We start from the raw sequence: 123,747 nt of genomic DNA, 5'->3' as shown, positions 1-123,747 counted from the left end.
AGTATATCCTCCAGGCATCAGGAAAAATATAGCGTTGCCGCATCATAGAAACAGGAAGTCGTTAGCCTTCTCCGTTGCTCCTTTTGCAGCTGTAAAACGCAGGAAACAGTTTTGAGTATATCACAACTTTTGAGAAGTGACTTCATTTCACCGTTGGAATTTGTTCCGTTTGGTCCGACAACATTTGGAAAGTCTAGAAAAACCACACGATTGAATTATTTTATCCCAATTTGAGTTAGCGTTAGGCTAAACAGGAAGTTAGTCCCAGGTGTGTGTGTTCTGCCTACTGAGCATGCTCAGTACGTTTCCATCCGGCCAGCATGGGGATGTCTCACCAGACACCAGATTTAAAACCCCGTGAACTACAGAAAGATTTTTTAGTACTGTGCGAACTGGCTTGAATGTAATAAACATGAATTTACATGAAAGATAAACATACTATCACTTCAGGTGCTTTCAATGTAGATTTTGATTGCAGGACTTTTACTCTTAAGAGTATTTTACTTGAGTAAAAAAGGTGTCATTACTTGTAGTGAAGTAGAAGTACAACGAGGCCTAAAAATTTAAATACTAAAATTAAAACAGTACTTGAGTAAATCGCTCTGTTACGTCACCAGTTAAATACAACAGACTGAATGCTCTGCCCGGTTTAAATAAAGCCTTCATCAGCCCCTAAAACTAGACCAAGTTCAAAAAAGAATAAAAAAAGAGAAGAGGATCTGGAAAGCGTTCGGTGGAGCAGCATGAAAGGCGGCCTCGGGGTGGCGGAGCACAGATCACTGATCCTCTGCAGCAGCTGAAGAGCTCGTGTCTCCGCTGACCTGCTCTGTGTGCGGTTAAATACCAGTGTGCTCGGGCAACCCTTCGCCGTCGCCGCCGCCGCAGCAGCCCTCTGCGGAGGGGTTGCTATGGCAACAAATTTTCCCCCTCCGCTGGCCTAGATGGGCAGGTAAATTAAAGGGTACAAAAAGAAAAAAGAAGACGGGTCAGGGAGGCTTCAAAGAGAGAACTCTGGATGTGCTGCACTATTAGAGATGTAGGATGACTGATTTAATTTTTCTTTAGGGTGCCTGAGTTGGGGAAAAAAAAAAAAAAGAGCTCCGCTAATACGAAGCCTCCTCAAGCTGAAAGTGATATAAACTCAACAATCCTTCAAGAATATTTCTTTTTAATCTTAGAGTCATTTTCAGGAGGTCAGCTGCAGTTTTTAACTCTGTGCAAGAATCAGATATTTAAAAGTTAATGTAGCACAAGTCAAGTTGTAGCTCACCGAATGGGCCTCTGTAACAGCTCTCTGACATCAAGACACTTTCACACAAAATTTATTTACCTGCATAAAGGAGGTCATTGAATACAAAATGTTTAAGTAATAACATTTAGTTTTATTGCATATATTCAGGGTGAAAATAGTTTTTATATTATTTAAATAATATAAATACAAACTATATGCACAAAATATAAATAAATACAACTTGGGATGGAAAAAAAAGCTTAATTAGATATATTTTTTTTAAAAATTGTTTTTATTTTAAGCTGCAGTATATTCTTAAATAATGTTTTGGCTTTATGTAATAGGCCTTAATACCGTTTGCATGTTCTTTAAATTACACTTTGAAAAACACCGCCCGGCTGGCCTGCAGAGGAACACGAATCGAGCGCTCCCACCGCTCAACAACAAACGGCGGGTGCGTAAAGTGTCGCGTGCAGAGGGAAACGCACGTGCTCGTCGAAATTGACGCAGGTATTTCTTTATTTCTTTTTTTTTTTTTTTTACCATGAAAGAGGCGGTCAGAAGAAAACAAGAACAGCGGATATATGAGCATGAAGGTTTCCACATGTTTCGTGTCTTTAGTTTTTCTTCTGCGGAAATGAGGAGCGGTGAAGACGCGCGTGCTAGCTATCCGGATCCGACCGCTCACGGTGAGTTTGTTTTCAATAATCATTTTGTTTGTAATAAGTTTATGTTTTCATGCATGTTTCACCCGCTGTGGTGAAGTTCCTGTTTTTTTTTAAATTTCACCGATTTTCCTCTTCTTTTGTCATATGACGTCATAATCTGGGTGCTTTAACTGTCGTGTTTAACATCATTGTTTTGAAATGTGTGATTCACTATTTCTCCATATCTAAGACACTATTTGATAAGTCAGGCAAAAAAAAAAAAATCAAGTTGTTATTGTCATTATTGATCCGATCTGGAAAGTATTTTTTATTTATTTATTGAGTATAAAATATCTGAATGAAGTGAAAATGAATCAGTAAATATTTGTCAATCAGTCTCCTGTTGTTGAATATTTTTTTTTTTATTTTGGTTGCCCAAAAGTCATCTGGGAAACTGAGGGACATTTTCACACTTACTTCAGAAATATTATGACTCCTGAAGATATTCAGCAGATTTATTGCCGGTTATTAGTTGGTGTAAAACAGATAAAGTGAGTTTGGTCTGGCTGCCGTTTTTCAGATTAGACGAGGAAGTTGCTGTTTGTGATTGTTTGGCCTCTGCAGCCTTTTTGCTTCATTCCCAGCAGCACTCGGAGAGATGACTCAAACTCTCTTTAACCTGCTTTTCATCTGATGAATGCACTTCAGGAAGTTTGAATCGTGACCTCTTTTCTGGTTCTGCAGCTGGTTTATTCTCTCACCTTGTTGCCGTGGTTTCCTTCAGGCTCTCCACATTTATTTTCTTTTGACAGTCAACAGACGTGCAGCTGAGGTGAAGTGGAGATTCAGAAGACAGATGGTCACGTTGGCGATGCCCGGCCGAGTGGAGTGGTTTCTTTTGTTGTTGTTTTTTTTATTGCCTTTTACTCAGTGCATGATGGGAAAGCTTTGAGTGCTCCACTGACCTTGACTACGCAGGTATAGAGGATGCATGAACGGATCCGTGTGTAGACCGTGTAGTGTGGTGGATGTTCTCCGGCTCCCTCCCGGGTCTATTTTTGTTGCATGAGCTTCCATCTCTGCAGCCGGAAATAATCTTTCACTTGAAAAACGAGCGCCTGTATCTGTCAGCTGTCTTCATGCTGAGGATGTTAAGGGCGGTTTGTCCCAGTGTTTATTTTGGAGTGTGATGTTTGTCTTTTTGACAAAAATGTGTTTGAGTTTTTTTGTCAGGTTTTAGTTTGCAAATTTCTGGCGTTGTAATCCAAAATCAAGTTTTTAAGTACAAAACTAAAATTTCGATTTAGTTCATATTTAGTTGAACTCTAAATAACTTTAGTCTCAGTTCACATGTTTTTCACCTGATTTTGATCTTTTATGCTTCCGTAAAAATATACACAAAACAAAATTCATAGATTTCACTACATCCATGTCGGGGTATCAAAGTTGTCCTTCATCCCAAACCAGAATCACATAAATCAGAGATATTTACACTTATTGACTTGGAACAGTCCAAATATTGCTATTAAAGTGTCTTTTTTTATACATTAAAAACAGCATCCAATAACCATTAAAGTACCAACAACAGTTGGATAAATTAATATTAAAATAAAAGATCATTTGATAGTTTTCTGCAGTAAAATACTCTCCAAAACTTCGTTAACAGTGAAACTTCTTCCGTCCTGATTAATCAGTCAGCTGGAGCTCTGCGGCGTTACGGCGTCTCGCCGAGTTGTCGTTTAAAAAAAAAAAAAATGTATGGACGTCCAGCAGAGTCTTTCAAAACCCGTCCACTCCGTCTCGGAGCAAAACGGTGGAAACAGGCGTAGCAGCGGTGTTTACCTGACCCACTTCCAGCACCACGATTCCCATTCAGGCAAAGATCAAAGTGTCTGTCTGCCTCACTTTGTTGCGGTGTCTAAAAATAGCAGCGCTCAATTAGAAACCAATGACAAACAAAAGGTGTTTTTAACGGCAGACCGATAAGCAGCTAATTTAAAGGCAGTCCGAGTCCCGTTGGCTTCTTTCATCCTGCATGAAAGGAAGAAAACAAAGTTGTTTAATGACAGATATGTTAATATGTTAACGGATTGATACGAGGGGAGCGTTAACGCTGTCACGGCGACGCCTCTTTCATTCGGTCGGGTTTTATATTGTTTTTTCCGGCGGGAGATCGAGACGTTCTAATTCCCAAAAGTCGGGATAATTAAAGCCATCAAGCTGTGAATTCAATTACTATGAAATCGAGCTTTAATTTCCTGTCGTGTGCTTCCGCGGAGCGATCGTCGATCTCAAAGGAAATCCTCCGTCAGCCTCCTTCTCCCGAACTACTCCGAACTCTCCGAGGGGCGTCCTGCAGTTTCCGACCCGCCTTTTAAAGCTCGGTACCGGAAGTGTCCCGATCGTCCAACCGCGGCCGACGACCATTAATGCAAGAACCCCGACCCGACCTTTTAAAAGTGGTCATGTGGTCCCGGAGCTGCTGGCTCTCGATGACGTCGCAGATGTTCACGTACCGGCGCTCACGGTAACGAGCGTTGATCAAGAGCCGCACTCGAACCGGCGTCCCGTCTCTCCCGACATACAGCGATTCGCCGGGACGCCGGTTCGAGTGCGGCTCTTGATCAACGTCATCAGTCCTTTTGAAGTCGTCTTCATCTGTCCTTTACATCTGTCTCCGGGTAAATGCCGCCGCTCCGTGTGATGTTGCTGTACACGTCCACAACAACAATCGACCGCATCCCCGATTCGTTATTCAGCTCGCGCGACGTCGCCGGAGACCAGCTGCTCGTCCCGTCGCCGGTCAAACCGCGAATTACCCTGTCGTCTCCGTCCGTCTCTGCTTTTGTGTTTCTGTCTCCGTCTGTCTCTGTCCTTCTGTCTCCACCGCTTCATCTTTCGCTCGCTCGGCCCGTCGGCCCCGTCCCACCTGTCGCCTCCTGTCCTCTCACCTGCGGTGTTTTATTACCCAGAATCCTCCTGTTTCCTGCTCGGCTCTCTGTCCACGTTACTGACGGACGGTTGAACTACTGAGCTTAAAGATTTTCATTCAGGCCGGACAGACAGACAGACAGACAGACAGACAGACAGACCGACCGACCGACCGACAGACAGACAGACAGACAGACAGACAGACAGACAGACAGACCGCTGTACTTTTTCTATTACCCACCTGTGTGTGTGTGTGTGTGTGTGTGTGTGTGTGTGTGTGTGTGTGTGTGTGTGTGTGTGTGTGTGTGTGTGTGTGTGTGTGTGTGTGTGTGTTTTTGTTATGCAAAGTGTATAACTCAAGGGCGAAGAAGAAGAAGAAGAAGAACAGACGCTTGCGAGGAGGATGCGAGCGTCCGGTGAGTGCCATCTTTAATTGATGGCCATGTTTTATTCACCAGAGTCAGTTCAGGCCACCGAGCAGCGAACGGGCTTCAGAGCCGTCCGGCCGCTCTGCACAGCTTCGTTTGGTTTTCATTTGTTTTACGAAGATATTCTGTCGACGTCAGACTTAACTTTTCTATCTTCTCTGTGAAAAAGTCTTTTTTTTTTTTTTTTTTTTTTTTTCATTTTAACAACTTCACATGTTTAAATTGTCGTCTCTCCGTCTGTTTGTTTTGATTATTTATCTGACCGGGACATTTTTTTGTTCGCTCGCTCTCTGAGATGCTGTTTTGTGGCCGGACATTTCCTCCCTGGAGATCCTATTATCAGGTGTCATAGTGTGCATGACATACAGCCCCCTGTGACCCTGAGGGCCCCACACACACACACACACACACACACACACACACACACACACACACACACACACACACACACACACACACACACACACACACACACACACACACTGTCTCATTAATTCATGGCCTTCAACTCTGGATTGAATTACAACCGGGTCGTGGCCAGAATCTACTTTGCCAATATCCTTTTGTTGCGGGTAGACACACACACACACACACACACACACACACACACACACACACACACACACACACACACACACACACACACACACACACACACACACACACACACACACACACACACACTTGGAGATGAGCTGTGTCTGCAGTGTTTCATCACACATGCACACACAGCGCTGTCCATGATCTGCTATCAGCGTGTGCGACGCCACACTCGGCTCCCTGATATTCATAATTCATCACCACCATTAAGTTTGTGTGTGAAAAACATCTGCATTCCCGGCTCTACATATATATATAAAAATAAATATATATATTTCCGTCCTTCGATCAGTCGCTTCCTGCCCTCAGACACGAGTGTTAAGCCCTCACGGTGTTATTGAATTACTGAAGCACACACGCTGCAGCATGTATGTTCCCACAGACATGTGAGCACATGATTCAAATCCGGTGCGTGTAATGACGAGATCAAAGGCGGTGTGGGAGCGGGACGCAGCCCCTTTAAGAGGAGCTGAGCGGGGGGTGGGGTGGGGAGAGGGGGGAGAGGTGGGGGGGGGGTTGGGGCTGTGCATCCATAAAAGATGAGTTTATTCAGTGGCCGTGCTAATACACGGTTAGAGCGCCTCTGCACTCCGGCGTGCTCTCATACCGTCACACACACACACACACACACACACACACACCGGAGCATCCCCTGTCCACACACACACACACACCGGAGCATCCCCCATCACACACACACACACACACACACACACACACACACACACACACACACACACACACACACACACACACACACAGTTCGGCCGGAAAACCCCGAGACATGGACGCTCCGAGAAGCAACGGATAACAAAAAAAACAACTGGAAAAGCAAGAAGAAAACAACAACAACAACAACAACAGCAGCAGCAGCAGAAGAAGAAGAAGAAAAGAAGAAGAGTGAATGGGGAAGACAGACGAGGCGAGAGGAGTACGGACGTTAGGAGGGAAAGTGTCGGCGCGGTAGAGGAGCAGGAAACAGGTGCATCGAGGAGGAGAATGGGCAATTCCTCCTTCCCAGGCATGTCCTCTCTCTCTCCGTCCATTCTGTAGTTGCAGGTATTTTTCTAACTTGAGTGCCTTTTTTTGACGCGATGGGGGTGCTGAGAAACTACCGCTGTTTACCTCCCCCTTCCCCTCCCCCTCCCCCCTTCCTCCCCCTCTCATCCCTCCTGCTCTTCTTCACTGTGTTGCTGTCTTTTGTGTTTTCTCACAAATCTTCTTCTTTGCCTGCTTGAAAATATCATTGTGACTTCCTGTCTGAGTTACAGTGCAGCACTTTTTTTTTTTTTTTTTTTTTTCCCAGTGCCGGAGCATCTTTGTTTCTGTGTTGTTTTTTTTTTATATTTCAGTGCAAAGCTTTGTAAATGAACTGTATAACGAGTTTTGAAGTGCTTGCGGTCCATTTGAAATGCGTCCCGAGCTCAGATCCCGACGGGGTCCGAGTTGTGTGTCTCTGCCGGTGTCGGTTGCGTCTGGCAGCGGCGCTTGTTTACTGCCCGGGGAGACGGTTGATGTTCTGGCTCTCGCCGGCTGGCATCTGGGGCAGCGTGAAAGAGGACTATTGATGGGTTTCCAGAGTGCTGCTGCAGTTGGTCGGAGAGGACGAGAGACTGCAGACACAGTGCTGCTGGTTTGCGGGATGTTAATGCTGTGGTTTTCTAAATGTGCAGGCAGTGTTATCGACAGGCAGCTGGAAGGACCAAAAACAAAAGGTGCTTAGTAAACACATTCAAGTCAGTTGTATCCTGGGAGCGGTGGTGGTGGTGGTGGTGGGGGGGGGACCAAAAGCCTTGAGAGCTAAATGCCTGACGAGGTCTCAGCTATAAGGCCAATAATTAAACTTTTACTGTCCTCGTAGATTTTATGGTTAGATTCCCTGGAAGCCAGCCGGCCATCCGGAGCCGTGACACATCTGTAAATTCTGCGAGGTGCATATAAAGCAGCGTTTTTCTGCCTTGTTTTACTGTGGAGGCGAAGAAATTTGCATTTAACACAGTGTTTGCATCACCTACTGCACAGTGATCCTGAGAGAAACCCTTCATCAGTTGACCTATTTACGAGGGATCGGTCCTGATTTTCCAATATTCAAAGTCGTTAAATTATTTATAAAAAAATTGTCTTTCCTTTCTTACCCTATTTTTACCGGCGCCTGGTTGTAATGCGTTACTCCCGTCAGAAGGTGGCGCTAATTCACCTAAAAGCTGTTAGCCAGCCGAAGAACACGTTGCTATCAGACTGGCAGGTAGGACAGTGTCACGATTTTTTTGTTCGGACCAAATTCGGAAATAATTGGCTTTGCGTTTGGTGTGAACACACTAATACACCGAGATGTCACAACGCGAACAGAAGAAATGTGAAAACACGACTACAACCGTCAGAAAGTTCAGTTTTGAACTCCACGTTAAAAATCAAATAATAGTCGAAGGGTTCGGAGCTACTTTTAAATAATATTTTAGTTTGAAATGCCCATCCTACTACTAGTCAAGATTTTTTAATAATCATTATGATATAAATAAGTAAAAACGTATTTACCTTGTTTTTACTGGCGACTGGTAGTAGTACCAGAAGGTGGCAGTAACGCACCTAAAAGCTGTTTTGTAGCCGCCATGAAACAACACAAGGAAGTGAAGAAGAACACGTTGCTAGTGAGTGTTGAATAGTGTTTTTCTTTGAAATGCCAATTCTGCCATTTACATCGTGACTAAAGACGGCTAACGTAGCCGCTATCATTTACGTTACTTTCTGACTGAAAATAGACTGTTTTTGTTGACGTAAAAAGAAAATGATGCAGATACGTTGCGCTTATGGTACAAAAACAAATTTCAGAGCATCTTAAGTGGTCAAAGACAAACTTATTATTATTTTTCTTTGTAAACAAATCCCGCAAAAACCAGCAATGAATGTACCCGACTCGCCAAACAGAAACTGGAGATTGTTTACAACGGTGTCGTCTGTTTCTAAAGTTGTTGTTTTTTCCCATAATGAAGAAGCCTGTCGCCGTGTTACGGTGCGGCTCAGCGACGTGTTTCTAATCCAACCAACAATACAGCCGAACAGAACAATCACAGACTATACACATTTGTAGGACTCATCCTTTGTTGGTTTAGGTCGACAAAAAGAAAAATATACATAATCAACAAGCATGTAAATGAGTTTTTCGACTCGTCTAGAAAACCTTTTGTTTGTTATTGCCAAGACGAAAGAGAACAATTATCATGAAGAATATTCAAAACAACACTTCACACTGTTTATAAAGATATTTTCAGACTCCTCGAAGACCAAATGATGAAAGACTTTTAACCCGTTTTCCGAGTTGCACCCGCTGTGGCATACAGTGACGAACATACACAATATTTTCCTTCTGCTGTTTGTTCATTTCTGGCAACCGTCTTCATCACAGCTTGAGAAATGAGTCGTAAATTATTTTCAATGTGCGTCAGATGGAAGATTTTCCCGTCCAGGTGGTTCGGAGGTTGTTTGGCGACGGTGCCGAGTGCCGTTAAAATGACCTTCAGTGTTTTTCCGAGATGACCGGGATGATCTCTGGGAGAGAAGACACTTATCTCTGATTTGAATTTAATGATAATGCATGAGAGGCACAAGCTGCCGGCGCTGCTGCTGACTGCAGGCTGGCAGAGTGCAAAATGGAGGTCTTTGCTATCTTTAATCGGTATTGATTTACACGATACCCTCCTCTCTTCTTCTCTTCGCTTTCACTCTGCGCAAATCTGTGCCGGAGACAGAAACGACTCCAGTCTCTCGAGGCACGTTGGAAGTTTTTAGTTTTTTTTCAAACACTATCTTAAAACTCAGCGGTTTCGATACGATGCCTGTCACATACGGCGTGCTCTTCACTCGGAAATCGCTGAGAGGATTAAATCAGAAGTGAGCAGGTTTTGAAACAGCGACTAGAGAGTCGCCCTTGAACATCTCAAACTTATCTCTTTGTGCTGCGTGACTTGTGTGAGTCATGTCACCTCGGCGACACGGCAGAGCCTCCCCTATCCTCCCCTCTCCTCCCTTGGCTCCCCAGGAGGGTTGGAGAGGGGCGGGTGGAGGTGGTGGAGGTGGTGCTGCTGCTGCTGCTGCAGATCAAGCGTGCTGGAATCAGAAGTGACTGGGGAGCAAAAGAGAAGGAGAGGAGACGGGATGGAGGAATGTGTCAGAGAGCTGAGGAGCAGCAGTCAAACAGCAGTTTTCCCACGTCAGCCTGATCAAACTTGTTGACATCTGGAAGGAGAAGGGAGACAGACAGAGAAAGGGAGGAGGAGGAGGAGATGAAGGGCAGAGAGGGGGGGTGGAGCTGCAGAGCCGAGGGGGCCGACATCACAGGGCTGATTGATGCGGTTGCCACGGAGCCACCAGGTGAAGGTGAGCCGACTGTAATATTGACTCGGTGGATGTCTGTTTCTCCCGAGAGCCGCCGTGCACGCCGACATTCAGAGACTCGGCTGCTGTTTCCTCCTTCATGTTTCCTCCTTTAACTTATTTTATAAGTCAAAAACAACATTTTCCAGAAATTTGGTCTGAAGCGAAGAGACTGCAGCTTTTTTTTTGGACGCCAAAGGCTTTATCATTTAGAGAGGATGTCTGGAAATGATTTTCATAATTTAAAAAGTTAAATCTCTATGAAGGTACTTAAAGAGTTTCCACCTCATCTTTATTGTGGGATTGACTTTTTCTTTAACTGCAGCTATGTATTACCGTCATTATCGATTATTTATGTATTTATTTTTACTTCTTTACAATTAATGAATCATCAATAAACTGTCTGGAAATAATGACAGATATTCCTTTAAATTTTTTGTAGATTAACGCAAAACTTGTGAGGTCTAGTTTTATTGAAACATTACAATTAATACACAGTTAATAGTTCTGTACAAATTCTCTCATTTGGCTTGCTTGATAATAAAAGCCCAAAAAATGGACTCTTCTATGACATTTAGTTCTTCAAAACTTTATTATTTAGGTAAAAAAAAAAGACAAACAATTACCTGGTCATCAAAATAATTGGTGATTAATTTTCTGTCAAGGTACTTCTCAATGAATCGACTAATCCCTGCAGCTCTACATTTACATAATAGACACAATATCACATAAAAATGAAGCATCCCACATATAATTTCTATGACTGTCGTGGGCTCCAGTAATCATTGTGTCTCTGGGATTTTATTTCCACAGTAATTTGTAATTACAGTTTCCTACTTCTTCAGTTGGAAAATCTTCTTTTAAACTGTTTCAAAATGAAACAAATCAATACTTTGCCATTTTACACAAACAGGAAATGACCCAGTAAGTGCGCTTTTTGGACCGTAATTACACCGAGACTTTTAGACTGACTCTGCATCTATATTCTCCTTCAACACTGCGTTGTCCAATAACAACAACAAACTCCACAATCAAGTGTCTTTTAGTTTGTTTCCTGACTTTTTCAAAGACCTACTCGATGCGTCGTCGGGACTCTGCTTGTGTCTCGCCCCGTTTTTATGAGCAATAGATTCTCCTGTTTGAAGGGAGTTCCTGTGACGGTTGTTTTTTGAGTGGTGTGCAGACTGAGAGCAAAACCTGTGGAGCTGGCAGGGACTCGGTTTCCTCTTCAAGGACACAGTCGAGCTGCAGTAACTCTGCTCGTAGAACAAGAGAGGAAGCGACAACCTGCATGAGGAAGTATTCCAAACATCGTCTCTTGATCAACATCAGCGCCTGAGGTCCACATGTTTTTGTGACATTTGTGATGTCACGGCGAACCTGAAACTGGAGCAGAGAAACGTCTGATTTTGGGGTCAAACTCTGTAAATGGTCAACAGAGACCCTTGAAGCGCTTCAGAAAGTCTCCGGCGATGAAGCGACAAGCCGGGCGACACCGTCCAAGACCGAAGAAGGCGCGTCAGGTCAGGAGACACCAGCTGGGTTTTCTTTGTGTCACCGTTAAATTCGTCCCCCAGAGTTAGATTGTCAATACCGAGTTCCACTGGGACCTTTTGAGGCGTCTGAGGGGAAAACATTCGCTGCGAACCACCTGAACTGTGGCGCCATGGCAACAGGGTTCTTTAAAAACAGCCACGATTCTGTTGCGGAAATCACTGCATGGGCTCAGGAACACTCAACTACCCCTACTCACCAGATTTGGGCTCTCTACGACTTCTTTCTGTTCCCTACAAATTTGATCCAAAATCGGATGTTTCTCTGCTTCAGTTTCAGGTCCGTGGAAGAAATCACAAATGTTCACGTACCAGCGGTCACAACAACGTGAGGAGCTCAGTGATGATGTTGATTAAGCGACGTAACGTGGAATACGTACTCATGAAAGCTACAGCGCTGCCCTGCTCTCTTTGCATGCATCAGGAACCGTCTCTGAACTTGTCAGTTATACAGACGTAGTCATATTTCGAGTCGGACACTTTGGAGCTTCCACCTGAAGTTGAGAGCTGTGGGATGAAGACGTGCACAAACGGAGGAAGACAGGATCTTTATCCAGCAGACGTCTACAACTTGACCATCTTGGTCTGCTCTTTCACATGCAGCAATGAAACATTTATGACACATCAAAGCAGAACGTTATTAACAATAAATCTCAGTTCATTTGGGCCTCCCGGCTCCGTACAGCTGACCCAGGATAATCTTGGCAGACTGCAATTTATTCATTGAAGCCTGTAGAACTGACTACAGCTTAGAAAAGCTTTTGCAAACCTCGTCTGCGAGGTTTACCCTGTTTGAGTGGGATGTCATGACCAGGAGAGGAATCACACTTGTACTACACTGTGTTCAGAATAAAGGATGCACTCGTGTTTTTGTGCGAGCTGCATCTGGTTTAAAAACGGATGTTGAATCCCACCTCACTATTTCTCGGCCACTCTCAGTGCATCTTTCCAGGCACTTTAAAATGTGTACCTGTGTGACCTGGTTTGGTCTCAGAGTGCATCTGACTTTTATCCCTTGCGAGCTCTTCTCTGCCCGCCGACGGGTACGACGACATACTTTACTAATGTCTTGTTTTTCCTATTAAGAGCCGTCACGTTGTACCTTAAACTTGACACAGAGATGTGAGAGGATAGGCCTACGTAGGAATGATCCTTACTACTATGTAATATTGAAAAAAATCTCTTGGTGTTTGGTTCGATACCTAGGCACAGTTCAGGCGGTTCGGAGCGAATGTTTCCCCCTCAGACGTCTCAGAAGGTCCCAGCGGAACTCGGTGTTGACAGTCTGACTGTGGGGGACGAATTCAACGGTGCACAACCGCGCCAATGCAAGAAAACCTGTATTGGAAAATGTGTATTGTAATTTTCAAAAATAGATTTTATAAAATTGGTATTGGAGAAAGTATCGTTGATCGTGATCACCAGCCCTTTGGGAGGATTTAATAAAGTAGAATAGAGGGTAATTTTTTACGGGACAATGTTTGTTATTGAATGCTAATGACCGTTTTTACAGCATCCCCAATGGAGCTCTGTTCCACAAGATTTCTTTTCCTTTTTAAAAAGCAGCTGTCAAATCCTTCTGTGTACAAAGACAAACGATACGGGATAGGCCTGCAGATGAAAAGGGCACATTTTGAAAAAACAAACAAAACAACAAACAATCTGACACTGAAAAATAGGAGAATCCGATTAAAAAGTCTGCCTTTTATGTTTCCTGTGGGAGTCGGTGTCATCAGCGCTGTTGTCTTCCGCCTCCAGAAAGCTGCGTGCTTGGAAGAAAAATGGTCAGAAATAAAACAGGAAGAAGAGACGCCGCTTCGCTTTTTCTGTTATAAATCAGCTTAATTGCAAAACACGGCGTCACATTTTTCTGAGCTGCAGACGTTCCCGTGTTTTTTCTTTTCTTCTCCGATTGACGGTTTCTGGACACAAAGTGCTGATAATGACCTCGAGGTCTGATAACGTGGGCGGAGACGTGTTCTCATCCTTTGCGTTTAGTGATTGGATTGGACAATAAACAATGCAATCTATCACCGTTTCTGCAATTGATTATTTATTATCTTTCAAGGTTTAACTTTTTTTTTTTTTTTAAATAATCAGCTGACGCATCGACACACACGGGTTGGTTATAATTGTCCAGTGGCTTCATTGTGGATCCCTGCAGGGACATTACTGTTCACAGCAGAGGAGCTGCAGCGCTCGTGGTCCTCCATGTTTCAGTGTGTGGATGAGTGTGTGCTGCACCATGTTGGAGGAGGACTTCTACTCCTTTGGTGCTTTACATTTTTTCTGAGTTATTGTGCAGAAAGGCTCAGCAAACAAGAGAACGAGAAAAAGAGGTGAATTCTGACATCACGGGCCAAAGTAAATACTCGCGATGTCATTCTGTAGACCGAGGATTAGATTTGAATCCAGGAGCTCACACTGGCAAACAGCTCGAGCCATGCAGCTGCATCTCATTGTGGTACTTAATGTTTAAGCCCCTCAGTATCTCAGACTATTCTTTTGTAGGATTTTGGGGGAACTAAAGCCTTATTTCTTTTATGGATTTAATAGTAGTACGATATGAGAGAGGAAAACCACAGTGGAAATAGGTCTTGGACCTTTGTTATGTTATTCACAGCATTTTCCAGACAAACCAAAAGAAAACCAGACAAATGAACAGCAACTGCAACGGCACATGTTAAAATGCAGCTGTGATTTATTCTTGAGTTATTTCTGCTTATTTGGGATCTCTTTCCGCCCTCAATGGGGGAGCTGTGTTTAAAAAAGAAATTCAGGGCACTGCGCTGGTCGCTGAGCGCTGGAAGTCCAGTTCTAAGTCACACTTCTGTGAGTCTGAAGGCTTATTAGATGGCAAAGCACTGCACAGCGGTGGATAATATTATGTGGAGGGATTTCTGCTGGCCGGGAGAGTCACAGTGCAATTATTTTAGGTTTTCGGTAGAAATACAGAATTCATATTACAAAATAAGCTGTAAGGAATAAAGGTGTGAAAATCTTTCAAATTCTAAGATGCAGCAGAACGTGAACTCGGAGGATTCGGCATCGACGCAGTGACAGAACATAATCACACAAAGTTACAGCTCCACGTTTCCACAGACATGGACTGACACGGAGGATTAAGATGTGTCCTGGTAGATAAAATCACCGTTTTAACGGACAAATCTCACATTAGAACACTTTATTTCACTCAGTTCAAGCTTGATTTTTGGACACATACTGGCCTGCTGGAGGAACAGAGTGGAGACGAGAGCTTCTCGGTGTCCACCAATAGTCTGCATCTACGGCGTTTTACAGAACATCTGTAAATTATAGCGTCTACCAAAAGACTGCATGTTGCGTGTTAATTCAACATCTTTAAGTTGTGTAGGATCTGAGTGACTACATACGAGACGTTTAGGGAGCGTCTGTAAATGATATTGTCTTCCACTAGTGTGCATTTGAAGCCTTTAGGAGGCCGTCATAGAGTGGAGCATCTGCTAGTCTGCATGTGAGGCGTTTAGGGGCCATGGTGGGTTGTAATCGCATCGTGAGGCCTTATGAATACTCCCACCTCTACTGAGGAAGCATTGCTTCCATGCATTTGACTGAGCCGTACAGTCGCATTGGGCTGCATCTTCTGCAGGACAGCTGGGTGTTGCGTGGACGCAGTGTTTCCCTCTCAATCAGCCAGACGGGCTTCGTACCATCTCGTACTTTCCAGAGCTCCCGCCGGGTCACAGTAGAAACCGCCACTGCTTTCATTTGCCGATTAGCGCTGACTGTGACTCGCAAATTGACTTTGACATGAAAAATTGGTGAAATGCCTCTTTAACTCCCACCGGGGACCTTGTTTCGTTTCACCAACCGACAGACCATGTCTTTTTTTCTCACAGCAGAGATTTGGGCTTAAATAGCTCAGGTGTAACTAATAACATTAAAGGACGGCTGCTGTTCCTGCGCTGAGAGTAATGGAGCCGTCGTTAATGTTATTAACTCCACCTGTGCTCTTGCTGCTTTACAAGGTCAAAATGTCCGTCGTGTGAAAAAGAGTCTATTAACATTTACCTTCTCGCAAGATATCGGTGATTATTTCATTAAAGCTCGCAGAAAACGTGCGCATCTCTCGTGTCGCTCGAGACAAGAATCCACCGTTGGATTTAAAAGGTTCCTTTGAAGCAGGTCCACAGTCCCATCGGTTGTGTATATTTGCTGAAGTTTGAAACACCCCCCTCCCCCCGACCCCCACCCACTACACCCACGCTCATTGGACAGAGCAGCCGGGCGGCTTGTCGAGGTCTCGCATCTCCCTCGGAGGACGAGGGTGAATCTGAGAGCAGTCTTTTTTTTTTTCATCTTTCCATCACTTTCCTTTAACCTTGTTCAGTCTTTTTTCAGAGAAAATCTCTGGGTGACTGTTTCTGTCGAGCTACATAAAAGCGTGTAGAAGGCACGCCTTAAAAAAAAAAGCCCTTTGTTGCAGCTTTAAGATGCTTTTGAGAATTCATGGGGATTTTTGCTGTGTGTGTGTGTGTGTGTGTGTGTGTGTGTGTGTGTGTGTGTGTGTGTGTGTGTGTGAGAAAATGTGTGATGAGGAGGTTACCTGAAGGTCTCTTCCCCCCCGACGCTGTCGCACACTCTGGCACTTCGAGTACAGTATGAAATTCAGACGCTTAATATGACAACGGTCCCTGAAAGACTCAGATATTCATCTCCAGTTTTTTATATTTGTCTTTTCTCAACAGCTGTAACGTTTTGTCCGCGATAAGCTTGTTTCAGTGACATCTCTGGTAGAGAGCAGCATATCAGATGGCATTACTGTCACACATCAGGGCACTGCTCCCAACACACACACACACACACACACACACACACACACACACACACACACACACACACACACACACACACACACACACACACACACACACACACACACACACACACACACACACACACACACACACACACAGTCTCAGGTAGAGAAAAGGTCTGAGTCAAAGAAGATCCCTGTCCGTGTGTTTGTTGTTGGCAGCAGGTTTATCTGTGTACGATTGGTTTGGGCTGCAGTCACAGCAGCACAAGTTGTTTCGTACGTTCACTATGAATCGTTGGTGCCGGATGTGTTTTGCAGAGCAGCTTCGACACCACGACGGACATCAGGTCTCATTTGCTTCAATTACAGGATTGTATAGCAGCGATACGGAGTCCAGTTCGTAACTTAAATCGCATACTAGTAGATTTAAGACGTGACATTGAGTCGAGATGTGTGACCCAGAAACGATACAGTTACTGGAGCTCTCGGTATATTTTTCTTTTTTCAGACTACATGTAAAGAGAACAGATGTTGGGGAGAATAAGATAACGTTAAAGATGAATTTAAACAGGCCTTTAACGGTTATTACATAATCCCTGATTGTGATCATTTGAGCTGACCTAGTTGTAATACATTACTCCTGTCAGAAGGTGGCAGTAATGCACCCAAAAGCTTGTCTGCCAGCCGCCATTAAACAACACGAGTAGAAGAAGAAGCCTCCGAAGTGTACGAAATGTACAAAAAGTTCTGAGTGGAACTCCTTCAAAATAAAAGAAGACGAGGTGCAGGTAGAGCTAGCAGATCATCAGTCTAACACGGCTACGCACAATCAGTAGAGTGAAGCACCGAGCAGACGAAGCATCCACTGACCAATAATCAATGACCAGATGAAGTGAGTTTGATGTTGGACGTGCAGGGCAAAGTGAAACTAAAAACACAAAACTAAAAAAAACGTCTCATTTCAGCAGTTTTAGAAGTTGCATGGTGTTTGTTGGGTCCAAGTTTACGGCGCAAGCGAGTCTCCGTTTCTCTCGATTTGTGTTGATTGATAGTCGAATCGTTCATGGCGCTTATTGAATAGTATTTTTGCTTGAAATGTCCACAATTGAAACGAAACTCCTCGTTGTTTTCTCTGCTTTGACTCTTTTTTAATGACATCATCTCATCTCACCCTTTTTCTTCTGCTTTGGTTTGAAGGAGTAAAGAGACCTGAGACTCAGATTGTTGATTATTTGAATAATCTCTCATGTTCACCTGCCGATTATGAGATTTTATCTGACTTCCGTTCCTTAAAACAAACCGTGAAACTCCCCGTTAGATCTTATTTCATGTCTTTTTCGTGCAATTAATTCGCTAGTAAATATATCTTTTTTTGAACTGTGGATTTAGTCATGAGTACTATCACACAAAACGCAAATATTATGAGGTGAAAAAGTGACGTTTTATTGTTTAGAAGGAGGTTGATTGATGAGTTTCCCCCCCGAGGAGAATATTCACTAAGATGCTGCACTTGAAGCTCACCTGCCGACGGAGCACACGGCTTCGTCCCTATTGGTCGGCTCACCTGCGTCATCATCAGGTGCTCCTCCTCTTTCAGACTACCTGTGTTGGTGCAGCTCCTATCAGGGCCGACGGATGGTCGCTACGATACGTCACGTTAAAAGCAGCCGTGAAATATATCTTCATGTCTTAACACTTTAATATCAACTTTGATGATTTTACAAAACATTATTTTTTGGTCTTTATGACTTATTTTTTTATGCTTTTATCTTCTTTATCTTCTTTTTGTCTTCGTCTTCTTCATCCTTCGTCATCTTCTTACTCCTTGTTGTTTTTCCCCATCTTCTTCTTCATCGTCTCCTTCTTCGTGTTATTATTTGTCGTTTTCATCGTCGTCTTTTTCTTCTTAATCTTTGTCGTCTTCATCTTACTTTTCATGGTGGTTTTTCTTCCTCTTCCTCTTCTCGCTGTAGTTTCCCACCACGGCTGCCGGTTGCCTGATAGACTGAGATGATGGAGCATCATGGTTGTGTTGGTGTTTTCTGTTCTCTCTTTTTGAGTGAAAAGAGTCGGTTCCAGTCGGGTCTGTCGGTGTCGCATGCGGCTGCACCCGGAGGCCCCGTTTAATCGAGTGTTTGGACTCTGAGGAAGCCTGAAGAACAGCTTTGGCAGATGCACTTCAGCTGTGGAGCAAATTGGCCGCCATGTTGTAACGCTGTGTTCAAGTTCTATTAATACATCCGTGTCGTGGACGGAGACCTTTTGAATTCTAGTATTTTGGTGCGATCGTGTTTCTGCCGTAGAAAAACGATCAGAGCTCAATTTTTACTTTCTGTATGAAACCGGTCTCGTCCAGACGCCCCCCCCCCCTTCCCCCGGTACTGTAAGGCTGATTATTTCAGACCAGTGAGCTTGACTGTTTGTTGAATCTCGTGTTGTTGTTGTTTTTTTTTTATGTTAACTTTGAGACGCCATATAATCAGCAAACACGTTGGTTTTGGGTTTTTTTGGTCGCACTTTTTCTCTCTTTCCTCTTGTTTTTCTGCACCGTGTCTCCCACAGAAACCAGTTACACACACACACACACACACACACACACACACACACACACACACACACACACACACACACACACACACACACACACACACACACACACACACACACACACACACACACACACACATCCAGAGACTGCAGGATCTCATCCGTGCTCCTCTTGCTTTCCTCAGCAGCCTTGGAGAATGATTTCATTGGGATGACAAGTATTGCCTCTCCCTCCATATTTCTGCCACCCGGGCCTCCTCCTCCTGCATCCAGAGGCAGTCTGCAATCACACAGGCTCTATTTTATTTATTTATTTATTTGCTTTATTTGCCGCTCTCCTTCCTTTTATCCCCCGTCCACCCTATCTGATTTTAGCTGTGCTGAAAGTTGCATTTTCTCCCTGTCACAACATCACCAGCGCCTCCTTTCCTCCTCCCTTCTCCTTTCCTCCTTCCTCCTCCTTTCCTCCTCCCCCCTTCTCTCCATCCTTCTTCTTCCCTCTCTCTGTGCACTAAGCAGAAAACAGGGTCCAGGCGTTGTTGCGGGCTATTATGTGTTTCAGCTATCTATCTTGATAATTGACCAGCGATGAGTAAACGTGACGGTGATCTGTGTTACACTTGAACATTCTGCCAATTTGACACGCTCATAATCCACTAGAAGTTCTTTTTTTTTTAATTTTTTTTTTTTTTTTCCCGCCTGCAGCCATCACGGGGTGGTTTCACATGTTGGGGAGCGTCACCAGCATCATGTGAACACTGTAGGCTGTGTGTGTGTGTGTGTGTGTGTGTGTGTGTGTGTGTGTGTGTGTGTGTGTGTGTGTGTGTGTGTGTGTGTGTGTGTGTGTGTGTGTGTGTGTGGGAGAGCAAACACTCGGGCTAAATTAGGAATCGGGAGCGTTTGAGTGGGCATTGGAGCAAGAGGAAATTGGTGTAAACATGCACACAGATCCCACGCTGCAGCAGCGTGGAGATCTGTAGCTGTCACAGTGTGGAAGTGTCGGTCCAGCTGCAGGAGATAAACACATCTTAACATCACAACCAATTTGTTCTGTAATGTCGCTGATTGTTCCGGTTAATCGCAGCGAGAGTGAATGACAGGAATTGCCGTCGTATTGTACATTCGCAGCAGCAGAAGTGGAGATGATGTCTTAATGCGCGACCGGCTCATCTCGGTAACCAATCCGACCCGGGACGTCTTTCTGCGAATACCTGAGGAAGGTTTATTGGAAATGTTCGCTTCTGAAACTTCTATGAATTAAGTTTGATTGTTTGGTTGACATCTGAGTGAAAATCTGATGATTTACGTCATAAATAGAAGCAATTATTGAAATGATAATGATTTGTGTTTACGGCATGCCAAAGAATTTGAAACGTGAATATTCATTCCATCTGGATTGGAAATTAACTTCAAAGCTTTGGTCAAACAAAATAAGCAATTTCAAGATGTCACGTTGGGTCCTGTGAAATTTAGTTGGATTGTCATGATCATGAAATCTTTATTGAAAAACAATAATAAACAAATTTATATCTCACTTTTCATGCCTTTTGGTGCAGTTCTCAAAAGTGCTTGTGAGATGATTGACGGGTCAATAATAAGACATACAGTTGTAGACCCGAAAAATAAAATAGATTTAAGAACAATTTAAAGACAAAATTAAAAGGAAAGAAAGCACAATTAAAAAAACATTTCAAGACCAATGCATTAAAGACGATAGATATGATGAAATAATAACAAACATGATGGATCATTTTCATCTATAAATAAATTAACATGTGTGATATCTTTGTGATCAGTTAAATATCAGAAATAACAAAGTTAGCGCCGCAAGATAAACAGTCGGTGGTGCTAATTCTCCACTTATGTGTCATTGATTGACAGAAGAAGAATAAGGAGAAAAAGGAGGTGCAAAGAGTCAAACTGTGGAAAATGACTTGGAAATATGATATATGATGACATATGATTGGCTGACAGAATGAACGTTCTGCGTTTTCTTCCACAACAAAGGTCGGGAACCGGACAGATGACATCAGCCTAAGTTTATGACATCACAAACTTATCCAAATGGTGCAGTTGCTGAATACGGACCGTTCATTTCTCCGTGGATTGAGCTTTTTGACACTTTCACAGTGTTTATATAGAAGCTAAACCTGCTTTATAATAAGAAATCAAAGTGAGACTTTCTGGGACCTTTAAGGGTTTTTTTCCCCACGAACGGCCACAACAGTGCACCGAAAACCAAACCGTCAGTTACAGCAAATGTTGAGCAGGAATACGTCGTTCTGTGACGTGACTGAGGATCTAACGTTAAAAAATGTGGAGAATTAGCAGTTTGAATATGTTGTAAAGTAGCGAGCTGAACATGAAACGCTGCGAGATGTCAGATATGCGCGACTGATTACGTAACGAGTGAACCGTCGGCAGCTCTCCGTCTCCTCCAACGTGCAGCGATGCAGCCTGTTTTGATTTGTCGCCAGACTTTTCCCAGATGGGATAAAGGATAGTCTGAGTCACCAGCAACATTTGCATAGCGCCTCGTCTCAAACCTCATCGCCAGAAACGAGAACACAAAACTTCAAATGCAACCGTAAAAAAAAAAAAAGAAAGAAAAGAAACGAGCGCCGTCTCGAAAAGCGGCGGTGAAAAAAAAAACGACAACCGAGAGGTCCTCAGTCGCTCGTACGAACAATAAACACGCACAGCTGATCACTCGAAGGAGTCACTGCGACACGGAGCGAGCGGTGTGTCTTGAAGAGGATGGGGGGGGGGGGTAGAGTCGTAGCAGTCGCCGAGGGCAAGACGGCTTTCTCACAGTCGTTGGGCTTATCGGCGGCTCGGGGAGCTGATTCTGATCCGGGCTCATGAAGAGACCGGATACACAACAAGAGGGGCGAGAGAGACATGCAGCTGCTTCGTTTGCAGCTCGTCCCCGTAGACTGGAGAGGATTATACTCAGAGAGGGGGGAGAGAGGGGAGAGAGGGAGGAGGGAGAGAGAGAAAGAGAGAGAGAGAGGAGAGAGAGGGAGGGGGAGAGAGAGAGAGAGAGAGAGAGAGAGAGAGAGAGAGAGAGAGAGAGAGAGAGAGAGAACTGGAGGAGAGAGAGAGAGAGAGAGAGAGAGATGCACTGTCTGTCTCCACCGAGTTTCTGCCTCCAATCTTCTCTACAGCACTGTGCACTCTCCCCCGTCTCCTCAGCACCACTCACTTCTCTCTCTCTCTTCATCTCCGTCCTCCATCACACACACACACACACACACACACACACACACACACACACACACACACACACACACACACACACACACACACACACACACACACACACACACACCAGTGCCATGTAGCACCTTGGCCAAGAGGGGGACACCAAACCTGCACAGGACACCAGCCCAGGTAAAGCTTCGTTCATTCATTCCTTCCTTTTTTACTGCCACACTCTGCACCAGTATAGAAGGGTTTTGGGGGGAAGGAGAGGGGGGAGGAGAGAGGGGGTGGGGGGTGTCGCCGTAGTGATCCAGCCACTCACACTCTGCAGAACACATCTCGCAAAAAAAAAAAAAGAAAAGGCTGCATGCACCAAGATTATCCGGCTTCTTTTGCATCGCCCCAAGAGAACCAAAAAAACCCACAAAATATGGAGGAGAAGGAGGAGGAGGAGGGGAGGAGAGGGAGGAGGAGGAGGGGGGAGAAGAGGAGGAGGAGGAGGAGGAGGGGAGGAGAGGGAGGAGGAGGGGGGAGAAGAGGAGGAGGAGGAGGAGGGGAGGAGGAGGGGGGAGAAGAGGAGGAGGAGGGGGGAGAAGAGGAGGAGGAGGGAGGACAGACAGGAGAAACTGAGCAGTGTTTGTCATTTAGAGAAGAAAAGTATGCGGCAGGCAGGCGGAGAGACGTCCGGCTCACCTGGGCCGACCTTCACCTGGAGGAGGTGGGACACAGACCCCCCCCCCTCCTGTGATCTTAAGAGGCACATTAAACACCCTCCACCCCCCCCCCCTCCTCCAACTCTTTATATCATCTCTCCAGAGAGCCACATTAATACTCATCCACTCTCCAGCCTGCTCAGGGCGCTGATGATTTCCTTCTGCTCAAATTCATTTCTGTTTGTCACCGAGTCGTTTCCAGGCGCGTCAAGTTTTGTCCGCCGAGACCCCAAACCTCCGAGGATGTTCCACTCTCGTGGGTTTTTTTTTTATTCCTCTCTTTTCTTTTCTAGCGACTCAGAACACTTCAGCTTCAGAGTTCCCTTTGATGCCGGTCGGGTATCTCCGCGTTCATCTCCACACCGCCGGCGCCTCTCGCTCGGTTCGGGGAGTTTTTGGGAATTAAGTTGGGCGCCGGCCCGGAGAGGGGAAGAGCAGAGCGAATGAAGTTTTAATCTGAGTCACTGCTGACGCTCTCCTTCTGATTTCCCTTTGATCTCACCGAAGAGTCAAGAGGCCGTCTGACAAATAGCTGCGAGATCAGAAACAAATCCTGCTGTTTTAAAATGGAGCTCTAGAAACAGCCGCGGCGTCTCGGTGCTCGTTGTTTGGCGTCCTATACGCTCTTTATGTCATCATTAAATCACAGCATCCAAACTGGGAAACGTTTACTGTGCAAATTTCCAAAACCTCTGACACTCTTCACACAGCAGATCAAAGCTGCTTATTATTGGGACTTTGTTTATGTTGACAAACAAAATGCTTCCTCCTGGCTTCATAAGGTATTTTTGTGAAGCAACAACAACAACAACAACAACAACAAAAAGGTCAATTTCTCACACTGGAATCAAAAATCAAGTTCGAAAGTACAAATATTTAAACCGAGAATTAAATTATTTTAATTGCAAACAAATTTGCTTTGACAGTTTTGTTAGTTTTGGTCAAACAAGACTTTTTGGCTGCGAGTTGGACGTAGTGGGCGGGGCCTGAGCTGGAGACGAGCGTTTCTATTGGTGGATTGATTTACAGCCACACGCCATGTTTTTCATTTGCAAGCAAAGATTTTTTTATTTCTTTTTTTTCATACTTTTATTCCAGTGCAATAGTTGCAGAATTCATATTCCCCCCCGAAGCAGCCTGAAATATTACAGAGCAGAACGCACCGTGATGTCACCACGAACACTCATTGGTTGGTTGGTTTATTTAAAATAAGCGTGTCAAAAGATCTCTAAATAATCAGTCATAATTTATCTTCTCACTCGTTAATTTCATCTTTGCATTTCCCGCATTATGTTTCCGCCTGCTAGCCTGATATATATATTTTAGCCTCGTTCCGATCAACTGTCCGCTGGCTATTTGCTTTTTGCGTTGGAAAATACGCATCGCCAGCATTAGCTACGCGCATGTTGTTACCGTAGCAACCCATGGAGATAAATCTGATCTGCTCGCCTTGCAAATAGCCTGCAGACAATCAGATCTGATTCACCTGCAGTCTGAAAATAAAGCTTCATTGTTGTCCGAGAACAATTAAAGACCATCGTTGAGGCACATGAACACACACACACACACACACACACACACACACACACACACACACACACACACACACACACACACACACACACACACACACACACACACACACACACACACACACACTGTAGTTTACTTTGACTCCATCCCACTCAATCCCATGCACCTGATGTGGTTAATCCACAGATGAAAACAGGTCCTGAACAGATGTGTTTGTTTCCTCCTGTTTGAGTTGGTTTAAAACGACAGCAGCAGCTGTTTCAGGTCGGCGCCTCCCTTTTTAAAAGTGTAACCTCGTGTGTGAGATGTATATTCAGGGAGGGAGACGGACGAACACCACGTTGGTTTCGGTAAGCCTTCATCTCGCAGCTGAAACCCGAGTGTGTCGACACCCCGACCTTCTCTTCATTTGTAGTATTCCTCAGCGGCCGTCTGCTCCTCTGCAGCCGTCGTTCCTCCTGTCCACGTACACCATTACCTGCGAGCGCCTCCTGGCTTCCAGACCAGCTGTGTAATTGCTGCCTTTGCATAAGAGCCCTCCGCAAAATGTAGTGCGGCCTATAAAGTCCTCACATGCAACCGCATGCACTCAGTGGAGCTGCTGCAGCGCCGCACGGCGACGGGGGGGCCGCCGCATGGCAACAGGACCGCTGTCAGCGGCCGGCGGTGCATCTGTCAAACTCATTGAGCTGCATGTCACGGCAGGAGGAATATGTAAGGGGAGGAGACGGAGGAGAGGGAGGAGGCGTCCGGGTGCACGACCTCTCGCTAAACGTATTGTGTTTACTCCCCCCCCCCCCCCCCCCACACACACACTGCCCCCCAGAGGGAAGGCTGACCTACAACAACACCAGTATGGTGGTATCGGCGGGCTCGGAGCTGGCAGCGCCGCCGGCTGAGAGGAGCCGGGGGACACCAGATCAGGGATAACAAGCAGAGACGGAGGTAGACTGCAGTCTGTGCGAGTCGGCTTCCATTAGCGATGCCGGACGGAGCTGCAGAGGCGCTCGACTGAATCGTTGCGTGTGTTTCGAGAGTTTCAACTTTTTACAAAAAAACAAACAAACAACAGATTTTTCCCCTCGTGAACCTCACGGAGAGATTTAAGGAGCTGCTGGCGGTTTCCAACCTTTTGAGAGCTACTCGTGTTGAGTAACGTTGATTCACGTAGCTGAGCTCCACCCGAACCGGACGAAAACGCGTCTTTTTACGCCGCGTTGATGGCGTCGTTCTCTCGGACAAATTAAAACAAATAAAGAAATAAATGAAAATTGCTGAAATGGATCGGAAACTCTGGGAAACGCTGCTGGAAGCTGGCGAGCGTCTCGGCGAGCGGCGGTTTAAAGTGAATCCTGCGTGTTTGGTTTTGTGTCGACAGATGAAAGACTCTTCGTGACGGCAGGTAAATACATTCCTGGTAAAATGTCGGGATGAGTTTTGGGATATCAGGGCGCCTGGTTATTTCTGGATTTGTGCATTATTTGTATAAGCGGCTGGTGGTGGGATTTCACTATCAGCAGCTATAAGCTTTGAAATTGTGAAATATGCATATTATGCCGAGGCAGACGTTACTGCAGGAACTCACACAGACAGACTTTCAAACAGCCTCCTCAGCTGAGTGGATTTTCCCCTCCTGCTTCACTTTCTCCTCGGAGCCCGTCGGGCCTCGTTAATTGCCCCGCCCACTCCGGTCCTCCCACACCAGTTGACTTACGAGCACCGATCCAACACGCTGCCGGTTTAGGAAGCAGCTAATGTCGGCCGTGCTCGCGCACCATCTGCAGTTTGTCGACGGGACGCCGTTTCGGTTTCAGTAAATTTGTTTTTTATCGAGAACGCCAGCTGCTTATGAACTACAAATTATAATAAATCTCATTTCTGCTCGAACACCTGGAATGAACTGAGGAAAAAACTATGGATATAAATCTGTATATTATTGTATTTTTTTGGCCCGACAGGAAGAGAGACTGACAGGAATCCAGCTTTGGGAGCGATGATGTGACGCCTCATATCTCAAAGTCTGACATATATATTTTGTTTTTGTGATTCAACACTGTTTAAAGGAGCAGTCAACCGATTTATCTTTGCACTCTTTTCCCATACCAGAACTATACACAGCATATCAAAGTGGACGTAGTCTCCAGGTCTCAAAAGTGAAGCCAATACAGAAGTGCCTAAAGTGCAGTACCACCGAGGGCCACTAGGGGCTGGCCCCCAAAAAAACGACTGTTCTGAAGCCTGGAGTTCAGAGGCCATCGCCATCTTGGTATTTTGGAGCCAGAAGTGATGTTTGGATGAGCTGAGGAGTTTTGGATTTGATTTGATCGCCGCGGACTCTTATGCCCCGCCCACTATAGTGGAAATATGACTGCACCACAGGCTAACCCTAACTTCATCCTAAAGCAGCGAAGGAACATTACTGCACTGATTCAGCTTTAAATGATTGTTTAAATTAACCTGTTATTTTATTTAATTCCTTTCCTATAAAAATCCAACTGGATTTTCTCTTTAAAAATCATTTATTTTTTATTTTTGGTATTCTACATACTACATTAAATTCTCTATTATATCTAAGTCATGTTACCTGATGAGTATTTTCTGCATTCTTGTCGTGTTGTTTTAAAACACAAAAAGCCTGCAGGATGTTTTCTCCTCTGAAACAGGTCTCATATTTGATTTGTCTTTGTTGCTGCAGTGATTTGGCTCCGTCATTGATATTTACACACAAAAGCTGCTGGTGTTCTGTCCCAGTATTTATTTTATAAATGAATCATGCTCTCCAGATTTCAAAGACTTCGGGTGTTGCCCCAGTTGCAGCTCCGTTTTTTTTTTTTTTTGTGTGTGCATATTTTAATACTGAAGACTTTTTCCCTTTTTTAAAAATGAGTTGAGAAGAGCGACAGAGAAAATCACAAAAAAACTCAGATTTAACCGTTTGTGTCGTCAACACGCTGCTGATACACGCTGCAGATACACGCTGCAGATACACGCTGCACATCACAGCTGCTGTTTTGGGCTGTTTTTTGTGGCCGAGCCGAGCCGAGCCGTCCAGCTGGCTGCCTCCCAGAGCCCAGTGTGAGACGCTGATTAGTGGCCACTAATAGATCTCGATCCCTGACTCATCCTGTCCCACTGTTCGCTCAATGATACCAATTACTCACCTTCAGGACGTGTCCCCGGTTCACACGGGCCAAAAATATCACTTTCTAATTACCGGGACATCCTCTCTGAGTCGGGATTGATGTCTGGCGTCAGGCTGGGTTTGGACCCGTCACCGGTTGAGAGGTGAGATTTTGTCCGGCTTCATATTCCACCGGCGGTGTGTCGGACGTAGAAATGCTTTATCTCACTTCCTTATTTGGTCACGTTTCCTTGATTTCTGTGCTTCTGTCGTAGTTAAACGTAGTTAAACGGCTTCTTTTTTGCTGTTTATTGTTGTCATTTGCTGCTTTGTGCTGCAGCCTTCAGAGACGGTGTTCTGTGTTTCAGTCATTACAAACATCCATCCTCCTGTTTATTGCGAAACGACTTCCCATATCATGTCTGCAGCCGGAGGAGAACGCATTTCTCGTCCGAACTGAAAGATGCTGTTGAAGTGAAGTGTATTTTTTTGTTGTTTTTTTGCCAGGAGTTTGCACATGGGTGTTTTATTTTGAAAATAAGTTTGGACAAACTTCCTGCCCTGCCCGGATAGGAGGCATCGACTTTAATGACTCATGATTCAATAATGTCTGTGATGGAAGGTGGCTGCTTGATAACCTCGGTCACACTCATGCCCCCCCCCCCCCCCGCCTCTCTTTTATCTGACATCCTCATCACGCAGACTCTCATCCCGGTTTAATGGCACCGGGGACAGACTACATCCGGCGTGTTGGTAAATTGATGCCCTGCGGGTCCCGGAGCTCGACGCCTGGACGAGGATGAGCCGATATGAGGGGCGAAGTTTTTTTAAAATTATTTTTAAAATACAAATTTAAGTTAGCCAGCCGGGCTCTGATTCACTGAGCATGCAGTATAGATCCAGCAGGAGAGGCAGTTAGAGGGATCAGAGAGGAGATGATTGAGCCTTAGCTGTCCTAAATTATAATTCTCTTTGAAGACGAATCATCAAATTTAAAGATCTGCTTTTCCAGTCGGCGACGTCTGCCGAACGGTTTTGATCTCCCGAGTGACCCGGTTGGCTCCGAGTTTTGGAGACGACACCCAAAAAAGAAAAAGCGTCGTCGTGTGTGTGCGCGAGGCGAATGTAGATACAGAGATAAATGTCAATGTTTACTGACCGTGTAACGGCAGCGGCGCTGGATAAATGTCACACGGGAGGCATCACGTGGGATTAGATGTTGCTATAAATGTACCTATTCATCAATCCTCAGCATTAAAGCAGACAGGAGAAATACACGGAGAGGAAGTTGTGGAAGAAGCTCTCCACCCGCAGAATATCCTCATTAATGCAGCACAGGAAGGTGGGAGGGGCTTGAAGGGTGGGAGGGGCTTGTATCATTTCTCCCACTGGAGCGACACCCAGCTGTTTTTCCTGACGTGATGTCCCCATCAGACTCTTTTGTCTAAAACTACGAGGCCTCACCCGTTCGTGCTTTTCTCTCCGGCGTCCATGTTAGCCGGTCCGAGCCGTCGGCGACGTGCAGCTCATTTGGTTTTAAGCTCGTACGCGCTGCTGTTTTCTTAAAGCTAGAAAATGTCGTCCCATTCATGTGCTTTCAGCGTTGGAACGTATTGTCTATTTTTTTTGTGAAGTCGAGTCTCTCGCTATTTATGGATCATAAATGTTTGTGTCAAAATTCGGCACTAAGCATTTTTTTTTCTTCGTTTTATAAACGAATAACTGACAAAACTCCCGTCGGTCTAACACGCTGAATCGGCTCCAGTAAAACTTCTAACGCCGATTAAATTTACATTTTAGATTCTTACTAGTTTGGTTTGGAGTCGAGCGGCTGTAATTACAACCCGTCATCCTCGTTTCTCCGTCGCCGCTCCGCTCGGTTTGTTGTTGTTTTTCAAAGTTGAGACTGAAGCTGAGACTGAAAACGCTCTCATCGGTTTGATCCAGTTATCGTGGAGGCGGTTGGCGGTTGTCAGACCTCCGCGCCGTGACCAAGGTTGATCTTCAGCGTCGTTTGGTGTCGCCGAGTCACGCGTCCCTTCAGGAGCGGCAACTTCCTACTAAAACACGGGAGCGTGTTTTCACGGCCGTCTGTCGCCTCGTTCGCTCCCCGGTGATTAAACGCTTCACGCTGTTTGTGTGTCAGGCCGAATATTTACACCACGATTGGCGCTCCGTCGGTGCGATACGCCGAGACGTGGCGGTCGTTCTGCACTTTGGGCTTTGTCGATAGAAGCGGGGGGGCGGGGGGAGGCGTGGGAGGAAGGCGGGGGGAGGCGTGGACGTGAGATGAACTCCGCATGCTTTCACAGCAGAGGGGAGGACGTTGCGTTTCCACGGTGATCTGCAGGATGAACTGAGATCCTCACGCTCGGCTGCATTTCAACAACCTGTTTATCCACTCGGCTTATTCTTCTAATTCTTCATTGATCTTTCAGATTTGATCGTTTTGCGAGTAGGAAACGACGGAGATGAAGTGTAGTGAAGCTAATGAAGTTTTTGGTCGAGTTCATTTCCACGGAAACACAATTTTACAACCTGCGTTACGGCTTCATCCTGATTCCATCAAATGGCAGATAAAAACTACAATACAGTCATAAATGTCTAATAGATCAAATTTAAAAAAAAACTTAAAAACCATAAATAATATATCAATGTTTGATATCATGAAATTTGTTTGGATTATAACCAAATATGGACGTCGAGGCTTCAAAACGACAGTTAACGAACCAACCGATGACGTCGCCGTGGGTTACAGTCACGTCACGAATATAGTTGTTATCAACTCGAGTAACGTTCACCAGACAAATTATTATTTGGTCCCAGAATTGGAGAAGTGAAACTCTGTATGTTGTCCGATATATGAACTTTTCTTTTACAGAACATAATGCAGAAAAAAAGATGCTTGTGGCCATTTAAAAACGGTTCAGTTTGATATAAACATCCTGTCTTCATTACATATGTGTCACAAGTGTCTGAATATATGGATTCTTTTTGTACTTCCTAATGTTGACATCGGCGTCCTAAACCCAGTATTCGGCTGGCTGCAGACAAAACCAGATATTTGATGTCATCGCTGTGAGGGACCATTTAAACAAATCATTTTCCAACGTTTTATCTACCAAACAGTTGATAAGTTTATTATTCCACAGATTGATCGACATTGAGAATAAGTCGTCCGTGTTTAAAACCATTTATATGAACCCGACATTTTGGTGGACAAAAACAGAGGACAGGTATTTTTCAGACGGACTGAAACCAGCAGGATATATTTACAGACGTCCCCGTCGCTTTTTCATCAATCTTCCGTCTGTAAATGAGTCGTGAAGTGAACTGAGAGCTGAATTGAACTGCAGGTCAAAGCTAAACTTTTCCTTTGACCTGGAGCTGTTAGATGAATTATGTACAACACGGTACGTCGCTTCCTTCTCCCTCGGTAGGACTCCCGACTTCAGCGGTGGTGAACGTAGGCCGGAGCGGCAGCTGAAGGTTCTTGATGCGGGTGATCGTCGGGTCGGACCAACGGAGGCAAGCCAAGCGCCTCGTCTTTCCGAGCGTAACGGCCGCTTCGCTGTGATCCGGCAGCCGGCAACAGTTTGGGAGAAATTTTGTATTCAGCAAAAGCAGACCTTGTTCCAAATATAACCCGCTCGGCGTTTGCGTTCTGATCTTGTTTGGGTTTTATTTTAATTTTCAAGTGCCCTGGAGAGCTGGATATTATAATTTGGGGATGGAGGAGCAGCGGGTTTTTTTTCTTCTTGTTCTTTCTTGCTCTCGTTCCTGCCACAGCGCCTTCCTCCGTAATTAACGGTCTCTGATGAATAGAGGATTTGTGATGGAGAGGCGGAGAGGAAGAGGGAACGACAGCGTGAGGAGTGAACTCTGTTCCAGCCCGGTGGCGTCCTTCCACCAGCTGGAACATGAGGGAGATTATGTAAAAATGATGAATGAATAAGTGAATGAGTCGGTTTTAAAAGGAGCAGAGAAGGGGGGAGGGGAGGGGAGGAGAGGGGAGTACTGAAAAATATTATGTGTTATTTATATATTTTAATGATGATCAACATGTGACACTATGTGCAAACCAAGCAACGACCATCAGTGATGTCATCATCCATCAGTGATGTCATCGTTGGTTTATGAACGTTATGAATCCTCCAGTTCAGATTCTGTCCGTCACCATCTTTGCTAGTTTGGAGCAGGAAGTGACCATATTTGGACGAGCTGGGGGAGGAGCCAGCGGTGGATCTGACCGATCTGATCGGAAACCTGACGATACTACGTCCCGCCCACCGATAGCTGTAACCTGACTGCACCACAGGCCTGTCAATCAAACAGACACGCCCCCAAAAACAGGTCTTCTTGAATCTTCTTTTCTAATGAATGAGGGATTATTTTCAGATGGACCTCCAGAAAACTAAGAAGAAGGAGTGACTTTTGACTGACTTTGAGAAGTTGAATGGGAGTCCATGGAGGCTTTTTTGGAGCCGACCTCTAGTGGCACTCGGTGGTATTGCAGCTTGAGGCGCATCGGTCTCATTTTTCAGACCCGAAAGCTACGAACACTTTTAACTCGTGAACTTGGCGCTTCAGTTCCAACGACATAAAATAAAACAGCGCAACAGTTCTTCACATTTCAGACATTTTTTTGTTGATTAACTAATAAATTAAAGAACTTTTTCAGCTTTAAGTCCATTAAATCCCTGGTCATGCATTTTTATATATATATATATATATATATATATATATATATATATCTTTTGGCATTTGTCAACTTGCAGTGATTTAAACTTATGCTGTGTACAGCTGCTGTCTCATGTTTAATGCAGGATCCCCTACGGACTGTATCATGCAGTATCATACGTGTGCCGTGCGGGTCGCGCCGTTGCCGGGACGAACTCGGCTCCTGAGGCGAAGCTTTCCAAAATGAAATTCTGGAAGAAAATCATTTGAGGTGAATTTGAGTGAAGCACAGACGAGTGCGAATGATTAGACCTCGGCCCAATGAAACCATAAAGCTAACAAACGGCCTCTGTCAGACCCGGCCAAGGTTGTACTACAGCACACACACACACACACACACACACACACACACACACACACACACACACACACACACACACACACACACACACACACACACACACACACACACACACACACACACACACACACACACACACACACACACACACACACACACACACACACACACACACAGAGGCAGCCTTGTAATGAGAAATGTTCGGACGCGGCCTTGAGCAGCGTCTTGGATTGCGTCCCGGACAGCTGAAATATGGTATCGTGGCACAATGACGATCGCTCACTCGGTTTTTAGTCTCCCCTCAACTGTAATGAACACAGAATAATGAATCATGCGGAGAAGCCTGTGTGACGTCTTTCAGTGAGTGTGTGCGCGCCTGCGAGAGGGACACGCACACATTTTAATTCACTTGTGTTTGAATTATTACCATCCCGAAGCGGTGATTGAGAACTGTGAGTTTTTTTTTAATAACGTTAAAATTAGCGATCTGAGCCAGAGTTTGTGCCGAATAAATGTCGTAATATCATGTTTGCACGGCAGTATTTCCGTGTAGAAGCTGAAATATGACATCCTCCCGTCGGCGGCGCCGTCGGCTTTAAAGATTCAACAATGTAAAGCAAAGTAAGACAATTAAAGGGCAATTCATCAGCCGGACCGGTAGCGCTGTTAGCAGCAACGTAATAACAGAGGTGGTGCCAGGAGCGAGCTGGGAGGAGGTGGCAGCCCATTAACTACCACCAGGAGCAATAATGACATGGTGGAGTGCAAGAAAAGAAATAGAGCACGGGGCTGTTGCTGGTTTTCCACATGGATGAGCAGTGTTGTGATTTCAGTAATAAGGTTCTCTACGTGTCTAGTTAAATTTATAAAATAGATTAGTTTGGATATTACACCGCAGAACAGGATAAATTCACCAGAAGTAAATACACAACTAAGACTGACATGGAAAATGTTAATACGCTGTTTTTTCTTTTTTAAATTAGCTTGTGAGGAAAGGTCAGTCATTAAAGTCTGTAATTTGTAGAAGGTAGGAGAGTTTTGTTCAAACATTACTAGGAAATAAAAAGGTCTTTATCGTCGAGCCTCAGCTGTGAAACCGGTCAGAGGGTCCATCAGCTCACATTAAGGTCCTTAAAAGTGGGAAAAAAAAATCATGTAATCTGTCACTAACTATATGTACAACTTAGAAAAAGTTGATTTCCTGTTGAGTGTTACATATAATAAATTGCTCTACACACAGCAGGACACCTGAACCATGACGTTATAGAGCACGTAAACATACAAATTAAACATATATATAAAGTAGTACACAAAATTTCTATGTGAATTTCTATGGGAAGTCGATGCAGAAGTGTCTTAAAGTGTAATACCACTGAGGGCCACTAGGGGCTGGCTCCAAAAAACCTCTGTCTTCTGTCGTCCCCTCGCTCCTCTCCAGCTCGCCCAAATATGGTCACGAGGGTGGAGCTTAAAAAAACAAAACAAGATGACGACAATTCACAAATCAATTGGTGACGTCACAGTTGGTTGTCGTACGAAATTACAGAGGAAATATAGCGTTACTCACAATATAAACATCATGAATAAAGACAGACAAGATCAGCTTGGATACCTGATAAATAACATGTATTATATAAAAATAGTGATATTTTATATGACAAAATACAAGTAAAAAAAAAAAAATCTAAAAAATAGGTGTCCTAATCTGTGTTAAAGGCCACAGCTTCGCTCTGGTTTTACTGGGCAGCTCCCAGTCCTAACTGCGCGTATTTTGTATGAAAGTTAAAGCCCACACTTTCACCAAACGGCTGTCCCAGATGAATCCCGTTTAAAATGTAGGACGGACGTTGTTGCGTCATTGGTTGTTTTTAAGAAAGACCTGCACGGTAAATTCCAGCAGGTATTGCAGCAGATGACCAGCTCTCCTTCTCCTGGTAAAATATAGCATCTCTTTGTCCCACATACAGTCCCCCCACCCACTCCACCACCCACCACCACCCACCACCCACCACCCAACACAAATCGTAGGGGCTTGCTAAAGGCTTCGCATAAATTACAGTGACAAGCTCTTGTCTGTGTTCCCTCTGTTTTATAACCCTCTGCCATGGAGACTCACCGGCATGCTGCTGCTGTCCTATCAGAAGACTTACATCTGTGACCACTATCACACTTGCTTTTTTTTTTTGCTTTTTTTATTCAGACAGCTCCAAATACTGTCAGGCTGAGTCCACCGACAGGGAACATTTCAGGTTCACAGGAAGGAATGAAAAAGATCCTTTTAACATGAACACGCAACGGGAACTTTCTTAAATATGGAGGCAGCAAAGTATCATGGTATGTTATATGGAAATATATTTATATATATATATATATATATAAAATCAGGTGCCTGCAGCTGTAATACCACCTAGTGCCACTAGAAGTCAGCTCCGAAAAGCCTGCGGCTCCATAGACTCCCATTCAACTTCTATCATGAAATATGGAGTCAATAAATGTTAATCTCGGTGTCTGACTCATATTCTCATTTAGTAGATGAATAATCTTTCTTAGTGGCGCTGATGTTTAATAGTTTGGTTACTAGGGTTCGCGGCTAGATTGATTTCCAATAAAAAGTGTAACCTCCTAATGTTTATGCAGCAGTCTGCGGCTTCGAGTTTGTTAACTGCTAACTAATGAAGTTAAAGGTCTCGCTTCGGTGCGTCTCCGCTGCTCAGCCGGCAAATAAGAGGATCAATAGAGACGCTACAGTTCATGTGATTTACCTCTACGATGCTTCACTTCCAATCTGGCTGCAGAAAAAAATAGGTGAGAGAAAGTTTCCCCGATGTGGCTGAAAGTTGAACCGCCGACTTCCGATCGGAGGTCGGCGTACACTCGTACGTCCCCGTTTTCCCGTAATAAGTCCCGGCGGTGGGTTTCTGTTTGAAGCTCTGTCGGGGTTAAAACCACCTCCTCTCCTGTCCGGTGTGAGCGATGATTTGTCTGACAGCGGCGTCAGCAGGCGAGCTGCTCTGCTGCCGGATTTTCTTTACCTGAAGGAAACCGTGTCTGCAGAATAATGATGTTGACAGATGTTGAACAAAGACATCAGAGACCTGCGTCTCACTCAGGCAGCCGGTTATCAGAGTTCAACGTGAGCCGGGTGAATAATGTATTTCTTGTAATCAGAGGTGACAGTGGGGGGAAGAAAAAGCATCAGTAGCAGCACTAAGTGTTTAAGACGTTGAAAAGAAATGTAGGAAAAAGCGCAAAACTCGGGATGAATCTATGATAAAAATTAGTTGAAAACTTTGGAGGTGAAAAATTGAATCTACACAAGTTAAATAATCAACACTCGTCATTTTATCGCAGTAACGGGAAGTACATGTTCTACAACGCTTCGTGAAATCGAATTTTATAAAACTCAACAAATCTTAACATTTTCTTATATTTGCAGCCAATTTCATCCCCTTTTATTTAATAATGATAATAATAATACATTTGATTTGTATGGCACCTTTCATACAAGAAATGCAGCTCAAAGTTCTTCACAGCAAAAGAATTACATGCAGTGCTTCACATATAAACAGATATAACTTCTGCAACTTCATCTTAAAATTCAACAGCTTTTTCCAGTTTTGTGCCTTTTTACATAAGATACAACTCAGAGCAGGAAGTCTTCCTAACACCTACTAAACTCGGTTATAATTTTGCTTTATTTTGTCACCACCTCCATGTGTAAAGTACAGAATCTTTTTCTGGTATGAAATAAGGCCTCCTTCCATCCTCTCCCTCCCTCTCTGTCCCCATCTCTTTTTAAACAGGACACTTCCTGCACCTGACCACCTTCACCCCAGGCAGCTCTGCTTTACGTGCCTGTGGCCACCAGAGGGCGCTAACCCCTCTCTCCCCATCCACCCACCCGTCGTCTCCGTGCATGTCACTTCTCCCCGACTCGATCTGACACGTGAGACTCTTCTGCCGTCACATGATAGCAGAAGATTTGTACTGTGCGGCACCTTTTTTTTTTTTCCTCTGGGTTTCCAGGACAGCGCCGGTTGTCGGAGCAGACAGATGTTCCCACTGGTTTTCACCAGAGGTTTATTGCCGTAGGGCGTATTTGTGTTCTCGTGTTGCTCTCGCGTGTGCGTGTGCACACGTATGTAAGAGGAAGAGGAGCGTGTGTTCGGGCCGAGAGAACAGAGAAAGCTTGTCGCCGTGCAGACAGTGGGAGGACAGAATCAGCGCTCGGGTGTCACCGCCTCCTCGTTAGTTCCCACTTTAACGGCCGGCGCTGGTCAGCTGACGCGCCTCCAGGTCCGACCTATTAACACTACAGTGTGTTTCACACAGCAGCGTTTGTGCTGTGAGGTGTGCTGTGACATTAACACCGACTATCCCACTTTCTCACAGTGTAATGAGCATTTCAAAGCACCTCAGCACATCTGCTCGTAAACCACACGCACTTCACATCACTGCTGTTTTTCTTATGTTTCTAATGGAGACTGATTTTCCACCTTTTAGGCTTCTGTTCATTTCATGAAATCTGCTTTAAAAAAAAAAAAAAAAAAAATGAAACTCATCAGTCGGAGACCCCTCAATCAGTTTTATAAAATTGAGCCATGTTGTGTTTTCTTTTTGTTTTCATAGTTTTGTTTACATGTAATACACTTTCCGGTCCACTAGAGGGCATTGTGTCAGTTTCATGTTTTGCCTAGCTTCGGCGTGAAAAGTACACGCATGTATGACCAGAGTCGAAGAAGGAGGTCAAAGTACAAACGGGAAGTTGTTTGGGTTGGATGGATCAAACCAAGCGGCGACCAACTGTCACGCCACCCATCGGTTTGTGAGCCAGAGCCTTTCTGTAGCCAAACCCTGGTGGCACTCAGTGGTATTGCACTTTACGACAGCTGCTTGTTGGCTTCACCTGTCAGATCCGGAAACAACGTCCACTTTCATCCACAGTCTACAGATCAAACCGAATACTGATGTTCAAAATATGCAACTCCACATCCTATTTGAACATTATTTTCACCTTATCTGTGTAAACTGGAGCAGATAAATGAACGAAACCAAAAAGCTTCAAGAAAAAAAACTCACTGAAGAAGTCCAAATACAACAATACCATGTGGGAGAAGTCATTTCAGGAAGTTCGGATGTCCTCCACAATGATTTTATTGCTGCACTGAAGCCTTATAATGGAAGAAAAAACCCTGTTTTTGTTTCAGCTCTTCTCAGATATTATTGTTATATTATTATCTCGCTGCTCACGCCTTCACTTTCTGTCCCCCTCTCCTCCTCTGTCTCTTTAATTCCCCCCTCCCTCCCTCCCCCCATCACCTGGCTGCAGGTCGAGAGAAGAGAAAGGGTCCCATGATCTCTGCCGGCGATGCCGAGTTCCCGCGGGATTACCACACCCTGGCGGCCAGCGGCGGCCGCGGGGCTCGGCGGTTCCCCGACAACACCAACGGGGGCTTCACGTCGTCCTCGCTGGACCGCCGGCACAACTCGGTGGCCGCCAAGAGCCTGGAGGCCCTGAACAGCATCCACAAGGCGGACATCGAGCGGCAGCGGGACGCCCTCATGGACCTCCAGAAGATCAAGTACTCCAACAGCCCCGGCAGCCTGTCGCAGGGCTCGGCTCCCGTCGGCCGACAGGTAGCTCCACGCCCACATCCACAAACACAACAACATGGACCACTTTAATGTTGTTGTTTTGCCATGGCAACATGAGTATTTATATCCACATAAGTGGAGGTCGTGCTTCCAAAATCCTCGTTAATGAGCAACGTACAGAATCTTACGCTCAATTAAATTCCATAAAACAGAAGGTTGGATCATTTTGTTGTTTCCTGGAACCCTCCTGAGGACCGTCGTTGCTGCAGGACGCTCCTGCACGCTGCACCACTTTAATCAGGTCTAATACTGTTGTGTGTCTTATTATCAGTCAGTTAGCTTGCAAGTATTTTTTCTTTCATATTAAGTCATGAAGTGCAGAGCACACAGCAAACAGTCCTCTGAGGAGATGAAGAGAAAAAAAACCACTGAAAATCATCAGGGGACCGAAAAAAACCAGAGAGGTTTGAAAGTGTGCAGGAAACAGGCTGCACACGAGATAATACACAAGCTGTTTGTACTGTTGTATGATTATTTTCATCAGAGATGCAGATACTAAAACAAGTGGAATACAAACCGCAGACGATCAAACCGCCGAGCTTATTGGGTCTTAAAATAGAAAGACAGACGAGTCTGTTTTATCCCGTTTGACTGAAAACGTTTCAACAACATCCACCTGGTTTCATTTCTAACGTTCGATATTTGTAGACAGACACTCGTTAAAGTTTAGAAAGAATTACAACAATTTCCTTAGTTTCAAGCAGCTGTTTTTATACAGATGAGTGGAAACGATGCTAACTATTACGATCCCAGTCAGCTCGATTAACCCCGGGTGGCTTTTCTTTGACGTTGGTTGTGTCACCGTGAATTTGTCCCCCAGGGTCAGACTGTCAACACCGAGTTCCACCGGGACCTTCTGAGGGTTGTTAGCGTTGTTAGCAGGTTGTTAGCATTGTTAGCTGGTTGTTTACTTGTGTTTAGCTGTTGTTTAGTGCAACATGGTTCTGTAACACAACGACTCGACTACCGCACGAGTTTGGCTCCCTAAAACTTCTCTCTGCTGTTACAAACTTTACTTTGCGCTCACGTGCGTAAAAGGAAAACTTGCATTCACACCCGCTCACAAAAACGAGTAACTGGAGCGCAGATTTAGATCAGACAACAGAATCTGTGAGACTTCCTCTTCGGGGTCGTAGCTTCCTCCTGCTCGGTGCTGCGCATCGTTCACGCACAACAGGAGCCGTCTCTGAACATGTCGATCCAACCTCGTACATCTACTGAGCCCACAGCTACCAACGCAGATCACAGGCGACAAATTCATTCAGTTAAATCAGTGTCTTCAGAAATCTTCTACAGACTTCTCAACACCGAGATGATGCGTAACTTTCTGACGTCGTTAAAAAAAAAAAAAAAAAAAATGTTTGATGCAGATCTGGTACAGTAACGGATGCCGAGCGGAGTGCCGCCTCGGGGGGAGAAACCAGCTCTGAGTGCTTTCTGTTTCCACATGTGAACATTTTCTTCCTGAGAGATAATAACTGCACGTCGGTGGGCTCAGAAACCCACACAGGCCGCATTATGTGGCGCGATGCCTCCGGGGCGACACACACACACACACACACACACACACACACACACACACACACACACACACACACACACACACACACACACACACACACACACACATACTCACACACACACACACACACACACACACACACACACACACACACACACACACACACACACACACACACACACACACACACACACACACACACACACACACACACACACACACACACACACACACACACACACACACACACACACACACACACACACACACACACACACACACACACACACACACACACACACACACACACACACACACACACACACACACACACACACACACACACACACACACACACACACACACACACACACACACACACACACACACACACACACACACACACACACACACACACACACACACACACACACACACACACACACACACACACACACACACACACACACACACACACACACACACACACACACACACACACACACACACACACACACACACACACACACACACACACACACACACACACACACACACACACACACACACACACACACACACACACACACACACACCACACACACACACACACACACACACACACACACACACACACACACACACACACACACACACACACACACACACACACACACACACACACACACACACACACACACACACACACACACACACACACACACACACACACACACACACACACACACACACACACACACACACACACACACACACACACACACACACACACACACACACACACACACACACACACACACACACACACACACCACACACACACACACACACACACACACACACACCACACACACACACACACACACACACACACACACACACACACACACACACACACACACACACACACACACACACACACACACACACACACACACACACACACACACACACACACACACACACACACACACACACACACACACACACACACACACACACACACACACACACACACACACAGGCATTTTTATGAGCGCTCACCGGGTCACTAATGGACACTTTTTTTAGTGCTTATTATCTGAAAGAGGCGGCGATAGAATACGAAGAAAAGGACTTAAGAGAGTCGGTGAGAAGATGTCAGAATGTGAAATATTAAACCGCATCGGATCTCCTGCCTCTCTCTTCCCTCTCTCCCCCCTCCCCCCTCTCCCCCTCTCTCTCCCCCCCTCTCCCCCTCCCCCTCCCTCTCCCCCCCTTCCCCCCCTCCCTGCCATCAATCAGCAGACATCTCTTGACGTGATACCTGTGACAGATGGTCAGAGCAGCCGGCTGCAGCTTTGCCTCCGTTTGCCTCTGAGGAATAATTCAACATTGAGGGACGTGTGCTTATTTTCCTTCTTGAGAAGGATTCACGTCTGTTTGTACACTCGTAGCTGCAGGGCGTGGTTAGCGTAGCTTAGCATAAAGCTAGCGTGGCTATCTCCTAAAGAATAAAACTGCAACCAGCTACGCTTCTGCAGCCGTCTGATTTATACAACGTGAGTCTCATGGTGATTCAAGTTTAATGTCCACTTCAGACCAACACGGTGCGATTCTGGATAAAATGAGAATGACGGTTTCTTTTTCAATGTAAATGTTTATTGCTTTTTTTTCCCCCATTAATTATTAGGATTAATTGTGCCGCCCTACAGTAGAGCTTGTCGGGGGATTTATCTGAACTCCTCTGAACCTGTCTGACAAGCTTTAATGAAGAGGGACAGAAAATAAGTCAATGATACAGATATTTAAATGTGTTAGTGAGGTGTGCGTGAACACTGTAGCCTCTGTAAGTGAGAAGCAGCTGACTCATCCGATCGGTCCACTGAGTGTCTGTTGTCTGACTCTCCCACAAGGACGCCAACCGAGAGACTCAACTAGGTTTTTTTTTTTTTTTTTTCCAGGACCACAACAGTGGATTTGGCCTCGTTTGGGTTCTTCTGTGCACAGATAAACCAAAACTAGGCCAAATCCAGGTACTGGGTTACACGCCTGGCAAAGCTGAGATGAGTCGCTCTCACCGGCTGTCGTTCACCAGAAATAGTTCCAACAAGTAAAGATGGGCCAGCGTGGGACATCAGAAGTGTTCGTCTGATGTTCGGATCGCTTTGAAAAACCTCCTCTCACCACCTTTTAGACTAGACGGGTTTGAGGCGGACCATTTCTTTAAGTCTCTGAAAGTAATGACGCAACGTTCAGCCATGATTGACCAGCGGATCAGAGGAAGGAGCCAAAGACTCTTTTTTTTAAATTTATTTTTTTATCCTCAAACTATTTGTTTCACCTTTCAAGTGAACAACTGAGTGAGACTCTCTGAATGCGAGTTTAAAAACCTGCGTCTTCATCGTTTTCAAACGAGTCGCTCGTCTCCATCTTCCTTTTGACAGCCGGCTTTTTTTTTTTTTTTTTCTCTCTCTGCCTTCGAATACTTTTGATTACCTGTTTCTGTATTTAACACAGACGTGACACCGGTATTGATCTCCTCACTGTCACTGCTGGAGGGCAGAAAAAAAAAAGTATATCTTCAAGCCTGCTCTCTTGTATTTCTTTCCTTCAGCTTCTGTCTGTCACATCTTCCTCCCTCCTCCTCCTCCTCTCTTCGTTCTCCATGTGCTGTGTTTATTTACTTCATCTATCTCCTGATGAAAAAAAAGTGGACTTGAGACCCAGAGAGAGACAAGAGAGAGAGTGTGATGGAGAAACAGGTGGAGTCTGCTGTCGTCATGGCAACCCACCGTTTTTCCTCCATATAAGGCAACTGAGTGATATCATATGGTTGGCAATGCCTGGGCTTTTTGGAAGGGAGGCACACGCTGTACCGAGAGAGAACGACAGAGAGAGCCAGAGAAGGACAGAGGGAGGTTGCTTTTCTTTTTTTTCTGAATCGCTCATGTCAGGGATGAGAGGTGAGATAGACTGACAGACAGGAGGTGAGAGAGCGAGAGAGGGGGAGGAGGAGGAGGAGGAGGAAGAGGGGCAGGACTAACTGCCTCTCAGGCGCTACTACGGGTACCAGCGAGGCGAGGGGGGACTCTGGCAGATCCTCGGGGCGCGGGAAAGACACAGAAACCGCAGTGACACACACAAAAAAAAGAAGCAAAACATGGAGAGGGGGGAGGAGGAGGAAGAGGGAGGAGGACGGAGCGGGAGGACGCGCCGTCAACGCTAAGTAGCTACGGTAACTCTGTCGTCCTTTGCATCCTCATCGTGAATGTGTGACGCTGCTGCTGCTGCTGCATGAGAGATGATGGAGTGAAGTACAGGTGTGTGTGTGTGTGTGTGTGTGTGTGTGTGTGTGTGTGTGTGTGTGTGTGTGTGTGTGTGTGGTAAAGGTGATGTAAAGTCAGGTGATGACCACACAACTCGTCTCCTCTAACATTCCTGCTTGGCGTGTGTGTGTGTGTGTGTGTGTGTGTGTGTGTGTGTGTGTGTGTGTGTGTGTGTGTGTGTGTGTGTGTGTGTGTGTGTGTGTGTGTGTGTGTGTGTGTGTGTGTGTGTGTGTGTGTGTGTGTGTGTGTGTGGGCAGGCAGGTGAGGTTGAACGCCAGGTGTGTCTGAGCTGCCGCAGCGATGATAATGTGCGTTCATGTGTGTTTGGTGGAAGGCGTGAGAGGAAGCAGAGAGGAAACAGAGTGTGTGTGTGTGTGTGTGTGTGTGTGTGTGTGTGTGTGTGTGTGTGTGTGTGTGTGTGTGTGTGTGTGTGTGTGTGTGTGTGTGTGTGTGTGTCGGTGCACGTGTGTTGGTGTGCGTGTGTTTTCGGGGGGCTGGAGAGGAAGCAAGGCAGACTGTGAGTGATGAAGAGGAGGAGGAGGAAGAGGAGGAGGGTGTAAAGATGGCTACTTGGCATGCAGGTCAGGCGTGCATGTCTCCCCCCCCCCTTCCCTTCCCCTCCCTCCCCTCCCTCCCCCTCCCTCCTCCCGTCCTGTCTCTCGGTGCGTACGGCCGCTTTGGGATTTCAGCTCAAGTGATTGAGAAATATTGCGGGCAGTAATCACCGAGTCACGGCGCATCGCGGCTGTTTGTGGGAGATGAGACGGGCTTTATGTTCCAAAAAAATGTCCGCTTGTTGGTGCATTAAAATTATCCGCTGAGCGACTCGGGGGCCGAAGATTTTATTTTATTTTTCTCCTCCCCCAATTTAAAGGTGAATGAACGGAGCAGGTGATTCCACGGCGGAGACGTATGAGGGATTATAACGCAGCGGGCGCGCAGATTATCAGCTGTTTGCGACTGTCGCAGTAATTCTGAGGAGAGGTGATGATATTAACGCCAATTTCCCAGCTGTCAGTTTGTAATAATCAGCAACGGCGCTGAGATGCTGCAAAGTTGAAGTCACGAATCCGGCTGGAGGTTACAGATGTTTTTTACTTCTAAATATTAAGAAATAAATCCTGCACAGGATTCATCTTTGGAAAGAAAAGAGTCAGAAAGTAAACTTATTGATGGAAAACCTCAAAATTGTTTCATTCACATCATCTTTGTCTTCTTGTTCGTGCGGCAAAGAAAAGCAGCTTCTTCTGGTCCCGACAAGAAATGGATGAAAACTGTTAAAGATCACCGTGGTAACGGTCCTCATTTGGCTCCACCGACACATTCATTAGCTTCAGCTTCTCCGAACTACGAGATGAAGCGTTGCAGCTTGTTGGAGATGAAGATGAAGTAATCAGAGAGTCGACGAGGTGACGCTGGAGTGATTTTTGTGTTGAAGTGTTTGAACAGACGAACACCTGATGACCCGGTCGGTCTGCCCATGAGGTCAGCAGCTGATGTTTCCTTGGTTACCGGATGGTATTTTAAGGACCAGGTGATCTGAAAGTCCTCTCGGCTGATGTTTGTCTTCTTCTCTCGCTGCTGCCCGACGAGAAGAGACGAGACGAGATTCGTCGCACCGAGACGAAGATGAGTCAGAATATTCTGCAAACTGTCTGTCAGAACCAGAATTTTATAAAACACCCAAAGCTCAGGGAACATTTACTACAATTACCTGGAAGTCCTGAATATTATCATCAATCCAGTGAGTGAGGAGGGTGCGCCAGCGCGTTGTCATGTCGGAGAACCCTGTTGCCATGGCGCCACAGTTCAGGTGGTTTTGCAGCGAATGTTTTCCCCTCAGACGCCTCAGAAGATCCCAGTGGAACTCGGTGTTGACGGTCTGACTCTGGGGGACGAATTCACGGTGACACAACCAACGTCAAAGAAAACCCAGCTGGTGTCTCCTGACCTCCTGACGTTGAAGCTCCGCCCCCTCTTGAAACGTGAACGTCACTCAGAAACACCTCGCTCGGCTCGTGGCTTCATCGCCGGAGACTTCCTGAAGCGTTTCGAGGGTCTCGGTTGAACATTCACAGAGTTTGACCCCAAAATCTGATGTTTCTCTGCTCCAGTTTCAGGTCCGTGAATGAAATCCCAAATGTTCACGTAGCAGCGGTCACAACAACGTGAGGAACTCAGTGATGATGTCGATCAGGAGACGACTGTGAATACTTCCTCATGAAGGTTGCAGCTTCCTCCTCCTCCGTGCGCATCACGGGAACACGTCTCTGAATGTTTTGATTGCACCTCATACTGAATGCTTTGATGAACTCTGAAATTTTAACAGTTCAGTGGCTGATAATGAAATTGTAAATATTTTCGGAGTAAAATTAAAAAAAAAGCCGAGTTAAAGGACAGAAAGGCAAAAACATCATTTCGGACGACTCGTGTGGTTTTGACAGATCAGTTTGTGTCTGGTTGCAGCAGAACGAGGCTGCCGGGCATCAGATCAGGTGTTTTGGTCACCAGACTTGGACGGAGGCCTCGGAGCCACATGGAGCTCTGAAATCTGGGTCACGGCCGCCCAACAGGCCGGCGGAGCTCTTTGTTTTCCCAAAATCAGTTTTTTCTTTTTGCTCCATATTCAGAAGAAAAGTCAGACGGCTTTTTTCAAAAGTCACAACTGAGATTTGAGGAGAGAAAATATCCCAGAGCAGCTGCTCAAACATTACATTCCTCCTACACCTTCATTTAATTATGAAGGTTTGTGATTAAATTTAAATCTAACCAGCATTAAGTCACCTGTGCTGTGATGTGGAAAATAAAAAGCCCTGAAAACGTATTTTCTCAATCAGCCTCTCCAACAAATATTATTTTTCATTCAGAAATTTAAACTTTCGGTGCTCCTTATTTGCTCATGAATATTTGATGGTGCTCAGAAACGCTGTGGAAAACGGCTTTACGCAGATCAATTGGCGCTCTGCTCTCACTTTGTGAAATAGCTGCGAGTCGTTTGATGCGACAGCTTTTTGTGGATTTGCAGACGTTTTGTGTTGAAGACACGGAAACCTGAGAATCTGAGAGCGAGAGGATGTTTGGATGTCAGGAAGGTAAACCGACCTGCAGCTGCTCGGAGAGGAGGACGCTTTCATGGGAATCATTATTTGTTTTGATTTTTTGTAGTAATGACGACTGTAGTAGGTTGAACTTCTGTAATCAGAGTAGCTGCGGAGTTTAAACTCGTCTGTCCGACGGCTGAGGAGAAAACTTCTCTACTTTTACGGGGCTGACTGAATTGCTTCAAATCTCGATACCTACATTCACGTGTTTTCATTTTAAAACTCATCACTCCGTTCAGTACCTGACTGACTGGAGACCTAAGGCACGCGAGGCGTTTAAGGGACATCAGGTCATTGTAGTTTGTTCTCGTCATCTCCGTGTGAGGCCTTTAGGGGAAATTGGTAAATTGTAGCATCCGGTGTGCATGTGAGGTGTTTAAGGTACATCTGTAAATTGTAGCTTGCAGTGATAGTTTGCATGTGAGGCATTTAGGTCCCGTAAAGTACATAGAAAACAAACTGGGCTACACTCTCCCCCACTAAACTGCATGAGAGCAAACTAAAGAATGATGTCATTTTTCTTTTTCTTAAAATGGTCTTTATAAAATTAGTATAAAACAAAATGTTTTGTTCAGAAACCTGTATTGATGCCGCCCCGTTTACCTTTTCTCAAAATTCTGATTAAACAGTTTGATTTTTTATTTAATTTTCTGCTGAAAACCGAGCTCACTATCTAATAACAGCGTTATTGTACACAAGGTCACTTCTCCGGAGCGCCGCCGTCCTTCGCATCTCTTTTTATATGATTTTATTTATCGACGGAGACCTTGAGTTTAGATCTGTTTCCTGTATTATTCAATTCAATTCTCCTCTCCGACGTAACGAGAGGAAGACGTTCAGGGAAAGAATGTCGCTTCTTTTATTCTTATCTTTTACCTTTTTCATTCAGGAAAATCACGAGAGAGTTTAATGGCTCGCATACCAATCATACCCGAAGCGTTAGCTGAAAGAGCAGCGTGAACAACTGGAGGAAAGGTGTGTGTTTTATTGTGCTGCTGTAACCGGTGCGGTTTTCTCACATTCAGCCTGAAGAGCATCAGTCATGTTTAAGTGTGACGGGTGTTTCACTGGGTCGTGAGGTTCCTCCACGTCAAACTGGGAACATTTAGAGACCTGGCTCTGCGGGGGAACAAAGAACGTTTTGCCAGACGAACGATGCTGCGGCGATGACGCAACGTCCCTTCGTTGACCGATCGCACTTCTCTCCGCCGTCATCCGACGAGCTGCCGTCATTAATAATTGGTAGTTTGTGGCAATCGAGTGGCTTCATGATGAAAGTTAGAAATCAAAACACAAGAATTTATGAGCAGATTACAAAAAAAAAAAAAAAACTCGGCAGAGAACTGCTTGCAGAAAAGTGATTATCTCAGTGGAGGATAATCAGTTTTCATTTTCTCAAGTAGCGCCGCTCCTTCTTCTCTTTGTATTTATCGGTAGAATAATAAATCTGCTGATGTTTTTTATCTTTCTTGTACCAAATGAATATTAATTGACCCAATTAACAAGTTCTGTGTGTGTTTAAGCTCCACATATGTCATTCCTCTGAGTCGCAGAGATCTACGATGTCCACAAACTTTTAAAAACACATCGAGCTGTTGTGCCGGATCACGTGCACAAACACAGCGCACACTTCGTATTCATCCACAGCTGAAAATACAAATCAAACTTTATCCAGATGGACCTTTTCATACAGGCTCGTGCTTGATTTGTTGACGATATATAAAGAAAATATATAATATTGGCAGCTTTATCCTTCAAACTGAAGTTGTCCTTCATTCTTAGCTCTGATTGGTGTATTGAAAGGGAAAAGGGGGCGTGGCTTCAAATCAGTCTCTTGGAAAGTATTTGGACGGGGTTGTCCGTGTGTTTTTGGCCGTGAAGCGCACATTAGCAGATGAACATCCGTCAGCTGAACATCCGTCAGCTGTTCTTCGAGGAGTCGGACGGACGTCGACCTCGACCTCATCGTTGGCTCCGCTCCACGTCCAGTTCAACGCGTTTCTTAATCCGCCGTCTCGGCACGGCTTTAACGCCGCTGCTGGGTCCACGCCAGCACCGCTCGCCATCCCATCATTACTGTGTGTGTGTGGGTGTGTGTGTGTGTGTGTGTGTGTGTGTGTGTGTGTGTGTGTGAAGTCACTGTAAACATTTGATTAATTGCTGGGAAGCAATTACAAGCAATTAAAGTCCTATTACGACGGCAGTGAAGGACAGCGCAAGTTAATCTGGCTATCATCATAATAATTAGCTCATCATTTTCTCACCAGGCCGCGATAGTCAAAAAAACAAAATAAAATAAATAAAAACGACGGCAGTTTATTGGTTTGTTTGCTGCAGTTTGTGTTCGTTCAATGTGTCGCAGCTGGAAAACCTCATCAGTCACACTTTTGCCGTGTTACGTTCACATCTTCAACACGGGAGCCGAGTGACCAAGCAGGTTCTTTTCTCTCGGCTCTGCTTCCAACCGGACGCTCCTCCAGCTCCTCTATCTCCTCCAGCTCCTCTATCTCCTCCACCTTCTCCAGCTCCTCCAGCTCCTCTATCTCCTCCACCTTCTCCAGTTCCTCCAGCTCCTCCAGTTCCTCCAGCTCCTCCAGCTCCTCCAGTTCCTCCAGCTCCTCTATCTCCTCCACCTTCTCCAGTTCCTCCAGCTCCTCCAGTTCCTCCAGCTCCTCCAGCTCCTCTAGCTCCTCCAGCTCCTCCAGTTCCTCCAGCTCCTCCAGTTCCTCCAGCTCCTCCAGCTCCTCCAGTTCCTCCAGCTCTTCCAGCTCCTCCAGCTCCTCCAGCTCCTCCAGTTCCTCCAGCTCCTCCAGTTCCTCCAGCTCCTCCAGTTCCTCTTGCTCCTCCGTGGGTTTTTGTTTTTGCTCTGTGTTGTTTTGCAGCTCGACTCCTGATATAAAAAAAGAAAAGAAAAAGTCTGACTCTGGATTCTTCTTCTCTCCTCTTTCACCCTCCTCCTCCCCGTCCCTCCTCTTGTCTCCTTGTCCTCCTCTTTGCCCCCCCTGCCCCATCCCCCCTCCCCCTCCCTCCTCCCCCTGCAGCAACAACCAAACTACTGGAGCTTCAAGGTCAGTGCCAATATTGTGTTTGTGTTTCCGTGTGCGTCTGTGGATTTGTGTCTTAATAGGATAACTCCATTGTGTCTTTGCACGGCCGCTCGTCTTTCCTCCGCTGCATTTGGTTGTTGGCACACACTATTGTGTGTGTGTTTGTGTGTTTAACTGTTGTACTGTTTGTTGTGACATTTCTGCCTCGACTAGAAATTGATTGGTGGCTTTGGATGACTTGGTTATTATTATTGCACTGAATCTCCCTTTTTTTCCCCTTCCTGCTGGAGGAGATAAAATATGAATATGAATATGTTGCTGCTTTAGAGCTTCGACTTTTACCAAATCCTCCGTCCCAATCCTCGCCGCACACACAACTTCCTTTCTGTGGCTCTTAATTGGTCTGGTGTTGCTCTCGCTGTTTGAAGGAACCTCTCGGCCAATCACGGTTTTGTAGGCGGGACGTAGAAGAAAAAAAAAGGCAGCGTCTGCTTCCTGTAGCAACAGAAACATGACTCAGCGCCACAGGTCGTGGAGATGAGTCATGTTTGGACACCAACTCTTAGATCAATGTGTTTCTCTTCACTTTGTGAAAATCAACGACAGCTTCTACTACGGTTTTAAATCTGAACCCGGCAGTCGGTTATTACATCACTCTGATGTTTTGGTCCAAGCTGAAATATCTTAACGGCTACTGGATGCACCGACAGGTAGTTTTTTCGGAGACATTCGGTCCTTGTCTTAAGAAGGAAAAGGACTCAATTGCAGAACTCGGAGGAGGATTGTTTGTTTGTTGACGTTGGGAAGGTTGATGGTGAGTCGGTGGCCGAGGACTTGGAGCTGTGGTGGCGGTGCAGGTGTAGCTGGGAAAGCTTGAAGCGGTGGGCGATAAGTGAAAGCTGGTGGAGTTGTGGAGCTCATCATGACATCGAAGAACTTGTTGGTGATCCTGGACACGAGAAAGACGTGGTTAGAAACAAAGAAGCACGAAGAGTGGATGTTGAGCCCGAGCATCATTTCCAGAGTCTAAGGAGCCTTAAGGCTGTTCAGGCTGTCATCAAGCTGCAGCTCAGACTGGAGCCTCCCTACATGCTGAGCTGAGCACACTCGCTCTGCAGCATTCAAAAATATATATATTTTTTAATCAAACCTCCAGCTCCTTATAGGTGTGAAGTTTCTCTGAATGTGGCTGATTTGCAGGATTTGTCTGCCTCCAGCCCTCCGGGTGTTTGTTCCACGCCGGTTATTCTGTGATTTGCTGAAGACGAGCTCCTAACGGTCCAGAGTGTCACGATTCCTCTACTCTTATTTCCTCTTCTGGTAATATTAATATTAATGATAATAATAATAATATTTTATTTCTATTGCACCTTTCATACAAAAAAATGCAGCTCAAAGTGCAGCAAGAAAAATTACATGCAGTTTTTCCACATATAAAGAAACATTTAAAAATATATATATGTATAATAAAAATAAAAAAATGCAGAATAGCAGATAAAATACATAAAATGAAACACAAGAAGTGTCAAAGAAACCAATATGCATTTTAAAGGCGGGAGAGCTTCAGGAGTAGCTGGTTAAAGTAAAGAGATGTTTTAAGATTTCTTCCCTGTAATAGAGGCCAGATTAAACGTAATGTAATGCCTCTATTATGCACTTTACTCAGTGACAGAAATTATGGGAGATGGGATTAGTTGAGCCAAGTTTAAACCCACGCTGTTACAAACACGTGGACTTCCTCCAGGACAGAGAGCGTCGCCTCATCGAATCCCACCAGCAGACGAAAACTTGTTTCCAGTTGGACTCTGAGCTTTTAACCAGTCTGAAATGTCCAAAATCAGCGCAGATTTATATCACAACATACAATTTAAAGAGTGAGTTCACACCCGACGTGTTTGTGTGTCTTCAGTGGTTTTGACATGTCAGCACTTTGTCATTTAACCGTGAACTCATCGTGAACCTGCTAGTCGCTCAGGAGCAGCTGCTCCGACCTTCATCCAACCAATTAAACCCTTGTTTGTTGACTCACTGTTTGTGTTTGTGTTGTGTAAATATAATAAACGTCAGATTTTTTTTTTAAGGGTCAGCAATTAAAAAAAAAAAAAAATAGAAGACGACGAAAATGTCACACTTCAGCCATGCAGAAACATTTGGATTATTATGGTCTGGTACTGTTGAGATTTTGAGCTCTCGTAGGAACCAAAGAAAATAATGAAATAGTATTACTTTGTTGGACATTTTTCTCTTTTAAACTCCTTTTAAAGACCTGTCGTACATGTGGAAGTTTAATTTCTCAAAAAGGGAACAAAAAAACATCAAACTTATTAAATTAGGTAGATAAAGCAAAATGTTAGAGAAAAAAACACGTCGACCCTTTAAATTCACAAAATAAAAACATTCAAGATTTTACCTGGTTTGGTTTATAGAAATAAAACATGCGTGTTACTTTGGCCCTGAAATGTCACCGCTCCCTCTCAGCTTACGTAAGATTGTAAAGATCAACAGACGGCTATAATGCATCATTAGTTCCAGCGCAGACTGGAATACATGATGTTTATTGAACATGTCTTTGACCCCGGCTCCAGCGTCACCGCGGGAGATTGTGCTGTTGTGATTGTGCTAGCGAAGCACTTACTGCGGCTTACAGCTTCTTAACCATAAAATGACTTGATAACCTGAACGGCTGCTCGCGTACCTGCTGCTGATGCAGCGAATGTCAACTCTGCCTGAGGATTTTTTTCTGGAGTGGAACAGAAGAAAAAAAAGCTGCTGTTTTTAGAATTTAAATGTTTGCCATATTTTACATTAAAATGTTGAAGCTGTGAGGATAAAACATGAAACTTATCTTATTCCTTTATGCTGCAGAGCTCCAAAAACAACTATTAAAAGCCATCAATGAGCCGCTCTGCTCCTTCTGTAATATGAACACACGCCGTATAAAGAAGTGACACGCTGACTCACAAACATTAAAACCTGAAACATGCTGCAGTTTTAAAGCTGATACTGATATTATAGTTAGTCATAATGCTGAATCACAAACCTAAATGGTCCCAATACACTTTCTAATTATTAAGACTAGACAGACAACAACATACAGTAGACAAATAAAATGATAAAAGTCCAAGTATGGGGAATAAACACAAGTGACAAATAATGGCGGCAGAAAATTTAACAATAAACTTGATTCTTTTAAATGACATCAAGACATTAAAACAGTGAAATGTACAATTTCTTAATATCTAAAAGCATCTTTTTTTGCATTATTTCCACAAGTCATTATGGTGTTATTAGATAAAGTCACTCCTTATTAGTTTTCTGGTCCATCTGAAAATAATCCTGTCATTAGTTAGAAATTAGACACAAAATAAGTAGTATATTTGGGGGGGGGTGTCTGTTTGATTGACAGGCCTGTGGCCAGTCAGGTTTCCTGTATAGGTGGGCGGGGCTTAGTGTCCTCTAAGATCAACTGTGATCAGTTTATTGTGGCAAAAAGCTCAAACTCCCTCCAGCTTTCCAAAGAAGGTTGGAATAAAAAGGAGTTATCTTTTAAATGTATGCTACATAATGACACACAAAAAAAAGACTATTTGTAAGATAAAAGTAAAGGAGTAAGTTGGATAAACTGTAAAACTAGAAAATACATGATGATTGATTCATCCACGGCTGGTAATGCACTTTTTCATCATATAATTTTGGCTAAAAGTGAGACTCATTTTTACAAAATTACCAAATCTTTTTTTTTTTTTTTTTTTTTTTTTTAATAAAACAGTCTATTTGTTAGCTTTAAAAAAAAATGTAAATGAGTTAATGGACTGTGAAAGTGTTGAGAGAAAGGCAAAAATATTGTTATTGTTTTTCATTATTTGTGTATTGTACAAACGCAGCCTGCTAGTTCATCACATTTTGTCACGTTTTCATGTCAGCTAGTAGCTCACGCTGCGTTTCCCCCGTTTGTTTTTCTGGGGACACACATGCTCTCTTTCTGTTATATATATATATATATATATATATATATATATATATATATATATATATATACATATATCTTTCCAATCTCCCCCCATTTGTTGCTGGTCGGCAGCTCACAGTGTGGATTGGTTATCGCTGGCCTTCCTCTCGGGGAATCGGGGAGTCTCGCCTCCTCTTCTGATGCAATAGAAAACCCTGCAGCAGTGCACCGCCGTGCTTGTGTGTGTGTGTGTGTGTGTGTGTGTGTGTGTGTGTGTGTGTGTGTGTGTGTGTGTGTGTTTAATAGTCCCCCCCCCTCCCCCCTCCTGCTCCCGCTATCCCCTCTTTGATGTTCCCTTCGTTTTCCAGCTCGCTAAACGTACACACACAAACATTAGCGGGGCACCCACTGCAAAAAAGAAAAGGAAAACACATCACAGATTAGCAAACAGTTAAATTAGAAAACACACACACACACACACACACACACACACACACACACACACACACACACACACACACACACACACACACACACACACACACACACACACACACACACACACACGGGCCTGCAGTGGTCGTAGAAATATAAACATGGATGGAGTACGTTCACATACGTTTCAGGAGGCGCTCTCAGGCGTCCTCCGACATCCTCCGACGAGCGGCGGCTGATTTCAGATCGCCGCTCGTCTCCGGAGTCGAACACGGATTCCAGCAGCGGCCTGCAGAACCGCTGCCGACGCCGTCAGAGACACAATGGAGCCGAGCGCTGCATAATTCTCCTTTTCATCGCTCCCGGCCTCACGTGTACAAATATTACTGCTCCATTTTCTCCCTCTCTCGTGCTCCTGTCTCTCCTCTCTGTCTCGGAGTGGCCGAAGTAATCGCGGCTCTTTGTCCCGTTTCTTGGCCTCGCCGCTCGGCGTTGGAGGAACGTGGCGTCAGATAGGGAGAAGATGGATCCTATTGAAGCTCCGCTCCACTTATTCATCTGCCATCTTCATCTCCGGGGGATTTATAACCAAGCCGACCGCCGGTGGGATTTCGTTTCCTGCTTGTTAAAGTAACCATGGTAACCGAGGCAGCAGAAATAGTTGGATATATGCACACGTGACCACGTTGAACCCTCAATTCCTCACACAATTTAGAGTTGACAATGTTCTGGTGTCAAAAGGATTTAAAGCAAATCTTTTTCTTGGTGTTTGTTATTGTCCCCTCCCCCCCACTCAGATCAGACACAGAGGTGGGCGTGGCTTATTCCCACAGTAACATGATGGCGCTGCAGCTGGTTACAGGTTTACTACAGAACAGCATTTTCTTTGATTTTAGAGGGATTTGATGACGACAGCTTTGTGGATGAAGATGCATCTGAGGCTGCTGCTGCTTAAACCACTTTTATGAATCAATTATACACTTAAAAGAAATAGAAATACAAGTCGCGTGTCTCCTGAAGGAAGTATCTTATAAAAGTTATTATTGAACCTGATCGCTGACAGGACAGCAGGACTGTCAAAGCTGATATTTTACAGTCTCTGACGTGTTTCTTTATCTTTTATTTTCGTCTTAAATATGATAAAAAGAATCGTCTGCAAACATCCATAAAAAAACAACTTTTTTTTGTCTTTGGAAGGACATTTTTTGGGGAGGACTTGTGACTTCTGGGATCCCCGGCAGCTTTGCAAGACGCTCGTCTGTGTTTCTCACACGGAGCACGTGACCGAGGCAGCTTTCTATCTGGAGCGCCGTCCCCGGACGACCCGGCCGTGTTTGTCCCGGCGAGCTAGCTCAGCTCGAACCCATTCAGCCGCCTGCCTCCGCGGTCCGTGTGCTGTTTGGCTGTTGATACGGAGCTCGGTGGAAAATCGCTATTCCCCGATCGGACCGGGAGAATGGCGGGAGCGTTTTTCCGCAGCTAAAAGGCTTAGTGAGGCCGACTGCCCCCCCCCCCCCCTCCTCTTCCCCCCCACCGGCTGCCGAGGCTGGCTGCTGAGGCTCGTGGCCAGAATCACTTATTGACACTTCACCCGCCATCTGCCGGGACGGCGAAGTTCACTTATAGCCTCGCAAATAAAAAAATAAATAAAAAAGGGGGGCTGAAGTCGGTTGGAAAGCAATAACAGGATGAAAAGTTCCCTCCAGACTTCATGTGAAAGAAAATGATCCCTCACTTTAGGCTGTGCAGAAGTAATATAGAGATGAAACAGAGTGAATGCTGGGTTTAGACTTTAGACTCGGCCGACCCTGCAGTTCACAGGGTTTTTATTTTATAATAAATAAAGTGATAATCGGAGGGTCACACACACACACACACACACACACACACACACACACACACACACACACACACACACACACACACACACACACACACACACACACACACACACACACACACACACACACACACACAGGCTGGTGTTGTCAAGGTCGAACCCGAACACCACTCAGTGTTTAACACCTCTGATCAACACACCCCAGCTGTGACTGCGGGGGAATATCCGAGCAGGGAAGTGAACACGAAGGTTCCCCCCCCCCTCCCATTCCCCCCCCCCCCCTCTCATTTAGGTCACTTAACGACAAGTGCCCTCGAGCAAGGCAGTTAACCCCCAGCTGCTGCTGCTCTGCGGGAAACGAGGGCTGCGGTTCAGAAGCGAACGTGTCATGTTTGCTGCTGCTGCTCCTCACCTGCCTCCCCTCCCTCCCTCCCCCCGAGGCCGTTGATGTAGAGATGTGCGGTCTGTCGACTCGCATCACTCAGAGGGCCGCGTCGTAAAAAAAAACCAACAAAAAAAAAACGCCCTGTCACATGACGTGGCAACCGAATCTCGAACAGTCTCTGGATCGAGGAGCCTCGCTGGGAAGGAATGCCTCGGCACGTCGCGGTAATCACGCCCGTGAAATCTCCGAGTCCAGAGGTGGGGCAGCTGTGCGTGCAGCTGTCTCATCCGTCAGCGGCGTTTCAGCCGGTGGGAAAGTCTGAGGTCTGAGGCGCCGTCACAGAGAGGCTGAAGCACAGAGCTGCAGACAGCAGAGATTTTTTGGTGTCAAGGTGAAGAGCTAGTGAAGTCAATGATGAGGCTCTACTCATGCTTTTAAGAAAGCTGCAGGATGTGGAGGTAAGTGAGGGTCAACCGGACGTAATGGAAAATGCTATTAGATGTAAATCTACAGCTTTCTTTTCCAAAAGCTTCCACTGCTGTTCGCTAATGGGCTCAATGAGAGAGGTCAGTTTTTATCACAAATACTTTGAATAACTTGGAGAAAAATGTTAATATTACAACCTAGGTTGACTTTGTGTTGCTCTCTTTTTCTTTTTTTATTCCTGATATTGGCTTCACGTCCAACAGAAATTATTAATTTATTCAATCCAGATATGTCGTAAGTATGTTTGTGAACTCCCTTTGTGTCGCCTTTTAAAAATGATAAAGAAATGACTGCAAAGCACGTGTTTTACACTTTCATGTGTTCTCTAGTTAAACTGCTGCACGGTAGGCATTCACAAACAATGTCTTGTTTGATTGACAGGCCTGTGGTGCAGACAGGTTTCTGCCATAAATGGGCGGGGCTTAGTGTCCTGTGCTCGTCCAAATATGGTCACTTCCTGCTCTCAAAAATAGCAAGATGGCGACATCTTCACAAACCAGCGGATGACATCACAGTCGGTCGCAGCTGAGACTAATGTTCAATGAGATCAATGACAGATTTACAGTGATATAAAATCATGTAATTTTGCCTGATAAATGATCACAAACGGCTGATAAATGGTCTAAATCATTGCTAATATAAAATATTAGTGGGCCACTTCATCCTCCCTTCATTTCAGATTTTAATTTACCCTCTCCTCATTTCAGACTCACCAGCCCTCCACATCACATCAGCACTAAGACAGATGTTAGCAGCTGCTCCATTTCTCTCAGTAATCTCTCATCTTTACCTCATGAACAAAAAAATGTGTGGAGCCAGAAATCAGTCTTATTTCTGTGCTTCTTTTGCTCTTTTTATTGCATGATGTAAAGTCATTTCTTGCCAACAGAACCTGTGATATATCTTCGTTGTTTCTTTGGATTCATGGTGTTACAGTTTGAGTTTTACAGACTTTTTTCTTTTCATTTTTGAGTTTTTTTCCCTTCATCTGGTAAAGTAATAATATATTCACGTCCAAGGTTGTTTTTTTTTCCCAGTTTTGAATTTAAGAAGGACTTGAAAAGTGTCTGAAGGTTGTTGTGATTATCAACAGTGCAGCAGCCGCTCCGTCAGACGGGATTACTCAGCGCTCGCTGTGTTTGTGGAAGAAGGGCAGCCAGCTGCTGTAAGAGTTAGCAGTTAGCATAACGTTAGCAGAAGTTGATTTTAATTATTAATACAAATTACATGCAAAAAAAACCAACCAAATACCTTTTGGCTTTGTTGTAATTATAATCTGTGAAATGAAAATGAAAGAAACTTCTTTTCGACGTATTGTAGATGCTGAGTTTAAAGTTAAATGTTGTAATTACGTCACCGTCAGAGTGCTGAGCTCATTTGCTTCAGCTTTACTCGGGCATATTCAAAAAAATATATTTTTTAAACTCGCTGCAGGTGACCCTGAACGCATCGCGGCTCAGAGCACCGCCTGTCACAGACAAAGACTTCAGGCACAGAGGAAACAGTCGAAAGAACATTTTTCTTCATTGAAAGTCATTAATGGAAAACCTGACAGTTTTATTCTGTGACGGCTCAGAGAACCGATCCACCTCCACCTCAACTCATGAAATTCATATAAGACTATTTAAATAGAAGTTTTTTTTGTAAACGCTGCACACCGAGACTTCGCACCGCTGTCCGATTTCCAGCGTCGCCACGCCTCAAAAACAAACATCCCGAGCTGCACGACGCCGTTATTATCAGGAAAATGGCCGAGTTATCATTTCTAGTTTTCTATGCTGTGTGGCCTTCGTTTTTTTTCAGCTTTAACATCAAACAGTGAAAACGGCATCATGACGTCAACGTTGCCTCTTTTCTTTGTATCTTTTTTTTAATTCTAATATTCGATTTAACACGATGAGAACCTTTTTCTCTACGTTTCATCGCACCGATCGATTTCATTTACACTTCAGTCGTAACAAACGCGTCACATATTCCACGAGATGAAAGAAATAAAGAAATTCCCCTCAGCTGTGAAGAGGGAGGCGGTTTATCGACTGGTTCTGTGGAGAGTACCACGCCGGGGTTAAACGTACGGCCGAGCTCCACTTCTCTCATTTAACCTGAATTAAATCTGAGGAGAACTCATCGGGGGAAAGTTGGAGAACTTCTGAGTTTCTCTGTGTTTGTCATCCTCCCTGTTTCAGACACTCTCTGCCTCTCACACCCGCTCTGCTCTTTTACTTCTTCACAGTTCACTAAATCATCTTCTGCTTCTTCTTCTTCTTCTTCTTCTTCTTCTTCGTCTTCGTCTTCTCCTCTGCAGTTTGATTGGTGAAGGCAGAAGGTGTGCAAAATCACTCTGAGACTCATAAACCTCCCAACGTATGAAAGGGAGCACACGTAATCTGTCAGCCTGTTGTGTGTGTGTGTGTGTGTGTGTGTGTGTGTGTGTGTGTGTGTGTGTGTGTGTGTGTGTGTGTGTGTGTGTGTTTCCACTCTCAACACAATAACACAATTAAGAGAATATTCAGTGCAGCCGACTGTGTGTGTGTGTGTGTGTGTGTGTGTGTGTGTGTGTGTGTGAGTGTGAGTGTGAGAGCACGCTCGGCTTGTTCCGCATGCAGAAATCAAGCGTCACCCAATAAGAGGACTGAGCGGAGACCACAGATGCAGATGAGGACGGGCGCGGGCGTCCCGCAGCACTGTGGGAGCTCATTACTGCAGTCTTTGGGCTGGAAAATGTCTGTCAGGAAGGATTCATTAAAAGCCAACCTGCTGCAGCAGACTTCCTGCCGGCGCCGTAATGAGAGGTCCTTCACGATGCGGCGCTCCCCGGTGGTGCCGATTGGACAAGTGAGACCGTCGGTGGCTGTCCGGGTCCAGCCGGGCTCCGTCGTGGTCGACAGCATCGCAAACGGCACTGTTTTTTTTTTAGGAGCAGTTGAAGCCGAAACATTCCTCTTTTTAATTTCCCCCGTCTGCTCCTTCTTCGAAGGTTTAATTGAGTTTGTCGGTCATCATTAATGCAGGTGGACGTTTGTGTCCTGAGGGTGGAGTTGGACACTAATGTCGGGTGGAGTCGCTTCATTTGACCCGTCTGAGCTGCTCGGTCTTCAGACTGACGGCCTAAATCTGATTTCTGTCCAAAAACGCATGAAATCCGGATCCAGACCACATCTGGAGGTGGTCGGGAAGCCGCGTCATCAGCGTAGCTGCGTGTACGTCGTTACCGTAGCAACCCATGGAGACGGGTTTGGTGACCAAATGTGATCCGTTTACTTGCAAAGAGCAGTCGGTCCCAAAAGATCTGATTTGAGAAAAACTATCTGATTTGAAGATGTAAAAGCTGCTTTATCTGATCTGAGTTCCTTCTTGGTGTCCGTGAGGCCGTTTAGTTTCATTTTAGTTTGTTCTGCGTCTTCTCGTGTCACTTCATCGATCGCTGCGTTGTGCTGCATCATCGCCATCTTTTTTTTTCTTTTCTTCCCCTCCTGACTTCTTTATCTCGTGTCTCGCAGACTCGCACGCCTCGTGTGACCCGACTCAGCCCGACTCAGCCGGCTCTCGCCGACCAGGCCAGCCGGGTTTCCTTCGCGTCGGCCGAGAACCTGGAGACCATGTCCGAGCCCGACATCCCCGTCGGCTTCAACCGGATGAACCGGCTCCGCCAGAGCCTGCCGCTGGCCCGCTCGTCCAGCCAGGCCAAGCTGCGGGCACCAGGTCAGAGAAACCGATCATGTGCTGCTCTTTGATGTTTGTCCGTCAGTGAGGTCCTGTAGAGGTCCGTCTGTCCTCCAGGAGACGACCCCAACCTTCGTAGAGGGTCGGCTCACAGTTTTCAAATCACGCCTTTAATGTGTTTAAGAAGTGACTTTTTTCTCCTTAAAAGAACAAATAATAGAAAGAAATATTAAGATAGTTACTTAGAAATCATCTGGTTTTAGTCGGTTGCTTTTTTTTGTTTTTTTTATCTCTGATGGTTCCTCTTCATCTGCATTCAGGCTGCAGCCGGCGTTAACGAACATCCTGCGTCGGCTCTGATTTACTCTGGATCTGTCCTGTTCTGCTGACAATATCACTTTGATTGACATGTCAGCAGCCAATCACAGCCTGACACATCGGACGTGTGTGTGTGTGTGTGTGTGTGTGTGTGTGTGTGTGTGTGTGTGTGTGTGTGTGTGTGTGTGTGTGTGTGTGTGTGTGTGTGTGTGTGTGTGTGTGTGTGTGTGTGTGTGTGTGTGTGTGTGTAATGCTGCTTGATGTGTTTGACAGACAGCAGTAAACTCATTAGTCCTGATGTTGATCCAGTAAACCCGCCGCGGCCCCTTTAAGTGTCGAGTCAGCGCCTAAAGGAGCGCCGAATGTAAACAGAGCGATGATCCCGCTACCTGTCGGCTGTGATTAATGACTTTGGCAGGAAGCAAAATGATCTCCTCCTTAAAGTACCGTTCGGGTGGTCGGGAGGAGAGTGTTGCGTTCAGAGGAGAGAGAAACGGTGGGACAAAATGCAACCGGTGGTTCATTGTCACAGCCTGCAGCCAAAGAAGGAGTTGATGTGATTTCATGGATTTTTACCAGATCATTGAAATTTCTTTTGAGAGGAAAAAAAAAAGATCAAACAAAAAGTTGAGTATTTTATCTGCATCTTTAAAACAGTTCTGGAGGGGATTTCTGATGTGGTGAACACAGCAGAAACGCTGACTCATGGTTGGCAGAAGAAACATTTACAACCGTGACCTCTGACATTTAGATCAATGCATTTCTTCTTGGCTTCATTACGCCAGCGGGGCACACAGGCCACTCGTAATTATGAAATAAATAAATCCAACTTTTGGATTTATTGAATCATTAAACTGTCACAGTTTTGTGGAAGATTTCTTATGTCTTACCTTCAATTTAATTAACTGCAATCAAGTCCTGGAGAACAAACTCAATCATGTCGTACTCTCGCCCACAGACGGGAATGTATTTGCAAGATGGAGAGCTTTTGAGTCGCAGCAAAGTAGTTAAGTAGTCGTAGAAATACAAACTGTTCCTCATCCTGTCGACGGTGAAGTGAGAGAAACACCGCAGCGACGATCTGAGATATTTAAAGTGTCGTGTTGAAGCTAAAATGGATCTTTAACTGCGTCTCCTCAACTTTCTTGGTCCCAAAAATCAAAATATCTGAGGTGCAAATTGTCCCCCCCCCCTCCTCCTCCATCGCCCACCCCCCTTCCTCCTCCTCCTCCTCCTCCCACCGTTGACCTCCTTCATTGCTCCTCCCCATCCATAAATGCAGGGATCTTGTTCCTCCAGCTTGGGGAGGAGACTCGCCGGGTGCACCTGACCCACGAGCTGACCAGCCTGGACACCCTGAGGGCGCTCATCGTGCACATGTTCCCCCAGCGCCTCACCATGGCCATGCTCAGGTACACACACGTTATCCTTCCTGTCGGACACGTCACGACTCGGATCTAAAACGAATCCCTGATGGAGAATGAAAGCAGGACAGAATATGACAAAAAAAAACCGTAAAGATCAATAAATCTGAGAAATAAACACTTTCAGGCCGAAACGTGTTTAAAACCTGGTCTGTAGAATGAATCACGTCACTAACTGACAGAAATCACACCGGTCGATTAGAAAGCATTTAACTTGCTGCTACTGTGTTGTGTTAACAGAACACGTGGGGGGAAAGGGAACTTTCCCACTTTCCCAGCTGCCTGAACGCAGCATCAGATGCGGTCCGACTGTGAAGAAGTCTCGTCAGCTCCGTGTTGTCCGTCACATATGAAGCACAACAGCTGTTTCTGTGCTTCGGTTTCATCCGACATGCAGCTCACGTTGTTCTCATCAGCGCGACCCTGAACTCCGTCCACGCTGAATAATAGATCAGTGATGAGTTTAATATCGGTCCGGTTGATTCTCTCGTTACCGGCGCCGCCGCCCTCAGTTACAGAACCTCCAGCTCTTCTCCCACTCTGTAACCCAACGCACACCGCTGCATATTAGCGGCTAGTAGCTGCACCAAATTGGCTTTGCATGGACTATTTATCAGTGTTTTGCTCTTTCTTTTCTTTTCTTTTCTTTTTTTGATGACTATTGATGTCCAGGTCTCCGAGCACGGCTCTGCTGATTAAAGACGAGACCCGTAACATCTTCTACGAGCTGGAGGACCCGCGGGACGTTCAGGACCGCTGCGTAATTAAGATTTACTGCAAAGAGCCCGTCTACGGTACCTACCCCGGACACCACAACCCCCACCTGGCCAACGGGGACCTGCGAGTAAGTGTGTGTGTGTGTGTGTGTGTGTGTGTGTGTGTGTGTGTGTGTGTGTGTGTTTACATCCTCCCACTGAATTCTCCCCTCTGACTTTTCCCATTATTAACGTTGTTTAAAACCATCATGGTGCCAAAATGTAAAAACGATGCCAAGAAGATGATGTTGCTTCACCTTCTCCTTCATTAAAGCTTCGTCCTGCTTCATGACTCAGATTAGAGGGCGCTCGTCTCTTCCTGCCGGTGGCAGATAGCGGCCGACCAAATCATCCCTCCAATAATACACTCTGTAATTCCCTTTTGAAAACACTTGTTTATGACACGCACACGCCGGGATCCATCTCCCACATAACGCCGGTGTGTTTACAAACATTGATTTGTGTTGCGTAATGCGTGCGAGCGTTAAGTGAGTGAGTCATGGGACCTCGTTCCTCGTTTCACATCGCCGGTACGCCAGCGGACTGTGAAATGTTTGTTTGCTGCTGTGAGGTGACGGACCGCTGCTGGTTCCGGTTCGTCTGATGACAAGGTCGTCGGGGGGGCGACGCTGGTGCTTTGAAGTTTGAGAAGATAACATTTGCGACGTCTCCGCGGATACATGCCGATAGCGCCAAGCGTCAAGCTTGGGAGATCGTCAACAGAGACCCTTGAAATGCTTCAGAAGGTCTACAGCAATGAAGCAATGAAGCTGTTGCAACCACAGACTGGATAGAAAAGAGTTCGTAGCTTCAGGTCTGAAAAATGAGGTCAATGCAGAAGTGTCTTCAGCTGCAATACCAGCGAGTGCCACTAGAGGTCGGCTCCAAAAAGCCTCCGGCTCCATAGACTCCCATTCAACTTCTCTCATCAAATCCAAAGTGAATAAAATGTGTCCATCAGTTATCTCGGTGTTGTTAGCTAAAGTCACTCCTTCTTCTTAGTTTTCTGGAGGTCCATCTGAAAATAATCCCTCATTCATTAGAAAAGAAGATTCAAGAAGACCTGTTTTTGGGGGGCGTGTCTGTTTGATTGACAGGCCTGTGGTGCAGTCAGGTTACAGCTATCGGTGGGCGGGACGTAGTATCGTCAGGTTTCCGATCAGATTGGTCAGATCCACCGCTGGCTCCTCCCCCAGCTCGTCCAAATATGGTCACTTCCTGCTCCAAACCGCTCCGAACTAGCCAAAGTCGCTCGAGTGCAACAGAGACCTTTGATTGCTGCTCTTATTCATCAATCCGTCATCCGTGCTGTTTTGTATTTTAACGACGGTCAGCTCTCCAACATCTGCTTCCATCTGAGTTTCGTGTCCCCGTTACTTCTCTTCTGTTATTGACGAGCCACAGTAGGATTTATTTTAATTCCTCAGTCATTTTCTGTCGACATGAATGTGGCGTCGACTTGATTAGCACGATTACTAATACTTCATGCATTTGGAGCGAAATGAACCTTCTGCATGTCATTCAGTTTTTCGCAGCGTTGGTGTTTTTTTCGGTACAAAAACCTGCATTTCGTTGCCGTCTAATTACACTGTGATTATGGAAATGAGAAAGCAGTAATTTGTAAGTGTTAGCGAATGCTGCTTTTATGGGATAAAATAAATTACAATCGAGATAAATGACATTACTGGAGCGCAGACATACGCTCTCTGTGAAAAACAACTCGGCATGTTTCAGCAGCTGAAGCGAGCGCCGTCGACAGCGGGACGCTTTCCGCACGTTTGGCGCTTTCTGTTGCCGTCAATCAAGCGGCTGCGGGGCCTTTTGTTTACGCGCCCGTACGTGCGATTTCTTTCTTTGCCCTTTTGCAGCTGCCCGCTCATATTTTCTGGAGGTCGGCTTGCACCCGTGGGATCGCTCGCCGTCTCCGGCTCGGAAATCTTCCTGGCGTTTTACAGCCTCATCAAACCATCAGGCTTACCTTCACTTTTATGTGTGAGGCGCGCTGGCTGCTTCTGCCACAGCCGAGGTGAGGGCGAGGACGAGGACGAGGACGAGGACGAGGACATCCGTGTGTGTGTGAGCTTATTGAACTCTTGCCAGCGCAGCCAAGATTATTCCCCGATTGCAGCTCACAACAGCACAACCAGGATTACTGAAGCCGGTCCAATCCGGGGATGGAGGGACAGGAAGTGGGCGAGGAGGAGAGTGATTGGCAGATTTTTCCGCAGCGGGAAAAACGGCCAGTTTTAAACGTGATGAACCTTATTTTCTTTTCGGGAAGACAGACCCACCCTCCTCCTGAATCTTCGGTGTCTCGGAGGCGGAAACGAAACGTCTGTTTGTTTTAAGGAGGCTGTTGCTAAGATACGGGCCGTCTGCGGGGTGTTGTTGCAAGAGGCATAAGGGTTATTATGTGGAAATATTGGCTTTTCAATTTGCATCGTCTTCCAGGAGATAGCGTCGTGTGTCATAAACAATTACTGTGTTGTCTTCTTTTGTGTTTCCTGTCTGTATCTGTAACTCTCGTCTGGTTCCCTCCAACGCTCTCCGGTCTGCTCCGCCTTTGTTTCCGTCTTCCTCTCTGACATTTGGGATTGATGCCAAAAGATAATCCCTCCGTGCTCAGTCCATCAATATGCTATCAAGTGCAACTTAACCTGCACTTAAGGGAGCAATTTAGACTCTTTCCTGTCAATCATGAAGCAGCATCTACGAAACCGCTGACTGTTACAGTAAACTGCACTTTTTTTTAAAACGGCTTTTGGTCCTTTTTAAAAAAAATGTTTTTATAAAATGGACCGAATTGGATAAATTATTACCGCTGTGATTTAAAATGTTGCTTCTTAACTGAGCTTCGGTAACATAAACTTGTCTGTTTTCTCTTTTCTGTTAACTTATGTCCTTTGAGTTGTGAAAAATGTTTCATTTTTCCGTGATGTTTAGAAATCTGTCGTCATCCATCTGTTTGAACAAACACTGTAAAAAAATGAAGCTGTACGAGTTTAATTTGCTGCTGAAATTCTTGACTTTGACCCAAATATTTCCTGTTGCAAAGCTGCATTTTACCTGTACTACGCACTGCCCCCCCCCCTAAATATCATGACATCACAACAGGGTCTAATGGCCAAAGACTCTCTCATCCCCTCCAGGCTCCTCGTTGGTCTTCAGGATGTCGATAATATTTTGTACCTGTTCCTTTAAACCAAGTCTCCCCAGTTTAAAATGTTTTTGGTGAGTTCTGACCCTGTTGTTGTTGTTGTTGTTGTTGTTGTTGTGTTTGTTGTCAGAGGGAGATGGTGTACGCGCCGCAGGACTCTCCCCCGAACCGCCGCCTCAGCAACCCTCCCATGTCTTCGCAGCACTCGTCCGCCTCCGCCTCGCCGCCTCAGGGCTCGCCGTCCCGCGCCCGCCTGCTCTACAGCGGCGGCCGGCCTTCCTCCTACGCCGGGCCGCCCCACCACACCCACTCCCTGCCCCACCCGCACTCCCAGTCCCACCACTCCTCCCCCCACCAGCAGCCGCACCTCCATCAGCCCCATCAGCCCCACCAGACCCACCAGACCCACCAGACCCACCAGACCCACCAGCCCCACCACCACACCCAGCCGACCTTCTGCGCCTCCTCCAGCGCCATCCTGGAGCGCCGGGACGTGAAGCCCGACGACGAGGTGGGGGGGTCCAGGAGCATGGTGCTGCTGCGGGGGGAGGAGCGCGGGGGAGGGGGGATCTACGCAGACCCCTACTCTCTGGGCCCCGACACCAGTCGGCTGAGTCTCGCGGGGGGGCCTCACTCTCCGCTGCCGGCCAGAGCCGACCAATACGGCTCCTTGTACCGCCGCGGGGGAGGCGGGGGAGGAGGAGGAGGAGCCGGAGGAGCCGGATCTGTGCGCTCACTCACCTCCTACTCAGCAGCTGCTCTACAAGGAGAGCTGATGGAGAGCGGCGCCCTCTACAGGCCGGGAGGACCGCTGTATAACGACGCCTACGCTGCGTCCGTGCTGGCGATGGGGCTGCGGGTGCCGCCGCCCTCCTCCCCGCAGAAGATCCCCGACGTTAGGGACTCCTACGGGGGCACCATGCCCAGCCGGGGCTCCCCGGGGAGGCAGAGTTTACGAAGGGACTCCGTGACCTCCTCGGTGTTCGGGGACAGTCCCAAAGCTCGGGGCCCGGGCCCGGGGTTAGGTCTGACCTCGGAGCAGCTCTGCTTGATGGCCGGTCCTGGAGGGGAGGGGGGGGGCGGCGGCGGAGGCTTCGGCTCCCCTCTGCTGGGGAACGAGACGGAGACCAGGTAGGACGACCTCCACACACTCCTGCATGCAGGCTGTAGGACTCTTATATTCATGTGTTGAAATCGCAATGATTAACGTAAATGTCCTCAATATTTCTGCCGTTTTTCATCGTCAACAAAAGATCTGCTGAAAATTCAACGGCATTAAGTCGCCTTTCCAAAACAAAACTCCCTTAATTAAAACAAAATAACAGTTTATTTCCAGTCATCTAGGCTCCGCCCCCTCTCTCCTCTCACCATCAAAACAAACTGCCGTTAGCTCAATGCAACAACAGGAAGTGGCCGGGGTTTGTGGGAAATGTGGTTTCATCATGAGGAATATGTTACATGAGTTTTTCTCCACACTTTGTTTTTTGTGTTGAATTGATGTGATTTTAAAAAGCATCTAAAGCTCAGATGCTCGTCGGACTCATTCAGGAGCTTAAATGTCCAAAGGTAGATTTATCCTCTTTTACTACCACAGTATAATTTTGATATAGGTCGTGGCGCTGGGAAGCCGTTAAGAGTGTCAAATCGTGTTGAATGTTAAATATGAATGAACCTGTTGGTCACTGTGTTGTGTGTTTGTCGCTGTGAACCCAGGGAGCGAATGGAGGCCATGGAGAAGCAGATCGCCAGCCTGACCGGGCTGCTGCAGAGAGTCCTGAGCCGAGCGCCGGAGGCAGACAGCCCGTAAGACACACACACACACACACACACACACACACACACACACACACACACACACACACACACACACACACACACACACACACACACACACACACACACACACACACTGCATGTTAAAACCCTCCTCTTACAGACATGTTTGCTTCAACACAGATGAATCCAAACTGCTCGATCTTCACATGTTCTGCCCTAAAAACCAGGAGATACAATAAAAGTAGATGAAGTGCAGGAATAATCTGAAAAAAAGAGCCTTATGAATGTTTTAAAAAGTCTCATATTTCATTTACTAAGCCATTGAATATTTTTTCAGTCCTCCAAAGATGTGATTTTTATGTGTTTTATGTATGTGTTTGAAAAGTCTCACAACGGAGACTTTTCTTCACCTCCGCAGTAAAAACTGGGATGTTGTGACGGCGTTTTCCTGCAGGAGGTGTTTTATGTAGACCTGCAGTGAACAACAGAAATCCAAAATAAACTAAATTATCGATTAGTTGGTCAGGTTTATCTCGGTGTCATTTTAATTGATTAATTATATCAATGGGAATTATTTTTACCCACAGCAGGACTGAGAAAAAGACTATAAATGTTTATGCAGGTTGTCTGTGGATTCATTTATGCAAAATTATGGCTTTAATTGTCTTAAAAAAAAAAAATTAAGTCCTTAAATTTATCTTCATGAGGTCTTAAAATTGCTTCCGTTTCATTTTCATGCACATAAAAAAAAGAATAGGAAGGGTTTTATTTAATAAGCACCATGAGATATTAGTGAGTCCAGTTGGTGATGCTCATCAATGTTCAAGAATATAAATTAAACTGGATGAATTATTAAATAACAAGTCAGATTTATCTGATCCTCAACTTGTTTACAAATGCTTGAGTGAAAGCTGACATCAAACAGGAAACGCATGTCCTTCAAAATAAAAGTGTACCAGCAGTAATTCTGTAGACTTGAAAATAAAATGTTGATTTTTTTTTTTCACATCACACACATTCGCGACCCACTTTTGGGTCACGGCCCACCAGTTGAGAAACTCTGAGTGTTTCACTTTTTCAAAATGTAAGGTCTTAAATTTCAAGTGATCCTTAAACCTCTTAAATTTAACCTCCTTAAACCTGCAGATACCCTTTAAATAAAACATATATTTAATAAATATTTGTTGGCCTTATCGCCTCTGTTCGTTTTCTGTCATTCTTAAAAAAAGTATTCAATTTCTTTTTTCAATGTGGTATTAAAAAGTCAGGTCACACATGCTTCGGTTTAACTGGAAAAAAAAAATAATTTATTTTAAACAGCGTTTAAAAATGGTGACGACTCGTGTTCGAAATCTTAATTTACTTCCAACACTGTTGGGCACACACACACACACACACACACACACACACACACACACACACACACACACACACACACACACACACACACACACACACACACACACACACACACACACACACACACACACACACACACACACACACACACACACACACACACACACACACACACTCACTCACTCAACACTTCCACCACATATCAATAGCTGCTCGGCGGCTGAGTCGATAGTGTTCTGGCTCCAAGTACTTTAACACTTGCCTCTTCCAGGGAGAAGATTGAGTCAGCCAGCGACTGCTCAGGAACTGACAGTAAGTGCTCACTACCCAAAATTTATATATTTTTTTAAAAAGCCAACTCTTTCCTGTCACTGCCTGTAACTGCTCCCCACTGCTGCCTGTTTGATAGCCAACATAAATTGGCTCTTCTTCCTGTCAGAGCGGCTGCTAGTTCATTTTCTCTGCATAATTCTCAGAGTGCCTCACATGTGATCGTATGTAGTGGCTGACGTTCGGAGCTTCTTCGTACTTCTACGTGCTGGCTTGTGGCTCTTTTTGCTTTTTGCTGCTCTGTAACCGGTGCCCATGCTTCTTGTTTTAGCTGGACGAACTAAAAAAAAGAAAGGTAGCTACTGGATTGTGTTCCTGAACTGTGTGGTCCCTCTCCACTTCCCTCCCCCACTCCTGTCTAACCTCCTCCCCTCCTCCTCTTCCTCCCTACATGTCCCTTATCCTTCATCTGGAGCCCCATCAACTTCCTAAATATGTCCGTGTCATGCTGAAGGACCGGCTTCTCTCGCTGCTGCCGTTCTTCTGTTTTCCAGTCAGAAATCATTGAGTTGCATTAAATCCTAAAGGACTATATCATATCATGTTGGAAAGTTAGTTGCCCAAATACTTTTCCTGTGCACCTTCCTCTGCTGCCATGACACAGAAGTGCTGAGACTGCATGTTTAAACGCTGACCACGGGCCAAATGAATTGATTTCTTTTGTGCTTTGGTAATTAAGTTTGAGCCTCGTTTTCTTAGGAGAAATATCGAAGAGGAATTTGCGATCTTGTCTTCTGATCGTACATAAATATTGGGAGTCTTTGGTCTCATGCATCATGTTTAATGCAACTTGAATTCGATTTTTTTGTCTTCTTGTGCAGTCAGCACGAGTCAAAACGACGACCTCTCAGCTTGAACTTCATATTTGGGGAGCAGAAGAAAGTCTCGGAGACGAATGCAGCGAGAAGGTTGAAGACTGTGTTGTTGCAGAAGATAAACTTTCTCCTTTTTCGCGCTGTAATCAGGCGCGTTGTCACGTTGGAGAACCCTGTTGCCATGGCGCCACAGTCCAGGTGGTTAGCAGCGCATGTTGTCCCTCAGAAGGTCCCTGAACTCGGTGTTGACAGTCTGACCCTGTGGGGGCGAATTCACAGCGCCTCTGCTGTCATGACGCAGAAGAGCTGAAACTTCCTGTTTAAAACCACAAAAAGGGACAAATGTATTGATCTCTTTTGATAAAGTGTTCAGTCTTGAGCTCCGATCTCTCGTGTTAAGTCTCCAGCAGGTAAAAAATCCTCTGGTTGGACATAACGATCGACAATCTGTTCTTATGTAAAACTACAGATAAGTCTGAATATGCTGAGTCTGTTGCAACTTGAATTAGACTTTTCTTCAGAGTAGTTGTGTGTTTAAAAAAATATATATTCCTACTTAAAATTCAGTCGATCTCGCAGATTTCATCACTTTTACATTTCTGTCTCGGTCCCGTTAAGATCAGTCAGATATGAATCTGTCTGTCTGCAGGAACGAAGGACGTCAGTCAGGAAATAAATTGACTCCAGCTTTTTTCTGCAGGCCGTCTTTGTGAGGCTGCAGGACGACGTCTGATGACTGCAGAGGCGTAGATTACGGTTATAATGTGCTCACGTGGCTTCACAGAGGCTGCAGAGGTTCACCTTCCCTGTGGAGGTGTTTGAAATGCTCCTCTGTGGTTTGGTTGGTGTCAGCAGTCCAACACTTCACAGCTCCTCTTCGTTTTCCTTCAAATGCAACTCTCAACCTCCTCCTCTCTGTTCCCCGATCGATCGTCTCCCAGTTCCTTCCCCTTCGTCTTGTCGTGCATGATGCATCGCACCCATCGTCATCTCTAAAGGGAAACACTCCCGAATGCATCGCGGCTGTCAGGGGGACTCGGTTCTAACGAGATACTTGGATTTTTTAGTGGAAATCCTGTTTGTCCCCCGAAGCCGTCCTCATGCTGTTCGTGGCCGTTCGGCCTGCGTCAGACTGTAATCTCCACCCCTGACCTGCAGCGCTGATAGAACTTGTCCCGAATCTCTGCTGCCAAAATCCAGTCTGTCAATCTGTTTATCCACCAGATGGATGTTTGAAGGACGTGAGAGGGTTTTTCATTTCAAACATTTTAATTCGTTAAAGTTCCTTCTTCTTCTCGGACAATTTCTATCAGCTGTAAATGTTTCCGTCCCTGAAGGAACCCAAAGCTAAAAGGGAAAGTCAGCTGAATAAAATATGCCTCTGTGCCGGGCAGTTCTGACGCCATCTGCTCCTTTGGCCCTGATGCCGCCTCCGCCCTCGGGGCCCAACCAGCCGGTGCCGGTGTCCCGTCTGCAGATGCAGCTCCACCTGCAGGGCCTGCAGCAGAACACCAACGCGCTGCGCAAGCAGCTGTCGCAGCTGCGCAACATGCAGGTGAGTAAAATATAAAATGAATAAATAAAAAAATAAAAGGATCGAAAACAGCAGGTCAAATCTGTGCATCTGTAGTTTATAAGTACAAAATCTCAGTTGGCAATTTAATAATAATAATAATAAACTTTATTTGTATCGCACTTTTCAGGCAAGAAATGCAGCTCAAAATTACATGCAGTTTCACATAAAAACAGATAGAAAGGAACATTTGAAAATATGGAAAATGCATAAAATTAAACAGACTAAACATCAGGTACACCGAGCTTCATGCATTTGAATCAACCGTCCGACAATAAATCCGTCACTAATGTTTAGAGAGGTGCTGATTTATGGACATTTTCAAGGCAGTTAAATTCCTGTTTCCATTATTTTGACCACCCTTCGCACCAGCGAGGGGAGTCTGAATATTAGAAACCCCGTTTAGTTCGACACAATGAAATTAAAGAGAACCTGAAACTGCATCACGGCAGCACTAGCGTCTCTACACCGTCTCCCCGTCTCTTCAGGAATCGATCTGAAACTCTTATGGCTAGTTTACAAGGCTTTTAAATTGTTTATCAGCTTCACACTCAGTCAACCGTGTCTCAGTGTGAGCTGCTGTCTGAGGTCATCGCACACTGCAGCACCTTTTAAATGCACTCGCGTTAAATACAAAGAGGTGAAGAGAATAAAGCTGGACTTCCTGTGTTTCTTTGTCTGCTGTAGTGAAGGGAGTTTAAATAGTCAGTTTGTGTCCTTTTAAGCTACATAAATGTTTTAAATGAAGCACTTTGATCAGCATTTTATGTTTGTGAGAAGCTTACGCGACTAAAACTACTTCAAAAGAAAAGAAAAACTGTAATATTACTTATAAATTTGACTCTAAAAAGGTTAGTTTCATTTGTATTTACATGTTGTTCATAGAAATTCAACTTTTAAGCCAATTATGGTCATTTCTGAAAGAATTTGACATCAAACTCGTAATTTTATCTTCAGTAAGTGTCCCTAATAAACCGGCTCGTCCGGTGGAGTAAATGTGAACTGCTCTCGGTTCCCCAGCTGGAGAACCAGGACTCGGTCCTGTCCCTGCTGAGGCAGACGGAGTCGGAGCTGAGCCTCATGATGCTGGACGCCATGCGCACCCAGGAGGACCCACTCCAGAGACAGCGCCTCCTGGTGGAGGAGGAGAGACTCAAGTACCTCAACCAGGAGGAGCTGCTCATCCAGCAGCTGCAGTGAGTTCACGGTGGACGTTTCCCAAAAGCACATTTATGACTATTTTATAATTATTTAAAAGCCAGTTGAAGTCCACTGTACGACCACATTCAGTGATCTGACTGCGTGTCCTCCACAGCGACCTGGAGAAGTCCGTTGAGGAGCTGCAGAGGAACTCGTCCGTCAACCACGGACTCGTGACGGAGCAGGACGTGGAGCAGAAGAGCACCGAGCTGAGGATGCTGGGAGAGACGCTCAGCGAGCTCAAAAGTAAGCGCTGCCACGGTCTGATGTCGCCACGGAGACCAGAGTGGCTCTCTGTTCACGTCCTTGAGACACTCTGCTGTAAATACTCAGTATATATATATATATAGCGAGAGAGAAAAACAGTCATGAAGTGTGTGAAAAAGTGCTGTAGCTGCAGGTCAAAGTTCAAAACGGCAAAAAAACTTCCTGTATGTCCGTTTTTCACGTTGAATATTTATGAGTCTTCTTACACTTTAATTGTCATTCATGAAGTCGCAGGTTTTAGCCTCTTGTCCTGCTGCTCTGACCCGTGTACTTCACTCCACGTCCTGAATATTAACGAGTTAGTCCAAAGCTCCGTGGGGCTCATTATGAAACTGTAGACCGAAGAAACCTGCAGATATTATGTCCGCCTGGATCCTACGAATGTAACACAGGCTTTCCATCCACAAAGACAATTTACATAACTGCTAATGGACATAGTAACAGGAAAAAAAAAAGAAAAAGTTTTGCAAACCTGAAGGTTATTAAAGATGACATAAATCAAGCTCTGAGGTTTGTGGAACATGAGGAACATCTGAAGTGAAGCAGCTGCTGGATTTTGTTTGTTTGTAGTTTTACGATTTAAACGCTATATAAAAAAAATTGTTAGTTTGGAAGCTTTTAACAGTCCTTTCTATTATTATCACAGGAAGTGATTATAGTTATTTATTTTTCTAATTCCCACAATTTTACAGCAAAAAACTGATTTAAAACGCAGAAAATTACATTTTTGAGAAAACCTGCTGAAAAATGAAGCATTTTTTAACGCAACAATCACAAAAAACTCAATGAATTTGTGGAGGGACTCATTCGTTGAGAATCATTCTTCTGTATTTCAATCAAGAAGTAAGAAGTCAAACTCAAAGTACTTTAAGGCAGTCTGAAGGAGAGTTTGATCTTTGAAGTATAAAACAGTGTCGTCGGCAAAAAACTTTACATTGAAGCGTAAGTAGTGGCAATGTTTCTGTAAAGAGTAAAAAGAAGTGGGCCGTTGGTTGACCCCTGAGGAACCCCGGCTCTGATCATCTGAATGTTTTCGGGGAAGCTGAGTGTCCAACATTTCAAATAATGGCCGTGAATAGTCTCCACAGACAAACATGTTTATGTTCCTGCACGTCTCGCATGTCAATTTTCTTTTTTCTTGTCATCTGGCTGATCCCCACTGAGTCGTCCTCGCTGAAACCACCGAGATACGACAGGAAAATCCAGTGTGACAGAAGCAGCATCCTGTCTTCTCCTTGTTGTTTTTTGTATCTCCTCCTTCCTGTAATCCCCCCCCCCCTCCGCCTCCATTCTTCCCCACATCCCTCTGACACACCGCTGTCTCCGTACTCAACCACGTCTGCCTCCTCTCCTGTGCAGACCAGTTCCCCAGCCTGCAGAGTAAGATGCGGGTGGTGCTGAGGGTGGAGGTGGAGGCTGTGAAGTTCCTGAAAGAGGAGCCTCATCGCCTGGACGCCCTGCTGAAGCGCTGCAACACCATGACTGACGCGCTCAGCACGCTGCGCAGGTACGCACATCAAACGCTCCTCAGTTGGTTTTCTCACACAATATTTCACTTTGGTATTAAACCAGGTCAAATCGCAGAAAACACTTTTTTATTGTTTTGTGAGACGGCTTGTTTTAAACCACTTTAACCAATAACCTTTAACTAACGGGGATGGATGTTGTTTAATCACGGTTATAAAAATGATGATTTATTTTGAGAACTTTAAACTTTAACTTAAATTTTAGCAGACTGAAAAAAACGTTGGAACATCTTGAAACAGGTTCAATTAATTTAATACAAGATATTAAACTTTATAGTTTCTGCTTCATATTTAAAAAGTCAGCATGTGAACGGGAGGAATCGGGATTCAAACCGCTGACTTTACAATTACAGAGAAACTCTACAATCTGAACTACCACAGAAGTTGAAGAACATTTATTGATAAGTGAAAGTAGTCCGCTTAGAATAAGTCTTCTACAGCCGTGAAATGGATGTTTTACAGACATGTTTGTTGGATCTTGTTAACAGGAACTTAAACACGTAGCTGCTTATCAGGGATATTTCAAATAATCAGCCTGTAAAAGCACCAGACGATTCATTTATACTCAAAACAACCTAAATTTGAATATACCATGATTTTAACTGTGTTAGATCCACAGTTTTTACAGTGTATGATACACACTCTTTCATCTCTTTTCTGTGTTTCACCTAAAATAAAGATCCAAATGTTTAAAAACAACGTGAGGAAAAAAAGCAGATGGTGCGTTTTTAAGATTAATATTTAAGAATTTAAAAAAGTAGAATTTTTTTCTCCTCGATGATGAAAAGTGACGTTTAACTGCAGCGTCAAACGCTTAATAATCCGCTGTAAGTCCTGGAGGAGAGCAGCGCCGTCTGAATTCAGAGAGACGAGGTTTACTGAGAGCATACCGGAGCAGCTCGTACTGCCGACGCAGTTCACACGGAAATATTCTGGTCAGAGAATCCGTCAGACGAGAGATGATTATTTCATCAAAGCAGGTTTAACGAGGCAGCCGAGAACAACACCTCCGTTTTGGAGCTCGTATCACAACGTTTATCGTGTTTGTCTCCAGAAGACGTTTTTTTTTTATTATTATTATTATTAAACAGTCAGAGTGACTGAACATGAAAAAAAAAACAAAGAACACGATTCACACGAGTCAGTCGGAGAATCTGCAAACAGGAAGATAAATCTCCGCAAACATTTGGTGGCAGTTCTCTGCACAGACGGACGGCTGGAGCTTCGACACCAAAGCCGTTAAGATTAAAACATGTCGTACATTTCTTCTTCTGTACGCTTTATTTATCTTTCTCCTCATCAGATGGAAGTTTTAGCTTCTTTTACACAAAGTCCTTCAATCCTTTATATGCGTAAGACTTTGTTCAGACTGCAGCTGAATCTGGTTTGTTTCTCAGATCAGACCAAGAGGCAACCAGCAGTTTGTGAAGCGTTATGAAAGCTTGAGTTTGGGTTTTGGCCGTCGCTCCGTTTTGCTAGTTTGGAGCAGGATGTGACCATATTTGGACGAGCTAGGAGAGGAGCGAGCGGTGGAACTGACACGATCTGATTGGACACTAAGCCCCGCCCACCTATTGTGGAAACCTGACTGCACCACAGGCCTGTCAATCAAACAGACACGCCCCCAAAACCAGGTCTTCTTGAATCTTCTTTTCTAATGAATGAGGGATTATTTTCAGATGGACCTCCAGAAAACTAATAAGAAGGAGTGACTTTAGCTAACAACACCGAGATAACTGATGGACACATTTGATTCACTTTGGATTTGATGAGAGAAGTTGAATGGGAGTCTATGGAGCCGGAGGCTTTTTGGAGCCGACCTCTAGTGGCACTCGCTGGTATTGCAGCTTAAGGCGTTCCCCATACGGCCTCATTGTTCAGACATTAAAGCTACGAACACTTTTATATCCAGTCTGTTGTTTTAACTCAACGAACTGCCTGTCCGTAAAACATCCACTTCAAGCAGCTGCAGAAGATTTATTTTAATCAGTTTTAAAATAACTTTAAGACCTGAAACAAATCAGGTTTTCCTGCAGTCTGAACGAAGATGCTCATCAGGAAAAGAAAAGTGATATTTACTTGATTGAAGTCAAATAATCAGCCTGACAAAGAATCATTTCTACCAAAACATTAAATTGGTTAAATCCAGTTATTTGCCGTGTGCAGTGTTTTTTGTGTTAATCATGTGTCACAATGTTGTTGCCTCCAGTTCGAATATTGGTTTTTGCTCTGAAACGATCCGTCTAATTGACATGAATTTGGATAATCAATGATTTGTTATTGTTTGTGTTTCTCAAAATAAAATCGCCCTCCTGTTTCTGCTCTAATATCACAAACTGAATGTCTTTGAGTCTTTGTTGTTATAAAACCAGTCTTTTAAACATCCCGGTGGGGTTTTGTCTCTAATATGTTTGACATTTTATGAACAAACCACAGTAATCAGAGCTTGATTGTGTCAGCTGTTAGTGTTTTCTAACTCGGTGCAGGACCTTCATGGTGTCCTGTGTGTATCGTAGTTTTCTGTATCCCCCCTGTACGTACAGACAAATCACCGAGGGGGTGTGGAAGAGCCCCGAGGACCTGTCGGGTCAGTCTCAGAAGAGAGCCGAGGACCTGGACATCCTGAACAGCCCCCCCCTCAGCCTCACCGACCTGAGCACCAGCGCCGGCCTCGCCAACTGGATGCCCGTCACCGCCGGCGATGCGGACGCCTCGGGTCCCGAGCAGGACGTCCAGCCCGCGATGTCCTTCAGGAACCGAGTCCTCGACGAGCTGCCGAGTCGGCGTCCTGCCGATAAGTCCGTGTCGGCCGAAGTCCGCCTGGTAAATCAGACGCTCCTTTCTCTTATAATGGAACTGAAGTTAAGTGGCTCATTCGCACTCCAGCAGTCGGTTTATATTTCCATTTGCTGGGCACGCATCCGCCTCCGTCACGTTCCTGCGTCTCCGCCTGTTCAGTGCTTCATATTACAGCCCGTCCTTTCGTCTGCATCTGTATCTGTGTCAGGCTGCTGAGCGGGACTGGGAGGAGAAGCGGGCCAGCTTGACCCAGTTCAGCGCTCAGGACATCAATCGGCTGCTGGAGGAGACCCAGGCCGAGCTGATGAAGGCCATCCCGGACCTCGACTTCGCCGCCAGGCATATAAACAAGCCGGCGGTGCCCCCGAAGCCCCAGATCACCATCCCGATGACCTCCGCTGCTTCTGCCGCCGCCGGGACCACCGGGACCGTCGGGACCACCGGGACCGCCGCCACGACCAACTCACCCGCCGCTGACCAGCAGCCCGGCAAAGTGCAGATGGCGGCCCAGAAGCTGAACAGCATGGAGGGGGGCGGGTCGCATCGGGGCTCGGGTGAGTTAACCCTTTAAACGCTGGGCTATTTTCATCATAATTACATCTCATTTCTTGGTCATTATAGCAGCTAACCATTCAGGCTGCATCTAGACTATCCAGATTGTTCATTACATTTGATAATTAAAAAACGGATTTTTTTTTTTTTTTTTTTAACTTTTAATTTTTAATTTGATTTTATATTAGCCTTTATCTGAGCCTGTATCTCACTGAATTAAATATCGTCAGCAGAGATGTTTATTTATAGTTGTATAGACGAGAATCTTTTAACACCTGAAGCATGTTTGTGGGACATTGTGGGACTCGACTGATGGACGTGTCTTGGTTTTCCAGTGGACCTCAGCGTGGCCCGGTACCGGACAGAAAAGCCCTCCAAGTCTCCCCCCCCTCCCCCACCTCGCCGAAGCTTCCCCTCGGCTCACGGCCTCACCACCAACCGCACCGGAGACGTCATCGTCACCACCAAGAACATGAAGGTGAGACCCCAAAAAATATTCCAAAATTAATTCTCGGTTTAAAAGTCCGACATCCATTATGTGCTCTTCATTGTGGAATAATTTAATTGGTTATTTAATTTTATTTTTTTCCTGAATTTGATTAAAACCAGAGATAAGATTCATAACTGGGATCCTCTGCATGTATGAGTCATAATGTAGTTAATCAGCCGAACAAAAGATTTTAATCAGCGCTTAACAAATCAGTTGATTTACAGTATAATTATTCAGCAAATTGATTTACCATTAAAACAAAAACAAAACAACATCCTCCAGTTCCAGTTTATCAGATGTGAGATATTTCTTTTACCAAATGAAACTTTGGTCCGACGTGTCGGGATTCAGAAACAGGTTTAATGAGTTGGACTCTCAGCCTCGGGGCCTCTTTGCTACGACTGCATTTAGTTGTTGTTATATCTTATTTTTGTTATTGTTTGTCGTATTTCTTGTGTTTTACCATCTTTTATTTTTTGCCCCGTTCAGATGGAAGAAGACGGCGACCTGCCCAAAACTCTGGTGAAGCTGAGGCGGACGCCCTCCGACACCCCCCGACCCGCCTCCACCCCGCCCGTGATCGCAGCGTCGGCCATTCAGGACGACGACGACGAGGAGAAGATCATCGCCGAGCTCGAGGTACGACGGTCCGGACTGAATCGGCTGATTCGTGTCTCAGATTTGTGTTTTTTTATTTTTTATGTGCTGTATCGGTGTGATAACATGTTTTTATCGCACTCTTCCACACAACAACAAAGATATTTCAGAGGACGTCTGTAAACGATTCCTCTTGTAATAAACGGTACAGCGGCCCGCCACAGGCCACGCCCACTCCTCCCACCGTGTTCGGGTCGCTGGGCAGAAAGGTAACTTCAAATCCTCCAGCAGCCGCCTGTCTGCGTCTCACCTGGAGACTTCTGCTTCTAACTCTACTGACTTTCCCCTTTTTTATTCACCACTTTTTCATTTCCTAGACGGGAAATCTTCACATAGAAAATACAGACGTAAAAAGGGAGTTTGATCTTTGACAGCAGTCTGATTTATCTTTTATTTGGTAGTTAATCGACTCAAACACGTGCTTTACCCACCGATTTCTACAGAGCCCGTTCAAATCTTTCTCTCCACGTTCGTTTGTTGAAGCTTCAGACTGTGAAGAGACAGAAATGATCGGCTTTCGGTTTGTCGTTCTGAGGATTTGATCTGATCAGCACAAACGGGACCGTTTTTCCTTCATTATGGGTAATTAAATTCAACTTTTTAGCCAATGAAAGTCTGAGTTTGACATTTGGCTTAAAGTGGGAAACGTGTGTATTTGAATTGCTCTTAATTACTCCCAGATATTGTTGCCTTATTAAATCTACGTGCAATGAATACTATATTTTTTTTTTAATTTCTATTCCAGGTCAAACATTCAGCAAATCCCAAATCACTTGAATCTATACAAACATCCAAAGATGAAAGATGAAATATAAATATTTGCCTGCTGAACTTCTCTTCTCTTCTTAACCTCCGCTGCTCTGAATAACTCGGCCTCCTGTTTGTGAGGTGAAGCTCTGCTGCATGTGAACACACCTGTACCTGCTGCTGCGATGAGCATTCAGTTCCCCGGCAGCTCCGGTGACACGTTCAGCCGAGTAAAGAGGTCTTGTTTTTGTAGGAATTATCGCACGACGCCACTAAGCAGGAAGCTGTCAACATGAAGGACAGAGGAGGGGATTTCAGCTGCAGAGCCGCAGACAGAAACGCTCCTCTGAACGAGTCTATTTTCTCACATTGCAGGTGTTTTAAATTCAGATCCTGCTTTTTGTATTCGCTGAAGGCGTTTAGAGCGGCGAGCTGACTTTAAACTTCCTGCCAGCAGTGATTAACGTCAGCGGAAATAAACGGTCTCCTTCTGATAATGTTGGTCGTTAACGCTCAAGTTTCCCCGCAGTAGAGCATTTTCACTTTCAGTTAAGAACCAGAACTTGGACGCATTTCTTTATTTTATTTACACAATAATAACAAATCAAAAAATTAAAAAATGGTCAGAAAGTTCAAACAGGATAAACACACGAAAATATTTACAAAGTAAGTTTATTTTGATGAAGATCGCGTCAACGGCCGGACAGGAAGTCAGTCAGAGGAAAACATAAAGTATCCAGTCAGTTTTCAAAATAAAACATCCGGTGCAGATTTTCAGGCTGTATGTGAATAAGTACATTTACTCAAGTACTGTACTTTACATGAAGTACATTTAAAAATAAATTCATGGTGTTGTTGCGTCTTTTACTTCAGTAAAATACCCGAGTGTTGACAATAAACTGACTGATATAATACTGCAACCAGGAGAATCGAGTTTGTTTGTGTTCATTGAAAAGTGAAAATGTTCGACAATGTGTGAAATGATTGGAGATAAAAAAAAAAAGCAGCTACTTATGACTCGTATATAACCATAAATAATTGGACATTTACTTCTACGTAACTTCAGTGTTCTTTTGCTTTGTAGAGAAATCCCGACGTTATAGAGAATAGTTTTGCTCCAAACTTCACGGCAGCAGTGTGTTTTTGATCAGCTCCAGTTTCAAACTCTCCGTCTCTCGGCTCCCACAGAACAGCACCAACTCTCCGGGCCCGACGAAGGGTCCCACCGTCGCCGCCCGCCTCAAACACCTCCAGCAGGGCAGCCTGGAGAGGCCCAAGACCCGCAGGCCCAAAGAGGATTTCCCCAAAGTCCAGGGCCAGCAGCAGGTATTCCACTTCTAAAAAAAAACGAAAAACCTCCACCTCTGACGCCTCGTCTGCCTCTGCCGCCACCGCGAACTCTGAGAGACGACAGAAACGTGTCTCGGTCCCGCCGGCAGACACAGACCAGAGGGGGAATCTGTCCACGGACGTTTTTACCAGTTCTTGATGTGTGTTTTGAGTCACTGGATCTTAAACCTAGCCTGCTTAGAGATCAAGTTTTTGTCGTACGAGTATGTCGATGTTTTGATTTCCAGAGGAAGGTCTCGGCGGCGACTGATTAAACTAGCTTTATGATAATAGTCAGATCTGCTCCCGACGCATCCCTTCGCCTCCATTGTGCGACATTAATCTCCCATAATGCCGCGGAAAAAAACGATTTCACATCTCAAGGTCAAAGCGATGATCCGGGCCGTGTTGTTCTCTCTCTGAATCCTCGCTCTCATCTCTTCACTCCTATTCATCCCGATAATTACCTCACGCTGCTCTTTTTTCTGTCACCCATCTTTTTCTAAACCTCGAGGTTAGCATGTAGCGCCGCAGCACAATTAGCCGGCAGCCGGCGTATTTCGGCGCGAAGGTGTCGCAGATATTCAGCAGCTAATCCGTTAAGCTCGCCTCACTTTTCCTTTTTAATAGCTGTAATGCTTCGGACTTATCGTGCAGGACGACAGGTGCGAGGTTACCTGAGGACGGTTTGGAGGATTTTTTTTTTAGCTCAATGTGTGCAGAGGACAAATGTAAAGGAGAAACAGACCGGCTGAAAAACTAAATGTATATGGAAGCAAAAACAGGTTTGAAATCTTAAAACTGTAGATGACGGTAAAAAAAACAACAACATTTGTTTATTTAGAAAAATAAAGTATTAAAAAAACAACGTTATTTAATTTTTTGAAGTTGGACGTACATGGTCTGACCCTGAAACCCGTCCAATCAGGTTTAGTTCTGTTGGTCATGTGACCCTGTAAAGGAATTATCATCTGGGATTTCAAACTCGTTTTAGTTGATAGGTCGGTCACAAAATGTCTTGTTTCGTCAAACAGTCCGAAAACCTGAAAATATTTTCTTCACGATCATTTAAAACAGAAAAGTTAACTTCTCTAAAATGACTTCATTAATTGATTGTCGAGGGCAGCTGACGTGTTTGTCTCCGAACCAATCAGAGCTGAGTAATTAAATAACCAGCTGAGTGTTTTTGGTGTTCAATTGCTTACGTCTTAAAAACCCCGTTGCTAGGCAACGGCAGCGACAACGCGGACGCCGTCTAGAAGCAACAGAGGCTAACAATTTGGCGAGCTAATCAACATTTCAACATTTTCCTCAGACGTTCGACTGTTATCTAAGTTAACGAAGACAAACGCTACGTGACTAAAATTACAATGTTAGCGAAAGAAAGTGAGTTTTCAGGAAACAACACATCAAACGGGCAGCAACCATTTTTGATCATCCTCTCGAAGGCATTTCCGGATTGTATTATGATTCATTAATGGTTTTACCCATCAAACGCGCATCAGTGAGTAATAGCAGCTCGTCCACACGAGCCCAGACGTCTTCAGAGACTTTCGCTCTCGTGTAGCCGAGAGGAGTCTTTTGAAATGACCTCATGTATTAGCAGTAACGGCCGTTAGCACGCGGCTAACGTGGCCCACCTCCACGGGACGTGCGCGGCCATCTGGGCGGCAGCGAGGCCTCCAGGATGAGTGTTCAGGCCGGCCGTTGTCTTGTAACGGTCTGAATATTAACTCTGTGTTTTTTCTGCACCTCATTTCCCCTCATTTCTTTTCAAAAATTCATGATTTTAGACGCACACAGCCTGAAAAGCAAACGGTCAAATAATGTCTGTTTTTCTTTCTTTCTTTGAACATAGCGAGGAGTGAACCTGAGAGATCTTTTCATCAAACACGGTGTTAATATTATATTCTGTCACCGTAACCCGCAAAACGATCTGTAGAGTTGAAGTGATTCTTTGCGTCAGTAGATATAAAATCATTTCGGTCATCCTGAACTCTGCATTCAGGGCTTTTAATGTCGTGTTCCTGTAAACATTCATATACGTGGAGGCACAACAGGTTTTGATGAGAAGATTGAATTAGCTGCCATCTCAGCCACTAATTTTATTATTATGATTTACTTATTTTTGTACCCATTTCCTCCTGTGGGTGAAAAATGCAGTAAGCAGCTCTCCAAAGGCAAAATGCATTAACAAGTGCACTTTCTGTAAAAAACGGCATTTTAAATTTGAAGCTAAAGCTAAACTTATCATTTTTGACTGGTTCTTATGTTTTGTGACTGAAAAACGAACAACATTCAGCTTCATATTTCACAGTAACTAAGCGATGCGGCAAATTAGCTAAAGAGAATGAAAAGCACAAATAAACACCCGCTACTGCGAACCGTACAAGCTTAAAGAAGTATTCCAGCAGTAACCCACGAAACGGAGCTAAAGAACGAAACCACCGTGTCTTTACTTGTGTCTTTACTGTTTTCAGAAAGACAGCCATTGCAGCTTTTGACAAGTGAATTGACATTTATAAACTACCTTTTAAATCAAATGAAATACCTAAATGTAATAAATACAGAGCTTGAATCTGAAAAAAATATCTAGAGAGAACTCGAATAAAGTTTATTTTATCTAACAATCCAGATTAAATGGACCGAAAAGGTGGAAGGAAGCGTTTTTCTATTCCAGTGGAAGTTCTTTGAAGGTGCTGGAGGCTGCATGTGGTTTCTTTAAGGTGTTGGAGAGTCTTTTGCAGTGATTTGTGGAGAGGAGGTCAAATAATCAGTGCAAAAACCTTGAAGCCTTTTTTTTCTGCACTTTGCCTTTGTAGACCAATAAAACGCTGGCTGTGTCGGGATCAGCAGATATATTAGTGTTTATATTAGGGTGCTACCCCCCCCCCACCACCACCACCACCACCACCACCCACCACCACCACCCTGGAGGCTCTTTCATTGTTGAAAGCTGTCGTCAGGCTCTGATTCCCCCCCTCCCCTTGTGAAACCTCAGTTTTTCCAGACAACATGAGGAAGTTCAGAAGTGTGTATTTTATTCCGCCTTTATTTCTGCAGGCGTTACAGTCGGCTGCGTTTTCCTCCCCAGGCGGCGCTGCAGAGACGCTCGTCAAACTTTTTGAGATGTTCCCAGATCTCTGATATCGGTTTAGAGCGTCGCCATCGCGTCATTATTATTCACCGATGGGGCGACCCATCGAGGTCCGTTAGCGGGGGAGGACGGGGGGGGGGGGCAGGTTTATGTATTTGGCTCAGAGGATCCTCGGAGACGCCTGCTGCCACAAAATTTAAAAGATCAGGTCGGAAACTCAAATGTTTTTATGAGCAACACCCGAGAGCCTCGTATGAGACGGAGCTGTGGTCAGAGGAAGATCTCCTCCTCCTCCTCCTCCTCCTCCTCCTCCTCCTTATCTCCTCGAACTCCTTCCTTTCCTTCCTCCTTATCTCTTCTCTTTGTTTCCTCTCTCATCCTCTACTTTCCTTCCCTGTTTAATCTTTTTTTTCCTCTCCTTCCTTCATCTCCTTTTCTTTTGCCCTCCTTATTTTCTCTCTTTGTTTCTACTATCTTCTTCTTTTCTCCTTATTTTCTCACTCCTCTTCTCTTTCCTCCTCCTCCTTTCTCTTTTTCTCGTTTCCTTATCTCCTCTCCTTGTTCAATATTTTTTCACTCCTCTTTTCCTGGTTTCCTTTTCTAACCTTTTCTCTCCTCTTTTCATACCTCCTTCCCTTATCTCCTCCTCTCGTTTCCTCCCTTTCATCTTCTTTTCATTCCTCGTCTCCTCTTCTTGTTTCATATCTTCCTCCTTCTCTGTCCTCTCTTACGTATCTCTCCTTGTTTCCTCCGTATTCCCCCTTTCCTTATCTCCCCTTGCTGTTTCCTCCTCTCCTCTCCTTGTATCCTCTTCTTGTTTATTCACCTCTCTCTACTTCCTGTCTTCATCCTGTTTCATCTCCTTGTATCCTCTCCTCCTCCCTGCTTCCTTACGTCTCCTCCCTCACACTGCGCCACACAGACGAGGAAGAGGAGGAGGAGGAGGAGGAAGAGGAGCTGAATAAGGGCAGATTTAGAGTCCCACCGCTCTGACAGCAGAGCAGCTCTGATCACAGCATCATTTCTGCCTGATTGCAGCTCGGCGACAGACACTCTCTCGTCTCTCCTCTCTCGTCTCTCGTCTCTCGTCTCTCCTCTCTCGTCTCTCGTCTCTCCTCTCTCGTCTCTCCTCTCTCGTCTCTCCTCTCTCGTCTCTCCTCTCTCGTCTCTCGTCTCTCCTCTCTCGTCTCTCCTCTCTCGTCTCTCGTCTCTCGTCTCTCCTCTCCCCACGAGGAGTGTCACGCCGATGCACCAAAAACCCGGCGGCCCCGGCGGCCAATCAGATCGAAGCACGGGGTGGGAGGTGTGTGGGGGGGGGAGGGGGGGGTAGCGTTAGGCTCATGAAAGATTGAAGAAAAACTTGAAAACATTTGTCTGTTTGTTGATTTTGATTTCTGTCTTTTTGTTCCTTTTCCCCTTCCCTTCTCACCGCTCCTCGTTTCCATTTGAATTTTTCCTCCTTTGCTCTGATTCCTTCTCTGCTTGGCTTTTTTTTATTTTGTGTTATTTTGTGCGTGGGGGCGGGGGGGCAGCAGCGCTGAGCTTTTATCACCGCTTCGGCAGAACCGTCGCTCATTGATCCGGCCGACCATCACCGGTCTCCCCCCTCCGCTGCTTCCTCCTCACATCATCTCGGTCCAGTCTCTCCTCTCCGCCTCGCTTTGCCTCTTTTCCTGTTGTTTTTTTTTTCATCCTCTGTCTGCCTCTCAGGTCTCTCAGGTCTCAGCTGGACTAATTCATGAGGAGTGAGTACTCGGATCGTTCTGGGTTTTTTGGGAGGGGTGGGGGCGGGGGGGCTTTATTTGAATAATCTGTCCAACTCGATCAGCTAGAGGTCACCAAATTATCTCACACAACGGGAGCCGAACGGGAGCGTGTCACAAATGATAAGTTCTGTTTTTAATCCGTTCGGAGGTCGTTTCATCGTCTCCGGACCGACTTCACTCCCGACGTTTGTCCCCGCAAAAACAAATCCATCTTTCCTCCGTTACTAACGACCGAACACCAAACCTGTGTCCCACTTCCACACGAGAGGAAGCAGAAATAGTCTGAATGCAAATTTTAAAAAATGCTCTTTTTTGTTTGGTTTTATTTTGAGCAAGAATATAGAAAGAAAAATAAAGGAGTGTATAATTATCATGCAGCTGAATCACAGATCATGAAAACTTACCTGCACACATTTTAGGAGGTCTTGAAAGACACAATTGGAGGCAGCAGAGTTGGAGATATTGACCTGATAAAACACATAAATAAGGTCATTTTTGGTCGTCTTTCTTGGTGGATATTATTGTCAGCTTATTAAGTTTTTACTTACCGAAAACAGAACTTTGTAGTAGCTACTTACTACTTTTGTTCCTCATAATGAATCGTATATAAACATATTTTTAGGAACTTGTGAGGAAAGTTTGAGGGACACACAGGACTTTGTAAAATAAGTAAAAGAATCAGATATTTGGAAATCCAACCTTAAAAAAAAATGTCAGTTTGATTGACGCATGTAACCCAAACTTTTTTGTGTGTGTGTCTGCAAACATGAAAAATAGATCAACTTCTTGCTCAGAAATATCAAACTGTGACAGCGGGGGGTTTTTTTGCACGTCGTGATGACAGTTGTCCCGTTAAAGAGTTTAAAGTGTGAAACTGGGACAGAGACGTTTTCCAGAGTTTAACCCTTCTGAAAAAAATTCAAGTTTCAGTGAAACCTTGAATGTGACAAGCGAGGTCGGATTAAAAACCCAGAAAATACAAAAGCACGGGGAGGTGACGAGAAATAATCCTGCACACTGTGTGACACCGCGTCGGAGGGAAATCCCACTCCGACTGAGTATTTATACCAGAAGTTAAATTACAAGCAGATGTTTCAGTATATCGGTTAATACATTTATGGGAATGTATTAGTAGTCTCTGAGATTGCATTAACAGCTAGCACGGAAATAGAAAAACAAGCTGTAACCCGAACCACGTCAGATATATTATTGTATGTATATTATATGACCATTTAGTTTTTGTTTCAAAGAGATCGCTTTATTAACATGTAAAAAAGAAAAAAGTGTCATCTATGTTTTATATAATCAAACTTTTTTTGTATTTTTATACTTGAAGAAGAGGATTCATAAGCACCGCAACACATTTATTCTGTAAATTTTTTATTTTTCTGCGTTGGGAGATCTTTTTATTTTTTTCCTGCGAAACCATGAAACAAAAACAAAAAAACATGATCACACTTTGTTGTCGAGACCAGGGGAAGGCGCGCCGGACGGTTGTGTGACGGACCGAACAGGAAGTAGTGCCACCACGTTTATTTACGAAAAATGTTTAAAAAAGCACATTATCACCTCGCTGATGAGACGCCCCCCATTTTGTAGCTGTTTTCCTCTATTATAACCAATAGTGTGCGTTCACTACACAGATTATACAGTTTAAACTGTTTATTGATGGTTTCTTGATGAGTGTGTGATTGTTCAAATCATTTGTGGATGTTCGGATTATGTATATAAACCCAAATAATATATTACAGAATTGATTTTATGTGAAATTTTTATAGGTTAAAAAAAAATAATAACAATACTCCAAAATGGCATGCATACTGTATACATTCCTGGAAAATCTGCACGCTGGGTCAACAGAGGTCTCATTTTCTTGTCAATAATTCTGTGTATACTTGTGAGTGTATGATAGAGTAAACAAAAATTGTACAGTAACATAGATTTTTGTATGTTCAGAACGGGTACGTAAAAAAAAAAAACTTTTACTGTCAGAATGAAGAAGAAGAAGAAAAAAACAAACCGAGCATTATAAACTATGGAGAAAGATGTTTGAATGATGTTGTATTTCAACTCGATGCTGTTCCTCCAGTCTGAGAGTGATGCTTGCTGTGTGGGGTAAGTGTTGTTTGTGAATCGTGAAGAAGAATGATAACCTACTACAAAGTCAGTATAACTAAAGACCAACTAAAAACAGTGCAAGAAACACCGCGCAACTTTGTGTATGGAACGTAAAATAAAAGTTGCCGCTTGGTGAGAAAAATCAACCCAACGAGAAGGTTGCTGCTTTTGTACATTCCTGTTGTGTTTTTGTGACAATAAAGGTGACCCTCTTATACATGACGCTTGTTCGCGCCTCGTTTGTTGACTCACTTCCCCGGAAGTCGAGTCAAAATATCCCGTTCGCCCCCCCCTGGTGGCCGGGCGCCGCAGTGTTGGTCATAAGCCCCGCCCCCTTCTATGTTAGCGGGCAGGACGGCGTAACGTGTTTTCCCCACGCACTTGTGAAGTTTTTTTTATTTTACAGAGAGAAATTGTCAGCTCCTCTAAAACTGTGAATCTGGAGCCACGTTACCGAGACGAAGCAACTCAACTGAACAGATCGATCGGAGGCTTCGGGCGTCTCGTAGCGGCTCACGTAGCCCGGAGCTACGAGCAGAGGTCAGAAGGTCAAGTCAAACATCATCAGGCTCTTTGGAGGCAAACCTTTTTCTCTTGCTGAAGACGTGAAGACAAATGCAAAAGCAGCCGGCAAGAAACGAAGAAGCTTTCAGTGAGCAGATTGTAGCCGGCGGGTTTGACACCGGAGCAGACGGCGTTGTTTTGTCTTTAATAAATAATGAGCGCGTTGTCCTCCAACACGGAGCGATGGACTTCTTTAATCCTGCTGACTGAAGCTTTTCACTCCGTTGACAAACAAATGTCACATTAGTTTAAACGCACAGCAAATATGTGCTCAGTGAGCTGAGATCAGATCAGATCAGTTCAGATCAGATCAGATCAGTTCAGATCAGATCAGATCAGATCAGTTCAGATCAGATCAGATCAGTTCAGATCAGATCAGTTCAGATCAGTTCAGATCAGATCAGTTCAGATCAGTTCAGATCAGATCAGTTCAGATCACATCAGATCAGTTCAGATCAGTTCAGATCAGATCAGTTCAGATCAGATCAGATCAGTTCAGATCAGTTCAGATCAGATCAGATCAGATCAGTTCAGATCAGATCAGTTCAGATCAGATCAGTTCAGATCAGTTCATCAGTTCAGATCAGATCACATCAGATCAGTTCAGATCAGTTCAGATCAGTTCAGATCAGATCAGTTCAGATCAGTTCAGATCAGTTCAGATCAGATCAGTTCAGATCAGTTCAGATCAGTTCAGATCAGATCAGATCAGTTCAGATCAGATCACATCAGATCAGATCAGTTCAGATCAGTTCAGTTCAGATCAGATCAGATCAGATCAGTTCAGATCAGATCAGATCACATCAGATCAGTTCAGATCAGATCACATCAGATCAGATCAGTTCAGATCAGATGAAAGTTTAATGAATCCTGAGGAGATGAAGAGGACGAGGACCGGAGGACGAAGACCGGAGGACGAGGACCGGAGGACCGGAGGACGAAGACCGGAGGACGAGGACGACATGTGATAGTATAGTATGTACCTGTTTCTGAGAGGTAAGTAAGACCGGAGGCATCACCACGGCAACAGCAGTTCATCCCACCCGGAGACAGAGGACAGACTGAGTCCAAATTAATTTAAAGTCCTGCTTCAAACCTCAGAGATTTGATTCAATACCTCGTATTTAAAAAACAACAACGTGTTTTAGTTTCCGTTAACACGACTCAGCAGTTTGTCGTTGACTCGACTTCAAACGTTTCAACGTTTAAAAACGAAGTCGAACGAGTTCACACCTGAAACTGAAGAAATTTAGTTTTGAATTACAAGAACAAACTTCTTCAGATCATTTTTAAAATCATTATGAAATAGAACTTTTTAAATTAATGACCTCAATGAATTATTACGTTTATTTATACGATTAATTCTTCATTTGATTTTAATGAAGGGAAAATCATCGCACATGAAATAGAAACGTGTATATTCCTGGTCATCGGTTTATTTAAATAATTTATGAATATTTAAGTTGAAAATCTTTTGTTTTTGACTTTGAAGAAGATTAACAAGCAGAACTTCCGGGTTCTGTTCGCGGGAACCCAGAACTGCACTGTGATTGGTCGGCAGCGGGAACATGGCCTCCACGGGGTCGTCGTCCTCCGACGACCTGAAGGACGAAGCCGCAGAGAGTCTGAGGACTTTGCTGGATCTCTACGAACAACACGACGCCGCCGTTCAGGAAGCCGCGGAGCGTTTCGTTAACGCGGCGGCGGGAGTCGTGAAAAATCCGCGTCGGGGCGTCGAGGGCGAAGGACTGCGAGTTCTGCTCGCCATGACCGGAGGAGCCGTGGGGGCGGCGTCCGGCGGGCTGACCGGAGGCCTGTGGGCGGCCGTCGGTGCGACGACCTTCTGCTGGTTCCGCAGGGACGTCACCGCCGTCGGCGTCACCTTCGGCCTGTTCGGCGGCGTGCTGGGCGGAGCCGTCGGGGGAGCGGTGTCCGGGTTGGTCGGCGGCACCGTCGAGGCGTCGGCCGCCGCGGCGGGTTGGTCGGTCCGCAACGTCAGCGTCAACGCGTTGTGGTTCGCCGCCGGCTTCGTGACCGGCGGCGCGATCGGCGGGGCCTTCGGCGGGTCGGTCGGCTCGGCGACCGGAGCGATCGGCGGAGGGCTCGGCGCCTTGCAGGCCGCGTACGTCACCACGTCTCTGATCAGGAAGGTCGTCTACTTCTGTCCTCCCGAAAAAGCTCCGGAAGAGACGAGCGTGCTGACGGAGAAGTTGACGTTGATGAGGAAGAGCGGAGAAGATCTGAGGGGAAGCTTGGTGCCGCTGGTGGAGCAGCTGGAGTCCGTCCAGAACATCTGCAGCAAAACGGGCGCGCTGAGCGTCGCCGGCCGAACCGCCCGAACCCTGACGGCCGTGACCTCCATGGAGGAACGTCTGAGCGACAGCTGGACGGCCGCGGATCTGATGCAGTTCGTGTCCCGCTTGATAGAAGCGATGAGAGGATGCGAGGAAACGCTGGACGAGCTGAAGAAGACCAGAGCCGAGGTGGAGAGACGTTTGTCTTCATGGAGGCCGACGGCCAATCAGCAGCAGTGAAACCGCAGCTGGACGAACATCTGGGCCGAACATCTGGGCGCCTCCAAGGTTTTCTGAAGCTTTAACTTGAGTTTATGAGTTTCAGTCCTTTAATGCTGCAGATTCTCATAATTATATAACACGAGTTAAAACTAGTAATATATTGCTTCATATTGTGCGTTGGATGTTTAATAATATCTACGGGTTCATTGTGATTTATTTTTTCCAGCTGTTAAACGTTGCGTCCTCTTTAATTTTGCAGATCAAATTCCACAATCGTTCATCTTTGATTCGACTTCACCGTTCGTAATGACCACCTCGGATGTTGACCTGAATATTTACGGTGGGAAACTGGTAACTATGGTAACTCAGATATAAGTGGCTTTAGCGGGGAAATGGTGTTCGTTGAGAGTCGCTAATAAACGTTGTTGTGGAAACATAAGTTTGTTCAAACCAGGCTTTGTCGTTATTAAGTGTGTTTTGTTGGAAATGTCAGTTTGAGGTTGTTTTTTTTTACTTCTGGATTCACTTCGGCTTTTTAGTTCAGATTCTGTCCGTCACCGTCTTGCTAGTCCGGAGCGGTTTGGAGCAGGAAGTGACCATATTTGGACGAGCAGTGGGAGGAGCCAGCGGTGGAGCTGACCGATCTGATTGGAAACCTGACAATACTACGTCCCGCCCACCGATAGCTGTAACCTGACTGCACCACAGGCCTGTCAATCAAACAGACACGCCCCCAAAAACCTTTTTGTGGGCGTGTTTTTGTATTTTCAGATGGACCACCAGAAAAACTAAAATGTGGAAAAAAATGTATTGACTGAGAAGTTGAATGAGAGTCTATGGAGCCCCCAGTGGCCCTCGGTGGTATTACAGTTTAACACTTCCGCATGAGCCTAATTTTTCAGACCCGGAAGCTACGAACATTTATAAATTAAGTCCGCGTTGAAAACTCTGAACTCCCTGAAAGAGAAACGAGACGACTGTCGGGATTTTTCTTGGTTTTCTTTGAGACATTTTGTTTTTCCACACAAACAACAAAAACTCCACAGAAACGGTATAAAACTCTTTTATTTGTTGAAATGCAGAAGCTCAGTTAGAAGTTCATCGTTCTTACGCTTTAGTATTAAAAATAATTAAAATATATTACAAATCTTCAGCAGGACTTGAGTCCTCCGACAGAAAGAGACAGACGGCTGCTGCTAATTAATATTCTATTTAAATTAAAACTAATAAAAAAAAATTAAAAAAATCATTTTCAGAAGCTTTTTTTTTTTTTTTTTAAAGAAAACGATCAAAATGATTTATGAGCTCTGCGTCTGTCAGAGTTCCTCTTTAATGCCTCTGAAGAGATCCGAGCGGCGTTAATGAAGCACCTCTCGGCTGAAGAGCTCCTTCTTCCGTGTAATTGTCCCGATTAGCTCGTGTGACATCCAGCGTCGTTACCGCCGAGCGCAGCTAATAATTCAAACATTAAACATTCAAATTATTCAAATCACAGAACAGTTTCTCTACAATCAGACAAAACCGTTTAACGTTATTCAGAAAAGTCCGGCGTCGCGTTCATTTTTCACGTCCGGCGTGCTTCGGTTGCGTCGCCGTGGCGTCGCTCAGAGGGAGATGTCCGAGGACACGTGCAGCTGCTGGCCCGGTTTCCACGTGGCGCTCCGTCGGGCGCCGTCCGTCCGTCTGTACGGCTGATTCCTTAAACCTGAAGGAAACACGTTGCGCGTGTTGAGATGTGAAGCGTCTTTAACCTCAATCACGCCGTGAGACGTGGACGGATCGGGAGATCAGATCTGAGCGCCACACCAAAATATATCAGTCTTTATTCTTCTTCTATTCTCGTTGCCTCTTTATTGTTTTCTTTTGTGTCTTCGTGGTTGTTTTGTGAAACAAACATAAAATAAAAGCAAATAAAAATCTATTTCAGCCTCTTTGAACGCAGCAGAGTTTCAGAAAAAGGCTTTTTTTTCTGAAAGTATTACAAACGTTTTCATTATTTCTGCCTGTAATATATTTTACTGAAGTGATTTAAAGGTTTTCATGCAGGACTGTGTTCAGCAGTGTCGTCAACAACAACAACAACAACAACAACAACAGAAGGAGCAGCGCAGAGCGGCACGGAGGGATTTCTTAAGACGTCACCTCGTCGCTGAAGACGGAGTCGCAGAAGAGGCGAGAGCAGCGTTTGGCAGAGCGAGCCGTGAAGGGCACGGACTTAAGAGCTGAAGAGAGACGGGAAGACAGGAGGGACAAACAGGGAGACGGACGTCAAGAAGAAGCAAGTGAAGGGAAAAGAAAACCAGCACTTTAAAGAGGAAATGTTCGGAAACAGATTTGAGATTAAATGCAGATCAAGTTAAAAGAGTTAAAGCGTTCATAAATTTAACTGCTTTAAAGTCGGAGAAAGAAACAAATCATGTTTTTTTTCCTTTAGCTGGAGTTACTTGAAGGAAGGGGGCGGAGCCTCGGAGTACCTGTGATGATGTCCTCGATCGCCCCGTCCTTCCCCTCCCTCACCAGAGGAGACACCTGTCTCTTCTTCAGCTCTGCGATCAGGTCCATCTGCGGCAGTTTGGACGTCACGGCGACCTGAAACAAGAAATGAGACGCGTCCAGCGTCTGATTGGAGGATTGGAGGCTCCTCACCAACGTCAACACTTTTACACCTGCTCCTTTTCTTTTTAGGAAACTAAAAGTTCAGACTAAACGCGGTTTACTGTATTCAGAAGATAATCTTTGGTATTTATTTCGTCTATTAGACTAATTTATAAGTAATATATACTTTATTTTGAAAGGACACTACGAAGATACCTTATCCCCCGCGACCTTCGGAGGAGTCGATGGAGCCGCGCAGTTCAGTTTCTTCCTCTGCTTGTTGTCCTGCTCCGCTTGCTGCCAGAGAAAAATCCAGCAGAAGAAGAATCTACTTTTTACAGGTCCGGTAATAAATGAGACGGATTAATAAAACGTAAACAGTAATAGTCACCTGACCTTGTACGCTTTGATGAACCTGACGAAAACGGGGAAGAACATGGAGGGCGGAGTGGTTTTAGCGTTCTCTCCGAAGTACTCCACGGCTGAGTCGTACACATCCTGCCAGAAAAAGCATAAAACGTTCAGCCCGAGAAGAAAGCGAGACGGAGCGACCCGGTTTCTACGCGTCGTCTGCAGCCGGCTAATCGAAGCTGACCTGCGCCGTCTTCCCGTCGGCGGCGAGCGAGTCGAGCAGCTCGGCGCTGCCGCCGAGGAACCGCCGCAGCACCGCGTTGTCTTTGTCCACGCACGACTCCCTCCTCGTCACCTCCATGCCTCGCTCCAGAGCTCGCACGTCCTGCAGGACGCTGTCCACGGAAACTACCGCAGACAGAAACACAGCCGCTCAGAAGGTCGTTCGGGTCGTTAGATTAAACGGCGTCGGAGGTCATTCGGGGGTTCACGGAGCGAAAAGGAGAATTTAGCATCAAATCTGTGATTCAGTCTGTTTACGATCCACAGATCTGCTCCAATTCAACTGTTCTGTTCAAAAAAATCATCTTCGGTGCAGAAATATATTTGTTGAAAAAGCATCAAAACGGATCTAAAGTGGAACGTAACATCAGCTGGATGAGAAAACGGTTTTGTTCCGTAAAAATACGTTGTTGTTTTTTACAAATATTCACGTCCAAAGTCTGAGACCTGAAGTGAAGATGATTTTGTTTATGCAAAATGTTTTATTACAAACAATAAAACCAGTTTAACAATCTGACAAAAAAAGGTGACATGCTTGATTCTACGCTAACGAGTGGTCACATGACAGGTTTGACTGTGATGTCATCCTGTCTCCTCCTCATTCACCATGAAGCTTCATTAGGATCCTTTTAGATTGATAATTAAATATATCTTCTATCTACCGAACACACTGTTTTTTTAGACTGGTTACGACATGAGATTGAAACGTCGCCATGGCAACATGGAGGGCGTCTAGAAGCCACAGAGGTAAACGACTTAACGAGCTGTTGGGAAGATCAACATAACAATAAGTTATGAGGACAAACTACCTGACTAAAATGACATGAATTTCCATGACCTTTTGACCTTTCTGTCAGCAAAACACGCCACAACTGGTGAACCAGAGGATTATAGAAAATATCCGTATAAATATACGTGTCGGCAGCGTGTGCTCACCCAGCGCCGCGTTGTCCAGGAAGTGCAGCTCGGTGTGGAAGGACTGCAGCTCCGGGTATTTCTCCTGGATGATGTTGACGATGAAGTGCAGCAGCGTCTGTCTGCGGTCGGTGGATTTGGTGTCCGACAGCTTGGAGGGCCGAAAAACAAAACGTCAGAAGGTCGAACAGAAGAATCCCGGATCGTTGACAGAAAAGCTGCTTGTAGCTGCAGAAATTACAAATTAAAAACACTCACCAGATCTAAACTCTGCAGGCGGAAGCCGTACGCCGCCCCGCGCTTACCGCTGTTCATGTAGTTTCCGAATGCCAGGATGATCTTTGCATCAGAAACAATTCAAAATATTTTTATTTGAGACACAAACTAAAAGAATGAATCAAAGGACGTTGAATGTGATGCAGTTATTATCAAAATGATCATTTAATTATCAAAAAATAAATACAGTTCATTTTTCTGCACTCACCTCGAGGATTTTCTTCAGTTTGACGGAAGATTTGATGGACATGGAGGCGGCGATGATGGCGTTCAGTTGCTGTAAGAAACATCGTTGAGTTCCATACGTTTTTGCCGTTCACGACCAACATGCTGCAAAACTTCATATACGGTGCAGAACAGAAGATTTGACACCGATTCACGACTGTACAGTAAATATGAAGCCGCAGCCGGCTTCTGGTTAGCTTAGCATCAGATCCAGTCTTTATGCTAAGCTAAGCTAAATCACTGGACATGCATGCGTGACTTCACGATATCTTTCTCACCCTTCAACATCGAATATTTAACCCCTTTCATCATTTTTTTTTAAGTCCTAAACTTCACTCCATAAATCTGCTCAGGAATCAGGACGAGGATGCTGTGCAGAACTTGCCTGAGAATCATCACGTTTTTAGGTTTTTCTTCAGTATTAAAGGAATCCAGTGACAGATGTCTTTACATAAACGGGTGCACTGCAAACATGGGCTGCTAATAGGTCATTCGGCTGCTTTTAACGTAAAAGAAAAAAGGCTGAGCCCCGCCGGGCGAACTCACCGGCTGTATTAGCTGCACGCTGTCGGGGAAATTGCCCATGAAGGTGAGAGTGCAGATACGCTGGGAGAGCCGCGGGATCTTGCTGAAGCGCACCATGAAGCGGTCCTCCTCGCTGAGCTCGTCCAGGGGCCTGCCCTCGCACTCGTAGTTTTGGATGAGCTTCATTTCGTTCTCCGTGGGGATGAATCGCTCCAGGAGCTCGAGGAAGTCCAGGCTCAGAGCTTTCTGGTTGTACCTGAGGGGGATGGCAGCGATTTTAAAATGTATTCTGATGTTGTTGTTTTTTTTATGGTCACATAAATCAACTTTAAGTTTCACCGCGTACGTCTCGATGGCGCAGCAGATGTCGGATGCGGCCATGCCTTCCTTGCGTAGGGTGATGGCCAGGTTTTTGGCCCTGTTGGGCTCCATCAGAGACACTTTACTGGGATTCCTGTGGGCCTTTCTCATCTTGAGGGTTCCCAGGTCTACAGGGGCGGACTGGGCTTTGGTCTTAAACTGCTCCTCGAAGGTCGCCATGTTTAGCTCCTAATAAGAGTTTGAAGGAAGAAACAGAAGATGTGAGACTACGAGAGGCAGCGACGACAGAAAGAATCACATTCACCTGTTTTTAGACACGTTCAATTTGAGCATAAAAGTCCTGAAATGTAAACGTCACTAATTCAAAGAAATGTTGAAAAATCTTAAAACAGTTTGCTTATTGTCTTATTTTCTAGACTTATTTTTACTTTAGTGGATGAAAACGGGAAATAATACAAATGTTCTTTTACTGTTTTTTCTTGATAATTGAAACGGCGGAGGAAACGTGAAGCTGATCAAACCTCTAAGACGTGCTCGTCGTCCAGCTCGTTGAAGATGGTTCCTGCTACCTGGTTGGATTTGAGCGCCTGCCAGTTGAACAGCGGCATCCGGTATTTGGTCTGAATCGATCTCTTTTTCTTACAACCTGCCAAAAAAATAAAATAAATGTTCGACATCGATTCTGAAAACTGCGACGCTCTCTTTTTTTTTTAAACTTTTTTCTTCCAGGGTTTCGTGTCCAATTTCAAAATAAAAGCGCTTTAAAAGACTCACACGGGCTCCCGCCGGTCCAGTCCGCTGACAGCTGGGTCGCACCGCCTCCAGGAGGCAGCAGGGGAGGCGGAGCCGCTGGTGGAGGAGGAGGAGGAGCTGTGGAAGGAAGCGGCGGTGGAGGAGGAGGCGGGGGAAGGGGCGGAGCTTGGACCATTGCTGACTGTTTGGGCTCTGAGGAGGTGGGCGGAGCTTCACGTCCGTTAGCGGTGTCTACTTCATCTTCAGCTGTCGGGGAGCAACAGTTCGGTTCGTTTCTACGGTTTTACTGATTGTTTACACTTATTGTCATAAAAACACGTCAACATTGTGACCTGACTCCTGACCTTTCTGCATCACCTGCCGGACCACCTGAACGTCCAGCCGTCCGGAGGCGGAGCGCTCCAGCCGCACGAGGCCCTGCTCCACCAGAGCCTGAACTTTGACCTCCAGCTCCTTCAGGACCTGGGTGGACCGGTCCTTGTCTCGCTCTCTCTCCCTCTCCCTCTGGCGTTCGAGCTCCGTCTCTCGTTCCCGCTGCTGCAGCAGAGTCACCTGGGAGCAGGACTCCCGCAGACTCTCCTGGAGTTACAACAGTAAAATATAATACACATATAGTATAAACACTCTACCGCAAATGTTTCAAAATAAAAGCATGTAAAGTGTTGAACAAAAACAGAAATTCAAGTGATTTCATTTTATGTATCTTCTGTGACTGGGTTAAAAGAAAATGGCGGACTGCACCTTTAGCAGCTCCACCTCTTTGGTGGTCTGAATGAGCTTCTTCTCCAACTCGGAGACTTTCTCCTCCGCCTCCCTCTCGCTCTCCTGAAGCCGGGAGCTCAGCTGTGAAGCAATAGGAGAGTTTTTAATGACGAGCAGCTTGTAAATATGAGAACATGAACCAGTTTTATCGCACCAGTGAGAACAGGCGTAATCTGCAGTTTCTATTAAACATGGTGGTTTTTTAATTTAGTTTTATATATTCATTTGTTTACACTGTTTACATACAGTGTCAAAAAGTCATTTTTCAGGTCTACAATGATAATTGAGGTTTATTTTAACCTGCTATATTTGATTTTTCCAGGAATCACGTTAAATGTTTGTTTTCAGTCCAACTGAAAGGAAACAGAAATTAGCCACATGGAACGGACACGATGGTGAATATGTTGAAGTAAACCTCAATTATCCTTCGACTCAGTTTGTTACAGCATTTTTTTTAAAATTTGTTTAACAGATGTGTGTGTGTGTGTGTGTGTGTGTGTGTGTGTGTGTGTGTGTGTGTGTGTGTGTGTGTGTGTGTGTGTGTGTGTGTGTGTGTGTCCACCTGTGTGTTGTGCTCCTGCAGCTCCTCCATGTGCTCCAGCAGGGCGTTCTTGGTCTCTGCATCCTCCAGCAGAGCTCCCACATCGAACACGTTGTCCAGGTAGGCCTGAATCTGCACCAGCAGCCGGTCGCTCTCCGTGAACTTCAGCTTCTACAGACAATCAGAGTTTAAAAAAAGAAAGAAGGGCACAGTTTAGATTTACACAAGAAACACAATATATATATATATTTTAACTAACGACGGGGTCAAAGGTCAAACTTGCCTCCAGGTAGTCGTCCAGCCCGTGTCGAGTGAACTCGTACTGCAGGTGGACTCTGAAGTTCATGTTTTCCACCGAGTGGACCACGATGTTGATGAACTGCATGCACGTCACCTGGTGGACACACGGGGGAAATCAGCTGATGGACGTGCAGCAGTAGTTTGTTTAAGTGTTTGACTGCAGCGGTTGGTAATGATTAATTAAGACACATCAGATATCGTTATTGGAATTCAAACTGGATTCTGTAATAGTTCTTTTCTCTTTCTAGAGGACAACAATAGTACTAAACAACAACATTTTTACTTTCTGTTGTCCCACAAATTTAAATAAATGGACCTTTTTTTGTTTTGAAAATGTTCCATCAGACTTGGTTTTTAAGTGTCAGAGTTTATATTACTTATTCATAAATAAAGTTGTTGTTACACTTAAAACATGCACAGACTTCTAAAATACAGAAGTGCATGATTTATGCCTTTGTTTGGCCTCAGGAACATTTTCCCTTTAGTGTCCAGAAATAGTCTACTGACACAGACGGGCTCCACTTTTCCTCAGAAAACACTTTTCAACTTTTATGTGACGATACCGAGAACAGCAAAACTCAGGCGGACAGATTCAAACCTTCGTTAACCAGTGAAATTCAATCATTTCATTTCAATCTTTGCAGCGGATGTTTCGGTTCGAGCTTCTCGAATGTGAGAATTTGTAGGGTTTTTTTCTGTCTTAACATCACCGTGAAATGAATATTTTTGAGTTTTAGACCAAACAGAATATTTGGTGACGACAGTTTTGGGTCTGAGAAACTGTGACGAGCATCTCTAATTGTTTTCTGACTGATTCACTGATTAGCTGCGGTCCCACTTCCTCTGAAGTACGACGTAGTACGAAACGTGTCCACATATTTTCTCCGTGCGTCCGAACTGGTCTTCACCATGTAGTCCATGCTGCTGTCTTCGTGGCAGAAAAACTCCATGAGCTTCTCGAACCTGCTTTTCTCTCCACAAACCTGAAAAACAACAAAGACCATGAAAATGTCTTCTTTTTTTTTTTTTTTTAATAATGTGCAGTGATTCATTTTGTTAAATATAGGTGAAGTCGTCTGAGACCTGCTGCTCCGCCACACGGGGGCAGTGTGCTCTCACACAAACACATTATTATAGTCCATCTTTACACTCCGATCCTGCAGTCTGTTATCAGCCAACATGCAGGCTAATGAAACAGATGAGAGGGGAGGTGGGGGGTGGGGGGGGGTCTGAGTTTAGTTTCTAGTTCAGGGACAAACAGGAGTAATAGCAGTAATAAAAGCAGCGCTGCAGCCGTGAACAAAGCTTCTGTGGTTTTCTGCTGAGTGAAACAGAGAAACGGTGGCTCCATTATAAATGTGCTAACACCTCAGCAGATTCCCTCCTACTCCACTCCCCCCCACCGACCTCCCGCCCCCCCTTTTTGTCCACTCATGTCCACTAAATAATGCAGCGCGCCAACCTGACAGGCCGCACAAGCCAAAACAAAACAAAAGCCCACGTTCTGCCACCGCGGGACACATAAGCCGACTCCTGGCCCCGAGCCCGCCCGCCCGCCTCCTCACCAGCGCTCTATCACGCCCTCCATCTCCCTTCCGACCCTCTTCTCGCCCACACACACACACACACACACACACACACACACACACACACACACACACACACACACACACACACACACACACACACGCCAGCGCTGCTGCGGCAATACTCGAGAGTCGTCGCCGTGGTAACCGCCACCTCCAGGCCAAAGGGTGATGCTGCCAGAAGGGTTTGGTACCCTACAAATTGGACCGGCTTTTAATTCATCACTACATGTTTTTGTCTTCTTTTTTTGTTCTTTTAAAGTTTTTTGACAAATTCAAACAAAGACCAAACAAACCATGAACGTGTTTCAAAGCCTGTTATATCTCATTCCTCTCTGCCAACGAGCTTCACTGCTGAAACCAAGCAGCGACCGTCAATGACGTCATCGTTGGTTTGTGAACGTTATGAATCCTCCAGTTCAGATTCTGTCCGTCACCATCTTTGCTAGTTCGGAGCGGTTTGGAGCAGGAAGTGACCATATTTGGACGAGCTGGGGGAGGAGCCAGCGGTGGATCTGACCGATCTGATCGGAAACCTGACGATACTACGTCCCGCCCACCGATAGCTGTAACCTGACTGCACCACAGACCTGTCAATCAAACAGGCACGCCCCCAAAAACAGGTCTTCTTGAATCTTCTTTTCTAATGAATGAGGGATTATTTTCAGATGGACCTCCAGAAAACTAAGAAGAAGGAGTGACTTTAGCTAACAACACCGAGATAACTGATGGACACATTTTATTCACTTTGGATTTGATGAGAGAAGTTGAATGGGAGTCTATGGAGCCGGAGGCTTTTTGGAGCCGACCTCTAGTGGCACTCGCTGGTATTGCAGCTGAAGACACTTCTGGATCAGAACCATTTTACAGACCTGAAGCTACAAACTCTTTTATATTCAGTCTGTGAGTTAAAACACACAAATTCCTCCATTACCATTAACACACACACACACACACACACACACACACACACACACACACACACACACACACACACACACACACACACACACACACACACACACACACACACACACACACACACACAGCTGCCTATAAAAGCAACATAACATCCTCAGTGGTCAGTTTTACAGAGAAGAAGCAGAGTTTATATTCAGGTCGTTAAATTTAAATCCATTTTGTTTGGTTTCCTCGTGGAAATTTAAACACGACTGAAGCCACTAAAGCAGCCGTTGAGTCTCATTAAACTGTCGTTTTTAATTGTTCCTGAAACTAGAGACTGAAATTTAAAATGCCGGCGGCTCCGAGCGGCTGCAGAGGGAAACACATTTAAAGTATATTTGGGTTCTTGTTGCAGGGCAGCTGTCCAACATCCTGGACGTTGACTAATAATAAACCCTCCAGGTTCAGGTTCAGTCTCTCTGCGTTGTTGCAGCCACAGGAGGCAACAGTTGCCTCTTCGCAGTTGGTTTCGGAGCAGCTGACGGGGGGAGGAGGTGGGGGCGAGAGGGGGTGGGGGGGGTCAGCTCAGTCACCTGCTGCCATGTGCTGTAACACAAACCGATGTAAAGCTCCACATCACTTTAATGTATGTATGCGGGCCGAGTCGTCCCGGCTCGTGAAGGGTTTTTCCCTTCCAACATGTTTTCACAGCTTCACTGAGACAGTGAAGTTTAAATGGCCGCCCGTCGCCGTGGCAACAGCCCGTCTCACCTCCTTGAAGTTGTCGAAGGCGGAGAGGATGATGTCGTGGCCTCCTCGCACCAAACACACGGCCGCCAGCAGCTCCAGCACCAGAGCTTTGGTCCTGAGGAGCAGATTCACATTTTTAAATTTAAAGGTGTATTCAACTACTTGTACTTTACTTGAGTATTTTCTGTTCATACAAGTTTATACTTCTACTCAATAAGTTTACTGAGTACTGCATTTACTTTTTTTAATTGAGATTTTAACAGTCTGTTACATGTTAATCTGCCAACAGAACATAAATTAATCTGTAGGTTGACTGAAGGAAAATTAAATGGCAAGTATTCTGATAATAATTAAAGTCACTTTAAAAATGTCAAATATTTAATGATTTTAGCTAAGTAACTAAAACTGTTCACACACGCAGTGAAGTGTGTTGTTTGTTGTTTGTTGTTTACCTGGGGTTTCTGTTGTTCAGGCTGAGCGTGATCTCGTTCACGCAGCACGGGTGCTTCATCACCTGGTTGAACCCCGACTGAAGGAAAAAAAAAACACAAACAAACAACCACTGAACTTCCTGTTTCATCTATTTTTTATTATTCAGCACCTGAAAATAATTCTTTAACCTGGTAATTATGACCAAGTTTGGATTTTTTTTTTAATGTTTTAATCTGGATTAAGAAAATCAACATTTAGATTTTGTGTGGCAACATGAAAAAGTAACGTCTGGATATTGACTTATTATCATAACCACAACATAGAAAATCTCATTTTAACTCATAATTAAATAGAACCTAATATATCTTATTTATCTTAAGAAGTCTAAATATGTCATTAGTATCTTTACACTTTGATGACATTTTTCCTCTGAAACATGACAAACAAATAATAAACAGCTTCAAAACAACAACAACAACAACAACAACAACAACAACAACAGCAGCAGCAGCAGCTAGTGAGCAGGTGTGTTTCAGTACCTGGTAGTTCATGATGGCACGTAGGCACATGATGCAGAGATGAACGTCGTCTTTCTGGTTCACGGCACGCGAGTTCCTCAGAGCTTTCCTGTTTTTTGGAGAGTTCAAAAATAAAAGTGAGACGCGCTGCAGCGACATTCAGCAGTGAATATTAATAACTGCTGAGCAGAGAGTTTCTGCAGGTTTAACGAGGTGAACTGAAGACTTTTTGAGATGTTTTTAACCGCAGTTTAATCCCCGTTTCACATCGTACCACTCAAAGTACGATTCAGAAACAGCAAGGCAGGTGATTACTGATTATTTCATCACATTTCTACAATAATTCATAATGATATCATTAATAAAAAAGACTAAAAAAATAGGAATTATTAATCTATTAGACTATTTTAATACTTTGCAGATTTCCTGTTGTTTGTTCTTGGATAAATCAAAAATAAATAACACACACTGTAGATAAATCATCATTTCCCAAATATTAGAAGTCATAAATCAGACGAGTGCCTCAGTCAAAATGAACTCTGTTTTCTGATCGTAGTTTTCAGCAGCTGTTTATCAGACATTTGTCACATTCACACTTTGAAAACACGCCGTCTGAACGATTTCTCCCAGAAAAAAACCTCCAGAGTTTGAAAACTGCATCAACGTACTGACGCGGTTCGACTGATCTCCAGTTAAAACCGTTTTTCTTTCTGTGACGTCGATAAAAACCTAAAAAAAAAAACTGGTTTCTTTTGCCTGTCAATCATGCCAGTGGATTGAGAGCTGCCCAGGGACTCTTTGACAATGTTTACAGAGCTGGGGGGATCGTACCGGCAACCCTGTGATTGGTGGAGAACCAGCTCTACCGCCGGAGCCACATTATTGTTTTGACCTCGTGAAGTCTTTCTTTAACTCTCGCATCACTCAGCAGCAGAAGCTGAAATCAGGCAAGAATGGGACAACATTTCACTTCCAAAACTCCAGCAACTGATCTCCTCAGTTTACGATTACAGAGTGTTGTTAAAACAACGTTTTCGATTCGGCATCAAATTCAAAATGAGCATGTATTTTTTGTATAAAACAAAATTTGATGTTGTCTTTGGTTTTAATTTTTAATTTTCAATTAAATATGGGTTTACATGATTTGTAAATCATTGCATTCTGTTTTTATTTACAATTACATACATACAAAAGAAAAGTTAGGACCTGCCTTTTTTTAGTTTGGCTTTTCATTGACAGTTGTACTACTCGGTATATTCTTTCACCTTCATTTTTTTTTTTTTATTGAACTTTAAATGTAATTTTTTTTTTAATACATTTTCAACAGTGTTACTACTTGGCGTATTCCTCTTACTCTGTTTTAGTATTTTATTTAAGTTTGAATTGAACTGAATTGAATTAATGTTCCTGATTTGAGATGAAGTGTCGTTGGGAGGAATGCTTGTGGCTACGCGGTGTCCGTTCATCGCCGTCGCTCCCACCTGACTGTGAAGGTCTTGCCGGCCCGTGAGCCGCTATGAGTGGGCGAGTTGCTGGCACTTCTGCTGACATCTTCCACGGACTTCTCCACATTTTTGCTTTTATCCGTGGGTAGCGTGCCGTTGTCCAACGCGTCCACGTCATACCTGTGAGTCACAGTCACGAGGAGGAGAGTCAGCTGTTTACTGCCACACAAATACTAACAAACTTTTCGTGAACCTTCCCGGAACGAGATATTTCGACACAGCGGCCGAGATAAGACGCGCGAGTTCAGCCTTGACCTTTTTCCAGGAATGGAAAAAAAATAACGATATTTTGGAAGCGGATACTTACGTGGCAGCATTGTGGGCAACGGACAGATAATCCACGAGAACATCCAAACCCTGGTTCTCCTCGTTTAGGAACTCCTCAGCCCAGCTGCAGGACGAAAAAAAATGATTTCAACTCAGCTGCAAACAGGAGCAAATTCAAAAACAATGACATTTTATGATTTCAAAATTCCCCTTCTGTACAAATTAAACCAAATAAAACTCCAATTTCAGATTTCAGTCACTTTCAGGCAGAAAAAGGAAAGATGTATTAAAGAGTGTGCTTCTCTGCTCTCTTATTTATTGTATTTACATGCAGGCATCGGTCTAACCACCAACTACAATGTCTTAGAGAATATTATGCAATGCTGTCCAGTCATTATGTAAAATCATCAGCTTCTTTCCTGTAACAATTTTTTGATTGTATTTTCCCCCCGAATGTGAACGTCAGTGAGCTTCACCCGATGTGATTGGTCCTCAGGGAAATCTCCAGCTCTCTCAGGATCTGCGTGGACTCCTGGACGCGTCTCTTGAACTGATGAAAACACACGGGAGGTCGATGAACGTTTAATTATTCAGAAAATGTAAACGACGCATCTCCGTGTAGTGATTTCTAACAACTCGTTGTTCAGAGGTTGTAGACATTAATTAGTGCAACACACCGCGTTCAGAAAGGCTGTTTGACTTTCTTCTGTGTGATTAACTGATTAAAGTTCATATTAAATTATAATTACATGTGTCTGTCTCTTCATCTATTATTTATAGTCAAATAATAATAAGTTATTAAACATTAATACATTTAAATGTTATTTTTTACGTAACTTGAACTCAGAAGCTAAAATTGCATCTGAAGGTGTCCGTACACGCTGCGTTCATCACCATCAGCCCGGTCGATGAAGAATTTTATCGAGAAATATAGTGATAAAAAATAATATTTTGATTTCTTTTGAAACTCAACTTGAAACCGTGGATGTTGGACGTGAGTTTTGTTGCTGTTGTACCTTCCGACTGACTCCTCCGTGGTCCAGATGACTTCTCAGCTTGTCCAAATAAGCCGATGGAGGATTCTTCACTTGGAAACGCTCCTTGAAAGATGCAGAGAAACACACACACAGACGTCTAATTATGTTTGATTGTGGTGCTGCAGCGAGGAGGGGGGTGTGAGGGGGGCGGGGGAGTGTGAGGGGGCGGTGGTGAGGGGGGCGGGGGGTGTCACGCACAGACAGTTTGATTACACAGCGTCTCTTATGCAAATGGATGCGATGATTCGACATTCACACACAGAGCTTCACTCATTTAAATCAATCAAACGATCCTCACGAGGATCCAACAGCCGAGCGGGGCCTGCTGCGGGACAGGTGTCCTCTGTCACTCTCGTGGTTGCCACGGCGATGCTCAATATTGATGAGCTTCCTCGTGCCCGTGTGTGTGTTGTGGTGGTTTCTTATTGTAAAGTTTGGTATTCAGCATTCAGCTTACATGATAATGAAGCACAGCTGCAGCGTTTGGTGAAGACACTCAAGACTTCTTATATTTACAGTGTAAATAAAGCAGATAAATCACCCCGAAGGAGATTTGGTTCTGGATCATTTCCACCAAAAACAAATGCTAAAAATCCCTAAACGGCGACATCACCAAAAGGTGAGAAAAAAACCAACGGCGGGTTTTAGACGACACAATATTGAGATAAGAAGGTCACAGCGTCAGATGAGCTGATAACGGAGGCATAAAGTCTCGCCGTGACTGCGAAACACGTGACAAGACTACCCGTTGGTCACCGACCAATCAGAGCATATCATCTTCCACCTGTGTGACATCATCAGGAAGGAGGAGCTGAGGAGGTATCAGTGCTGAAGGTAAACAAACAGTAGTGTGAACGATCCTGCATGAAGGTGTCGCCACCAATAAAGTGTTTGGTTGGAAACAATAATCCATAAAGCACCTGGTCACAGATCAGGTCCCACTTCTTCTCGTTGTCGTACTGGCTGAGGATCTTCACTTTGTCCGGAGGAAGGTTCATTTTGTTCTGGAAGAAGGAAACAAAAGAAGATTAAAAAAAAAAAAAATGTTAAAAAAAATGGTGCTTTTCCATTTTTAACATTCGGGTTAAAGTCGATTTGAAATCACTGAAAGTTATGTCATCAAGTTATGTGATTTTTGGATTAAATGTTTCTTCATTTTCATAAATAAAAAGTATAATTATGTTGCAGATTGTTTTATCTGCATGTCACAGTTGTCAGCCAGGAGTGTTGCTTGTTGTTGTTATAATTATAAACCAAAAGATATTATTTGCACGACATAGAAACAGCAGCTTTGTCGCATGATTGTGCAGACAGGGGGCGCTGTTGTGATTTCATTAAGTTTACATTTCTAGTTTTTTTTTATCTCTGCTAGTGTAGCAGCTTGGTCTAATAATCAGCTCGTGTTAGCATGCTAACTCATTAAACTATGATAGTAAACATGTTAATATTGTCACTTTGAGCATATTAGCATGCTGACTTCAGTATTTTCCCAAATGAGGCTGCAGGATACCGAGCAGAAAAAACAACAACGTGGTTTAATGTACTAATAAATATTTGTATTATTTACTGTCTCCAAACAGCACTTTAACATGCAGCCATATGTTACCTATATTTTCATGGATCTAGTCCGCTCTGAATTATTGACGGACAGAATCCTGCTGTGAGTCTGGGAACTCTGAGTCATCGGGAGCATCACTGGTCATTATCAGAGGCGTGTTGTCACAACACAGAAACAGGTGTGTTGCTAAGGTTACGCATCAAATGACCTAAAAAAACGACATAAAAATAAATAAATAAAGGATTTTTAGGGTCTGAATTTGGTTTGATGCTGCACTTCCATAAAAAGTTACCTGCTCGTAATAAAATCTCGATACGTCGACGACACGCTGGTTTGCGTGGATGATAATAAAACAACGTTTTTAGTCAAAGTTTCGGAGACACTGCTGGTGTCCCATATAACAAACACACAGACACATCAGCTGCACTAATTATAACCTGCGCTCTGAAACTGGGCTAGTCGACAGGAGGCTCCCGACTCAAGGACGACGCTCAGCTACAGTATCGCTTTGAATAAACGCCGCTCGTATCTCATCCTGAGCGTCCGTCGGGGAGTCGAGGGAGTCGAGGGAGTCGCCGGCAGCGACTCAGCCGGCTGAGGAATGTCCGTCGGTGGCCGTAACTTAGAGCTGATTTGTTTTTTTCTGCTTTTCACCCTTCGGGGGCCTCAAAAGCTCAGATAAGCGCTCGGCTGAGCCACAGAACCAGTTATGAATCTCAGCTTTGTTCCTTTTTAAACGTTTCTCAAGCTGTCAAATACCTCAACTTGTTTTATTCACCCCTGCAAGTAAAAAAGCTGAATTTGTCTAAACACTTCAAACGTGTGCAGAGAGGCGGTTCGTCGCTCTGAAAATCAGGGGCAAGTAGATCAATGATGGATGTGAATGTGATAAATTGGGCCCTGACGAACGAAGCCGGCGAGTCAATAAATGCAGGTTATATTCAACCAGCTGGAAACTGAAAAGAGAAAAACAAACCTCGGTTCACTTTTCTGCTTTTAAAGCACAAAATTGGGAGTAAAGAACTGTCACTGCGTAAACGGACGGTTTTAGACACAACTAAAGTCAGTCAGTGCTGATGTATTCTGTCAAAAATGTAATTAAAAAAATTATAATTTGAAATGAAGTTGTTGTGAATTCCTAAAATCTTTTAGAGCTCTTTGGGATTTGTATCACTTTAAAAAAAAAAAAAAAAAAAATTCAATTAGAAAAAATCTATTGGAAAAATTCTAATTTAAATTTCTTAAATTTTTCTGAAACATTTTTTATTCGTGAATCTTTTTGTGAAATTGTTTAAATATTAGACTTGACTTTTTCTTAATTTTTTAAAAGCTTTTTAAACTTTTGTATGTTTTTAAAGAAAACTTAAATATATTTTGTATTCCTCTTGTAATCATTATTTTTGAATTCTTGGCCTTTGGTCTCAACATATGAGGCTTTTGATGGAGACTCCTTGTTATTAGGGTTAATTCCTTGTTGGTTTTTGCTCTTTTCATGGGATTTGTTGACGATGTGAAAAGAACAACTCGAGCTGCTTGTTCCTGTTGAGAGAACCAGAACAGCCCAGCTAGCATTTTGCACAGCTTGGTTGCTAAAAGACAACAACAACAAAATAAGTCTTAAGGCTGTCAGCTCATCCCATTTATGTCAAAAAATACTTCAGCGTTGCGCAATCAAGTGAGAACAACAACAAGGCTGCTGCAGTGAAAATGGTCACAAACAGAGCAGGACAGGAGGCGCGTCAGCGTCTGATCACGTGATCACATCGATCCGCTGCGTCATCAGCGGGTCAGCGGCGACTTTTTCTCTCTGACAGGAAAGTCAAACACAACCACAGTTTCACACGTTAACGAGTTGAAACGTTCATCTCCGGCTCGCTGCCGGCTGCTCGTCCTTCCCGGACCGTTTTATACACACCGAGACGTGTGAAGGCACGCCGCCGCTCTCGTTACGCTCAAATTGGCTCTCTCCATGGCAACCTGCACCATCATTTTCCTCCTTGTTTTTTCAGGCTTACGAAACCCTTCAGACTTGAGGCTGAGGTTTAAGTGGCGATAGAAAAGTACAAACCAGCGACCTTTTACTCCTCCAGCAGACACACAACACTCAGTCATCGGTGAGTTGGAGAGTACGAGGCAGCAGAGAGAGTGAAGCTGCTGTTGAATCCTGCAGGCAGAGAGAAGCCATCCTGAATCCTTAAATTCCTAAAAGGACGGATCAATGAAATGATCATGTTCACAGAAACTGAATAATCCCCGGTGAATCTGTGCTCTCCGTCCTTCCCCCCGTTTCTCCTGGTTAATACAAGTCTTTCACTGCGGGCCTCCAACTAAAGATGATTCTCATTATCTGTTAATCTGCTGATAGTTTTCTTCATTTTCTCCTCAATGTGTCCGAAGCTGTCTCATCTCACGAGTCAGAGCATCATCATCATCATCATCATATCAGTCAGCACGTGTTCCACCATCTTTCCCCAGCTGGTTCTCATTTTAACCGACGGAACAATAAAGATGATCTGATCCAGATTAAAAACATTTCTCTTTGCGTGTGCCTTTAAATGAGCTCTCTCACGTTTCCAAACAACAAATGAAAAAAATACCCTGTAATTTTATTTCTTATTTTATGAAATGTTCTCTGTGTTGTTTCAAAATTAGTATTTACATTTTTAACTAAATTCCTTCGCTGTTCACTTTCTTTTGTTCTGACGTTGACATCTTAATGAGGTTGTTTTTTTATTTGTTTGCATCTTTTGTTTTTAATGTTTCCAACAATTTATTGCGGCTTCTAGACGCCGTCCATGTTGTCGTTGCTTAGCAACGCTGTTTTTACGACTTAAACCCGATTGAACTCCGAGCCTACGGCGCACACGACTTCCCCGCGTCGTAACAATGAGCTCACCAGCCCCATTTGAATGTGGCATTACTCAGGATTCAGAAATTATTTGCATATTAATGAAAAGCGTCGCTCAAAACAATAAAAAGCTCAAATGTTTTTGAATATTGAATAACACTGAGAAAGAAACCAATAAAACATCTCACATTTGATAATACTAAAAGCGCAGACTCAACCCTCCCTGCCTGTTTCTGTAAGTACAGCAAACATTTACAATTCCACCCACTGCCGCATTGCCTGCTGGGAAATATGCAAAGTGATCAAAAAAAGTGCTCAGCATAAAATTTGGATGTGACTGAACCCTTTTCGTGCGCTCACCTTTTTTTAAAATTTATTTATTTATTTATTTTTTACAGACTCTCACTGAGCCGCTTTCATATCGATTCTGTCACTGCAGAATACGAATAAAAGCATAAACAAAAGCAACACACTGGCCTGTGTCACACACACACACACACACACACACACACACACACACACACACACACACACACACACACACACACACACACACACACACACACACCATTATTCAGCACTGATAGACCAGAGACAAGCATCCCTTCTCCTCTACGTCTCCACACACCAGCAGCCAGCCACTCGTTTGTATGCAGACGGAGTATCTTCTCCACTTTATCACAGCAGATTTGTTATGCACATTCAGCAGAAAATATGAGGTGGTGGGGGTTGAGGCTGAAGGGAGGGGTGGGGGGGGTTATCATCTATATTTGGTGGTGATGTTGCAGAAAGACGGAGACTCTTCGGATCGACTGCTGCAGTGTCGTACCGAAAACCACACACACACACACACACACACACACACACACACACACACACACACACACACACACACACACACACACACACACACACACACACACACACACACACACACACACACACACACACACACACACACACACACAAGTCCTTCCACTGCAATTGGATTCATGCTGATGTAAGCGTTTGAAAACACTGTCATGCAGGTGGTGGAGCTGAACACCCAATCAGACCCAATCAGACCCAATCAGATCCAGTTAGACCCAGTCAGACCCGGTTAGACCCAGTCAGACCCAGTTAGACCCAGTCAGACCCAATCAGATCCAGTTAGACCCAGTCAGACCCAGTTAGACCCAGTCAGACCCAATCAGACCCGGTTAGACCCAGTCAGACCCGGTTAGACCCAGTCATCAGACCCAGTTAGACCCAGTCAGACCCAATCAGACCCAGTCAGACCAGCACTCATCGTGACTCACCGTGACCCTGATGACTCACGGGACCACCTGATGGGTGTCACATGTGACCTCAAAGACTCTCAAAGGTGTTGACACGACGGGTTAAAAACTTTTGGCTAAAAAGCGAAGCGTCAAGTTGCTTTCGAATAACGTTTTGCTTTCTTTAAAATGATTTACGATGTATTCAACCTGGTTTATCGGATGATTTGAAGGATTATAAAAGTCACATGAAGGAACATAAATGTCAATTTCAAACATTTCAGATGCTAAAAAATTGCTGATTTTTTTAAACGTAGAAGTTTTCCTAAAATAAAATAGGCTGCGTTTCCCCCCCAAAACTGGACTCCCGGAAGTTAAAACATCTCTAACATTTCTGAAACGCACTGAAAAACAGATCATAAATGTAAAGCTAGAAGTCTATTCTCTGAAATTCGATTTCTGCTTCGACCCTGACAGGCGCAGTTTTCTGCTCACAAACACGGATTTAACTGCCTCGCTGTGAAGGGAGTGCCGTTCATCGGGGCGTGAACTGATGGCCTTCCACCTCTGGGAGCTTGTTCCTCCGAGTACGCTCTCTGACAACAAGCCTCGGGCCTCCGATGTTTACGTCTCATCTGGAATCACAGATCAGTTCGTGGTGAAACCTCAGACTCGTCCGATAGGACGAAGGAGAGGAATGCGGTTAATCACAGAGCAGGTCGTCGGGCCGCATGTCGAACATAACTGTGTTATCACGACTCTGAAATTTGTCTCTTCCTTGTTTTCGCCGTGTAGACGTGAGATCAGCCGGTCATGCTTTTGTAAACGGGACAACAGATAGCTCGGTGACGGATGAATTTACGGTCGACGAATGTTTGCTGTCGAAGAATTGATGGCTTTGTTATTGTGACTTCCACTGAGTCATTGAGTCAAGTCTGGCGATAAGAAGCTGAATTTCATTTTAGCAGGATATGTCAATAAAAGGTTTCCTGATCAACATCATCACTGAGTTCCTCACGTTGTTGTGACCGCTGCTACGTGAACATTTGTGATTTCATTCACAGACCTGAAACTGGAGCAGAGAAACATCAGATTTTGGGGTCAAACTCTGAATGTTCAACAGAGACCCTCGAAACGCCTCAGAAAGTCTCCGGCGATGAGCCGGGCGAGATTTTTCTGAGTGACGTTCATGTTTCAAGAGGGGGTGGAGCTTCAACGTCCAAGACCGAAGAAGGGAGCGTCAGGTCAGGAGACACCAGCTGGGTTTTCTTTGTGTCACCGTGAATTCGTCCCCCAGAGTCAGACTGTCAACACTGAGTTCCACCGGGACCTTCTGAGGCGTCTGAGGGGTTTCTGTAGTGGAAATCACTGCATGGGCTCAGGAACAAAGGCTTATTGAAGATTTTCTGTTCCCCAAAAATAGGTCCCAAAATCTGATGTTTCTCTGCTCCAGTTTCAGGTCCGTGGATGAAATCACAAATGTTCACGTACCAGCGGTCACAACAACGTGACGACACTTTGAATTCTTACTCATGAAGGTTGTAGCTTCGTCTTGCTCCGTCCACAACAGAAACAGTTTCTGAACTTTGCGATTGAACATTTACAATAAAACTACAAAAAAAAACAACTCCTGCAGACCACAAGGTCACACGTGAAGAAAATGGCCTTTATATTGTCTCCAGCTACACTACATGACCTAGAGTGTGTGGACACCAGCCTCCAGGGCTGCAGGGATTTTTACTCCCATTTGGCCTCATGAGCATTAGTGAGATCAGGCACGAGGCAGTCGTCGCCGAGACCAAAGGTGGAAGTAAACTAATGCTGTTATTTGCAATGCAAAACTCTGGCAGGCAGGAGGCCGCGATGAACAGATGGGTCAACAGAGGATTTGAACACAGCTGGCAGTCATCTGTGACGTAACCACCAAGTTTCTAACCAACCCAATCTTAGTCAGAGTGATGGCAGATAAGATAATTGATCTTATTCAGAGAAACTCAAGTGTGACCGCGGAAGAAGTAAAAAGATAAAACATAAAAGGAGTTAAAACGGAACAATAAAAGAGACTATTTATGTTTGTTGACATACTACTCATACTACTACGCCTGTCTAGTGTGTTGGCACAAAAAAAAAACGAGAACCCGACAAACGACGTGATCCTGCCAACAGTAACATCAGATCAGAAAACACTGGTTCTGACATCAGGAAATTGATATTAATACCATTTTTTTCTGACAGGGATGTGATATGATCTATGCTCACAGTCAAAGGAGTTGGATCAGGTTCAGGTCAAGTTCTTCTTCTTCAAAAAAAACAACCCCCTACTGAACTACTAAAATGTAGAAGTAGTTCATTCCAGACAAAGTGAAGTGTGCTGGCAGCTGTCAACAAACAGCAGCAGCGAGCCTCCAGCTGCAGTAAGCCCTCAGCATAAAGGCCCTCTTATGTATCTTTCCACAGCGGCATTGTGTACCTGGCACAACGATAAGCTGGTCCTGAGGACGTGCACATTTCCAACATGTTCCACATTCCTTTGTTTCTGTGTTGTTTTGTGCCCGCTGCTCTCCCTCCTCTCCTCTCATGCACATCACGACTCACCAGCACGGCGCCGAAGCGCTCCTCCAGCTCCTCCTCAGGTGGCATCGGCAGCTTCGGCGCGGCCCCTTTGCCCTCCTTCCCCTGGGAGACCTCGATGCTTCCCGCTGCGTTCCCCATGGTTGTAAATCCGACGATGCCAGAAAACACACATATACACAAAAACTTTTTTTTTTTTTTTTTTTTTTTTTAAACCTGCCTTGCTCAGGGTCAGTTTAGGAAAATAAATAAAATAAAAATCAGGATCTGTGTCGTTTGCTCGGAGTTAAGTTCTGAGTGGCCCGTGACCCTCCATCATCTCCACAAGCCCACAGTGTTGATTCATGCTGAAGCAGCGTTCAATATTCTGGGATGAGATCCACCCCTCCTCTCCCGGCCTGTGAATGAGAGTCAGAGCTCGCACACATCCCGCTGCGTTATGAAACCCTAGAAAGAGGGAAGGGGATATCCTGACAGTGACAGACAGAGTGACAGCTGAAAGAGGAAAGAAAAAAAAAGGGGGTGGGGGGGAGGAAAAGTTCAGAGGCTTGAGCAAGCTGTCCGGGAGGAAAAATAAAAACGCAACAACAAGAAGAGAAACAACAAGAAGGGATCACTTCTGACGGGAGGAAAGTAGTCCCTCAGGTGAACAGGTGATCTGTGGAGGTCCTCCGCCTGCTGATGGATGGCTGGGAGTCTCGGGGGGAAGGGGAGGGGTGGGGGTCCCACTGAGCTCCACGTCCAGAGGGGAAAGAGAGGAGAAGAAAGAAAAAGAGGTAGAGATCCGGCAGGCAGCCACTCTGTCTGTCCTACACAGGAGAGGCTGGAGGCAGCCGAGGCATTAGTGTTAACAGCAGAGCGCTCTCTGGGTCCTAAAGCCTCCAAGTTACAGGCTCACACCTGAAGCTTCAAAACCTGCATCTGAAATACTACTAGCTCCTTTTTTATGTTGTATTTGAATCTTCACACCATCATTAAGTTTAGCTCCGAATTGTTTTTTTGTCTGCTAGTTTATATGTTTTCTTTCCGTTTGAGCGTTTTAAGATTCATCCAGAAGGGAGGTGGGAAAGAAAGCCAAAAGGAAAGTTCAGTATTTGTTTTTTTTAACCTGGACTCTATTTTCTTTATAGTTTTGGGGTCTGGGGACAACAGTTTGTTGAATGGAAGTTGAGGCTTTTTTTTTTTTTTTTTTGAGCCAGCCCCTATTGGCCCTCGGTGGTATTGCAGTTTATTGCAGCCCAAAGACACACGTTTATTTCTAATGTCTGGTGGACTGACAAGTGAATTAAACTCTGTTGGGTTAGACAGACGGATATAATTGTCTGACAAGATTATAAGACAGGATCCCTAACCCCCCAAAACAGAAGCATAAATTAAAGATCATTTGATCATGCTCCCGCATGTCATCAAACATTAAATTAGTGTGTCAAACAAAATGAGCAAAAATGTGCCGTCTTTTCCCAAAACTCACATTATTAGAATAAAATCTGTGCAGAAATCAAATGATATGAATTGTATACAGACAGAGAAGAAAAATGTTTGTCAGGTCGAATGCTCACCTGAAAACGTCGAACTCGTCTTCACGATTCGGACCTTTCGCCGAAGACATTTTGACGAGCAGGTTTACTGGGACACTGGAAGAGAAAAGAAAATATCATTAATGTTACTAGAAAGTCCAGTAAAGTATTTATGAAATATATTCTAAAGTTAATGTTTTTTTTTATTTGATCACGTGAACATGTGTTTTATATTTGTGCTTGTTTTTACAATGAATTCATCCTCATTGTAATCAACGCAGGACTTTAAGCTTCACACACAGAGAGGTGTTGATGAGTGCAGCCCCCCCCCCCCCTCAAAGCCTCATTCATACTCACACCGTTGCATCACCGCAAAGTCTCACAAACAACCCCGTGTCCGTCACGCACCGCGGCTGCTAAACAGGATCACGCACTTTTAAGCAGTCATACGTTGTGCAGCAGCGATGACGTAACGTTTGAGGCGAACTTCCGGTAACGAAGCGCGTTACTGAAAGGTGGAGGCGGCCGTTTTTAATAAGTGATGAGCTTCAACACCGACACCCGCGTGTCTGACCACACCTGTTCAGGCCAGCACTGCATGCTGGGTAATGAAGTGTGACACGGTCAGTTGGAAGCCCCAGGAAATTACTTTTATTTGTAACTAAAATGCTTACCAGTTAATTTGATAACAATTTTTATAATAATAATAATCTTTAATTTGTATAGCACCTTTCATACAAGAAATACAGCTCAAAGTGATTCACAGTGAGAGAATTACATGCAGTGTTTTCACATAAAAACTGATATAAAGGAACATTTAAGAATATAGAAATGAGATGCATAATAAACAGATAAAATGCATAAAATTAAACATAAATAGAGTTCAAATATATGCCAAATACAACCGGCTGTAGTAGAACATCCTGGTACTTTCAGCATACTGTATTTCATATAGTAAATCTTTTTCTGGCAAACTGAATGTTATAATAACAAAGCAGGATTTTGTATCTCAAGTCGAGTCACCTCTTCCTGCTTCCCTTTTTGGTTTCTTGCCATTATAATACGTTCACATTCAAAGCAGAGAATTCAGGGAACAAACAAACAAACAAGCGAGAAAAATGTGCACATTAATTATCCAAACTGTCAGCTGCAAAGATCTTTTGTATTTTCTCACGTATTTATGCAACGAACTGCAAAATTTAAAAGACTAGAAGCTGAAGAAATTAATCAGCAGCTTTTTCGAAGAAAAAATCTGAATATTCATTGAAGTTTTTTTGTCTCATGTCATATCTTATTTGATTTTATGGATGGAAAATAAAAAAAAATTTAAAAAAAAAAGGGAGATTCCCATTCCTGTGAAGCCGTACTGCATCAGCTGCGACTGTTTTAAAGTCAGACCGGTGAACAGGGCCTCTGCAGTAGACTGACATCTAGTGGTGAAAAGGTGGCGTTACAGCAGCTTTTTTTTTCTTTTTTTTTCTCAACAAAATTACATTGAAGTTAACATAAGGAAACGCTGCAAATTTCGATATATTTGGATTATTTTGTTTAAAAATGACTTTTAATGAGTGTTTCTTACTGAATAATTAATCAAATCATCAACTAGATTGCAGCTTTATGAGGCTGCATGCAAGCAAACACGCATCCATTGTATCTCCACATAACATTTACATTCATTTATTAAGTTTTCTTTATATATTAAAGTTCACTAAATAGAAAAAAAAACATTTGCAAGGTTCCACTGTTCCTCAACTCTTATAGTATAGTGTTTGTGATATAGAGCTGCAGCTCACACGTCTGCAGAGAGATGGGCACTAAAACCACCAACCAGCCTCTCTGCAGAACAAGTGCATGTTGGGTAAATTTTTTTAAACGTTGACGCATCGAGAGACTGAGATGGTTTTAATGTACATGGATGCATTAAAATACTGCAGCATGATGGTTAACACAAACGTAAATGAGTGTAACATGTAGTGTGTGTGTGTTTGTATTACTGACCTTGTGGGGACATAAACCCATTTATTCAGGTCACGTTCCCATTACAAAATTTTTTTGACATTTTACTATGAAGTTTGGTTTGAGGTGAGAGTAGAGCGGCAGGTTGTGGTTAGAGTGAAGACCAGTCTGCAGGAAATGAATGCAAGTCAATGTAAAGTTCTCTGAAGTGATGGAAACAAAACGGCCGTGTGATTGCAGAGGGTGTATAACATAAAGATTTTAACATGTACAGCATATATACTTCCTATTTTAAGGATCAAATCTTCAGAGACTGTACCAACATTAACAACAAATAATAAACTCCAATGCAACACGTCATGTTTTAGTCAAACTATAATTTGCAGCCAAGAAAAATAATCTATCATCTGATTGGAGTTTAATGTTACAGACTGCTGCAGATTAAAAAAAATAAAAGCAGCGTCAAGGCGACTGCCTGGAAACCAATAAATATGAAGAACCAAGTGTAAAAACTCAAAATGTGTTCACTTGACAACAACTCCTGACACGAAGCTTCATGATGAGCCACTGGATGAGAACCTTCAGCAGAATTTGAGTTGCTTGCTCGTGCTTCCTTTCAGAGATATTGTGGTCCGAGTTGGGAAATCCCAACACGAGTCTGAGCGTCTGTTTTTCTGTCATCTGCTTCCTGATAAACAACTCCGGACCAAACAAAGTGACCAAAACGTTTGTTTCCGGTTTTTTTCGGCCACCGTGACCAACGATGACTCGGACTTGTCGTCAAACCACAAGACTTTCAGAGAGCCGTCGGAAACGTTTCTGCAGCAACGACTTCCGTTTGATTTAGATATTTGCTCATTTTAAGACACGATGACGATCGTACTGAGTCGTCGATGACACGTCCCGTCAAAGTAAAAAATAAATAAGAAAAAGGGATCAAATATAAGTTTAAACCTAAGTTTCTCTTTCTGAAACTTTTAGACAAAATATTTTGACCATAACTAATCCGACTCACTTTTTTTATGTAAAATATTTTGGCCCGGACATTTTTCATTTAATTCAATGCAATTTTATTTGTACAATGGTTCTGATACACTTTACAAACACAAAAAAATGCAATAAAATACAGGAAATATTACAACAATAAAAAAACCAACAAATCTCATTAAAATATTAACAGCAAATCTTTCAAACATGTAGAAGCGAGGAACGGCTGCACGGCAGGAGAGAGAGCGCATCGACGGGGCGGTCCGTTCAGTCCGCCATCTCTGTAGTCTTTTACAAGAGAAGGTAGAGAACGAGTCGGCCTCCCGAACCGAGCTGGAGATTTCTGCTTTTTGGATTTGGAGCGGCGCCTCGGTCGTGAAGAGGTTCGTACGCTCGGATGAATTTCTCAGCGTCACAGGACGTTCCTGAATTTGGCGACATGGCGGAGATCGAAAAGAAGCAGTCAAGAGAGATTTGCTTGATGTGGGTGCGGAAGGTTAAATCCCGGTCGAGGTTCCTGACAGTCGGTACTGGAAGAAGCTTCCGAGTTGTTTGGCTTCTTCTTCCCGTTAAATAAAAGAAAGCGCCGAATCGTCTATTTGCTTCCCAGAAACCGAAACTTGACGAACGGCGCCGCGTCGTCGCCGCCGCGTTCGGGAGATGTCGGGGAGCAGGCCGAGGCCACGGAGAAGCCCGGAGGGGAGGTGGAGCTCACCGCCTGCGCCCCCAGCAGGGCGCCGCACAGGCAGCCCGAATCGCGCACGAGCCTCAGCACGTCGCTACGGAAACGCACGCCGACCAGCGCGTACAGGACGGGGTTGAGGCAGCAGCGGGCGTACGCCAGCGTGCAGGTGGTGTACTCCAGCAGGAGGTCGCAGCGCTGAACCGCCATCTTGCGAGACAGCACCACCGTGTACGGCAGCTGGAACAGCAGGAAGACCAGCACCAGCGCCACCATCAGCTTCAGGGTGCGCTGCCGGTGCCACTGCTTCCCCCGCCGGTGGGCGTGGCCTTCCCAGAGCACCCGGGCGATGGAAGCGTAGCACGTCACCATGACGAAGAGGGACAGGCAGAAGACGCCGATGATGGCGCCGTTGGTGGCCATCCTGACCCGACCGCTCTTCTGCATGCCGCAGTAGGCGTCCTCGCCGGACCCCGACACCCCGGAGAAGAGGATTTCCGGCAGGCTGAGGAGCACCGCGACGAGCCACACCGCGACGGCCGCCACCTTCCCGCCCGCCAGTATCTGACTGCGCAGCCGCAGCATCTCCTGCGCTCGCGCCACCACCATGTAGCGGTCGACGCTGATGCAGGCGAGCAGCAGCAGCCCGCTGTACGTGTTGACGGCGTAGCACGCCCGCGTGGCCTTGCACAGCCACACGGGGAACATCCAGCCCCGGTGGGTTTCGGCGGCCTGGAGCGGCAGCGTGAGGAGGAGGAGGAGGTCGGCCAGCGCCAGGTGGAACAGGAAGACGTCGGTCACGGAGCGCAGCCGCAGGCGGCGGTAGAGGGCGAAGGTGGCGATCACCAGGCAGTTCCCCGTCACGCCGAGCAGGAAGACGATGCAGAAGACGCACGTCTGGAAGGTCTTGATGGTGCGGTCCTGCTGCTCGTCGGGCTCGCACCAGTCCGACAACGAGTCGTAGTCGACGGACTCCGTGGCTTTGCTCGCGTTCCACGTCAAGTAGTCGCCGTAGTCGTAGGTGTGGTTGTCATGGATACCGTCATCCATCGCTGGCGGGGAATGAAGGGAACACAGTGAGAACGAAGAATCACTGAAATACAGAAACGCAACCGTCTCTGTAATTTTACATTTTTGCGTCAACAATTGAGCTCGTTGTTATTTTAAACTCGTAAGAAAACAATGAATTCAACTTTGGAGATCTGAAACACGTCCGTCTGTCTTTTAGTAAAACTAACTACTGGATAGGTCGGATTAAATTGGGTAAAGACATGTCACCTCTTCGTCTAGCGCCACCATCAGGTCAGAATTTAATTTTGTTTCTATACTTTAGTTTGTTTATTTACCTGTGACATAAATGATATCTGTACTGCTAATTAGCAAATGTCAGTGTATTATTACAATAAATGAAATGAAACTGTGGTTGAGTATTGGTTATTGTTTTAAAGGAGAGCAGCGTGACTCACTTTAAAATCTAAACATTTTAATTCGACTCCACGGACCTTTGTGGATCGCAGACTTCCCCTCTTTCTCTCTTTGGTAGAAGTTTTGAGTTTTAACATTTTATCAGGAAGTCCAAAAGCTAACAAGATGTACTTTTACTTTATAACTACTTCTGCTTTTCTTTTCTTTTTTACAGCTAATGAATTGTTGAGAATATCTTCCAATTATTCTCTGGTTATATCTTGAGAGCAGTAACTGTATTTGAACTTTCCCCACGTTTTGACTTGATTTAAAAAAAAAATTCATTTAATTTAAAATCTCGAGTTACTGAAAGCAGTCAGTTTGGGCACATTTCAAACTTCCTGTAAGTGGAGTTGACGTGCCTGTAATGAATATCATAAGTCATTCTGGGCTTCTGCAACAAGCGCTGCAGTGAGACCGGCGGCGAGGGCTTTAATTATTTGTTCCAAAACATGTTCTGTTCACATAAAGAGTTGGGTTGATTTTTTTTTTTTTAGGGGAATTTCTGCCCTTTATGATATCAGGAAACACCAGATCTCTCACAACCAGGTATCTCGCCTCGGTTTGACTGAGCATTTATGATATTTTAGTCACGAGGCGGCGGGTTGCGTGCAACTGGCAGCGGGTCGTTGGCAAAGGGGAAACCGTGGGCAGCTTGAAGGTCGACAGATCAGTCAGTGTCGCGTGCGAACAACCCTTGAAAGGCAGTTTCCACATTCACCTATTATCATTTCATCTTCTCACTGTGTCACTGTCACAATACTGAGGCGCAGCACAATATTAAAGTCGGCTCTTTTCTTTCTGTATTAACTCGTGTATTTGATGGTCGGGACGTACGTGAAGGAGATCCTGTAAAAGGTAAGCGGAAGAGCAGTTTGAGTGTTTATCGAATATTCGTTTATTTGTTAGAAGTAATTATTCTTGACGGTGAGACGAAAAGCGATTTATTGCGTTTGTAGTTTTCCTACTTTTGAAAAGATGGCAATGACTCGTATTGAATGGAGAAATAATTGACCGTATCTTATTGTTTTAATACAGACTCGGCTAACGCGGGAAGTCGCGTTTTTTGAGTTGCGTTAAATACGAGGTTATTTATTTACACATAAAATCTACTACTTTAAGTAAAAAAAAAAAAACGTGTATAAATATAACAAAACAATAGGTGAAATATTTGTTGGTATTTACGGCTCAGGTAGCCGATAGAAAAAGGAAATATCTCTATAAATACTTCTTCGTGTGCAATTTTAAGTTTTAAATGAAAATTTTGATCATGCTAATAACAATACTTTGCGTGTCACCAATTCTTCTTCTTCTCTGGCTTTGACTCATCCGTCTCTTCACGCTGCCTTTGATGATTTCCTGATATCTGTCTTTGTCTCATTATAATGTAAATGCACACAAGAGAATATTATATCATCGTCTCCACAACTACTTTATCTGGTTGATGTAAATTTCACACTTTGATTGAATCTACAAAACAAAGACAGAAGAATCTGGCAGCTTTTTAAGCACCTAAAATTAAAATATTAAATAAGGGTTTTGTGTATTTTATAAAAAAAATAATTTACATATTTTGCTGTACATATGGGCCTCCAGGTTTCTACTCCAGTAAAAGAAAAAAGTCACGATAATAAGTTACGCTTTTTTTTTTTTTAAAGTGGGAAGAGCGACGTTTTTGACGACTTTAACCTCCGAGCAGCGAAACGGCTTTTTCCTCATCTGAATTTGTATGTTTGATGATGGGTTTTTGTTCTTTAGATGGCGCCGCGCTAGCGGCAGCCTGTCGCAGCAGCTCCCCTCCCCTTGTTATTAGTATTTTAAACCTTTCTTCTCTCTTCGGAGTTGTTTTTGTTTTTTTCTTTCTCTCGTGTTCAGTTAACGGACCGTAATGGACCGTAATTTTTCCACGTTTCTGGCTGGGGGCTCTGTTATTGTTTACTCGCGTGATGAGCTGATCGTGCTAAGTAGCCCTCGACTGCTGCTGCCCGGAGCGAGGCCTGAGATCCCCGTTGAACTTCGGAGAAGACGGCGGGGTTGCAGAGCCGGAGCTAAGCTGAAGGCGGAAAGGTAGGTAGGTAGGTAGGTATATACTTTATTAATCCCCGAGGGGAAATTTTTTCGCCACAACAGCATACATATAGGAGCAATAATAGAAACAATAGAATAAAATAATAATATAATAGAATAATATAATAGAAAAGCAATAAAATAAAAAATATAAATATAAAATATAAAATGCACAGTACATACAGTATATATACAGTACATTAAATATCTATATATATTATATACAACAAACCAATAAACACAGTCAACATATATATATATATATATACATACGGTACAGTATATATCTATATATATAATATACATATAATATACATATAATATACAAGCAAGAAACCAAGAATCACAGTCAACAGTGTTATTGTACTGTGATGGATTTTGCCAGAGGTGAGTTATTGTAAAGTCTTATGGCAGTGGGCAGGAATGATCTCCTGTATCTGTCCTTGTGACAGCGGAGCTGGAGGAATCTGTTAGAGAAAGTGCTCCGCTGTCCCTGCAGCAGGTGGTTGAGAGGGTGGACAGGATTATCCAAGATGGACAATAGTTTGATCAGCGTCCTCCTCTCCACCACCTTTTCCAGACTATCTAGTTTGTAGCCGATGATGGAGCCGGCCTTCTTAACCAGCTTGTTGAGTTTGTTGGTGTCACCGGCTCCAATGCTGCTCCCCCAGCAGACCCCAGCGAAGTACAAAGCACTGGCCACAACAGACTGGTAGAACATCTCCAACATCA

The 123,747-nt window shown here is 44.7% G+C and overlaps 4 protein-coding genes across 21 annotated transcripts; 2 read left to right on the top strand and 2 right to left on the bottom strand.

Annotated features, from left to right (window-relative positions):
* The first annotated feature begins 6,483 nt into the window (after nucleotides 1-6,483).
* srcin1b (SRC kinase signaling inhibitor 1b) lies at nucleotides 6,484-88,407 on the top strand. Of its 12 annotated transcripts, none has more exons than XM_069704460.1 (20): nucleotides 6,484-6,858; nucleotides 38,048-38,355; nucleotides 49,367-49,393; nucleotides 59,968-60,169; nucleotides 61,731-61,860; nucleotides 62,545-62,716; nucleotides 65,915-66,915; nucleotides 67,498-67,587; nucleotides 69,191-69,231; nucleotides 69,521-69,544; nucleotides 71,459-71,619; nucleotides 72,658-72,833; nucleotides 72,953-73,083; nucleotides 74,464-74,611; nucleotides 77,117-77,453; nucleotides 77,638-77,983; nucleotides 78,317-78,459; nucleotides 78,961-79,110; nucleotides 81,064-81,201; nucleotides 85,837-88,407. In XM_069704460.1, exons 1-20 carry the CDS (start codon nucleotides 6,837-6,839, stop codon nucleotides 85,840-85,842), a joined length of 3,753 nt encoding a protein of 1,250 aa, XP_069560561.1. In that variant the 5' UTR covers nucleotides 6,484-6,836; the 3' UTR covers nucleotides 85,843-88,407. The 12 variants fall into 12 exon arrangements, with proteins under 12 accessions (XP_069560561.1, XP_069560560.1, XP_069560567.1 ...); XM_069704459.1 differs by having other exon boundaries at nucleotides 85,834-88,407; XM_069704466.1 differs by lacking the exon at nucleotides 85,837-88,407 and having other exon boundaries at nucleotides 77,174-77,453; nucleotides 81,064-85,361.
* A 1,895-nt stretch (nucleotides 88,408-90,302) lies between these two features.
* On the top strand, nucleotides 90,303-93,407 carry LOC138624351 (keratin, type I cytoskeletal 14-like). 3 transcript variants are annotated; one of them, XR_011311146.1, is made up of 3 exons: nucleotides 90,303-91,331; nucleotides 91,525-91,605; nucleotides 93,324-93,407. XR_011311146.1 is itself a non-coding variant. In XM_069704477.1 (2 exons), exon 1 carries the CDS (start codon nucleotides 90,318-90,320, stop codon nucleotides 91,281-91,283), a length of 966 nt encoding a protein of 321 aa, XP_069560578.1. In that variant the 5' UTR covers nucleotides 90,303-90,317; the 3' UTR covers nucleotides 91,284-91,331; nucleotides 91,525-91,704. The 3 variants fall into 3 exon arrangements, 1 of the variants encoding a protein (XP_069560578.1); XR_011311147.1 differs by having other exon boundaries at nucleotides 93,327-93,392; XM_069704477.1 differs by lacking the exon at nucleotides 93,324-93,407 and having other exon boundaries at nucleotides 91,525-91,704.
* Nucleotides 92,313-115,133, bottom strand: fmnl1b (formin-like 1b). 5 transcript variants are annotated; one of them, XM_069704473.1, is made up of 27 exons: nucleotides 114,960-115,133; nucleotides 114,367-114,837; nucleotides 107,030-107,113; nucleotides 106,089-106,172; nucleotides 105,549-105,622; nucleotides 105,113-105,196; nucleotides 104,782-104,925; nucleotides 103,322-103,409; nucleotides 102,803-102,879; nucleotides 102,372-102,465; nucleotides 100,020-100,094; nucleotides 99,095-99,205; nucleotides 98,833-98,982; nucleotides 98,250-98,351; nucleotides 97,853-98,087; nucleotides 97,530-97,754; nucleotides 97,277-97,401; nucleotides 96,781-96,983; nucleotides 96,456-96,690; nucleotides 95,893-95,961; nucleotides 95,667-95,747; nucleotides 95,430-95,559; nucleotides 94,456-94,619; nucleotides 94,257-94,358; nucleotides 94,077-94,157; nucleotides 93,740-93,854; nucleotides 92,313-92,970 (listed from the first exon to the last, which is right to left on the bottom strand). In XM_069704473.1, the coding sequence occupies exons 2-27, from the start codon at nucleotides 114,481-114,483 to the stop codon at nucleotides 92,870-92,872; spliced, it is 3,150 nt and encodes a 1,049-aa protein (XP_069560574.1). In that variant the 5' UTR covers nucleotides 114,484-114,837; nucleotides 114,960-115,133; the 3' UTR covers nucleotides 92,313-92,869. The 5 variants fall into 5 exon arrangements, with proteins under 5 accessions (XP_069560574.1, XP_069560573.1, XP_069560572.1 ...); XM_069704472.1 differs by having other exon boundaries at nucleotides 114,967-115,133; XM_069704475.1 differs by adding an exon at nucleotides 93,408-93,487 and having other exon boundaries at nucleotides 92,882-92,970; nucleotides 114,367-115,133.
* Nucleotides 115,134-118,861: 3,728 nt separating this feature from the next.
* On the bottom strand, nucleotides 118,862-120,555 carry ccr10 (chemokine (C-C motif) receptor 10). The gene has a single exon (XM_069704686.1). The coding sequence runs from the start codon at nucleotides 120,532-120,534 to the stop codon at nucleotides 119,398-119,400; it is 1,137 nt and encodes a 378-aa protein (XP_069560787.1). The 5' UTR covers nucleotides 120,535-120,555; the 3' UTR covers nucleotides 118,862-119,397.
* Between the last annotated feature and the right edge of the window lie 3,192 nt (nucleotides 120,556-123,747).

The sequence above is a fragment of the Brachyistius frenatus genome, unplaced genomic scaffold (genome assembly GCF_029030835.1).
Source record: "Brachyistius frenatus isolate BFR_SWC_R1_liver_20210118 unplaced genomic scaffold, ASM2903083v1 Contig_51, whole genome shotgun sequence".
NCBI classification, from domain to species: Eukaryota; Metazoa; Chordata; class Actinopteri; family Embiotocidae; genus Brachyistius; species Brachyistius frenatus.
Note: the sequence above shows the minus strand (reverse complement) of the source record. Positions and strands in the feature narration are given on the sequence as shown.

Coding starts and splice junctions, on each gene's coding strand:
- srcin1b (XM_069704458.1), top strand. CDS start 6,837: ATGGGCAATTCCTCCTTCCCAG. Junction 6,859..38,047: donor GGGCAATTCCTCCTTCCCAG/GCATGTCCTCTC, acceptor ACCTGGCTGCAG/GTCGAGAGAAGAGAAAGGGT. Junction 77,454..77,637: donor TGTCGGCCGAAGTCCGCCTG/GTAAATCAGACG, acceptor TATCTGTGTCAG/GCTGCTGAGCGGGACTGGGA.
- LOC138624351 (XM_069704477.1), top strand. CDS start 90,318: ATGGCCTCCACGGGGTCGTCGTCCTCCGACGACCTGAAGGACGAAGCC.
- fmnl1b (XM_069704471.1), bottom strand. CDS start 114,483: ATGGGGAACGCAGCGGGAAGCATCGAGGTCTCCCAGGGGAAGGAGGGC. Junction 96,691..96,780: donor ATCTGCTGCGCCATCGAGAC/GTACGCGGTGAA, acceptor CATCCCCCTCAG/GTACAACCAGAAAGCTCTGA. Junction 93,855..94,076: donor CGAAGGTCGCGGGGGATAAG/GTATCTTCGTAG, acceptor TTCTTGTTTCAG/GTCGCCGTGACGTCCAAACT.
- ccr10 (XM_069704686.1), bottom strand. CDS start 120,534: ATGGATGACGGTATCCATGACAACCACACCTACGACTACGGCGACTAC.